This window comes from Hydra vulgaris, chromosome 01 (genome assembly GCF_038396675.1).
Source record: "Hydra vulgaris chromosome 01, alternate assembly HydraT2T_AEP".
NCBI classification, from domain to species: Eukaryota; Metazoa; Cnidaria; class Hydrozoa; order Anthoathecata; family Hydridae; genus Hydra; species Hydra vulgaris.
The window spans coordinates 46,377,501-46,500,000 of NC_088920.1; the positions used below are offsets into that span (position 1 = coordinate 46,377,501).

General features: G+C 27.2%; 6 protein-coding genes and 2 long non-coding RNA genes across 9 annotated transcripts in view; 2 read left to right on the top strand and 6 right to left on the bottom strand.

Moving 5' to 3' along the window:
• The window catches only part of LOC136074459 (uncharacterized), a 16,650-nt gene extending 9,555 nt beyond the window's left edge, over positions 1–7,095 (bottom strand). Inside the window, exons 1-4 of the mRNA XM_065786778.1 lie at positions 6,577–7,095; positions 5,193–5,262; positions 1,628–1,790; positions 1,397–1,512 (exon numbers count right to left, since the gene is read on the bottom strand). The gene's annotated coding sequence lies outside the window, so the exon portion shown is untranslated. The remainder of the gene's footprint in view (positions 1–1,396; positions 1,513–1,627; positions 1,791–5,192; positions 5,263–6,576) is intronic.
• Positions 7,096–16,956: 9,861 nt separating this feature from the next.
• LOC136074460 (uncharacterized) lies at positions 16,957–17,835 on the top strand. Its single transcript, XM_065786780.1, has 2 exons — positions 16,957–17,104; positions 17,171–17,835. Exons 1-2 carry the CDS (start codon positions 16,957–16,959, stop codon positions 17,833–17,835), a joined length of 813 nt encoding a protein of 270 aa, XP_065642852.1.
• A 24,859-nt stretch (positions 17,836–42,694) lies between these two features.
• LOC136074886 (uncharacterized) lies at positions 42,695–48,559 on the top strand. The gene is made up of 2 exons (XR_010635529.1): positions 42,695–42,834; positions 48,303–48,559. It is a non-coding gene; the product is annotated as an uncharacterized LOC136074886 (long non-coding RNA).
• Positions 48,560–53,362: 4,803 nt separating this feature from the next.
• LOC100201611 (NHL repeat-containing protein 2) lies at positions 53,363–76,280 on the bottom strand. Its single transcript, XM_065788363.1, has 15 exons — positions 76,135–76,280; positions 74,819–74,985; positions 74,612–74,669; positions 74,004–74,084; positions 73,080–73,126; positions 72,937–72,973; positions 71,464–71,603; positions 65,278–65,323; positions 59,253–59,380; positions 58,386–58,422; positions 56,301–56,437; positions 54,543–54,576; positions 54,269–54,396; positions 54,110–54,188; positions 53,363–53,660 (listed from the first exon to the last, which is right to left on the bottom strand). The coding sequence occupies exons 1-15, from the start codon at positions 76,193–76,195 to the stop codon at positions 53,503–53,505; spliced, it is 1,338 nt and encodes a 445-aa protein (XP_065644435.1). The 5' UTR covers positions 76,196–76,280; the 3' UTR covers positions 53,363–53,502.
• An 862-nt stretch (positions 76,281–77,142) lies between these two features.
• On the bottom strand, positions 77,143–86,263 carry LOC105849404 (uncharacterized). Its single transcript, XR_010635530.1, has 3 exons — positions 86,121–86,263; positions 85,825–85,908; positions 77,143–77,214 (listed from the first exon to the last, which is right to left on the bottom strand). It is a non-coding gene; the product is annotated as an uncharacterized LOC105849404 (long non-coding RNA).
• A 1,605-nt stretch (positions 86,264–87,868) lies between these two features.
• Positions 87,869–93,100, bottom strand: LOC105849403 (innexin inx3). The gene is made up of 2 exons (XM_065788364.1): positions 92,457–93,100; positions 87,869–88,898 (listed from the first exon to the last, which is right to left on the bottom strand). Exons 1-2 carry the CDS (start codon positions 92,919–92,921, stop codon positions 88,170–88,172), a joined length of 1,194 nt encoding a protein of 397 aa, XP_065644436.1. The 5' UTR covers positions 92,922–93,100; the 3' UTR covers positions 87,869–88,169.
• A 2,812-nt stretch (positions 93,101–95,912) lies between these two features.
• Positions 95,913–100,447, bottom strand: LOC105849405 (uncharacterized). The gene is made up of 2 exons (XM_065788365.1): positions 99,965–100,447; positions 95,913–96,914 (listed from the first exon to the last, which is right to left on the bottom strand). Exons 1-2 carry the CDS (start codon positions 100,427–100,429, stop codon positions 96,090–96,092), a joined length of 1,290 nt encoding a protein of 429 aa, XP_065644437.1. The 5' UTR covers positions 100,430–100,447; the 3' UTR covers positions 95,913–96,089.
• An 8,855-nt stretch (positions 100,448–109,302) lies between these two features.
• Positions 109,303–122,500, bottom strand: part of LOC100211373 (THO complex subunit 6 homolog) — a 16,691-nt gene continuing 3,493 nt past the window's right edge. For both annotated transcript variants that reach the window (XM_065788366.1, XM_065788367.1), the window contains exons 2-5: positions 121,795–122,084; positions 113,341–113,570; positions 113,106–113,256; positions 109,303–109,923 (exon numbers count right to left, since the gene is read on the bottom strand). In XM_065788366.1, the coding sequence (XP_065644438.1) occupies positions 109,600–109,923; positions 113,106–113,256; positions 113,341–113,570; positions 121,795–122,084 (995 nt within the window). In that variant the 3' untranslated portion in view covers positions 109,303–109,599. The remainder of the gene's footprint in view (positions 109,924–113,105; positions 113,257–113,340; positions 113,571–121,794; positions 122,085–122,500) is intronic.

Here is a 122,500-nt window from a genome sequence, read left to right on the forward strand (position 1 = left end):
CTCACTTAAAAAAAAGTTGTAAAGTAGTTGATGATTCTCATATGTTTTTTGTAAAATTTAATAAACATTCTTACAAAATTTAAAACCAAATAAGTTTATTTGTTTGTTGTCTTAGCCCAAGTGTAGGCTTTTTCAAACTTTCAGTGGATATCAAGCATTTCAGTGGATACCAAGCAATTCAGTGGATATCAAGCAATTCAGTGGATATCAACCAATTCTCATATTAAAAAATACTACATATTTTTTTAATGAGTTTGGTAGAGTAAAGATCTTTAAATATATTAGAGGTTCCAAGACTGTGCTTATTTAGGGACTTAAATGGAGCTAATGATACTAGAGTTTGATTATCAGAATATATCAAGTTAACTTTAATCTTATCGGAAGTAACAAGCAGTAAGCAGTGTGTAGTTTAAGTTACAAGCATTATAACCATAGCAACCATTATAACCATAGCAACCATTATAAACATAGCAAAAGATCTTAACAACATAGATGAGATTAGATTTACAATTTTGAAGAGTTTGTTTCTTTATTAAGTTTCTGCAAAAAAACTTAATAGAGAAACAAAGTTTAAAAATTAAAGTTATGAAACTTTTTTATTCTATTCTGTTAAAAACAAGTTTTTTGTCTGAAATGGCAAAATTTACACATTCATCTTGGTTGCTATTATCAAGAAGAGGTATTAGATGAAATTATCCAGATTATACTTGGGTAATGCCAGGGTAAATTTAAAATTAACCATTACCCAGGTAATTTTATTCTGACGAATAATGGGAATACAACAGCATACTAAAAAAAATTTTAAATTGAAGTTTGCAGTTTAAATTAGTAGTACTGGATTTTAAACCAAAAAAAAAAATTATTGAAAAAGAAAATAAAAAAAATTCCAATCTGTCAAATTTTGTTTTGACAAAACAAAATTTGACAAATTGGTACTGAATTTTTTCAGTTCTTATTTGTCAAATTTTTTCAGTTCTAAACAAAAACATCACTTTTCAAAGGTTCGTGTTGAAAGTAGATTTTTGCACTCTTATTTTTAGAAATAGCACAATTAGGGTTTTGCTCAGGTATTATGATCACTCCATGAATCTCAATCTTTATTAATCTTCATTTTTTTTATTTCGTTCTTCAAATTTCATTTATTCTTCAAACTTCACTCATTTTCTCAAATTAGAAAATAAAAGCATTCTCAGTGTTGATCAATTAAGACTGTTGTACTTGTCTCCCAAACAAAACATTCCATACAACAAAAGAGCAATTTTTCAAAAAGAAAAATGATAAACTCAAAGCAACAAGACAATCACCCGGGTTTTTTTTTTTGAAATGTTGAAAAAAACTCCTCAATAGTTAATTGTAACTTGACAATAAAAAGTTGACATAAAAAAAAAGTAATTACTTTTAAAAATTCCTTGCTTTCTGAATAAATTATCATCACCAAGAAATTGAAGATTTTCAGGTTCTATTTTTCTTTTTCTGAAGCTCCTTTTTAATTCCTATTTTTAACATCTAAATCTACAATAACAACAAACAAACAGAAAAGGAAAATATGCCAAAAACAAAAGATTTAAAAAGAATGAATAATTAATTTTAGGAACATCTAAAATTTTAATAAATGTATTTATCCTACCTTCATTCTTTTTTACAGCTAAATTTTGTTCAACTGGTTGGAAAAATTGTCTGCATTCCATTTTCATCTCTGTTTTGATGTTTTTTTTCGTATGACTCCATGGTGATAGAGATGCATCTCGTAAGTAATTTTGATTAATTTGAACTCCAAGCACAGAAATAACCTAAAATATTCAATTTAACTTTTCTTTTTTTTTTTGATAACTTTGTTTTCTTAATATATAACACTTTAACACATTAGAACAATTATTGTTACAAATTATAGAAATCAGAGACATTATAAATAATAATACAAAATATTCACAGTTTGTAGATTTTTGACCTAACCCCCAACCGAAAACACCCGGAAAAATCCTTTTGAGGGATGATAGTACATACCAATAGGAGTTCATAGCAATAAATCTTAAAATCAGGGATCACCGTCAGTGGGACCTTTTTTTGCGTTTAAAGTTCTAAATTAGAGTGAAAGTTAGTTTTCTTTATTTTTCAAATTCAATAATTAGTTCTACAAAAAACTTTATAAAACAAAAATTGTTCTACATAAAATTCTAAACAACTCATATCTTATTCATATTTTCACAAAAACACGTTTTTAACCTTCAAAATTCGAGACAAAAAATCGGCATTTTGTCTACCATAATGTCACGCTGAAAAAATATCTTTTACAACCATCGTGTCACACTGAAAAACGATTTTTTGACGATCTCATCTAGTCGCACGGAAAAACAACGCTTTGTTTTGGGAAATGGCACTTGAAAAGCTTGACTAAGCTTTAACTTTTGACTCATTATGACCAAAATGCCTAATGCATCAAAAACACATGATGAATGCAGAAAATCTGTATGTGTTGTGTGCATGAAAAAAAGTGATAGAGAACTGACAGTTGTAATAAAGGAAAAGATTCTTCAATTCATTGAACCTGATTTAGACTTCAATGATGACAGGGTTCCATTAGGAATTTGTGTCAACTGCAGATTTTAACTTGGAAAATTGGATGGCTCCATAAAAAAAGTTCCAACACTTTTCAACTTTCAGAACATCTCAAAAAAGCCTTCAACTAGCTCATCACTTATTTGTGATTGTTTGATCTGCGAAATAGGTAAACTGAGAGGAAAGGAGCAACATCCTCCGAACAAACTTGAGGACTCCTCTGAAAAATCAATCAAGCCTGAAAACCAGAGCGTTGAAAAGAGATGCACCAAATGTCTTTCATTAATTGGTTGTGGACTCCCTCCACAACTGCACACCGGGGACTCGCCAAGAAAATTTGAAAAAAATTGCTGATGCTGATGGAAAGGGCGCAAAGCTAGTAGCTTCAGCAGTTAATGCTTCAAAAGATTCATCTCCTAATGGAACAATTCGTCTAACTCAACAAGCTGGAGGCAAAGCCATTCCACTGCGAAGAGGGGCATCAGTAGCACAACAGCTGTTCAAAACCCCGCTTTCTACTCAGGATATGGTTCACATTCACTAAAACACTGGACTCTCCAATAATGGTGTCCCAACTTTCAACTGAAATTTGCTCAGGCAGGACAAAAAGTAGCAGACCAGGACAAAAATTAGCAGCATGAACCTGTCAGAAGACAACCAGACCAGGGAGGTTGTGCACTGCCATAGTCTCATTGAACTCAGTGTCAACGTACAAGTTTCAAGAAACTTGGGAGATTCAGTCATCTTGAAGCTGGGAATAGATGGGGGTGGATCATTTTTGAAGGTCAGTTTCACTCACATTGAACCGGAAAAGAATGAGTTGGAGCCACAAGTCCTGTTCAAAAAAACATGAAACTAACTTCTCCACTTTCAGCCAAAGCTAGTGTCAAGCAGCAAATGCTTGTTGCTCTCTCTCAAGACACACCTGAAACTTACCAGAATGTCAAGCAGATTTTTGGTCTCATCAAAATCCATGAGAAGTCTTTGCTAGACTCTTTGGTTATTTCCTGTGATTTGAAGCTTGCTAACATTCTCTGTGGAATTCAATCACATAGTAGCAAACACCCTTGCTGCTGGTGTGAGGCAGAGAACACAAACCTCATCAGATGTGGCCATCCAAGAACCTTCGGTCAAATTCGGAAGCAATTCGCAGAGTTCATGAAATCAGGTGGTGACATTCGCAAGTCGAGAGATTTCAAAAATGTTGTTCATCTGCCCTTGCTTAATTTTCATGATGACATGCTTGTGCTGGAAGCCATCCCACCTATGGAGCTTCATCTACTTCTTGGTGTGGTCAACCATCTCTTTAAAAACCTCTGCGATCTTTGGCCAGATGCAAAGCAATGGCCAACCACACTGCACCTTTCTATTCAACCATTCCATGGGGGCCATTCTAATGGAAATGATTGCCTTAAGCTGCTGAGAGGATTAGATTGCCTGAAGCAAATTGCAGAGCAAAAGCACTTCAAACAAGCCGATGGATTTATTCAAACTTTGTCTCTGTTTAAAGATGTTGTTACATCTTGTTTTGGAACCACTTTGGATCCTGATTTTGAAGCAAAAATTGAAAGCTTTAAACAGAGCTACATTGATCTTCCAGTCTCTATTACTCCCAAAGTACATGCTGTCTTTCATCATGTTCCTCAGTTCATCAAGAGAAAAAATATGGGACTAGGACTTTTCAGCGAACAAGCAACTGAGGCTCTTCACTCAAATTTCAAGCCCTTCTGGGACAGATACAAAAGAAATCCAGAGAATCCTGATTATTCCAAGCATCTCCTTTCTTGTGTCATTGAATACAATAGCAAAAAAATCTAGTCTCAGCAAGTCAATGGTAAGTTATAGCTACAGATTGCTAAGTTGCACCTTAAAAAAAAACATAAATTTGGGGGAAAACCCAGATCAAAAATGATTTCAAAGAATAATCCAAAGCTTTTTTTTCAGTTTCCTTTAGAACTAAAGGAAAGGTAACAAGAAAGAATAAAAATGTCAAAGAATCAAGTGAGAACAAGCCAAACCCAATGAAGTTGAAGAAGAATATTCGAACTTATAGAAAAATGTTTTTTCAAGGAAAACTAATCAAATTTTGGAAAATATGAATAAGATAAGAGTTGTTTAGAATTTTATGTAGAACATTTTTTGTTTTATAAAGTTTTTTGTAAAACTAATTATTGAATTCGGAAAATAAAGAAAACTTTCACTCTAATTTAGAACTTTAAACGCAAAAAAAGTCCCACAGACGGTAATCCCTGATTTTAAGATTTATTGCTATGAACTCCTATTGGTATGTACTATCATCCCTCAAAAGGATTTTTTTGGGTGTTTTCGTTGGGGTTAGGTCAAAATTCTACTAACTGTGTATTATAAAAAAAGAGAATGAAGTACATCATATACAATTGGAAGTTTTAGAATTATCAAAAAAGGTTCTGCTTCATACACAATCAGAAGTTTTAGATGTAACCAAATAATGATAAAGAGAAAAATGATAAAAAAAGCTAGAAAAAAGACAAACCAAAAATATATATATGGTTATGAAATATAAAAAAATATATATAATATAGGATTGTAAAAAGCAAATTACATACAACTGCATCCTACTGCATACTACTACAAGTAAATAAGAATATACAATTTACCTTTCTTTTTTTAGGCTTAACATCTTCATTCTGGTGCAATTTAAGTGCTGAATTATTAGGAGACAAACGTCTGTTAAATTAAAAAATATATATTGTCAAAATAGAAATTGTCCAACCGTATTAAAGGTATTACTTCTAATTTATTCTATGTATTTTATTTGTTGCAGTAGAAAAGCAAACAATAATAAAATTATAGTATAATGTAATAATAAGAAATAAAACAATTAAGGAATCTTTTTTGATATATTAATTATTAGAAATTGCTTATATTTTTTCTATTTATTTAGAGATTTTTGACTTGCATTGAAAACATATTTGTTGCGCAATATGAAAACATGGTGGCACAATATAAAAAACCAATATTCCTATAGTTACTATCATTCTTTAGATAATAATTATGAAAATATTCAAAGCTTATATTATATTTAAAATGTATACATGTTTATAATGATTTCAATTTATTAATTATACTTACGAATTGACCAATCAACACTTTTTAACTGATCAACACTATTCAATTAAGTAATTTGTTTAACAACATGAAAAAAATATATTTTAATATGTTTTATAATTTTTATTATCAGAAAGACTAATTTTAAATTAATTGATTTTAATGAAATTTAAAAAAAGAAAAACAACAGCAGTTTTTAAACGCCTAAAATAAATTTGCTGCCTGACTATAATATACTTGATAAAATTAGGTGAGTCTACTAAAAAATTTTAACAAAATATTTTTTAAAGAAACCTTTTAAATTTTAGAAGAAATATGGGATCTTCAGTTTTCTGATTCACATGCACTAACTTATCTAATAAAATCTAAGACACTTTTATTACCCAGTTAACAAACAATGACTTGAATTTCAAGTTGACAACAACTGATTTTTAAATGAGACTAAATGTTTCAAATGTTCCTGATAGACTAAAATAAAATAAAAAGAAACTTACTTAAATCAAAAAAAATTTATTATTTTTTATTTTTTGCAGTAGATTTGCAGTAGTAGAATAGCTATGTGTGAGCACACTCAGCTCATAATTAAGAGATCTAAGGTTCAAATTTTTGTACCTTTATTATGTAGTACCAAATGTATCTTTTGAATTACACTGTTTAACCTATTTATTCATGCAGTGTCCTTGTTTAACAAGGTTCAGGTTTTGCAGTTTAGAGTTAAATGAGAATTAAAAATATAAAAAAATTAAAAATGAGAATCCTCCTTGGCTGTAGTGGCCTTACTTCACTACATTTGTAGTAGCCACTTTTCACTACATTCGTGGTAGATTTACTTCACTATATTTGTAGTGAACTTTCCAGGAACTTTCAGAAAAGGCCATTACAATCAAGGTGGTGAATTCAATAAAAATTTATATATATAAAATATATCCATACCTTCTATAAACTGATCTTGTATTAAGTCTTTTAACAACCTTATCTTCATATTGTTTTAACAAAGACTTGCTTAAATATAAAATTTTGGAAGCTGACTTTTTTTGAGATTGGTACGACCTTAGAATATTTTCTAAATCCTCTCTAAATTTCTTCTTTTTACTTCCAAACTCTATACAGTAGCCATTTAAACAAGATTGAGCTCCAGTGTTTAAATTATGTGTAATAAGAAAGTCTTGAATAATGCTGTATCCTGTTCCAAAGTTAGCTTTCGATACAATATAATAAATATTTTTAACTTTATTTTTACAAATTATGTCTGTGTATTCTGTTATTTCTGAAATAGAGCCGTCTTCTAGCACACAATCTTCTGGTAGAAGATAGCTTATACTTTTAGTGACTTCAAGCTGTTCATCAATTGGACATGAATGGTTTAGGAATGTTTTCGAAGTTTGAAACCACTTAGGTTGAGAACTAACATCATCTCCAGGGGCTTAAAATCAAATGGAAATAACTTTTACAAAACAGATATTTAAACATTAAGAAGCATCAAGTTAAAATAATACTTTCAAATGGAAATATTTTTTACAAAACAGATATTTAAACATTAAGAAGCATCAAGTTAAAATAATACTTTCAAATGGAAATATTTTTTACAAAACAGATATTTAAACATTAAGAAGCATCAAGTTAAAATAATACTTTCAAATTTTAACTGTAATCAACCATTATATAATTTTTTTTTTTTTTGTTCACTCTATTTTGTAAGTATATTTGTACAAATAATAACTATGCTGTAAAACAATGACAACAACAACATCAACAACAACAACAACAACAACAACAACAACAACAACAACAACAACAACAACAACAACAACAACAACAACAATAAAAACAACAACAACTACAACAACAACAACAACAACAACAACAACAATAAAAACAACAACAACAACAACTACAACAACTACAACAACAACAACAACAACAACAACAAGCTTTTTATTTTCCTTTGATAATTACTTGGAATTTTTTAATAGTAATAACAAAAATAATCATAAAAATAATCACATCAATAAGATAACAGCATTAAAAATATCAATATTAATAATAACAATTATAATGGTAATAATAAACCATATTTTCAAAAACAAAAATAATAAGTTAATGATTGAAATAGCATTTAATAAGACTTTTGTCTCATACAAAGTCTAATCAGAGAAGAGGTTATAGTGTTGTTAGTTAAAAATTTTTCACATACAAAAGTTTTAAACTAACAACACACTATAACATTTCTTAATTCGAAAGAAACAGGTTTAGCCTAAAACAAGAATATAAAAATTGTCAAAGATTTAGTCCAGAAACAATAAAAAAATCATCCTTTTAACAGGAACAACAAAATTGGTTCCAGGTCTTATATGGTAACTCCTAATAATATTTTTGAATTTTAACTGTCATTTTGTTGCAAACAATAATTCTTCTTTACAAGAACATTAAAAAAAAAAAATTATTTTGCAATTTGTTATTTATTTTAGTTTTTTATTTTGATAAAAACTTTTTTTTTAATGAATGTTAAATTAACAAAATGGCATCAAAGGAAACCTATCAAAAACACACAATTTTAAAACTACGGATTAAATATAATAAAATTATAGCTTCAAATGTTTATTATTGCTTCCTTGTAAAATAATTTTTTTAAATATTTATTTTTTGAACATTAAATAAATTCCAGGTACAAAAGTATAAAAAGTAATAACAATTCTAAATCAGCAAAAATGGGTTTAAAAAACTTTTTTTTTTCAATTTTTTTTTAATCAAGCCTATGATTGTAGAATGAATGCATATGGATTGTAGTTTACAAAATAAACTCACTGATAGACACATTTAACAATGTACCTAAAAACGTAGAAATTTTAAAAATAATAAATTACTTCATCTTCAAAATAACACATAATTCAACCCTGGTAGGCCTAATGATATCAAATGATATAATTTGTTGTCAAAATGTAGCTCTAGTAGTAACTGTTTCACCATATAAATGTGGTTCCGCAACCCTTAAGATACCTTTACATTAACAATGTTTTATGGTGCCTTTCCTAAATTTATTTTCATTTCTTGTAAAAGTTACTAAACTAGCACTAAGTTGTTAAATAAATAAATTGGCATTAAAGGATTCTCAAATAAAAACTATTTATCAAAAAACATTAAATGAAATGATACTTTTTAATGAGCTTTTTTCTTTTTAATCCAATTTATGGTCATTTAAGGCAATCTTATACTTTAATTGTGACATAAATTGTGTTAAAAATAATTTAAAAAAAAATAAACTGTATAAATCATTTGTAAACAATTTATTTTACCAAGCAACTCGTTTATAAGCAACTGGATTTAAACAACCACCTCAGTTCTGTGTAAATACAAACATAATCAACACGAAAATTTTATTAGAGATAATAATATAAAAAAACTCTTGACAATTCATTTTATCTCTTAATAGACAATGTTTGTTTTTAAGAATTTTTTTGGGTTTGAATGACACATTCGTCCTATATGACTTCTTTTGTCATATTCTTCTTTGTCATTTTTTTTCTTATACAAAAAGAAAATTAGTTTTTATATAATATAAAATAACTTAAGATTAGTTTTAAAAAATTGAAAAACTAAGCAACTTTAAACTTGAAAAAAAAAAGGTTTCGTTCTTTCTATGAAGTAAAATTGATGTTATTTCTATGACTAGTGATGTAAATATATTAGGATTTGAAAAATTTGCATCACTATGATTAGTGATGTAAATTTGGCGGTAACAAAAAAAAAGTAAAAAGTTTTTTTCTGAAAAAGAATCTCTTTACAGGCTCAGAATAAGAATAATCTGTTTGCTGATTTTGAAAAATGCATGAGTGCATTGGTTGAAATTTTTTTCTTTTCAGACTTTTAAATAATATATTAGAGTAATAATGATTCCATATATTAAAGTAATGATGATCTCAGCAAACATTCTATGGTGGAGTTTCGGACCTTTGTAGACATTTTGAGCGGTCCATTGTAGTTTTGCTAATCGGTTACTTAGTGGACCATTATTGACAACCGGTAAAAGTGGTTAGCCGATTAATAGTCTCTAAGCAACCTCAAAAAGTTATCGACTGTCCATTAAAGAGGCTCCCACTAATGGTCCACTAAGTAACCGATAAGCAAAACTCCAATGAAACCCCTATATAGGTCTACTGCAAATCCATTAAAACAATGTTTGCTGGGTTGCGTCATTTGATAATAAAACTTTACTAGAAACACAATTATATGTTTTTTCACAATTACTTTAGCAAATACATTATTTTTTTCTATTTTTTTAAATTAGCAACAGATAAACTTTATTGAACTTTATTTGAAGTTTTGAGATTTTTGCGAGTGAAAACTCTTTTGTCCAAGTATATTTTGGTACCTTTTAAATACTATAAAGAGTACTAAAATTAAATAAACTTTCTGTATCGATATACAATTCAAAACAACCGTGATTTTCAGAGTACATATTATCTTAAAAATAGAGATTTAAAAATGTAGCTTGCTTGTATATAACCATTATATTGAGTATGCTTACTTAATAAAAATGTGTCACCTTTGCGGTGCACCGGCTGCACATGTCTAGCAACAGTCCTGCTTTTTTTTCAATAAATTTCTAACAGAAACTTTTTCATCTCTCTATAAATAGCAGGAAACTTTTTTTATATTGAAAAATTTTAACAGATTTCAGTGTTTAAAATGTTTATCTAGTGTCGATAACACTTTTTTAATTCCATAAATTACAAAGACTTTATGTTTTATAATAAAATAGTCAGTAGATTAAACAAAAAAATATTTTATGAAGTACATTTTAATTTTTATTGATTGTTAAGATGCTCCTAGAAGTGCTTACGGTCTTATCTCAAAGCACTGCTGAAGGACATTTAACTAGGAAGTTCACGCCTCCTTCCTTACCAATGTTGCTAATTGGGTTAGGACAATTGAACCATCACAAATTTTTTCAGACAACCTCCTACTCACGAAGCCCGAAAGAAAAGTTTGTTCATAGGACTTAGATAGACAACATATACTGCATAAAACATAAGCAGACGCTATCAAAAAGTTTGATAGAAGAATAAAATTAAGAATATTTTTCATAATAATGACCTCGAAAACACCAATCTAAATTTAAATTCAGTTCGCCCACGACAATCCAGGTCTTACAACTTTTTTTTTTGAAACTGTTTATATTGATAAATTAACATTACAAAACAGCAAACTCGCGGAATTTGTTAATATGCATATGACACAAACAGAAGCATTGAAAACGTTGAAAACAAAGCTCAAGACTGTTACTTGATGAATAAATCACAAATCCAAATTACCACACAACCAAATTCTATGCATAATAAATGTTAATAATTTAACATTGTTAATTCAAGCATCAATATGTAGCTATCATCTAGCTACAGATTTATTGTTATGTTGTTGCTAGCTATAATGCTACGATATGTAGCTAACACTATATCGAAGTAACATCTATAGCAGCAAAGCTCCGATATCTAGTAATCTCGATCAAGTTACTATATAGTTAGCTATTTGCTAGCTCATTTCTCAATGAGATGGAATATATGTATATGTATATATATATATATATATATATATATATATATATATATATATATATATATATATATAATTTATATATATATATATATACATATACTTATTTATTTTAATTTATATATATATATACATATATATAGTTCTATATATATATATATATATATATATATATATATATATATATATATATATATATATATATATATATATATATATATATATATATATATATATATATATATATATATATATATATATATATATATATATATATATATATATATATATATATATATAGAATTTAGCAAAAACACTCATCTAATTTTTAGTTGTCTTCAACAGCATGTTTCACCATTAGTAGGTTCATCAGGCTACTTCCTGATGAACCTACTGATGGTGAAGCATGTAAACATTACTAAGTTAATATTGCTCTGTTCTTTTAAGAACATTGAGCACTCTATTTGTAGAATAAACTAACATAATTTATATATATATATATATATATATATATATATATATATATATATATATATATATATATATATATATATATATATATATATATATATATATATATATATATATATATATATATATATATACACACACACACACCATTTACAGAAAGTTTAAACGCACTTGTCTTTTTAATTCGAGTAATTCTTTTGAGAAATGATAATCCAAAAAAATTTATATGATGAAGTCTGCATTTTTATATTTATTTGTACAATGGGTATAATTTAACAATTTAAATAAAAAAATAATAATGTATATCATAAAATATCATAAAGGATATCATGTGGATATCATAAAGGAGATGGAAGGTGATGAGAAAATTAATAGGTCAGGCGTTAGAAGTCATAAAATCTACAAAAGAAGATTAAACAGCATGGGTATCGTAATATATTGGAAAATGCGCTTCTCATAAATACGCAATTCATTCGATCAAAACTGGTTATTACAAAAGGCAATGCTCCATGTCATACAACACATTCAATTACTGATTATTTCCTTGAAAGTAATATTCAAATTTTTTGATTACTTTTATTTATTATTTTATTTCAGAAAACATTTTGTAAAACGCAACTTTGAAAGAAATAGATTTTTTTAAGTGCGTTTATTAAAAGAGCAAATCAAAGGCAAAGCATTGCATCCAAGCAGGATGAAAAGAAAAACAGTTATGAACTCGTTAAACAATAAACAGCATGGTTTTTTCTTATTACAAAAACGTATTTTTTTAACAAAAGTTTATGGATGATAAGAAATGATTAGCATGGTGATGTATTTGTATTATAGCAGTTTTGTGTAAAATACTTCACGATAAGTCTTTTAATAAAATATTTTACTTTAATTTTTCATTATTAACCATGTCATGTTTTATTAAAAATTTCTCAATGTGACAAAAGTGCATTTGCTTTTGAATTAAATGCTTGGATGCAATGCTTTGCCTTTGATTTTTGAGTTAAGCGTATTATTTAATATCATTTATAACGAGAGGTTGTATTGGCACAAGTGCAAACTAGCATGAGTGCGCCAAAAAGGTTTGCTAACGTTGGTATAAGTACGGAGCTATTACAAAAACTGGTAAAAGTGCGCCGAATAAAATTGCAAATGTTAATATTAGTGCGAATTGGCATTTCACACTTATGCCAATTTTTCAAGTTCTTTCAGTAAAATTTCGAAAATATCTATTTTCAAGGTCACAAAAACTGATAAAGCTTAAAATGTCCACTTTTCACTCCTTCTAAATTTCTACCACTATATTGTATTGGGTATAAAACATAAAATTTTTTAGCTGCCCGAATTTGCTCCATTTTGGTTTTATGTCAATTGTTTCAGAAAAGACATTAGAAAAGGCCGGGCGAGGGGGTGAGAACAAGAAATACAAGACTTTATTTCAACATTTTTATAACTTCAGATCTTTCAAAGTTTATATATATATATATATATATATATATATATATACATATATATATATATATATATATATATATATATATATATATATATATATATATATATATATATATATATATATATATATGTATATATATATATATATATATATATATATATATATATATATATATATATATATATATGTATGTATGTATATATATGTATGTATGTATGTATGTATGTATGTATGTATGTATGTATGTATGTATGTATGTATGTATGTATGTATGTATGTATGTATGTATGTATGTATGTATAAACCAATATTTGCGACATTTAGTAATATAGTAAAAATTATTATTTCAAAAATATTTATTGTTCATCAAGCAAAAGGTTTAAAACTTCAGAATCTAAGTTATCAGCACCAATAGATTTAGTTATTTTGAAGATGAATGATGATACTATTGGATCACTACTAGCAGATAATGATATTGGTTTTCCATTGCATTTTTTCTTGAAATTTTACATGTATGGTTTAGTCTTGCATTTTGAATGTATTTATTTTGTGCTTCCTGTGCCTCTTCTGAATATATACCTATTGGGAGTTCAAAACAATCAGAAATATGATAACTATGCTCTAATAGCTTGTGTACTGTAGGTGACATTATGTACCAGTTATATTTTGTTATTATTATTACAGAAGTAGCTGAACAATATTTTTTGAAGGCCCCCAAATCAAGGTGGTATGCACTGCACACAGATTTCATTATATTTCTCAATCTAACAATTATTTTAACAACAACTCCTGTAGTGTCTGCAAAAGTATCTGCATTGTCAAATGCTCTTCTGGCTGTGTTACCTGTGATTGAGGAACCATAGCCATGCTTTGGCATATTGACAACAAGGCTGAGCTCGCTTCTAACCGATTCTGAATTTCATTTTTTTGTTCAATAACAGAAAGCTTATGTTTTTTTGATCTTGCCTGATATTTTCTAATTTTCATTTTGTATCCCAAGTGTAGCCCATACTCAAAAAGTCTAATCCAACAATGTAAAGTAGATAGTCCCATAGTAAGAGATTTTTTATTTGGAGTAAACATTCTGATTTTTACTAGATTGTTCATCCCACTCGGTTTTGCAAAACAAACATTGCAGGATTATGATGAATTCGAAATTATGATGATGATTATGCATTTACCGACTTGCCATCCAACATAGTCAAGTCAACAACAATTTTAATTTTTATGGAACAGTGCTTTTTATTACTGAGAAGATCTAGATCTAAAATATAGTCTTGCAGATTTTCGATTTGTTTTCTAAGATCTATTTCTTCTGCTGCAATGAGTTCATTTGTTTCCTTTAGTTATTGTAGTTCAAGAGATCTACAAAAATGAGGGCTGAATAGTTTAGACGTTTGAACCCCCAATTTTTAATTTCAAAGAAACTATTGCAGCTTGAAATACTGGTTGTTCATTCTGCACTCCAGTAGTAAGATCAGTATCTCAAACCTTTGATTACAAATACTTTGTGAAGATGCACCATCCATGCCACATTTCAATTTAAATACTCCGTGTGTAACTGTTTCATCTAAATTTTAGGCTGCTCAGAATTTAGTTTCAAAATTTGAAGCAAGGTATGGTTAACCATGTTCTGCAAACTACACTTTGCAGACATTTCTGTAATATGCAAACCCTTTGGATAACAATCTGCTTTTGATTTTAGGATTGCTTTTAATGGGGGATAAATATATGTCAGCATTTTGCATCAGAGATGAGTTTCGAATAATATGGTATTGTAAATCATTCAAACTACATTGAATTTTATGTGATAAAGCTTGATCTGCAGACATCATAGTTGGCTGATAATTATCAGATTGGTAAGTTTGGCCTGGTAGATCTTTAGAAAATATTTTAATATTCTCTGCCAAATCGGATTTTCCAGGACTTGATTTTGCACGTATAACAGCAGCTTCTGCTAATTCTTCAGTTGTATGAGTTTTAGCCTAACTATAAAATAAAAATAAATAACATCATTATTTGATAAACTATTTCCATTATGATAATGTAAAAAAATGATACTATGGAAAACTGTCTAAACCACACAAGTGTGGAACTGTGGACGTAAATTTTCAACAACAAAAAACTGTGTTTGATGACCTCTTTACATTATTATAATGGAAAATAGACTTCTAGAACAGGATTGAGTATTTTTTATTGTGGCACCATCACTAGGAAGATTACTACCCAAGGTTTAAGAGCTCCTCTTACCTTTTATTTTATATTAGAGTTTTCCTGCTCCACCACAACTAAGGTGTCTCGCCTGCCCTGTTATATGTATATATATATATATATATATATATATATATATATATATATATATATATATATATATATATATATATATATATATATATATATATATACATATATATATATACTTTTATTAAAACTTATGTTTTTAATCAGCGGCTTTTAAAAACAAAAATAATAATTCTAAACTACCTTGACACTTTCCTCCTTTTTGTTCTTAATGAATACTCTATCCACTCTTTTTCTGGTCGTCCAGTTTTTAAAGTTGAATCAAGTTTAGTATATTGATTCTGAAACAACTCACCCTCTAACCAGGGCATTTCTTGTTTATTTAATCTTTTAAAATTACGATTATGCTTTGCATATTTAACTCTAAATTTATAAATAACGTCTAATTTTTTCTGAGAGTTCTACATCAGACAGTTCTTCATTGGTTAGCAATTTCTTTTTTGCTTCAGTTTCTAAAAGGGCTTGCAAATTCGCATGATAAATACCAACTTCTTGAATTATGTTTATAAGTTTTAATCTTTTCATATTTAATCAACAACAAAGAAAAAACACCTGTACAATCTTCTAGATGCACTCTTTGCAATAAATATTTTATGAAAACAAAGCTATAAACTTTCTTTACAGAAAACGACTCTATGTTGAGTTTAAATAACTGTATGTTGAAAATAACTCTATGTTGAGTCAACATCTGTTTAAAGTAAAAAGATTGCACAAAGTTCACTTTCTGTTAAATAAAAAAATCAGAAAAAAGTTAAGGCCACTTTTTCGTAATTTGGACTCCATTGGTACGTCCCCGTCTTATATATTTAATTCATTTATAATAATATTTTAAAATAGTAAGTTTGAACCACAAGTAAAAGAATACAATAAACAATATGAATATTAAATTACATTGATCTAGCTAGCATTAGCAGGAGTAGCAAATAGTTCTCTACCTCGGGTGAGTAGAGTCTATTCAGGGTGTTGCGTCCCTGCTCCTTTCAAGCGAGCCCTAGGTCTAATGCAACAAATAAAGATATTAATGTGTTACGAAATCAGCAGACGTGGTGGCATTTGTTAATCTTTAGCGTATGTTTTAATTGGCCGGGTATACACGTTTTTCCGCTTTCCAATGGTGTGATGATGTAATGACACCATCACGTCATTGAAATGATGTATCTTCATTTTAAAAATGAAGACATTCAATTTTTATCCAATATTGGCAGAAAAACTTTAAAAAAAGAAGCATTTCCATCTATTTTTGAATTTAAAAAACAAGTTGATGTACAAAAACGATGTTCGCCTAAAAAAAAGAAAACTTATCGAATACTTTGATATTGAAAACGTTTCTAGAAATGAAGACAATTTTAAAACTAACGATAGAGAACTACTTATTGATTTTGAGGTTGTGAAAGTTTGCTTATGTTGTGTTGAACTACAAAACAAAATTGATCTACTGGAAAAAGAAAAACACGAGTTGAAATCTCAAATAAGCATTTTAGAATCTAAAAATAAAAAAGCAACTGAATCAATATAAAGGTAAATATTTACTTAGTTATGAAAATATGTCAACAGACAAAGAACTGTTTCAAAAATATACTGGCATTGAACATGAACAGTATATTAATTTGTACAACTTTTTAAATCCAGGAAAAAATGGTGAAAATGTTAAATACCACAACTCAGGATTATCTGAAAATTTGCACAGGTTAGGTAATCAGGCAAAAACTGGTCCAAAAACAAAATTAAACACATAAAATCAGTTATTTATGTTTTTAGTGTGGCTAAAAAACGGATTTACAATTTTGCACACATCTTGGTTATTTAAAATTTCAAAATCAACAACATCTCGTTATTTAATAACATGGACAAACTTTCTATATTTTTCTTTGGGAAGTGTACCTATTTGGCCTTCACGCGAACAAGTTAATAAGTTTATGCCAGAAAGCTTTAAGATGACATTTCCATCAACAAGATGCATTATTGATTGTACTGAACTGTTTTGTCAGAAACCTTCATCACTGAGACACCAGAGTTCTTTATTCTCTAGTTATAAACATCATGTAACTTACAAAGGGTTGTTAGGTATTTCTCCTTCAGGAGCAATAACATTTATAAGTCAACTTTATGATGGAGCTATTTCTGACAAAGAAATTGTTGTAAGATCAGGTTTCTTTAATAAAGAACTCTGGAACAAAAATGATTCAGTTATGGCTGATCGTGGGTTTACCATTTCAGACCATTTAAACACAACCAATGTTAAATTAAATATACCATCTTTTTTAAATGGACAACTACAGCCAAGTAAAGAAGATGCTACAGAAAGTCAAACCGTTGCATTATTGAGAATTCATGTAGAACGTGCTATTCGTAGAATTAAAGTATTTCGCCAAATAAGTAATGAAATGCCTTTGGTGTTTCATGGTTCAATTAACCAACTATAGACAGTAACTTGTCTTTTATGTAACTTTTTGCCACCACTTATCAAAAATCAAAAGTAAAAACATTTATTTACATATAGAGGGTAATAAACTTTCTTTGGTATTTACATTATTGTCCAGTACTTGTGGTAAAAAATAGTAGAAATCATTTAACTTTGTAATTAATTCAAAAAAGAACTGATGGTCGAAAGGTGTTCTTATAATAGCAGTTCCTTTAAATGTGTACACGACAAAGTCACAAAACTGGGAAATACTTAACCCCATAGCCATTTATATTTGTGTATAATAACCAGTATAATGATCTTTTTTTAAATATGGGTGTCCATTGTCTAGTCCAATATAAAAATCATTGTCATTCAAACATTTGGAAATAGACAAGTGCTTTTTCATTCTAGGACATTTAATTTCAATTAAACCATAATAATATTTAGCCTCTTCATCATACACAAGACCATCCGGACTTGCAGATAACCAAAACAAATTAGGTTGTATTACAATTCCAAGTGGCCTAACTGAATTATTGTGATTTAATCTATTTTTCAAAACGTCAATATATTTCTCTCGTGCATGCGGCTCATAAGCAAGCCCGTGGTCTAAAGACTCTTGAATAAATTTAGGCAAATCAACTTTTTGTGAGTTATTAACTAACTGTTGAGCAAGAGTTTCAAATTGTCTTTTGCGTATATAAATTTTATGAGAAATACTTGAAGTTAAGCGATGTTTTCTTAGATTAAACCACAGCTGATTTTTATTTTGTGTAACTGTATCAGCTTCATACTTTCTGCTTTGTTCAGAAGATACTTTTATTGATAACAAAAAGTCTTTTTGTTTCTCATTAAGCTCCCAATTGCAAGGTATATAGCAATGATTTTTATTATAAAAGCCAAGAGGTAAAGGAGGTAGGGTATTAGACACATTAAAAGAAATGGCTTTAAGTTTTTCAATATTAGTGATAAGTTCAAAGCTCTCCTTTATCTGGAGTTGATAAGATAAAGGAGAATCAATTAGAAAATTTCCAAATGATGTTTTAGTAAAACTAAAAATGTCAGGTACGCAATGAATAATATCAATATCTTTATTTAAAAAAAGCAACATTTGATTTTAGGTTGTAAATATTTCCTTTTAAAGTTTCTTCTTTACATTTTATTCGCCTTGGATCATATAAAGTAGGCTTAATGCCATGCTTAAATTCAAATTTTTGAACATTTGTAAACATAACAGGATTTTTAATTGTTTTAGTTTTATGACCTGGAATGCCCCATTGCCTTGATTTGCGTGTACAAGCAATCTCTTCAGGTGTATACTCAAGTAAGTTTAAAGAATATTCTGCAAGTTCAAATAATAAAGCCATCACGTGATTACAATAACCACTATTTCCAGCAGGGCACGAGCAATATGCTTTTCTAACAGAGCTAGTCAATCTGCTAATATAAACTTTCAAATCACGAACTTCATTTTTCATGCTTGCTTTGCATTTTGCTTTTACTAGGATACACGTTAGGTTATATGAAGTGTAAATACTATCGGATGATATATATCGTTCAGATTTAAATCTTTTACCTCTTTCAAATGTTTTTTTTATTGCAATACTTTTGTTTTTAGCTTTTTTTTTCTGTAGTTTTCTATTTCTTTAATAGTGAATAGTGGCAAGTATTTTAAACTTTTATACCATGCTAAAGTTTCATCTGCAGATTTAAAGTTAGGTAAAATATTTAAATTTCTATTTATTTCTAAAACAATTGGTATTTCAGTTGAATAATTTTGTAAATCTACCAGAACATGTTCTACTTGAGAGTTCATTTTATTAACAATTATTTCTATATTAACGTTTTATCATTGCCTGATGTCATTACATCATTACGTCATTGGAATGCGGGATACGTCTATTACGGACGAGAGCGCAGTGTAAAACTAAATAAAGTTTTTATCGCGTTCTCCTGCGAAAAGACCGGGAAGATGACGGCCCTAAATTAGTTTCATGCCTAAGTGTTGCGAAACGAATTGACCCTCCTAAAAAATGGTAGTGGGACGTCAGAGCGTTTTAAAGCGAAAACCGGGAAATCGAGCACCGTTTTAATTTAACAACAACATTGTTATTATTGAGATAATTTTTTGTTATTTTATTATTATTTCAATGTTATATTATGGATTATTTGGCGTTTAATTTTTTTTTTAATTGTTTATATTTTTTTATAGTTAGTAGAATTATTTATATATTTGGTATTCTAGCCGAAAGTTATAGTTACAGTTATAGTTTATTAGATTAAATAAATAAAAAAACTTATTGCATATAGTTTAGAATTATTTATTTATTTGGTATTCTAGCTAAGAGTAATAGTTGCAGTGCGACAAAAAGGTATAAAATCTTTCATAAAAGTTTTTTTTTGCGCTACAAGTTATTTGATAAAAAATAGACTTGCATAATTTCTAATTGATATTATTTCATTTTAATTTTTTTTTTTTTTTTTTGATATTTATTCTTTACATTTCAAGCAAAAGTTTCTTTGTTCAAATAAAAATTATTTATGGAATTAAAAAGATGCAAATTAATAATGTGCTTTTATTTTGATTAGGTATGGTGAGTCAGGCTGTTTACCTTTGATACTTTAAGAAATAATAAGATAGTTAAACCTCAAAAGTTGATGTTTAAATTTTGAGTCATAAACTAAATATGTAAATTAAGGCAAACTTTGATCAGTATATGTGTATCAAGTTGATCACTTATGCTTATGCTTATGATCTCTTATAAGAAATAATGTTCTTTTTATAAAATTCTTTTTAAACTAATGTATGCACTGACTATTTTAGTCCTAAAGCTAATATTTTCTCTTGCTATTTGATATATTTGTGGATTGTTTGGGTTACATATTGTTCTTTGCTGATTTTTTACAAAAATATTGTTGATATATGTTTTTGAAGTTCTATGTTTTTTTTAAGAGTAGTTTTCGGACAAATGTTGATAGATTTTAGTGTTCTTAAGTAAACCTGATTTACTATGCGTTTAATTTTGATGTTCCTTATATTCAGTATTAACACGCTTTGAATATGCAATATGGTTCTTTGAGTCTTTTAATTAGGTGAATGAGCTAAAATGGTCTGTGTTTATTTCTACATCTGCTTTCTTAGGTAAAGAATAAGAAGTTAAGAAACTATTTGATATTTTTAATTTATATGAGGTTTAAAAAATTATTCTTGTTGAGAACGGAAGTGTCACAACTTATTATACTGTATTAAAGCTTCAAAACTTATCAACCTTTTTTTATATTAGCTTTAGCCAAAAAATAAATGGAACATAGAAAAAAATAAAAATGTTTACAATAAAATAAAAATAAATATTTGTGCTAAGTAATGCAAATAAAAAGTTTAATATAATTATCTCACAAATAATTCGTAACATAATAATTAAAAATAACAAACCATTTAGTTAAAACATAAAAAGTAAATAAGTTTCTCACAAATCAATCATCACCATAGAAACTAGTTAAACTAATTAGCCAAGCACACTTTATAAGCTTTTTCATTTAAGCAGAATCTTTTCCACAATTAATGACTGAATTTTCAATTTTAGATGTCAACAATCTAAAAAAGTTACGCAGAGTATTTTTTGAATTATTGGCTACAATAAAAACATAATGCAGAACTGCCTTCAAAAGATCTTTTGGGCATCAATCAAGAAGAATCCACACAGTTATTAGTTAAATCATATCCTTGAACTGTTCTAAACAATAAAAAATAAAAAAACACAATACAAAATAAGAAGAACAAGTCAATAATAAAATAATCTAACACTACTTCTTGTAAAATGAATTCCATAAAATTTTGAAACAAAATTATTGCTAAAATTTTTAGGTTTAAAAAACAAACCAAATCAAAACAACATCATAAAACAAAAGTTGCCAAATAAAATACTTAAAAGGTGCAGCAACATGTTACAAGTGTAACAACATTGATAAAGATAAAAAAAAAAGTCAAAAAAAAAGGCTTTATCAATACAACATATAAAGAACATTAGTATTAGTCAATTTCAACACAGGCTCTGAGCTATTATTCATTTCTCTAAAATGTCTGATAAAAACATTAATTTTAACACAAATATTAAAAACTCACTTCATTTTGGAGATAACTCACCAATAAATATATCTGGCCAATATGATGGCACATAAAATAGAACCACTGTTACTTAACTAAATTTTTTGTGTGAAGAAAACTAGTTTCACCTATAATCATTGGTATAAACAATCAACTTTTACACTTTATTTTGCAGCAAAATTCTAAACCATTTAATTTCGCCTTAATCTATCTTCTATAAAATATAAACTTCATGAAATTATTTCTGAAATTAACTTTCTTAACTCACTTCAATCGTAACACCTTTAAGATGAGACAATCCAAATGCAGTCTTTATTAATAATTATTCCTCTCTTAAATGATGCTATTACTTAAATTTATCAAAATCCCTGGAGAGTTTGATGCTTTTAATCGATTTCTGTAAATTAGAGAAAAAGATTTAGAGTCTGACTCTATAAAAATACCTACTCTTCTGACTCTTAAGACTATTGCCTGTCGCTACTACAGAAATGAATGAGTATTTAATAATTTATTTTGTAATGTATAATTTTAATTAATGTTGATTAAAATTATTTTGTAGAAATAATTAGAAATGTAGAAATGTAAATGTAGAAATAATTAAAATTATTTTGTAGAAATAATTTTACTTATATATGTGTATAATTCTATCTTACGTATATGTTACATATCTTATATATGTGTATAATATATGTATATGTTATATATCTTATATATGTGTATAATTATATCTTATATATATATCTTGTATACTAATTAAGTAAATATAAAATATTTATTAAGTACTATACTAAAAAATGTTTAAGCCAGAGTCTTTTCGCTTCTTCAATAATTTCTTTATTTGATGAGAGTAAGATTGGGTGTAAAATCTCGAGGATTGAAAACTGTTCCTTTGGAGAGACTATGTATTTAAACCAGTACAAAATACAAGAGTGTCTATGCTCCTCCACTATCAGAATATATAATTAAAAAGGTCTGTGGAGAACATGCACCAATAAATTATCCATTAACAATAATAACAATAATTAGGTTAAAAATGCCACATTTAACAACACCCACATACAATAATTAAATTATAAATATCACTTTCAATATGCTTCTTTACAATTATTAAATTATTACTGTCACTTTTAACACGCCCTGTTGATTTGTCAACAATATTTGTCTTTTAATTGTCTTAGATTTTGTCCATCAAGAGCTGCCTGTCAGGTTGGACATTAATTTATTGACCTGAGCTTCGCATCATTCCGACCAAACTTGGTTTCAATTGCGCAGACATTTCTTTTCGAACTGTCATCTTTATTTTTGTTATCTTGATCAACATCGATCTTGAAAGGAATTAATTTTTGGATAGGTCGGAAACATATCTTGGGTGTTCCTTCATTCTTTATTCATGAGTTTAATAACTAATCACCTTTAATTTCGCTCCATGAATTGCTTTGTCTTTTCCTTCAATAACTTCCACAACTCTTGCCATTTTCCACTGGCTTTGGGTACCAAATCTTTTTCATTGATTAACATAACATCATTTAATTTTAGTTTTCTTGTTTATTATCCTTAAACTTATAATATAAATGTTGCTGTTTTAATTCATTCAGATAAACCTTACTGAAACCTTACTGAAACCTTACTGAAACGCTTTCGATAATCATAAATTAAGTTTCTTAAGTAGATGTCACGTTTCTTGATATCACCCAAGTCAAAACATAAATTTGTTTCCATATTATTTCCTAATATATTTCGTCCATTTATCAAGTGAAAAGGAATAAGCGCTTCTTCATTATCATCTTCACTCATGTAGACAAGTGGTCTAGTATTAGTTACAGATTTGATATCGCATAAAATTGTTTGCGGTTTTTCATAAGTAACGAGGGATTTTCCCATAACTTTTAATAGTGGTATCTTAACCGATCGTACCAATCATTCATAAAATCCCCACCAAGGGGAAGCAGGTAGGATGAATTTTTGATTAACCTTATTATTTAAACAAAACTTCTTTACTTCAATCGATTTATATGTTTTAAAATTGTCACAAGTAATGCTATCAGGTATGCCCCTGGGTGCAATAAAGTGTTTGAGTGATCGGATGAAGGCAGGAATCTTCATGTCAGGAGTTAATTCCAGATGAGCAGCACAACTAAACGCACAGGTCAAGATCAATACATAAACTTTAGATCCAGAATCAGTTTTTAAGTATTTTTTTACATATTAAAGATTGACCATCACGTAAAATAATCGGATATTTTTTATTATAGCTCAGTATCGAATTTCCAAATCGTTCTTTTAATTGCAGTACGTTTTGTTCGTCAGTGAACGACTTCAGGGATGAACTTAGCTTCTTTTCGTAAATAAAACTGTTCTATAAATAACAATAAATTAAATGCCTTATCATATTCATCAAGTGTTAACATGTTTTCTTTAACTAATTCATTGTTCTTCCTAATTGTTTTTATTAAAATACTTGCAAATCTATTTACATTCCCAGTTACCATTATAAGTCTGTTCAATAAACTATACTTTTTAATGTCTATCAGAAACTAAAATTACCTCTACTTGCTTATTTAGACTACTCTCATTTATCCGATCAACACCTTTCGACTCAATCATGACTTCATTCACATTCAAACTATTCTCACTATCAAACAATCCTACTTCAACCTCCTCCTTACATAAAAATTTAGGTCCAGATAACCAACCGTAGTTCAATTGCTTAAAACAAAACATACGAGTTGGAATATCTGCTAGATTCTCCAATCCTGCTACATGCCTCCATTTCTTTCTCTCAACCTCTTTCCTAATCATGACTACACGATTTTCCGCCCAAGGTTTCCAAGTTTTCTCCTTTCCTTTAATCCAATGTAAAGCCACTTCAGAATTTGTCCAACAACTAACATTACTAATAATGACTCGATTTTCTATTCTCCAACTAATTTGCTCAACAGCAAACAACCCAATAGTTCTAACCTAGGAGCAGACAACTATATCAATGGCGCTACCTTTTTTGGCTGCCAAAAAAAATACTCTCACAGCAACACTCGTCTTAACTCTAAGATAAACAACTGCACAATATATCTTGCTTAAGCAACAAAATCCATTTAACTCTGCCAAAATTATTCTCTCCCCTACTCTAACAAACGCAAATCTCTTTACTGTTAAAATACTCAGCTCTTCAACATTTCTCAACAATTCTTTCCACTTAAACTCAATCTCTCTACTCACACTCGCATCCCACTCTATTTTATCTCTACACAAAATTTGTAACAATGCCTAATGGATGGTAGATTGATGCCTAAATTTTTAAGATATTTCTTTTTGTTGTTTAAAGTTCACGTGACATTTTTATAAACTCATCAAATTGGAAAATAAGTTTTTTCATCATTTTTCAATCTCATTCGATTCCTAAAACTCTTTTATACTCATCCTCACTTTTACCTAATTCTGTTTTTAAATAAGTCATCAAGAAATAAGAAATAAGTATTTTTAAATAAGTCATCAAGATTGCTTATTGGATTTTTTATTTCCGTATTTCTTATTATTTTCTAATTGAAATCAAAATAGTTTTGTTACTCTTGACTGTTTGTTTTTAATTTCCTTAAATTAAAACCACCTACAGACATAATTGTTTTTGACTTTTTATAAAACTCTTTACCCTTAGTTACACTTTCAGTTCCAGATATGACATCATCAACATATAAATCTTCAATGAATCTTTTTACAAACTTATCATTACATTTTTTCATATTTTTTAAGATGATGTCTTATTGCTCCATTTAATAAAAAGAGGCTACTAGTCAGACCAAATACTACTCTCAAAAACGTATAAACCATCAATTCTGAGTCCTGTTCTGCTTCAACATTTTTATACCAGAGAAATCTTAAATAATCTTTATGCTCACTAGAATTTTTTTTATTTAAGAATTATATTTCCATATTAGCAAATATTAAACAAGCTTGTTTAATATCTGCTAATATGGTAATATAATTTAATCAGAATCGCAGTAGCACATCAAACAATTTGGATAATAGATTTGGCTCTGAATAAAGACAATCATTCAAAGACAATCCATTGTTAAGACAGGAAGTATCAAATACTGCTCTTATCTTAGTGGTTTCCTTATCTTTTCTTACAACTAGCCTGTGTGCTAGGAAGGTAGCTAGCTAGGTGGTGTGTTTTTCCTAATTCCTTAGCGATTTCATTGTCAGGAGCTCTTTCAATAATTTTATTTATTTCGTATTTTTTAAGAATGGCGTCATAATCACTTAACAAATTCTTATCACCCAATTGGCTCTTTAGCCTATTCAGTCTAGTCTTAAAAATTTTATAGTTATTTGGTAAACAATCATGATCTGGCTTAAAAGGAAGCTTAGTTACATATCTCTCACCGCTATGCATAAATTCATTTTCGAATTTATGTCTTACACACTCTTCAGTAGGTTCCATTTTCTCCACACTCCAAAATTTTAGTAAATCTCTTTTTAGTTCATCTATCTTATTGCGCGCATCTTCCACGCTCCCTATTAAATTAGCATCAACGCATAAATTCTGGATTATTTTCTCATTATCATTTATTACAGAAGGCATTGGGTCACTTAATACTCATCTTAGAACAGAGGAAGAAGCTACAGGACAGCCTTCAATCCCTCTAATAACTTTAACTGTCATAAATTTATGGTACAAATCATCCCCTACCAATAAGTCAATAGGAAAATCTTTAGAACCATCAGCCATCAGCAAGAATTAATTTTGAAATGTGTGGGTAATGTTTACACGCACGAGATATCTCTTGCCTCTTTGCAGAGGCTACAAATAACTGGCACACACAGCGCCACGAAATACACATACAAATTAGCATTTCTATGTTTTACCTAAAGTCGAACAACACAAGTTTTTTAACCCTGTGATTGTTAAATTGACCGAATATTTTTATTATTATAGCTTCTTGCCTTATTGTCTTTAATTTCAATCATTCACGTACATCCTTAGTAGCACAAGACCACTGACTACCACTACCAAATAATATTCTGAATACTCCACACTAACTCTTTGAAAAAAACTTAGCCTTTGCTGTCTGTAGTAAAATGCTATCGGAGACACCTACAAGAGTTGAACTAGTTTGGCTTCTTATTGCAAATAGAAAAGTGTGCATTGAAAACATGAACAGTTAGAATGACAAAATTTTGAGATAATTTTAAACAGATGAAACATCTCTTTTGCTGTTTTAAAATTTTAGTTTTTGAATCTAAATTCTTTACCTTTAAACAGTGAGAAGACTTATGGTTTTCTAAACAATATACACATTGCAAAATATTTTTGTTCTGGTGCTCTTTTATTTTGTGTATGAAAACCTGATATTGTAAAGTTATTTTTGTTTCTATAATTATGAGAATAATTTTGCTGTGCATATTTGTTTAAAGAATCATATTTTAAATTTTTATATTCATTTTTTTCATAACTTTATTTTAAAAGATATTTGGCACAACACTCCTTGGCTTGTAATTCTTCATTGTAATATTTTAAAAGTCTTTATCTTAAGTCCATAACTCTCCGGCAAATTTTCTAGAAATTAAACGTTTATCTGGCAGTGAGAAGTTCTACTTCCAAAAAAAAATTACCTTTATCTGTAGTACACACAATCTCATCGCTATATCTCTCTGGTACTGCTAACGTATCCTATCAGGGAATTACATCAAATCAATTCAGTCTGTCACAAGAGGTGCGTCAAGGGTCTATTCTATCGCCACATTTATATAGCATTTATTCTGAAAATATCTTAAACGAAATTGTCTCAGAATGTAAAGTCGGTTCAACAATAAATGGTATCTATACCGGTGTCATTGCATACGCAGATGATGTAATTTTACTAAGTCCAACAATCTCTGGTCTGCCAGAACTGATTGACAGGTTTCAAACATATGGAATATCAAACTTTATTAAGCTAAACACTGAAAAACGGAATTTCTGGTAAAAGTTCGATTCCGAACAACGTTGTTCAGATTAACGGAAGCTATATTTGTCTCCAAAATAAAATAAAACATCTGGGTTTCTAATGGGATACTGGTAAAAACAACAAGAAAATTGCAACACTTCAAAAAAACAAATCTAAATGAACGTATAACTCAGTTTCAATCGGTTGCAATAGCTCTAATTGACAGTGGAATTCGTTATTGCCAGCCGTCAACAATAGTTCATTTATACAACACTTTAGCAGTGCCAAAGCTTATATATGGCCTTGAACTATGCAACTTTGATATCAGTTTCCTTTGAAACGTAGACGCTGTTGGAAGAGCAGTTTTAAAATCATTTATCAGGCTGATGAAAAATCAACTTGTTATTCACTAATAATTAATCAATTACAGTCAACACAAAATAAAAAATCATTTACAATTGAAGTGATTTCTATATGTAAAACTCTTGGTTTAAACTTCTTTCAATACTTGATAGAAGGGAAAAAAATTAAACTTACACTACCTCAAGAAGAACTGCAAGCTGAGATTCTAGCAATATTAAAAGAATCGTTCCAGTTATGGAATTTAAAAGAACAAAGAGAAATATTTAAAACTTTGATGGAGGTGAATATTCCTAAAATAGAACTAACCGTCTAGTTATTAGCGTTAAAGGCAAATGATTGGGAGAGCCGCGCTCTCTTGACGTAATTTAACTATAAACTGTAATAATATAAGTTACTTTACCTGTAATCTTATCATCGGGTGTTTAAAAGAAAATTTAAAAATAAGTTACTCCTTATGGATAGGAATTAACAAACAGCCGTAAGATGTTGTTTCTATTTTTAGGGATCTAAGATTACGTGCTCGGCTCTCTATATCATTATAAAGTTTTCTTAGTTCTTCTAGATCATGGAAATCTTTAATTTTTTTTATTTTTAACAAAGAATTCATAAGTGCTGAAACTAAAACTTGTGTATTCCCGTTATCTGTTTATCAAGATTTCAATAGCCTCTTTATAATTTTGTGAACTAAGCGAAAGTCCTGAGATAGTAGCCAATGCTTGGCCAGACAAATATTTTTTAAATTTAAGTTAAATCGATCTATATTACTTAAACCTTCGTGCCTATGAAATAATAAATTATATTGGTCCCAAAAACCCTGCCATCTACGGGATTCCCATTAAAAACTGGCAATTCTAACTTAAGTAAAATACACTTAGTTTGATTTAAACTTTTAACATAATCTTTATCCGATTCATTTATTTTTATGCTTTTTAATTTTAGTGTCTCTCCAGCCATCAACACATGATAAAACTCAACTGCTCTTGCACTCTCACAAACGTCATTTTCAATTTCCTCTTGATCTAAATTATTTAATATTTTCTCATCAATATTGTTTAATCTCTCGTAATGCTCGAATAAATTATTTTTTAAACCTAATTTTAAACTAATTTTAAACCTAATTTTAAACCTAATTTTAAACTAATTTATATTTAATTTTAAACCTAATTTTAAACTAATTTTAAACCTAATTTTAAACCTAATTTTAAACCTAATTTTAAACCTAATTTTAAACCTAATTTTAAACTAATTGGCATGGTTAAATTCCTCACTCTCTAATTCCTTCCCTATATTCGCTTAATAAATTTCCAAAACTTATTGTAAAGCTCTCATTTTCGTTATTTTCCTTCCTAACGCGACTGCATTTTTAAATAATTATGAAAAAATTTTTTTTTTTATTTCATTATTACAAAATAATAAATATTTACACAATTTTTTTACTATTTCCGCATAATAAATAAGCATATACTATTTACAATAAGTTTTACACTTTTTTTCATTTTTTGTATATCTTTATATATAGTCTTGCAACATGCGTTTATAATATTAACAACACTTTTTTACATAAGTTTAATGTTCATTTATCGTAACTTATTTAACTATATATTTGAAATAATTTCTTGACTCTATATGTAATTATATTTTTTTGTTTTTTGTATTTTTTATATTTTTGTGTTTTTTAATTTTTTTGTGTTTTTTGTTTTTTATTTTTGAGCTGTTGTGCCGAAAGAAATCGAAAATATGGGAAAAGGTTGAATATGAAGTTGGTAATTATTAATTTAGTATATTTAGTAAAGAAAGATTTTATTAAGTAAAACTAAAAAAATACAGGACTTTTACACAAACACCACGTTACGAAAGGAACAAAAAACATGCAAATAGTAAACTATATATTTTAAAATCAGCGCTGGCAGTGATTGTCTAATCATAAATAACTATATTTTTGTTGTAAAAAAAAAAATTTTATTGGCAAAGAACAGAAAAACTTAACTAAACATTTAGTTCTTGCTACGAGCCAGTGTATTTGCTTAGCTCATATGTTTAGTTTCAGGTTCCCATTCTCTATTTGACAAAAAACGTTTTTAATACAAAAAGTTAACAGAAAATGTCCGTGGTATTTCTACGGCCATGATAATAATATTTTAAAGTAATAATATTCCTGATGTTTCTGGTAATTATCCTGATCACTGCCATTGGGTCAATTTTCGAATTCTTAAACATATGGTGGCATCTGCTGTTCCATATTTCACTCATAATGGTTTGAGTGACTGTCAACAGCAGCTGCGAGGTAAGGTTTTTTTCCGATAAATTTACTGTTTCAATCGAGAAAATCGAATTTATGGGAGAAAAATTGTTTTGGGATGTCAAGATGTTATACACTTGTTTAAAATACTCCCATATTTTAACAGAAGGAGGACAGTAGGCAATGATATGAAGATTGTCCTCAATTTTATTACAAGTTTTGCATTTGTTATTTTTAACGATCTGTTGCCTTGTGCTTTTTGCTAGCATGGCCGCAGAAGGTAGACAGTTGTTTAAAAAACGAAAGAGGATATTTTGTGTTGGTCCGCCTGTGAGGAAAGTAATTTTTTTTTCCCAAATTTGGGTCCACGGCATTGTTGTTTTGGTTAAACCGTTCCAGAAAAGTTCTTCTGGCACGATTGTCTTTTTGTTTTTTGCCACTTCTAAGTAAAAATTTTTTGTTGATTCTAGGGGGATGTTAAATAGCGACCCGCTTTTGTCCAATATTTCAATTGTTGTTTTGTAGTACTGAGACGTTTTTTTGTCCCAGTGTTTTGGAAAGGTGTTATGAATTAAAAAATCCCAGCCTTGGTTTTGATTCGTAAGTTTTATAAGTGAACTTGCCAACCAATACTTTGAAAATTAGTAATAGTCGTGAGATTTATCCTCTCCGCATTCTTTCAGTTTAAAAAGTGTTTTGAGGCGAAGTGCAAGACTTTGCTCCTTCAGTGATAAAATTCCGAGACCCCCGCTTTTGACGGGTAAAAAAAGTGTCTTTTTCTTGACCAGATTGAAATTGGTCTTTTGCCACAGGTTTTCAAAAATGGCTCTGTGCAGAAGTTCTATTACCCATTCGGGAATGGGCAGCACGTTTGCAAGAATCCAAACTTTTGATATTGCTAACGTATTTATTAAATTAGTCTTTCCCCTAAAGTGACAAACTACGTATTCCCAGAAACTTGAGTTTTTTGTCAACATTGTTTAGAGTTACTAGCCAGTTGAAATCGGTAGTATTACTCAGTCTAGTGTAAAAAGTAACACCAAATATTTTGAAACCGGTATTATTGTTCCACTCTATTTTGTCCAATTTATTTTTATTATTTAACTTTTATTTCGCTGATTAAACAATATTACAATTTTACATATAAAATAAATAACTTCGTAAACATAAAAAACCTTTATAAAAAACGTTTTTAATCTTTTTAATTTATAATATATATATATATATATATATATATATATATATATATATATATATATATATATATATATATATATATATATATATATATATATGTGTATATATATATATATATATATATATATATATATATATATATATATATATATATATATATATATATATATATACTGTTATAATCAGTCAGGGACTCAAAGAAGGTAAGGATGATGCGTTTATCATCACAACCTTTTCCTAGAGCCCCTTTAGTCACTCATTAAAATAAAAATAAAAAAACACTTTAATTTTTAAAGTAAAATAAAAATTTAATAAAGCAAAACTTTTTTTTTTTTTTTTTTTTTTTTTTTGTGTAAAAAATTTAAAAAAAAAATAAAAAAAAATAAAATACATAAGAATAAAAAATAAATAAAAAGAAAAAATACAAAAAAATCTGAAAGCAAATACTGTAAACTATAATATATATATATCAGGAATTAAGGAGATGCATTTTAGTTTGTTGTTTAAACGATGAAATGCTTTTTAGGTCTTTAATATTTTTATTTTCGAAACGATTCCATATTGATGGACCACGGATTGTAATTAGAAAACTTGACTGCTGTGATTTAATTTTTCCTTGTTGATAGTCGTTCCTGGTATTTGAACGCAGAGTATATTTTTCACAAAATAATATCAGGAAGTTATCTGAAAAAACGCTTGGTAGAAGATTGTTTTTATACTTATACATAAAAATTAATGTTTGTAATGTGTTAAGTTTTTCAATATCTAGAACCATCATGCTTTTCATTACTGGGGCCGGGTTTACTAACCTATTTAAATAATTAATTGCTTTGCATGCATGGTTTTGCAGACTTTGCAATTTTAGCAGTTTGGTTTTATGTGTGCAGGCCCATTTAATATTTGCGTACAAAAGCTGACTATGTACAAGACTAAAGTAAAGCACATTACGTGATTTACTATCGAGAAAAGGTCTTGACTTATACAAAACACCTATTACAGAGGACACCTTTGTTTCAAGAAGACCAATATGGTTTCTCCATGACAAATTTTCATCAAAAAGTACTCCCAAAAATTTTGTGTATTTTTCACGTTTAATTTGATCTTTATTAATAAACAGTTTAGGCAGCTTTAACGGAAGATTAATTGATTTTTTTTTTTATAAAAAAGAGTAAAGTTAGTTTTTTTACAATTTAGGGAAAATTTATTTGCTATAAACCAGAGGTTGAAATTTTTGAGTTTAATATTGATAGTTTCAAACAAAGTCTTTGCATCAGGATGATTAAAAAATAAATTTGTATCGTCAGCATACATAATTGCAGATGATTTTTGGGAAGCTTTATGCATATCGTTAATATATATTAAAAACAATAATGGACCTAGGATTGAACCCTGAGGAACTCCACGCGTAATATCAAGGGCTCTTGACTTTTCTTATAGTACAAATTGCTTTCTGTTAGACAAGTAGCTTTGAATCCATTTAAATGTTGAGGTTATTATGCCGTAATATTTTAGCTTGGAAAGTAAAATACTGTGATCTGGGTACAATTCTGGGTACATTTTAGAATCAAAACCCCTAAGAGCTAGACCATTGGTTTTTGAAGCATTAATCACTGAACCACTTGCTTTTTCAAACAATTTTACTTTTTTGAAAAAGCAAGTTTCAGTGATTAACGCTTCAAAAACCAATGATCTAGCTCTTAGGGGTTTTGATCCTAAAATGTACCCAGAATTGTACCCAGATCACAGTATTTTACTTTCCAAGCTAAAATATTACGGCATAATAACCTCAACATTTAAAAACGGACAGATATTACGTCCCTGGCAATAAAGTTCGAATCGTCTGCGTACTGCTCCAAGTTTAGGGGTTTCGGTGTTCCTGGTAATGGAAAACCCTCTCTTCTGCTATCCACTCTGACCACCAAAGCAAGAACTTCGGCATCAAAAACGTACAGTAGAAGAGAGAGAGGGTCACTTTGTCTGACTCCTCTTTCTGTAGGAAGAAGACCGACAAAAAACCGCAATTCAGAACAGATTCCGAAACTTCTGAATACAGAGTGTTAACAAGAGATAAAAAATTTTCTCCGAGGTTGAATTTTTGGAAAATTTGCAGTAGAAACGTACGATCGACTTTGTGAAACGCCTTTTCTTGGTCTATAGATAAAATGAAACTAGGTAGATTTTTTAAATTCTGCGTAATCTATGAGATCACGGACTAAATGTATATTTGAGAATATTGTTCTACCTGGGATTCCGCAAGTTTGATTTGGTTCTATGATTTTTCCATTACTTTTGCAAGTCTTTGCCAGGCTAGCGCATTTGTGGTTATTTTGTAATCAGCGCCGATTAAGGATATGGGCCTCCAATTTTTGCGTTAAGTAAGATCTCCTTGTTTAGTAATTAGTGAAATTACTGATTTTTTAATTGAGTGGCTGGTTTGATTCTACAAAAAGTATTTCAAAAGCAAGTTCTTCAAAATCTTTTTCTAAAATATGCCAAAAAGTTTTGTAAAACTCAGCCGGAAGTCCGTTATTGCCCTTAGATTTTCTGTTTTCAAATTTGAAAAGGGCGTCTTTTAGTTCTGCACCGGTTTGGCGGGTGTTTAAAATTTGGTTTTCATTATCACTTAAAAGTTTAATGATGTATGACAAGACATTGTTTTGACTGTCTTTGCATAAATCAGTTTTGGTGTAAATGTTTTTATAATATGAAACAAGGGAGTTGAGTATTTCACCAGGTTCACTCGTCAATGTGCCGTCATTCTTGTGAAATTCGGTAATTGACTTGTTCCGCTGTTTTAAGTTTTTTCCAAATTATACAAAAATTTTGAAGATTTTTCTCCTTCTTCGATTATTTTTTGTTTCTTACGAATAAACGCTCCGGGAAATTGGAGCAAGAAAAGAGCATTGCGTTTTTCTTTGATGCTATCTGAGTTCGGGTTGGCGTTTTGTCGCTCCCGTTTTTTCGTTTTTAATCATTTTGATGCGTTTTTTGTTTTTCGCACTTTCCTGTATCGATATGTGTTATAGGACTGTTTTATAGTTTGCCAGTCTTGAATTAAGAGTTCAATTTTTTGCCTATGTACCTCTATTTCCCATTGGGAACAATTTAATTTCCAGTATCTTGGTCCTCTCATAGTTTTACTAAAATTGACGGTTGTTGTTAGGAGTTCATGGTCGGAAAAGAGGTTAAGTGAGAATTTTGGTGAATGTTTATTTTTTGGCGATTTTATCAGGGCAGTAAATTTTATAGAGTCTACACTTTTACCTTCTGATTTCGCCATATGAATTCTCATTTATTTGGATATTTAAAACAAAAAACATCTACTAAATTATACTTACTTTGGAAGACCTCAAGTTCGTCAATGCCGTAGATGTGATAATTAGAGTTGTTTGTGCCTTCTGTGTTCAGGACGGGTAGTCCTTTGTCCTGCGAGATGTCTTTAAGGTCGCCGAAAAATTGGCGCTTTTATTTTTTGCTATGCTGAATAATGCTATGAAGAATATTAAACACAAAATGCAAATGCTGAATATTTATGCTAAATGCGCCGAAAAATTGGCGCATTTAGCATAAGGAAGCATTGGATTTAGAGAGAACCGTCACCCCACAACAGTTAAGATTTGGACCAGAGTTCCAAATAGACTCGCCAGTCCATTCGTCACTCCACTGTTTAAAAGTGGAAGTTCCGGATTTTGTCTCCTAGAGGAGGATAAGATCGAACTTGGACTTTATAAAAAACCCAAAAAAATTGTTGCGTTCAGACCGTTTATGTTGCACGTTAAAATAATAATAGCCATGATGGAGAGGATCAGCTTTCCTAATTTGAAAACTAGTGTAGCTTTTAAACATGCGTATAATATTTTTACAACAAGACATAAAAAACACAAACATCTAAACTTTAGAGCACGAATTTTCAATTGAAATGACGTAATACGAACATAACATTCCACAAAAAAGTGCGAACAACAGCAATGTGAATTACGACAGCTTAAGCCCTTAAACAAAAATATGATATGCATTATTAATGAGAAGCATCAAATGAAATAAAAAATATCGAAAAATAGAAATTTTTAGCGAGAAGAAAAAAATTGGAGTTTAGAAAATAAAAGTTCGAAAAAAAAGTTAGAGTTGAGAACAAAACGAAACAAATTTGGAAAGAAAAAAAATCGGAGAGAAGGGGAGAAAATTTTTTTAAGATTTCATTTCCGCACATGGTTGGTTTTCATAGTCCTCGTCAATGAAATCTTTGCGTACAAGTTCTTCTAACATATCCATCGCTTCTGTTGTTTCCGAAGCCGTGGTGTCCGTTGCCAAAACTGTGGTATTCGTTACTTTTTGGGGGTATCACCCTCCGACTGTCTAAGTCTTTTTCTTGTTGACTGGGTAACAGTTTTTGGTAGAGTGTTCGTTTTCAAGGTAACTTTATTGTTTTGAGAATCTTTAGGAACATTGATGTCAATGCTGCAAAGATTTTCATCGATATTTACACGATCTATGTCGTCACTTTTCTTTTTAACCTCAGTAGGTTCGTCATGATTGGGTTCAGATGGTGAAATGATTGGGCCAGCTCTTTGAGTATTATTTTCTGGTTGACCAACATGTTTATATCTGAGAGTTAACCCATCAACGTTTTGGTAGCGAGGATAATTTTTTATAATGATAATGACATTTCCTGTATAAATGTCTTCACCCTGCACTTAAACTTTTTGCAGATATAAGGAGTCGAATTCACCTCTGCCGGTCGCAAGGTATTTTCCAAGTAAGCTGAATGCACTTTGACAACCATTTCGTAAATTACCAATTGGGATATTTTGCACCAGGACGTGTACTTTGCGGAAAAACTTTTGTTGAAAATGTAGTATGAAGCCTTTAATTTCAATTTTGGTGTTTAAAAACAGGTCGACTGTCAAATTATTTATTACTGCAAACTCGAAGAGTTAATTTAACTAATGCCTCGTTTCTCCCCAGACATTTGCTAAAAGATTTTTTCCAGATAAGGCAAATAAAAAATCGTTCACACTGAAATTTAGTTCGCCATATCTACATACCAACACATTTGCGTTGTCACCAGATAAATTAGATATAAAAATTTCAAGTTGAGTCTTGGCTTGAGTTTTGGAAGAGACAGAAGACGATAATGCACCAGCATAACCATTAAAACAAGTATATACAAAATACTTCAAAATTTTCAATTATACTTCCAAATAACAATAAAAAACCACGTAGAAGACTATAAATTAACACAAATACAGCAAAATATTTAGATGTGTTTCCTTTCCGTATGTACGACGATTCATTATGTACAACAACTCAAAAATATGATATTGTTGTTTACTTCTCTCCTCCGGTGTCTGCCTTGTAGAGATACTAATAATAAATACAGTGGTATTAATTACAAGATGGCCCACTGTTCCATTACTAAGTCACATATAAAACTCACAAGAGTTAGATATTTAACATAAAAAGAAATGAAGACCTAACAGACACAAAAAAGAAAAAACGAAAATGAAATAAAATCAAAAAACAAAACAAAACAAAACAAAAAAAAACAAGCAAACAATAAAAACAAGAAAATCAAGATTTGAAAAAAATCAAAAATGTTGCAAAAATAATCTGGGCACTTAGTTTAAAAAAAGGTTGATGTTTATATCTATTTTAATTTTGTTATCTTCGCTCAAGATTTTTTCACATTGTAAAAGAAGAAACTCTTTACTGTTTGATATTTTTGAAATTTCGAATTCCTCATACAAAATCTTTTCGATTTTGTTTTGGAATTCTCCTAACAAACTCACTCTAGCAAACATCAACTTTTCATGGAACGACCTCATTCTATTACAATATAATTTATATTAAAGTTCGTTAAGAAGTAAATTTCCAATGTAAAAACTATTTACAGGTGTTAAAGGAAAAAGTAAAGTTTTGAATGTATTTTTAAGAGGTGGATGATGTGGATAGATTTTTTGAATAAGAGCGAGTGTGTATTTTATGAGTGGTTGTGCTTTTTCACATCTAAACATCATACGGGGAAGGTTTTCCGTTTTTTTCATACATTGAGGGCAGAGATCGTCTGCTATAAAGCCTTTTTTTTAAAAAATCGAGTTGGTTGGAATTGCAAAGTGTATTAGTTTGTATTTAATTTCGTCTGCTTTATTGTTGATGTTACTTTTGTGGATGTAGTTAAATAATTGGGACCAGTCTTTTGTTTTTATGTTTCTCATGCTATATTTATAGTAGTCTGCCCATCTGTAAAATTTTCCTGTTAGGTTTATTTCTGCATCATTTTTGGAGATAGTGTATATATTTTTTGGTTTGAGGTTTATAAATTTGAAAGTGGGTGAGTTTTTTAGATAAATAGATGTTAGTGCTTTGTTATGGTCGTAACTTTAACTTTTAGTATTTATGAGGTGTTTCCATTTCGGCGGTAGTGAATTTATTATTTTTGTTAGAAGGTGTTGCTTTATACCGATGAGTAGACTCTCTAGAAAGCCGCTAGCAAATACTTTTGAAATGTCTCCTATCTTGATTATGCTGTTGTTTGTGGATTCTAGAGATAGTTTGAGGATTTTACATTCGTGTCTTATATATGGATTGTAGAATATTGGTTGGTTTAGTACTTCCTCGATGGTAAGATTTTTGTGGTTGTTGAATTTGCTATAGAGATGACTCCACGTTTTTATTGTTTGACGGTAGTAGGAGGGTAGAGTTTTTAATGATTTGGAAGAATGCGTGGTAAAAAATATAAGATTTCCTTGATTTGCATGTTGGTAATTATTAAAAACATGAAGGGCTGAATCTTTCCATGCTCCCTGCTTGTTCTCATCAAAATATTTGGAAATCCAACTTAGTTGAATTGATTGTAATTTTTTTTTCACGTCGATAATGTTTAAACCGCCTTTATTGATAGGGAGTTTGGAAACTTGTTTAGGTGTTTTTATGGAGCTTATATTCCAAAGGAAGTTGTCGATTTTTCGTTCTATTAGTTTAATGTTTTTGTCACATGGTATAGGTAGGGTGAAAGCAAGATGCCATAGGCTGCTTAGTAGTGTTTGGTTGATTATTAGAGCTTTTCCTTTAATCGATAATTTAAAATTTTCCCACTTTTCTATCTTTTTGTCCAATTTTTCTATGCTTTCGTTCCATTGTCGGTTGATATATTGATTTGAATTAGAGAAATTAATACCTAGACTCTTAAGAGTAGTGTCATGCCATACGAAATTTAGAAAACTGTTTTTTATTATTGATCTGTTTCGTCCAAGCCACAGACCTTGGCATTTGGAAATGTTCAACTTTGTTCCTGTACCTCGTTTGTATATGTGTAGAGCGTTGCCTAAAGCTATTATTGAGTTATCAGTCGATAAGAAAAAGACAGTGTCATTCGCATACTGTTGCAGTTTAGTTTCTTTATTGTCGTTTGTGATTCCTTTAATTTCTGGATTTCTCCTTATAAATCCTGCAAAAACCTCTGCTTGAATTATATATAGTATCATGAAAAGGGGACATCCTTGCCTAACTCCTCTGTAAATGTTTATTTTGTTTGATAAATAACCGTTTACTTTAAGATATGCACTGATGTCATAACATGATGTTTAAATTTAAATAAGCAATCATATAAAAAATTCAACTCAAAACAACTCAAAAATATAGAATTTTTTTTTTTTTTATATTGAAATTTTTTACATCATCCGGCTAATAGCCATACTGACGTCCTCATAAATAATTTAGAAGGTTTAAAATAACGAAAAAATGATAACAAAGATGTCCATTGAACCCGTATAAATAAAAAATATAAATCGCAACACCAAAAAATAAAAATATAAAAACTCCAAAGAAGAAAAAACGAAAAAATAAAAACTAATGGAAATAGTCACGAATATCTGAAATCAAATTCAATCTTCCATTTATAAAAATATTTCTTATTTCAATTATGTGTTTTTCCTGTTTATTTTGTTGATTCAGCATTAGTAATTCATTTATGAACAATTTTTTCACTTTTTTTTCTTTTCTAGCAAATATTTCTTAATATAAACTTTATTTTTAAACTGACTGTTTCTTCTATTAAAATAAATTTCACAAATTAAACATTCCAATAGTAAACCCCCAAAACATATCTGGGCTGCGTTTTTTTCGTAATCAAAAAAAAATAAACTTAAAATTGTTAACATGAGGATATTCGCTAGGGTAGAGCTGATCTAAAATATCTAGGACATAAAAAATTAAAGGCTGTACTTTATCACATTTATACATCATGTGTGCAGTATTTTCATTTTTTAGTTTGCACTGTGGGCAAAGTTTGTCTTTTCTAACCTTAAGATCAAACATTCTTTCGTTGGTTGGCAAAATAAAATGTGCAGTTTTAAATAGAATTTCGCTCGCTTTATTGTTAGTATTTCTTTTATGAAGTTTTATAAAGAAACACTTCCAATCTTCTTATTTTATATTTTTCATGCTTTCAAAAGTATCTTTCCATTCATAGTATATATAATTCAATGTTTTTGTTGGTTTATTTAATAATTTGTATAAATTTAAAACAGTTAGGTTTTTATATTCGTATTTTGTTTTTCTTTTGGCAATATAAAATGAAGACTTTTTAAAATCATAACTTTGACATTCCGATAAAAAAAATTTTATGCCATTTTCTTGGCAGCGCTTTTGTAATAATTTCTAATTCTTTTTCGCTTAAGCCGATGCTTTTGTAATTTAAAAAACCCGGTTGAAATGTTTTTGTAATGTCGGCTACAAGTATTATATCATTTTTAATGTGGGTTTCGCTTGGAGTTAAATGTTTATTAGTAAAAGTTTTTACCATTGAATTAAAAAAGAGAGGTTGATTTAAAATTTGTTCAATATTGGTTAGAGGTAAAACATGTTTTTGTTTTAATTTATGCCATTTAACTAATAGTTGAGAATAAAAGGGGGGTAATAGTTTGATTTTAGTAGGGATAGTTTCAAAAATATGCTTGCCTTGGTTTGCATTTCTATGACTATTTAAAATATAAACCATTGCATCTTTCCAATCATATTGTTGTTTATTTCTATTTCATCTTTCCAAGGACCATATAGAACTTATTTTGGTACTGTGGTTTATCCTCCTCCGACTAATTGCCATATAGAGGCCACATTACCAAGGACCGTAAAGACAAGTTCGGCTCTAAAAGGAGCGTCATAACCCGCTCTACGGACCAAGAGTAAAGTGATTTTAGGAAGAACGAATATATGTTATAGTGAAAGATAGAAGTAGTCGATTTAGAAAGATAGCATAAAGATAGCGGACAGGATTGCACGCGGTGTTAGAAGGTGCAATTAAAATTTGTTCGCGAATTAATTTTAAATTAATTTTTTTTTTTTTTCTTTTTTTTTATTACAAAATAATAAATATTTACAATTTTTATAATAACATTAACTAAGTTTTTATATTTTTACAATATATGGTTTCACAAGTGTTCTTAAATATATACATTTTCTGTTTGTTTTTTTTATATATTACTATATAACTTTTGTATTTTTTATTTTTTATTTTTTTGTATTTTTTTTGTTTTATATTTTTTTGTGTTTTTTGGTTTTATATTTTTTTGTTTTTTATATTTTTTGCCGTTGTGCGGAAAAAAATCGAGAGTTTTAGATTAGATTAAAAGAAAGGAGAAATTTTAAAATAGGTTAAGAAAAGGTTCATAAGGTAAAAGAATGATTTTTATCCAAAAAAAAATTAAAAATAATTACAGGACTTTTACATAAACATTACGTTACGAACACCATAGATAAAAATTAATGTGTTTAAATAATATTTCATAAAATAAGGGCTGGCAGTGATTTGCTAATCATATATAATAATAATTTTGTTGTATAACATAAAAAAATTGCAAGAGGAAAGGAAGTCTTTACTAAACGTACAGCGAGCCGTTGTTTTATTTCAGCTCATATGTTTAGTTTCAGACTTCCATTCTCCACTTGACAGAAAACATTTTTAATACAAAAATACTCACAAAAAATGTCCGCGGTGTTTCTACGGACATGATAATTATATTTTAAGGTAATAATATTCCTGATGTTCCTGGTTATTAACCTGATCACTGCCATTAGTTCAATTTTTTTGTTACTATACATGTGGTGGCATCTACTGTTCCATATTGCACTCATGATGGTTTGTGTGAGTGTCAACAGCAGCTGCGAAGTGGGGTTTTTCTCCGATTAATTCGCTGTTTCAATCGAGAAAATCGAATTTATCGGAGAAAAGTTGTTTCGGGATGTCAAGGAGTTATATACGTGTTTAAAATACTCCCAAATTTCTACAGAAGGAGGACAGTTCAACTGCTTTGCACTTTTTCTAGTTTACACTTATGTTAATTCGCATTTATATAAATGCTTGCAAACTCTTTTAGCGCACGTATGCCAGCTTGTACTTGTGCCAGTTTTTTGCAACTGATTCGCACTTATGACAGTTCGCACCAGTCAATGTTCGCAAACTCTTTTATGCCAAGTCGCAGTTATGCCAGTATTTACAACTGGTAAGATTTTATGCCTGTTTGTACTTTTTCAAGTTTGCACTTACACCGGTTTACACTAGTTCGCTCTTAAGGAATTCGTACTCAGTCGTCCCGTCCCCGTTACAAATATTTAACTCGTTTATAACAATTTTTTTAAATTAATAAGTAAAAACCACAAGTAAAAGATTACAATAAACAATTGCTATGTTTGTAAATTATTTCGTAATTATGGTAGTCTTTCAAAAGAAGTAGGAAGTAGTTCTCTACGCCAAAGTGGTACGGAGTCTATTCAGGGAGTTGCGACCCTGCTCCTCATGCGAGCTAAACTTTTGTAGTTACTGAATGTTAATATTGCCACATAATAGCTAATTAATGATGTGATCATTTATATTGTTATAAATTTGATTTGGCAAAGACTGCTATTGTCCCGGTTATTGCGGACGAAAGCGCAGCGTTTAACTAAAACTTTTATCTCCTGCGAAAAGAGCGGGACAAGGTCAGCCCTAAATTAGTTTCATGCCTGTATGTTGCGAAACAAATAGACTCTCCGAAAAAATATTTCCCGGTGATTCCATTTCGAAACAAATTAACCCTGGAATATGGCGAAATGGGGGCTTAAACATTTCAAATAAATTAACCCCTTTAAATTGGCGTTTGATATAGTTATGCTTACAATAAATTTCAATTTATTGCTTGCCGCGACTACAGAAATGTGAGTATTTTATAATTTATTTTTGTAATACTTTAATTAGCGTTGATTAAAATATATTGATTATATATCTTATATATGTGTATAATATATGTATATGTTATATATCTTATATATATGTGTATAATTATATCTTATGTATATGTATACTTATTAAGTAAATATAAAATTTTTATCAAATACTATACTAAATTGAATGTCATTATAAGTATATAATTATATAATTATACTTAAAATATTCAAACAACAATAAAATGTTACATTTTTTAAAACGCAACTATAAAAATTCATTTTAAATATAGTTTAGAAGTCCAATCATCTCTACTAATGTATTGAGCTCTAATGTAAGTTTACCTTCTTTCTGCTGTGTGGACATGCCCCATAGCTTCTGTAACCATCTGTATACTCCTCTCAACAGATTGTGCATAAGAACTCCATTGGGGAACAACCAAGAGGCTGTTGATGAAATCTTTAATAGCAGCAGATGTAAGATTGTATATCAATGCAATCTTATATTTGCTATCATATTCTATAAGTAATTACCTACACTGAGCTAAGAAATTATAATTTTACTGAATTTTTTTATCAATCTTCTTTTATTTTGCATTTCTTTGCTCTCTCCTCTAATTCGCAACGATGCTTGTCTTTTCTTTTTATAACTTCTTTTATTTTTATTGACACTTTTATGTCAACACCACCAGTATGGTAATGTCCGAAACTACCAACTTTATCTCTCTGTGACTTGATTAAGCTAATTTCTAATACAGGAATTTTTTTTTTCTTGCTTTTTAAAGTCATGGTTACAACCATACTTTGAACAAAACATTTTTTTACATTTTTTTTCACAATAAAGGAGAAGTTAATTTCACAATTTTTGAAATTAACTTCTCCTTCATTGACTTTTTAACATTTCCAAGGCTGATTTTAACTGTAGTTTCCCAAAGATATTTAGATTTAGCATTAATGCTGAATTCTTGAATTATTGCTGGATGTACAAACTCGCAATTAGCTTTTATAGTTACTGATATGACTACATCCATATCTTCTCACTGAGAAGATATGGATGGAGTCATATCAGTAACTACTTTATCAACAGTATAGTTTCTTTTATTTTGATTACTTGTCTCTCTCAAAAAATCCCATATTGTAAAATATCCCTTACAGTAATGAGCTCAAATGGTAAAAGTTGTTTTCCTCTACCAATAAATTTACTTATGTTAGTAGCGGATGTGTCTCTTGTTTTTTTGTTTTTTTATGATGCCATTAAAGTTAATTTTAATTAAATACTGACTAAATTCAAATATAATTTATAAGTTATTACACTCTGATGAAAGTATTTTTACTATTTTTAATCATAAACAAATCTTTAAAACTAAATTCTAGAATAGGTCCAAAATGAATTTTATCCACTTAAGTTTCTTTTAAAATGGTAATGCAAATAATATTTTTAAATATTTACAAATTAAAACACTTTAAAACAATAAAAAAATGAAGCTAATGCTTGATTTAAATATTTATTTTTTAAATATCACTCCATTACATATACAAAGTAATATCACTATTTCACAATATAGTTTCTTTTATTTTAAAAATATTTGATTTTAGTCCTTCCATAGACATACCCTATTTGACGAGCCTGTATTGGGTTGTGAAAAAAAAAAGATATGAAAATATTAATATAATTTATCTGCATGAACTTCAGTGAATCTTTCTCTTTTTCTAGTTATAACAAAATAATATCTAATTTTTTTAATGTAATATTATTTAGATATAAGTTTTTGATTAGAAAAATAAAGTTTTCTTCAAAAATTTGTATTGTACAAGTTTGGAGGAGATATACTTTGTATAATTTAAAAAAAAAAAAAAGGTAATATAAAACTGTAACATTTGGTGTAAACAGCTGAGAAATATTTTTAATTGTTTTGTAAATGTAGATGCTTCTCAGTTTTATCAATGTCTTATTATAATTTTCTTATTAAATAAACCATGCCTGAACCTGACTGTTATATATATAAATATATATATATATATATATATATATATATATATATATATATATATATATATATATATATTAATAAACAAGACAAACTTTTTAATTAATAAAATATTATTAATTCTAAACAATACATGTTTCGACTATCAATAGTCATCTTCAGTTGAAGTTTAATTTTTAAAATTTGTTTAAATACCTATATAGGTGATTTTTTCAATACCAATACAAAATGTAATTATCTGTGTACAAACTATTAATTTAATTACAAAAATACAACAAAAACTATTATAAGAATAACAAGTCATACTAAAAAACAAATAGGAAGTGACGAAAGAATAGGTTAATAAAAAAATACATAGAAAGTAATAACTAAACAGAAAGTGTCAATTGGACATGGTTGACCTGTTTGTTCAGACCAGGTTTTAACCATTCTATAAACATGCTTTCTTTAAGTTTTAATTCGAACTTATTAGATGCTGAATCTAAAACGGAAAAACACTTTTCATTTAATTGCATAAAACAATTTTCATTTCCATGGAGATGTTTATAGATATGTGATTGTTTGTCTCTCTTATAATGTTCAGTTATCCGTGTCTTGAGATTGCGAGTAGTTTCGCCTATATAACAGGAGTTACATCCTGCACATACGAATTTGTAGACCACGAACGATTTGAACTCTAGAGGAATAGGATCTTTAGAAGAGAAAAATTTTGAAACTTTTAGTGAGACAAAAACTAGTTTAAAATTTTCAGAACAGCAATATCTTTTAACAATTGAATTCAATCTTTTTTTAGTTAAATCAGATATTTTTCCTAAAAACGGTAGTTTAAAGTAAGACAAAGGTTCTTTGATTTTTGGTTGTGATGGATTGTTTGTGTTAATTTTGTTTAAATAAGATTTATATATTTTCGATATTAGCCAAGATGGATACATGTTTCTTTGAAATACTTTGAAAAAGTTGTTTATGTTGGAGTTAAACCCTAGATTTAACTCCGACATAACCCTGCTTAATCAATAGAACATTTAAAATCAATAGTACTAATCTATTTTTTCTTCCTTTATTTTAATTCCTTCATTCGTTAAGACCATTTTGTTATGCCTTCTTGAAATTGTTTTCTTCAATTCTCCATCGCCTGCATTTATGATTGCAATTATAGCTACCTAACCTTTTGAAGAAATATTGTATCTTTTTGCAACAATTGATGTTGATTTAATTATATCTTTAGGCAAAGAGACTTACAAAATTGTCAGTTTTTTTCCTTTTTGAATTGTATTCCTTAAAGTCTAACTCATCTGAGTCTCAAACTCAAAGTCAGAATGTTTTTGAAGACTTGATTGGAAAATGTTGTCTGACGATTGTTGACCTATCATTTTCGCTTGAAATGGATATGTTTTTGCAATCTTTCTTTTTATAAACTTTTCGCAATTTTTGTCCTTACGATCCATTGACAATTTTCACAGGCTTTTTTTGGAAGTTGGAAGTGATTTAGTTTTATCTTTCATAATTATGTCGTTAACAGATATGTCTTTTGTCTGACAACCACCAGACTCATTACATTTAGGTGTAACAAAAAAGAAATAGAAAGGGGGCAGGCAACAACATCACAAAGTCTTGCAGATTTAAAATTCATGTCATAAAGTATTTTCTATAATGAAGATATCCAAGCACTTCTCGTTTTGTTGGCAACTTATTATCAGGTAGCTTTTTGATGGTTTTTTCTACCAAAAAATCTTTTTTGATCTTGTTTGAGACATCCCATATATTTTTCAAAATTCTAAACAATAGTAAGTGCAATGTTTAATAAAAAATTCAATATATGTTTACAATGTCCTTAGAGGTATAAATTAAAATTGTGCGTAAACAAAACCTTGAATTATACATATGATAAAACAAGTAATAAACCTGTTTTATTGTAAGATTTTTAACATTTGATATTTCCCAATTGAGTATTTTATGTTACATTTTAAGTTTAATTTATTAAGTCGTCTTGAATAAGTTATGTAAAGTACTAGCGTAAACAATACTTTTCGCTAAAACAAAGAGGTTTAAAGAAAATGGTAAAAATTTCAAAAGACTGGAGGAGATAGTAAATTCAACTTTAAAAATAATGTTTATTATTTTCTCTATGTACTCATCAAAATGCACCATAAATCAAATTATGACCTTCGAAAATTATAAATTTTACCAAAAAGGCGGCGGGCCAATATATATATATATATAAATATATATATATATATATATATATATATATATATATATATATATATATATATATATATATATATATATATATGTATGTATGTATGTATGTATATATGTATACATATATATACATATTTTATTGATATATGTATGTATATGTATGTGTAAATAATAAATCTAATCTGTTATTATAAAACAGGACTAAGTATTGTATAAGACTATCACTAGGAAGATTACCAACCAAGGTTTACAAGCATTACATATGCAATTGATGTTAAAAAATTTAAAATATCGATCTTGCTTTATAATTCCCTTTATGATGTAGATATAAATTTAAACCCTTACGACTTACATACCATATACCTAATTATAGTTCATATACAAAATAATAAAGATAAGACTTTACAGTTTCAAAGACATAACCCTCTTGGTATTTTTCTGATTTTTTGTTGAGAACATACTGAGTCGTATTGTTCAAATTTTTTTAAAGGTTTGTTGTAAAAAAAACTAAATAATTCGAACATTTGCTCTTTTTTTTTCAAATTTTTACTCTTAAGTTTGCATACTTTAACATTTTGTTTCATCATAACAATTAACTTTTGCTTTATTATTAGGTTCCTATTGTTACATCCAAGGTTATTAAGAATTTTCACTTTGATAATGTTGTTTTACCTCTTGGGCTTAAGACTAATTTCCTTTAATTATATTATTAAACGCTTTGTATCCTAATTATTTGAATAAAGGGCTGGATGTGTTTATTTGAAGTTTCTTTTTATCAATGATGGTGCTTAAGATGGCTGCTAATTTGAAATTAATGGTATAAGTCTGCATTTTTTTATTTTTCCTTAAACCATTTTTTAAATTAAAAGACATTTAATGTATATGAAAAAGATATGGTAAAGTTTAATACATTTGCAAAGCGTTTACTTAAGAGTAGGTGCTTATTCGTGACAGTAATTATTTTTGATTGCTTCCTTGTTTTCCGAGTTAAAATATTATACTTTAATTTCATTGGTTACTGATATACAATCGATTAATAATACAGCAATTAATTAAAGAACAATAAATTAGAAAGATAGTTGGTAGGTAATTTTCAAATGCATTAGCATTAACAAAAATATACTTAATTTCGATTTAAGAATATTAATTTTGATGCATTTCAAGCTTTCTATGCACGATTATATCTACTTCTTTTATAAAATATATATTTTTAATTTATGTTTCTGCTTGATTAAGAATAACGTTGATATTTTAATTATCTCTTTTTTTTAGAATGCATTCTTTTGTCAAGACGTAAAATTCAAAGATTAAGACAAATGAATTTGATTTAAAGCCAAAGATAAAGACTCAAAAGTTCCAAGACCGAGATCACTACAGGGATTCGAATTTTTAAGCTAAGAAATAACCAAGTAGGATGGAGGCGAGACGTATCATGATTACTGAATTATAAAAAATGCAAAGACAACGTGAATGAAAAATGTAAATGTTATAAATATATTACATTTAAAAATAAATCACATTTAAAATAATATATCAAACTTATTTGACAATTGCTGTAATCTGGGGTTTTCTAACGGTTTGTTTTGCGATTTTCCTGGAAAAACAATTTGACCTTGAATACCTTGGCAGGATGGCAAATACTTGCGTTTTGTGACGTAACATTTTTTTAATTAAAAAAAATTTTTTCGAGTGCTAAGCTTAAAACACTTGACTGCCGCTATTCTAATTTAACATAATTTGAAATTGACTTTTTACATCGACTTAATTTTTAGTCGATTAATGTTTACGTCTACGGCTTTATGAGTCAATGATACAACCGATGTAAAATGAATAAATAATATCAAAAATAATAATAATATAATTATTAAATTTAAATAATAATATGTTTATTAAACAACAGTAATAGTTAATACACATCAACATAAAATATTATAATGTTAATATAATCTACACCGCGACTAGGGTGGTCCTAAAAACAACTTTTTTTGAAAATGACTGCTTGCACCCCTTGAATATGTTGTATATAATAAAAAAAATGCTGAATTTAAAAACTTTTTGAATAAAGTATATTTTAAGGGGTTGTTACCGATCCTCAAACATTAAATAGGTCCCTAATATAATTTAAAAAAATGTTTTTCAAAAGTATGTCATGTTGGGTCTCAAACGAAGCAAAATTATAATCAAAAAATCTTGTTAAATTCCTTTTTTTTTTGTTTTTAGTTAAAAAAACGTAATTTTCTGTTCACTAAAACAAAATTTTAATTATAAAATGATTAATATTTTTAAAATTGTTTTTTAACATCGCTTTGTTTGAGACCCAACGTAATTTACTTTTGAAAAACTTTTTTTTTAATATTGGGGACCTATTTAATGTTCGAGAGTCGATAACAACCCATTAAAATATTTTGCATTAAAAAATTTTTTAAATCCAGCATTTTTTTTTATTATATACAACACATTTTTTTTTATTATATACAACATATTTAAACGGTGCCAGTAGTTATTTTCAACAAAAGTTTTTTTTAGAACCACCCTCACCGCGGCACTATCTTATTGCTAAAGAAGTTATTTAAGTAATATCTTCATCAAAGATTAAATTTTTCACCGGAGATCATTTGTCCGTTTAGTCACTGTTCATTTATACAAATTTATATTTAACTATAGGAGTGCAAAAAGGAATATATTACTCTCCACTTCCTCAATACTTATAAAAGTCAGTTGATATATGTAACTACACTGCGACTACGGTCATATAATCATTTACATACGCATTAATTATTATTGTTGTGTGAAACTTTAAAAAATATAAGTAAATATATTTATAATTAAACGACAATAATAGTTAAAGCATATAAAAGAACTTTCAAATACATCAAAATACAAAAACATGTTATCTTAAAATACAAAAAGTATCAAAATCCTAAAATTTGCAACCTTAAAATTATTGGTACCCTCAATCCATGTTAGCCGCGCCTCAAAGTACATGGAGTTGATCATCTACGGCTTCACACCAAAATATTTAAACGTTTTTTCATTTTAGTATTTTTGTGGGCTTTCTATTTGTACGCGCGTACAATCAATGACTTTCAAAGTAATATTAAATAATAATAGTTAAAATTTATATGTATTAAAACTCATTCATTAGATAAATATAAGCAGCTAAGAAAATTAAAAATATTATCGTATTTATATCGTCAAAGTGGTAGAGTCAAAGTGTCAAGCAGAACAGTTCAACGTCGCCTGCACGATCTTGGTTGGATTTCACGACATGTTGCTAAGAAGCCTAAACTGACATCAAAAATGATGCAAAAAAGGCTGGAGTGGGCAAAAAAGTACAGGAATGCAACGGATGGTTGGAAATCGGTAAAACTAATTTAAATGATTTAGCCTTGATTGGCAAGGAAGCTCTCCTGATCTAAATCCTATTGAAAAGATTACAAATATTATTAATAAAGAAAATATTACAAATATTATAAATAAAGAGTATTTTTTAGAAAAAAGTATTTACCACTGGAAACATAATGAAAGATTGCAGCAAATTGCTGAAAAATGCATCAAAAGCCGAGAAGGTTTCTTGCCATTATTGAAGCAAAAGGAGAAATCAAAAATATTGATCTTAAATATGTAGTAATTTTTAATTAATTAAATTTATTACCAATTGGTTAAATGCATTATATTTGTTTGAAAAATACCCATTTCTTTAATAAAAATTACGTTTAAGTACATAAATCAAAAATATATGTAAATAATAGACTTGTCATAAATTGTCACACGACTGTACAAGATTACAACAGAAATTAAACAAAAGTTCAAATATATCACATATGGTTTTTGGTACATTAAATTCTGTTACATTATTATTGGTCGTATAGAATTTTACCAATTATAATTTTTAAATTTAAACTTCATAAAAAGCAGATAAATAGATTTCTACTGTCCATAAATCCACACTATACATCATATGATCATTATCTATCACTATACAACATCTATCACTATACATCATCACTATACATCATATGATAATCCACACAATACATCCACACTATACATCATATACATACGCACTATAAATATTTTATGTTGAATAAACATTTTGCCGCTGGCTATTGGCAAAATAATATAAAAATTGACAAAAGTTTAATAATTGAAAAATTGATAGAAGTGTTATACTAAAAAAGTTTTAATATTTTTATCTTATCCAGTATTTATAAATAACTTTTGTTATTACAAAAAATTTAAACCAAATTTACAAACATTATCGCATCCTATTTTTTGTCGTTGCGAATTTAACTTGCATTATTTAAGCTCTAATTGTTATTCGTTTTACTTAAAAAGTTTGCTTTTAGATTTTTACCATTTAATTTTTCGATAGATTTGTTTTAAGATGAAATTGAAATATATTTAAATATATATATATATATATTAATATCATTTTTAATATATATAAATTTAAATATATAAAATATATGCAATATTGATAATATTATATATACAACATATATAATATTTAATATTCATATTATATATAATATTTAATTTAATATTAGAAAACCAATAGTATATGTTTATATTGTAATATAAAATATTTGTAACGAATTTATCATTAAAAAAATACTGTTTTGTTTTTGTTATATATTACATCATTTTTTATTGTTATTAGAGTCAAGTCCTTTATCATAAAAATAAAAAAAAATAAAAAAGTGGCATAAGGGTATATCTATATACAGTGGCCACAATATAAATAGCACACTTTCATTAACAGTTGGTTTAACTTTTTGATTTCAAGTTTTATGTAATTATAGCAATTGCTGTTATTTTTTATAGCATCAACAATGTTTACTTTTTTGAACTCATTAGAAGTTTACTCATTAGAAGTTTATGACTATCAAAATTGTATATATATATATATATATATATATATATATATATATATATATATATATATATATATATATATATATATATATATATATATATATATATATAAATATAAATATATATATATATATATATATATATATATATATATATATATATATACATATATATATATATAATATATATATAATATATATAATATATATATAATATATATATAATATTTTATATATATATATATATATATATATATATATATATATATATATATAAATATAAATATATATATATATATATATATATATATATATATATATATATATACATATATAATATATAATATATATATAATATATAATATTATATAATATATATATAATATTTTTTATATATATATATATATATATATATATATATATATATAAATACATATATATATATATATATATATATATATATATATAAAAATAGGACAGCAACAAAAAACTGTATTAAAAAATGCCAGTCCGAATAGCTAAAGTTATTTCGTTGAAAAGAGGAATTATGAATTCCTAATACTTCTTTATTTCTTATAATCGGAAAGAGTAATTATATGTTAAAATATTTTGAAATATTATATGTTATATATTTTAGTATGTTAATTGATTTTGAAATATTATTTCATTATTAAGGAAACATGTTTTATAAATAAAATATAACTAATATTGCGTTTGTACCTCTTTTATACTTTTTATAAACTCTTGAAGTTTAAAATACACAAAAATTGTAGGCGATCATAATATTGTGGCCAGGACTGTATATACTCTCGAGTTCGACAAGGAGAGGGAGGGGGCGTTTATTAATCACTGGAAAATTTTTCCACCCACCCTAAGCTTATTAAGACCCAATTAAGCAAAAACTTATTGAATGTTTCATTTTTTTTTTAGAATATCTAATAAAAAGGAAGTAGAGTCATATAAGATATTGGAACTGTAATTAATGAAATTTCTAGGTGTGAATCTACAAAATACTTCATTCGTATTTCATAGGATTATATTAAATATATGATTTAGATCGGAATTGTACATGACTTTTATGAACCTATAGATTTTTTTTACATACGGTGTCTTATAGGACTATAAAAATACAAAATTATATTCCTATAAGATTTTGGAATGTGACTTTTTAGGATTCCTGTAGGTTCAAACCTGTAGGATTTTTTTCATATTTGGTGTCTTGCAGAATAAGACTCCTCAAGATTTTGCATTATTTCTAAATCATTGGGAATTCTTATAAGATGTATTTAATAAGGTTATTCCGTACCAAATCCAGGAATGTCCTATATAACTTTTATAGAATATATATAGACTTTTTGACTAGGGAAGCGTAGATATAGAAATCGTACTTAAAGATCTTAAAAATCGTACTTAAAACGTTACTTTACGAATACTGCGAATACAACACCATGAACATAATTTCAGTATTTTATTAGAGAAATGTGTTTTTAAATAAAAAATAAATAGCATTTTAATTTTTGTAATCCATTACTGAAGAATCTTGACTAAAATGTCCATAGATAAACGAATATCTGGCATACCAGTAGACAGATGCACTACTTTTTTGATGGCCTAAATAGTTTGATCAATTTTGATAAACAAGGGCGAGCAATAAAAATACCAACGAGCAACGAAGCTGAACATAGCAAAATGTTTAACGTCAAAGATGAATGATCGGCTACAGTTTTTACTTTTTTCAGAATATCGGTCGAGTCTTTCGTGCAAAATAATAGAAATATTATAGAGACAAATAAATCAAAAATAAAATAAATAGAAAAAAATAAATAAATAGAAAAAAACTAACAAACAAATAGACAAATAAATAAACAATTCATTGTAAACTTATATAACTATTAAAAATTAACAATAATAAATATTGTTATTACTAACTTTATGATTAATAATATTTATAAAATTATAATACTGAATAATAAAAGAAATATAATAAAACAAATATTATTCAACAAATTTATATATAGGTTGAAAATGTCAAAATGAAAATCCCCTCATTAAATTCAAAACTTTCGAACCAACCACTAGAAAATCAAATAAAACCCCAAATGTTACAGATAATTCGGTTACATACAAATACTTTGAACTAATCAAGAAGTAAAAAACATGACATGAAAGCAAAATAAAGAATATTAAAAATTAAATTTTTACCCAATACAGCTTCTTGTTTTATATTGTTATACTGAACATTTGAACCAACTGCTGTGACACTTCGAACAAGATGATTATACTGAATAAAAAATAAGAGCTTGATTTTGCTCATCATCATTTGAATTGAAAACGGTTTTTAAAAAATAACTTAACAGGTACCTGATCAGACACATATAGCATTCTATTCTTTCTATCAAAAGCTAAACCAGATGGATAAAAAAACCTTGCAGTTCTTCCTACACCATCTTTTTTACCTTTAAACTCTCCAGCTAATGTCTTTACCAAACCTATGAAGAAATAAACTTTCACTCCGTAATATAAAAAACAGTGATGAAAAAAAGCAAATAAAATTTTTTAACAGAACATTAACGCTCAATTAAAAATTACTTTAAAAATGAATAGTTAAATTATCAAATTATTCAACATCAAACACCTTGCATTGATACTACTCTGATGTCATGATTCTCCTAAATAAAATAAAGGTATTATTAATATTATAATATAAACACAATATAAGATTAACTTAACAGTAAAAACTTTAAAATCTTATAAATTTTAATTTACACCCCCTGAAATAAGATAAAGCAATTCAACCGAAGAAATGATTCTTTTTAACATAAAAAAGCAAACAAACAAGCAAACAAACAAGTCCATTTCAAATTTAGCGGCCAAATTTGGTATTTTATTTTAATGTATTTAGTTACCAAGCTGCGGGAGGTTACTACAGTCTATGAGGCTACTCATTTATTATTTTTTTAAATTTTTGTTACAACCCTCTTTTAACCCTTTAAAAAAATAATAATTTAAATTGTTTGTTCCAATACACTTTATTCAATATACTTACGGAGTTATGCATTATGTCAAGAAGCTTCCCCTCATAGATTCCCCTTTGACTGTGCGGTAAAGGAAAATGACAACTTAATCAATATAAGAATGTAAATGACTTGCAATACTTAAATGCATTTACGAAAAAAAAATTGAAAACAAATATCAAATGAATGGAGGAGGTAGCTGATAAGTCAGCAGAAGTTCATTTTAAAATGTCAAAGTTAAGTCTTTGCTAAACAATGATGTCTTTAAGAAAAAATTATCTTCTTGGTACTTCAAATCTAAAATGAACCCTCACCATATTTGGTTTAGTTTCATGCAGCATGCAACTAGTTTTACAGCTATTTAACTATTAATCTGAATCCAACAAATGAACCAAATGAATTTATATAATCTACTCCCTACTGTTTAACAGATAAAGCAAGCAAAAACAGAGTTCACACTTATGTGTTTATAATTTTTGATCATCCTTTATAGTTGAAGGCAATCAATGAATCAATGTATAGTTTGCAGACTCGGTGAAGGGAAAAAAATCAAAAGGTTTCCAATTATGGATTCAGTACATGAAATATGTTAGTTTAAAGATTTTAATGCGGAAAAAAAAAGTCAGAACTTCTAACTGGCTAATGCATATTTACTCCATTCAAAAAAACTTTTTTTTTGCAGCAACTAGATATTCAAATGATATCAACAACCAAAAGAGCAGCATATTTTCAAGTACTATTGATAAAACAAAAAATATAAACGGTTTGTGAACATAAAAAAATTATTATCTTTTCACTAGTACTAATATATTTAAGACTGGTACTAATATATTCAGGAATGCAACTAACAAATTTAGAACTGGTACTAACATACTGAGGACTGTAATATGTTTACTAATATGTTTAGGCTAAAACAATTGTTGTAGCACTGTAATACTTTTAAATAATTTTTCACCATATAAAATAATGACTTTGTTTTCATTGTACTTTTTAGTTTTAAGTTTAAAAATCAATAACTTAATAGTAGTTGTATTTTAAATATTGGAAACTATTTTATTATTTTTGTGTTTATTTTAAATATAGAAGATTGTTCATTATTTCTGTGTTTATTTTAAAAGTAAGTTATATTATTTTATTATTTTTGCATTTAAGGAAGTTTATTTTTAATTTGTGTAACAGTTCGAAAAATTAATTTTGAAAACAATTTTTTTGATATTCTGAGTTCTACATTTTGTAAGTTTTAAAGTTTCTATTTTTATTCTTTATTTTCTCTTATAATCATCTTTTTTTTGGAACTTCACAAACCACAAAACACAGTAACTTAATAATAATATCAAACAAATTTATAAAAATGTATTATAAATAAATATAATACTTACAAATTCGCAAACATACAATAAATTATAATCTGGATCGTACACTAAGCCTTCTGGGTATTGAATAATTAAATTAACCGGTTGATTATTTAACCCAATCTCAGCACCAAACCCTTGGCTAGAGAGTGTTGTTACATATCCTAAATAAATTTTTTTTACTATTATGAAAAGAATGATTTAACTTAATAAGGTTATATAAATTAATAATATATATATACAACACTCGGAATTAGGGTCGGCATTCGGCAATGCCGACTTCGTTTCTATGTTTTAAGGTTAGACCTTTGTATCAAATAGTTTTTGCGAAACTGATGCCAACCTCAAAAAGGTTGACGTCGGCAAATTATTGCCGACCTCATTTTTCCTAATTCTGAGGGTTGTATATGTGTGTATGTATATATATATATATATATATATATATATATATATATATATATATATATATATATATATATATATATATATATATATATATATATATATATATATATATATATATATATATATATATATATTTAATTAAACACATTTGAATTGTAAACATATTTTTCCAGCATAGCGTGCAAAGTAAACTCAGCTTTACACTTGATGTTGTAAATATCAAGTGTAAAGTATACCAGTAATCGAAGCAAAACAAAATTATGTATTAAATAAACGCTACAAAAATATAATTTTTCAAAAAAAAAATTAATTCTACTTATTTAACTTTAAAAATAGAAAGAGAATTTTTAAATCTAAGTTTCTTTTACTTGCTTTATATCACCTCTTTAAAAGAACCCCCATTTTAAGGCCCCCATTTTAAGGCCCCCATTTTAAGGCCCCCAGAAAAGAACTTCATTAAATTAACTATATAGCTCTCTTCAGTATGAAAAATTAAATAAAACATTTTTACTCTGAAAAATAAATCACTCATCAAACAGCATAAAAACATACTTAACCTAAAAAAAAGTTAATATCACAATTGATTACATCATTAAACTAACATATCAATAACAACCAAAATCAAAAAAAAACTTTTCTTACATGCAACCAAAAAATCAATCAGAACATAGATAGTAGACTAGTGAACAATGACTAGAATCTAGACAAATATTCTACCACGAGATAGTAAGTAAAGTATTCTACAACTAGTAGACTTGTGGTAGAATACTCTTCTAATACCACACTTAGCCTGTTTCTCAAAACAGCAGCAGCCTTTAAAATGATTCATGTTTTGGAGTTTTTTTTTTGTTGGTAGTTTACTTCCCCAAGGCCCAGAAGGCCACTGTAAACGAGGAGGCTACTTAATTGTGGTTATAACCCTTTCTCATCTCTATAACTCCGAAACACGAACCTTGACGAACAAGGTCGCTGCGCGGAGAAACAAGTTGAGTGCTGTACTACCAGGGACGTGGTGGGGATCGAACTTGGAACCTCTCGCTTATGAAGCGAGCGCTCTACCACTACACCACTACCGCATATAGAGTTAGTGTTGAAACAAATTTAAAAAACTGAGTAACCTCCCCAACTGCAACAGCCCCTCATGCCATGGAAGGTGAATTTAATTTAAAAAAACTATTTCATAAAACAATCATTAGAACATTACTGACATTTACTTCAAAAACTGAATCTTCACATGCAAACCAACAAATAAACATCTATATAGCCTATCAAATATGCTTCAAATGAAACTAGCTTACTTAAGTTATCCCTAATTGACTGAAAAAGCCTTTTCACTTTATGCAAAACAGTTTCAGAATAAATAAAGTGTAGCATTGCTCATCATTGACAACTACTTTAATGATTCATTTAATAGACGTCATTAGTAGAAGCATTAGTAAAAAAACTCTTTTGATATTTGTCTCTAAATTCAATTGTATACAGAGCTTTGATTAACAAATATTTAAAATATAAATAATATAAACTTAAACATAGTAAGTTGAACACAACTTTATATGTTGTAAATGCAACACAATATTATACAAATTAAGTGCAACGAAACCATAGGTTTCAGTGCTGGGTAAAAGACCACTTACGAATACTAAAAAAGTTTAAATGTTATTTCAAGAGATGTGTTACAATTAAAAGTCAAATATGACAATTATTTACCTGTTTTTAATTCTATTCTTCTAATTGCATGATTAAACTAGAATATAAAAAAATAATACATATTGAGTAAAGTTAAAAAAAAAAGAATAAAAATTATAATTTAGTATAAAAAAACTAAAGAAATTCACTTCAATATTGAATATAAAAATACAAGTTAATTAAAATATACTTCAATACTAAATATGAATATTATGCAAAGATCTTATTATATAGAAAAACTTTTCAACCAAAAACACTTTAGCAATTACTCATCTTATTTATTACAATAATCTTAGTCACAGCTTGTCCTAATTACAATAATCTTAGTCACATCTTGTCCTAATTACAATAATCTTAGTCACAGCTCGTCCTAATTACAATAATCTTAGTCACAGCTTGTCCTAATTACATTCAAGCCTGATTTTTTCTGGCAGCAGTCAAGCTATTATTTGTATTAAACAAAGAAAATTGAAACTCTAGGTTAGATACTAATAAAATGTATATCTAAAAAATAGCAATAGCATTTAATTTAGAAGATATTCATATACAATAAAATAATCATTGATTTATTGCAACCGTAAACTGAAAATAAAAAGATAAAAACTTTTGTTTTTGTTGTTTATTAAACACTAAACATATTTATAAACATATTTATAAACATATTTTCCTAATTAAGTTTTTTTTTTTTAGAAATTTTTTTATAACTCATTTAAATTATAATTTGTTATTCATTTTTTAATTAAATCTCATCAAATAGATTTAAAAATGTGCTTTTAACAAAATTGGTCTTTTATTAAAAACTTTTATTAATAAATGTGTAGCATTACAAAAAATTTTCAAGTAATTTAAAGTATGTTTCATAAACTAAACATACATGGTCATACATACATGGTCAGCAACATACATATATTCAGCAGTACCATCAACAACAATATCGGTAGGGTGATAAAACTTAGCATCTAATTTGTAACCATCTTTAAAGCCTCGTGTACCGCCAGCCAGTGTTTTAACTTCACCTAATTAATTATACATAACTATATATATATATATATATATATATATATATATATATATATATATATATATATATATATATATATATATATATATATATATATATATATATACACACAGATATATATATATATATATATATATATATATATATATATATATATATATATATATATATATATATATATATATATATATATATATATATATATATATATATACATACAATGAAAAATGTATGTCAAACAAAATCTCAACTTCAAAAAAATTTTTTTTTTTAAATATATTTCTTTAAAGGTTTGTAAGAAATTAGTACAAAATATATTTAACACTAGAGGCCTTTCAATGTTTCATTAGTAGTGTTAGTTTAAGTGCTGTTATGTACAAATTTATTTATTTTTTGTTACAAAAGTATTTTTTAATCAATTAATGTATTGTTGCTATTAGTTACCATTGTCTAATATTTTTTAAAACTGAAAAAATAAACTGAGTAGAAGTTTGGTTTTAGTTAATATAGGTTGGCAATTTAGGTTGCTGTAAAATGTAGTGACTAAAGGAATGATTTCATTAGGTTTCTTTTGTTGAGCTGGTCCTTGTAGTTTTGCATTATGAAATGCTTTTTCAATAACAATGTCTGGATAATTACATTCTTTCAGCCATAATTTAAGCTCTGCTAATAATTGTATTGGCATCTGATTATATCACCGAAAACCTGCGTTTATTATGGCTTAAATTATGGCTGAAAGAATGTAATTATCCAGACATTGTTATTGAAAAAGCATTTCATAATGCAAAACTACAAGGACCAGCTCAACAAAAGAAACCTAATGAAGTCATTCCTTTAGTCACTACATTTTACAGCAACCTAAATTGCCAACCTATATTAACTAAAACCAAACTTCTAATCAGTTTATCCACCAGTGAAAGAATACAAAAAATATTTTCTAACATAAATCCTGTAATAGCTTACAAACAACCACCAAATTTACTGAGACAACTTACTTCCGCTAAATTTAATTCCACAACATCTAATAACAAAAAGATAGGAATTTTTAAATGTAATGATAGTCGTTGCAAAATTTGTTTATTTTACCTACAAGAGGTAAATAATTTCGTAACATCTAACGGTACTATTTGGAACATTAAAAGTCATATTACTTGTAGCAGCAAGAATGTCATTTATTATCTAAAATGTTTGTCTTGTAATGGTCAATCAACGTATACTGGAAAAACAAACAATTTGAGAAATCGCACTAATGGTCATATTTCAAGTTGCAGAACTGGCCATTTAACAGACAGGTTTGACAATCATGTATATGATTGCCAACGTATAAATAAAAAAATAATGGAACAATTTTTCCAGCTTTTTGTATTTCTGGAACTTAAAAGTGATAAAAATTAATTATCTTATGAAAGTCATTTGCATAAACAAAAGCATGATACTTTTAACTAACACTTCCTGTTTTAAAAAATATTAGACAATGGTAACTAATAGCAACAATACATTAATTGATTAAAAAATACTTTTGTAACAAAAAATAAATAAATTTGTACATAACAGCACTTAAACTAACACTACTGATGAAACATTGAAAGGCCTCTAGTGTTAAATATATTTTGTACTAATTTCTTACAAACCTTTAAAGAAATATTAAAAAAAAAAAAAAAAATTTTTTTGAAGTTGAGATTTTGTTTGACATACATTTTTCATTGTATTGGTTAAAATTATATTAATAGTTATATATACATATATATATATATATATATATATATATATATATATATATATATATATATATATATATATATATATATATATATATATATATATATATATACATATATATGTATATATGTATATATATGTATATGTATATATACATGTATATGTATGTGTATATATATATATATATATATATATATACATATATATATATATATATATATATATATATATATATATATATATATATATATATATATATATATATATATATATATATATATATATGGGCTTGAACTAAGTGATCGCAAATTGCGATATCTGGAAAAGATTCCAGCCTTTAAATCTTTACCTTTTTAAAAACTGTAAACTCTGTTTTGATCACTAAACTCAATATCTGTTATTCAATAAAAAATATTTATCTTCAATTATGATATAAAATCTTATTGTAAAACCATATTATTACTATTATAAAAATTTTTGGGACCTTTAGTAATAATTATTTTTTTCTTTTAACTTTTTTTTAAATTTATAATCCTTAAATTACTTGGTGTTTAAAAAAACAACAATTAAAAATATGTAAGTTTAGACTGTTATTATTTTTGCAGTAGTAAATTCGTTGTTTTATTTTTTCATTAATTTTTGCAATATGATAAATTGACCATTTCATTAAAACACAAAAAGGGTAATCATTAATTGATCATAAAAGTGTTGCTTTATAAGAACATAGCTTTAGACAATAATTATTTAAAGAATGCAGTAATTAAATTTATGTAACATGGCTGTTACAGGGCGAGCTTTACAGCTTTTTTTTTTTTTTTTTAAATAATCACTTAAGAGGGTGTTACTAAAACTTTTTTAACTTTTGAAATATTAGAGATAATTTTGTTCTGTAAAAAAAAATAGAAACACTAATAAAATAAAAAATTTAAACACCAATAAAATGTTTTACTTTAAATCCAATAAAATGTATGACATTAAATGAATTAATAAAAACTTTTTCCGATTTCAGTTTAAACGCGACAAATGAAGAACTTGGCTAAATTTTAGTAACTATTTGTCACATTTTATCAACAAAAAAATATATTTCAGATACTTAATATTAAATTATACACATTGTACAACCACTACAAATCAAAACCACTACAAATCAAAACCACTACAAATCAAAACCACTACAAATCAAAACCACTACAAATCAAAGCCACTACAAATCAAATCCACTACAAATCAAAACCACTACAAATCAAAACCACTACAAATCAAAACCACTACAAATCAAAACCACTACAAATCAAAACCACTACAAATCAAAACCACTACAAATCAAAACCACTACAAATCAAAACCACTACAAATCAAAACCACTGCAAACCAAATCCACTACAAATAAAAACCACTACAAATCAAAAGAATTTTACTTAAACCTAGTTTTTAACTGAAACAGGCATTATTTAAGTCAGTAAATCAGCAAATTGCATTATTTTATTAGTAAAGTATTTGTGGTCACATGATTGTTTTAGAATGAAAACAAAAATTAACGCATAAAACTAGATAATTTTTTGCTAAATCAGCCAAGTTTGAAAACATATTTGATAACATAATTAGAGGTACAGAAAATAACTTTTTGATTTTCATATTTGTAAAAGGTTAAAGTATTACTAATTTGACAGACTTTTCAAAAATATTATGTTTTTTTATTTAAAACAAATAAAAACAAAAATATAATGCATTAAAAACTAACTTTTTGTAAAAAAACTGTCAAAGTCTGCGGAAATCTAGATAGAACAGACATTTATTAACAAATGTTCCAAATTTCAACCATCAACCATGTAGCTATGTTATCAAATCTTAGCTTGCCTAAGAAAGGTTTTTCATAAAAGTTGCAAAAAATAGAAAAGTGTTCACAAGTTACCAGCAATAATTTTACAATCTTTATTTTTATTCCATTTAATGTAAATATTTATTTAACAAGATAGATCTTTTGTGCTTTTTTTATTTGAGATGAAAGCGTTTATAAAAAAGAAAAAGAATACTATAATTTTAATGTTGGTGAATTTTTATACTTTTTATGCGGAAATACTTTTATTTTGATAATCTCGTGATGTCAGGCTCGCTTTATATCGATTGAAACAGCCGTGGTAAGTATACAGCAAATTTATGATTTAGTGATTCGAAGTTGCTTTTCAACAACAACAAAATTGTATATTTATTACATTTTCATTGGTTTTTTAGATTGATCAAATAAAGAACCTTGTTTAGAAATACAAATTTAGTTTAGGTGCAGTAGGCAAAGATTTTGTTAATTTAAATTATACAATATATTGTTGTATATTGTGTATAATAACAAAAGTTGTACAATGTGTATAATAACAAAAGATTTTGTTGTTTGGTAAAAGGTTAAAAAAAAATAAGTAGACACTTTACAACTGCTTACAGTTTATATTCGGTTGTTCTAACCTCCACGGGGAATAAGAATTTACTTCTCCCACAGTTGTTATTTTCCCTTTTTTAATAAAAAAAACACTCTTTAAAATTGTAGCATATTATGAACTTGTAACTTTATGTAAATAAATGTTACAGAGCTGCGGCATGTGTATGAGAACATAAAGTTTTACACCAAATTAAAGTTACTTAATCTGAAAGCAGCAGGATTTAAACCCCCATTATTCAGTAACAGTTCTGATAGGCATTATGAATTGTTTTGAGTTTGCTTTGTGTAAAACTTTCATGTTTCTTTTTATGAATTGATTTAATTAAAAATTAAAATTTAATTAAAAGGCAAATTAAAAAAAAAAGATTATTGTTTTTTAATTAATATTAACTCTCTTCATGTATAACCAAGACTAAACTTAATAGACTTGGTAAAAAACTGTTAACATGTAATGAACAGATTTAAACAATAAAATAAATTACTATTAGATTTTAAAACTTAATAAAATAATAATTGGGCTACAATTTTGAGTAAAAAACCGTGAGAACAACAATGATTTGAAAAGTAATTTTTATTAAGTTTAAATGAATAACCTTGCTATGCTTAAATAAATTTAAGAAAAAAACAAAAAAATGAATTGTAAAAAAATGAATGATTTTTTTTTAAATAAAACTTGCTAAAATTGAAAAAGCAAGTAATTAAAATAAATTATGAACTTATAATGAAAAATATTACATATTTTTTACTTTTGCATGCCAACACTTTAATAGATTCAGGTTAGAAGTTATTATGCCGTCGTATATATATAGTTATTGTATTCTAATAATAGTGTTCAATTTCTTAAAGAACAGAGCAATAATAATTTAGTAAAAACACTTATCTAATTTTCTTCAACAATTTGTTTCACAATTAGTAGGCTCATCAGGAAGAATGTCTAAACATCAAAAAAAAAAATCCAGTTATAGAAAAAAAAAAAGAAAAATATTTCTTCCTGTGAAACAAATTGTTGAAGAAAATAAGATAAGTGTTTTTACTAATTTATATATATATATATATATATATATATATATATATATATATATATATATATATATATATATATATATATATATATATATATATATATTTATATATTTATATATATATATATATATATATATATATATATATATATATATACATATATATATATATATATATATATATATATATATATATATATATATATATATATATATATATATATATATATATGTATATATATATATATATATATATATATATACAGCTCAGAATTAGAAAAAATAATGTCTGCAATAAAATTCCAACCTTAAACTGTTAAAAGGTTGCCAAAAAAAATTTGAATCTAAGGGGTTACCATAAAACAAATATGAGGTTGGCGATTTTTTACCGACCTCAAACACTTTAAGTTCAGCATTGCTGAACGGCGACCCCAATTCCAAGGGCTGCATGTGTATGTGTATATATATACATATACAAACCTTCCCGGGAATATAGTCCATCTATATGAAGGCTATAGTCCATCTATATGAAGGCTATAGTATTGGTGTTAAGCCCTGCACAAGAATTGTCTACTTGGTGTTTTTTATCTATTAATCTTTTTTTTTCTATTATATCTTATACCTACCAAGGTATAAGAAATAATAAATAAAAAAATAAAAAATATAATAAAAAAATATTATAAGACAGAAAAAAAATTAAAAATTAAAAAAATACCATACCAGAGAAATCAGTTTCAAGATGAATTACTCTAATGGCATGATTATCCTAATATAATAATAAAAATTAATATTAATAATATAAAGATATAAAGATAGATATAAAAATAAAACACAATACTAGATGTTGTCTGAAAAAATCACATGCTCAAAAAAAAGCAAACTTTGTTGTATAAAATAAAGTTTTATTAAAACATTAGTCAATTTTTATACTATCATCAGCACTAGATAACTTTTATACCACCATTAACATTACATAATTTTTATACTATCATTAACATTAGATAACTTTAATACAATCATTAATATTAGTTAACTTTTTTTTTTTAACAGGAATTGGAGTTGGTATTTCCTAATTGGCAAAATAATTGTACATTTTGTTGATACAAATACAACTATTTAAATTTTTCTTGTCTATATCTATAATCCTGCATTAATATCCCTAGTGACACCCGCATTAATACCCCTATTAATACCCACATTACCACTCTGCATTGACATTAATGTCATTATTTTGTTGATACAAATACAACTATTTAACTTTTTCATATCTATAATTATACCCCGCATTAACATCCCTGTTAACATCTGCATTAATACCCCTATTAACACCTGCGTTAACATTATTTATTGACACTCGCATTGACATCCCCAGCGAGTTTTATTACCCCAGGACACACATTGATATTAATAACACTATTTATTGACACCTACATTGACATTTAAAGTAGGTCACTGTTACCCCAGAACACGCTTTGACATTAATGACACTATTTATTGACACCAATATTGATAGCAGGTTACTAGTACCTGGGACTTCTTTGAGAACATGTATTGCATCATGACCCACTTGAACTATTGTAAAATCTTTTTTATGAGGCCCATATATTCACGATTTTGACTCACAATCAAAACTCTTATAGCATCATCTTTAACCAATTAAATACAAGTGTTATCATCCGTTTCATCTCTTATCCATTTCAAACTTTTGGGATTTAAACTATACAACATTTACTATCATCAACATTATATAACTTTTATACTATATAAGTTTTAGTTATTGACAGTACTAAACAAGCTCCTTATAAAAGATTTATTAATTATAAACATTCTTTAAAAATACTTTTTTTGTAAATGGAAGTTTGTAACCACTTCCTAAAAGTATTATATAATGTCTATAAGACAAAAAATATACAAAGAAGTGCATAATTATGCAGGGCTTGTGATGAAGAAAATCGCCAAGCGTTTTATATCATGCTCGTAAAATTATAATATGTTGTCATCGAGCACAATTATGCACGCTCGGGGTCAGGGTCGCAAGAGTGATCTTGAAATTTGAAAATTGCGGAAGACTGTGTTTATAAAAAGCTTTCTATTTGTTATATGACTTTCATTCGTCAATGTTTAAAGTAGTATCTACAACAGCGTATTTATACTACTTCAACAATGTAGTTTTTTATACTTCCCAACTTCTTGTTTTTTATTTTTTTAAATGCTTAAAGGTAAAAAAAACGCAACCAAACAAAAACGCAAGTGCTTAATAAGTTCTTATAATAGTATTGAAGAATAAACTTGTGGCTAAAATTTTTTGCTTTCGTTGTTTTGATATGTATTTAAAAAGCAGTTAACTTAATATTTACGATTAACGGTTTTTATATTTCTCAATATTTTTTGAATAATTAATTTTTTTTTGTAAATTAATTAATACTTATTAAATATATTTTTTATAATTTCTTATTTAAATAACGCTTTTTTTTATCTTCAAAAAATTAGTAGATTATAACAAAAGAATAATTTGAAATTATTCTTCAAAACTATTAGTTGTAAGTTAAATAACAGATTTTCCCCTCAACTGTTGTCAGCGGTATATATTATATAAGTTTTAACTACGTCATTAAAAAAAGAATGCTGTAACATTGCTCAAAAAATGTTTATTTTACTTAATCAAGTTTTTTTATGTTAAGTTTTTAATTTTTTTCTCATTCATTTACATTTTTTTTCAAGTTAACATTTTTTTTAACTTTATCTTAGTTTAGTTTTTTTAACGCATTTTTGAAATAATTCAACATTTAATATTAACATAAACCTTATTATCAATCAAATGTATAAATGATGTGTGGAATATTATTAACAATAAATCAAATAAATCTTACTTGACGTTTTTTCAAAATTAAAAATATTCAGAAGCTTTAACTTTTTTATAGTTATTTCCTAATCTTCTATTCCTATTTCATTTGCACATTTTTATATTCACATTGTGTTTCCACGCGCACTTGGTTAAAATAGTTAACATTCCATTATTGAAATTAGCTGTAACGACTTCAAACTGTTCATTTATTATGTTAGTGCAAAACGGAAAAATGCTGACAAAACAGCGAAACAGAAACGTGCAGAAAGCGAGTGACGTAATGCTTATATTTTATAAAAGTACTTCGTATAAGGATATAAGTATAAGGAAGATGGAGTTTTACTCTTAAATAAACAAGTTTTATCATTACCTAAAAAATTTAATTACAAATATTTTAGAAAAAAACCATATAAAAGCTTGTTATTTTTTTTGGTAAGACTTTTGAACGAGCTTTTGTTATAAGCTGAGTGAACGAGTTTTGTTATAAGCTGAGTTGAACGAGCTTTTGTTATAAGCTGAGTGAGCGTCGTTTATCGCTCCAAGAAGGTTTAAAAATACAGTTTATAGGCGTGTTTCACGAGTGCAGCACGATCGCACCAGCTTCATCACAAGCCCTGATTATGTAAAGTGTTTTTTTTAATCTTAAGACTAAATTATATTGTTCATTAAAGAAAACCTTTCTTTTTAATTAGTTTGTTAGTATAATACGGTATGGTATTGTATATTAATAATAAAAGCTTTGTAACAAAATGAAGCAGGGGTTATTAGCTTTGTAACATAATTCTAGCAGGGGTTATTAGCCGTGGCTAGGATAATATATTATATATTGAGCTCACTTATTTTTATAGTTTTTTACAAGAAACTTATTTTCGTGCCTACATTTAGAAATTGGGTGGCCACGGAATAATCTGTTCAACTTTAAATATTTAGAACCACAAATGCTTTTTTATTTCTATACTTCTTTAAATTAAACTTTCTTATCTTTAACTGTGTTGATAAACTTTTGTTACAAATCAATGATTTGCAAAATGTTTCAGAAACAATTTGAGGTGAGTAAGAAAGTTGTGTAAGAAAGTTGTGAATTTTTTTCAAAAATCCATTGCTTCATATCGCTTGACGTACAAATTTAATAAATCAACTTCATATCGCTTGACATACAAATGTCCCAAAATCTAAAATCATAGATATTATAAATAAGTTCAAGACTACTCAAAGCTTCCAAAAAAAACCTGGAAGTTGAAGAAAGAAAACTTTCCATAAATCCAAAAAGGTAAAGCATTACCTTTTGGATTTATGCATTCTTATATCAAAAAAGTACTTAAAAATGCTGAAATTAAAGCATTTCATAAGAAAAATACACCTAAGAGAAACTTAAATAGTGAAATTAAAGGAATTTGATGAACAAAGAAGTTGGTTAAAATAATGGTGGATAAAAGTATCTGCATTACAGATCACGAAACATATTGCAAGGCGAATTTTTCATATTTTCCTGGTCAACAACTTTACTATGAGAACAAAGATAAACCTATCAATAATCAATTTAAATATATTTGATGAGAAAAACTTACATCCAAGTTCCTTGTGTAGCAAGCAATTTGTAGCTGTGGTATGCAGTCCTCTTGTTTTGTCACTAAGAAAACCTTAACTGCCGAGCTTTACATCAAAGAATGCTTAAAAAAAAGACTTTTACCATTTATGAAAAAACACAAATATCGATGTCTCTTTTGGCCAGATCTTGTTGCTTCTCACTATTCTAAAAAAGTTCTAAAGTGGTGAAAGATAATAATGTGAAAATTGCTTCTAAAGATGTGAATCCTCCAAATTGTCCTGAAGAGCACGAGAATGAATAATTTTAGGCAATATTTTAAGGAGTACTTCGTAAGACAGGTGGAGCAACAAAAAATAAAAATGACTTCCAAACTAAGTGGATTAATGCCACCAAAAAGGTAAAAAAAAAAATTATGCAAAATGATGGCATCAACTTGCTATAAAATTTGATCTCTTGCTAAACAGCCTATCAAGCCCCTTAAAATTAAGTTGAAACCCTAATTGATGTAAACACAATTAATAAAAAGAAAACTGAAATAAAAAGCATTTATTGTTTTAGAGAAATCTTAATTTAAATTTTACCCGATTTTTCTGTGTCCACCCGATATTTAAATATATATATATTTTATATTATATATATATATATATATATATATATATATATATATATATATATATATATATATATATATATATATACACATATATATATATATATATATTCATATATATTTATAAATTTATATGTATATACACAAATATATATATATATATATATGCATATATATACACATATAAGTATATACATATATGTGTATATATTTGTAAATTTATATGTATATATATATATGCATATATATACACTTATATGTATATACATATATATATGCATATATATATATATAAATATATATACACACATATACACATATATATACACACATATATATATATATTTTCATTTATATATATACACGTATATATCAGGGGGTATTCTAGGCTGTTTTTGACAGCATCAATGATATTTGGGTGCTGATTTAAATGCTGCTTAAATTCAGAAATTGAGGACATTATTTTTATTTATTTTTTTTTTTTATACAGCAAATATTGTTTTTTTCCCCCGAAATATTGAATACCACTGCCCATATTGTTTTCCGAGATTACCCCCTGTATGTATGTGTATATATATATATATATATATATATATATATATATATATATATATATATATATATATATATATATATATATATATATATATAACCCGTAGATGTTGTCCGAAAGTTTTTTCCATATTTTGTTGACAAAAAGTAAAAATTAAAATGCAAGACCGGAATTAGTTTTTTTTATTAATGGAGAGACTGCCTGCCCCAACCAAACCCTCAGTCAATGTAGCAACACTCCTATGCCTGTCAGGCTAAAAGATAGTAGATGTAACAGCACTCCCTTGCGGGTCAGGCTATTTGTCAGTCGATGTAGCAGCACTTCCTTGCGAGTCAGGCTATTTGTCAGTCGATGTAGCAGCACTCCCTTGCGAGTCAGGCTATAAGATAGTCGATGTAGCTACACTCCGCGCATGATTTACAGTAAAAAAAAAAAAAAAAAAAAAACATTTTATTAAAAAAATTAAAAATAAAAACATTTTATTAAAAAAAATAAAAACATTGTTTATATTGTTAAAAACATTCAGAATGTTTTTAAAACATTCTGGTCAATTAAATTTGCGTTTTTGTGGTTTTTTTTAAAAACGATTTATTTGTAATTAAATTAATGGTTTTTACTTTTGTCCAACACGCAAATGTTGGACGAAAGTCAAAAGTAATTAAAAGTGACGTATGGGTTGGCGTAAGAATCACTTTTTTCCTTCCGCTCTTCCCAAAGACAACAAACTACAGATCTATATATATATATTTATATATATATATATATATATATATATATATATATATATATATATATATATATATATATATATATATATATGTATGGATATATGTATGTATATATATATATATATATATATATATATATATATATATATATATATATATATATATATATATATATATATATGTATATAATATAGAATATATATATTCATCTCTATGTACTTATAAATATAACATGAATTTCAAAACAAGATGAAATATTTATTTCATATAGGGTTTGTCAAGATTTAGGCAGCCCTAAAACTGAGAAATAATGCTGAGAAATAAAAGCATTTTCTAATAACATAAAAATCATAAATCTTAAATTTTTTAAATGTTTTTTAATCTGTTTTTAACTTTATAAATTTCACAATTAAAAATGAAAAAGTTGTCAAAGAAACAAAAATCTTTACTTTATTAAAATCTAAACACTGTTTTTATTTTACTTGCCACTTTATTTTGGCAAAAGATAAAAAAAAAAAAAAAAAATTATTTATGAAAAAAAAAAAAAGAAGAAATTTTTATTAAAAGCACATACTTTTGAATTTATAAGAAATAAATATTTAATAAACAAATTATTCAAACCGTATCAGCAACATAAAGCCTTCGTTTAAAATCATCAGTACGAATAATAGCAACACTTTGGGGATTATTAAATTGTGAAGACACTGTTGATTGATCAACAAACCCAGGCGATGGCAAGCCTGCAACTGTATCAACTCGATCTACATCAAAAAAAAGTTTTTATTAGTATAAAGTTGTTTAAAAAACAAAACTCTATTTATTCAATATTATTTTATTAAATTACTTTGGTCTTTTTTATAACAAAAAAAAAACCACTAACTAATGACCTTCTTTAAAACATGTGAATGATTAAGCATTGTGTATTGTCTTTAAGTATTCGGGTTAATACAATTCAATTAGTTAAAAATTTTCTGTTGCATTATTTGTTGCATCATTTTTTTATAGATTATTGTTATAGATTTTTTATAGTTTATCTGACAGAATAGACTACTTATTAGTATAACTTAATCGCAAATAAAATACTCATGACTATTGAAAAGTAATATTTTTTCAAATATTTTTAGACTTAGCGACTACTTATTGCTACGGTTCTTTAAAATAAATATAATAATAGACACACTTGTGATGAGAAGTTTATTAATCAATCACTTTAAAAAATACATTTATACAAAGGAACTTCTTACATCCATGTTGCTTTAATATATTTTTTTTTACATTTTGGTATGGGCAATATAACTTGTTTAATATTTTTTTATCACCGTCCTGGTCACAACCTTAAACAAAACTCCAAATAGTCAAAATAAAAGAAGCTCGTCAACAGAAAAATCATTGTATAACACAGTTGAGACAACCAAATGAGATGTAATGGCAATAATAAAGGATCAGGATACCAATATAGCTTTAGTATATGCATTTCAAACAGGTAGAAAAAGAGAAGAAAAGATTTTACACTGTTTTTGGCAATTCTTTAGAAAATGTTAGAGAAAATGTAAAGCTACAAACAACTTTGAGGGAGTACATGATGGAAAGTACACCATGTACTCCCTAGAGTACATGGTGTATTTTCTAGAAGAAATACACAATCATGAACAATAAAAAATAAAATGTCAAAATTTAAATTATGCAAAATTATTCAAAAAAGCAAAACAAAGCTATGAATTACAGAAGTATTTATAATAATATATAATTAGTAGTTTTACATAAACTTAGGAAAAATAAATAAAAAAAGTAAATTATTATTTAACCATCTGATCAAAACTTGAAAATTTCTTTTTTTAAATTTTACTAGTTATTTATGCTTCAATAAGTTCTAATGGTTCACAGAGCACAGCAGAATAGTATTTAAACAGGAAGTTCATGCCTCCTTCTTTACCAATGATGCATATATGACCAGAGCTGGCTTTGAACCACAGACCCCTTTCTGAAGCCAGAATTCAAACTACTACACTGCCACTGCCTATAAAATACTATACATTTTTTTTCTGTTTTAAATCAAAAATATTGGTTAAGCCTTGAGGTACCATAAAAACTTACTGTTTGATAAATAAAGAATCCTGATGCGATGATTTCCCTAAACCAAATCAATTTTTTTTTTATTGATAAATATTTAAATATTTATTATATTAATATACACAATCACGACCTATATATAAAACAAACGAAAAGAATTTACTGACACTATCTGCTATATAAAGTATTTCAAGTATTGGATCCAAGGTAATACCTAAAAAAAAAGATATATATATATACATATATATATAAATATATGTATATATGTATATATATATGTACATATATATATCTTATATATATATTTATATATATATATATATCTGCATATGTATATATATATATATATATATAATCTGGCCCTAGGTACATAAACTCCCCCCCCCCCTTTATCCCCTTTAAGTATATAAAAGATATCTAGATACTTAAAATCTAAATTCATTTCTTGTTTTCAGAATCAACTGTGTTTTTATAAACAAAGTTCATATTTATTTATACAACATTCAAATTACATTTATTTATATAACATTAATAACTATATACTTTTTTTTTTAACTTTTTGTTATGACAAAACTTTGTGTTATGACAAAAATTTTATTTAAAAAATTTACCAATTGTAGTTTTTTAAAGAAATCCAGTAGATGGGCCAAAAAACAAGTTAAGCACTAAGTTAAAAGCACTAAGTTAAGTTAAACTTAAAAGTATAATAAAAAATAAAAAAGCACTAAGCTAAGCTAAACTTGTTAAAAAACAAGTAAAACATACTATAAATAGGTAAGGTAGGTTCAACTCAAAACCTATCCTGTCGGAGACTTTCACTGCTACTTTATCTCTGCTACACTTTGCAGTTTTATGGACTTATTTTCCACTACAAGTTATCATCTGACAATTATTTTAGTCATACGAATTCTGTTTTTTCAATTCCCCTCCCTTTATCTCCCCCCTCCCTTTATCTCCCCCCCCCCCACCTCCTCTCTAGAATAAAACATAAATTAATATGTATTCATAGGTAAGGCTAACATATCCCAACAGTAAATAAAGTACTAAAAAATATCATTTCATACTATTATTTAAAAAAATATTTTTTATACCAGCAACATGCATAAAATGTGCATCTTTTCCAAATCCATCACTGAAACCTTGTGTAGAACCAGCTATTGTAGTAACAGTTCCTATAAATTTTAGAGAATAATAATTTCCAACTTTTTTAGTTTGCAAAAGATTTGTGGATTATTTTTTAAATGTTGAAACTCTATGACAAGTGCGTAAATGATTTTTATATTAAAATATATCATTCTATTTATATTTATAGCATTATATTATATAGTAATTGAAAATATAGATAGCAGCACCTATGCCAATAGTAATTATCACCCAGGCTAACTATGGTTATTACAAATAAAGATATCAGAGGTATAATAATCAATTTTTTGCATTAAAAAGTCTAAAATGAATTAAATTCAATAGCTAAGTTAAAGTTTACAAAATGATTTTTAATTTTGACATTTTTGCAGAAAATTGAACATCATTTTCAAATGTATTAGTGGACATGAAAAGGTAATAAAATATGTTTTAATTTTAAATGGACACAATGTTTTAATGACATGGTATTATCATCGCATTTACTATCCCAAAAATGTTGCTTCTCATTATATTCAGAAAAAAATAAAACTGTTTTTTTTTTCAGAACTAAACTAACCTGTTTTAATATCAATTTTTCTTATTTTATCAGTCCGATGAACAGAATCTAAACATCCCTTCAAATAATTGTTAAACATAGGATAAATATTATCAAGAGACAACAAAACTATAAACTTAGATACTTTTCATAACTGTATACTAAACATTTAATTTATAGCTTAATTTTGAAATGTTCAAATAAAGAAGAGATTGTAATAAAATATACACAGTCAGCCACATAAACAGCATGTTTGTTGTGATCATATGCTACCCCCCAAGGGTAATTAAAGCGAGCTTCAGTTCCAATGCCATCTTTAGAATCTTCTTTATCATTACAATCTGACTTCTTTCCTTTGTGTGGTTCACCTCCCCCTGCCAAAGTTTTTACAATACCTAAAATAATTAAATACATTAAAATAAATATATAAGATACTATATTATACTATAAGTTTTATACAATATATGAGTATATATAGTATAAAATTTTAAAAACAATTTTATAAAAAAATACTTAAAAACATTTTTTCATAAAAAACGTCATTTTTTATGCAGTAAAACCTATAGATAATGTTAGCATTTTTTATTATGCAAAAAACTAAAATACTAGCTTAAAGTTTAAAAACATTTTAAATAAGAAAATTAAAGAATTTAATTTGTAGAAGCATAAATGAAGTGAATAAAAAATCACTTGTTTTCAAAATAGAGTAAAATTTTTAAATTAGAAGAAGACTATTTTTTATCAAAATAGTCTTCTTCTAAGATAAAAAGTTTAGGGCCTATGTGGGGTACACGCTTAGCCTCTGGGGCCAGACCGCCACTGATAAAATCAAATCTAGATGTTTTTTTTCCAATAAACATCTTTATATAAACTTTTATGATCTTTTTATCTTTGCTATTTGCTAACCTATTTTAATTTATTTAACGATTTTAATTTGAATTATTTTAATTTATTTAACGATTTTAATTTGAATTATTTTAATTTATTTAACGATTTTAATTTGAGTTATTTTAATTTATTTAACGATTTTAATTTGAATTATTTTAATTTATTTAACGATTTTAATTTGAATTATTTTAATTTATTTAATGATTTTAATTTGAATTATTTTAATTTATTTAACGATTTTAATTTGAATTATTTTAATTTATTTAACGATTTTAATTTGAATTATTTTAATTTATTTATTTAACGATTTTAATTTGAATTATTTTAATTTATTTATTTAACGATTTTAATTTGAATTATTTTAATTTATTTATTTAACGATTTTAATTTGAACTATTTTGCTTGATGATGCATTTGACAAGCCTCTGTAAATACTTTTTAACAATATTTAGGCATAAATACTTTATTATAAAGTTACATAAATATTCCTCATATTTCCACTACTACCCAATTAACAAACAACATCTATTTTTACTCATTATAATTATAAACTAAATAGTATCATCTTACTACTTTGTTGAAATAAGCAGAAAATAACAGCATAATAAAAACTACTCCATGTTTATAACATTTTAATAAGCATAAATAAAGCTAACCTGGTAAACTTGATACATAAGTAAAGTGCAATGCCAATAAAAAACATAAAGTTTTTCTCATATTTTCAAACTTTAATCCATTTAAAATTCTTTATAACTAAACATTTATAACAGTACATAGCATTTAAGTAATTAAATCCAAACAGCAATAATATTTATAAAATAATAAATTGAAACTTCATGATTAAAATAATAGATTTAAAGAGTAAGTCAATTGTACTAAATCAATTAAAAATACATTTAAATTTGATGTATCTTATCTAGATAACATGATTTCTAAACAAAGACAAATGTTAATAATAAACATTTTTTTTGGCTATAACAAGAAGTCTTTTAAAAAGTTACAAACATTTGGTTGCTATTTTTTGGACAGTGACTTGTAATAAATATAAATAAAAATATATAAAACAAGTTATGTAAATAAAAATAAAATAATATTTTTTACTGATAATTTATATATTTTGTTATAAATTATTATATACAACAATTTATGACATTAAAAATGTTATTTAAACTTAAAAAAAAGCAAAATTGTTAAAAAAACTATTTTTTAATGATACATAGCTAATTTAAAATAATCTTAAATGTTAGCCACTAAACAGTAACCACTTAAAAGTAATAGCAACTAATTAAAAACTTAATAGTGGTTTAAGTTTTAAGATGTTCGCAAGGAAGGAGAGTTTTCTTTTAAAAGCTAATAATTAAATGTACTTTGTTTTATCATAAAATTATGAACTATTGTTTTATTTAAAAACAGTTTTGTGTTATATAAATATATTAAATATTTATAAAAAATTGTTAAGTGAGCGAAAATAGCCCAAAAAAAATTCTATTAAAAAAAATAAAAAATGAATTTTGAAAATGAGTTCTAAACCAAAAGTCATTTTCAAATGAAAAATAGCTTTGATTTAACAGTAAGTAAAAATAATGACTAAATATATTAATACAAGAGTGGTCTTAAAATAATGTAATATAGAAAATGCTTTTAAAACACAAAAAATAGTCAAATTTCAGAATTTACTATATTGCTATTTGATAATTTACAATCAAATCCAAGTCTCATAATACCAATCAGGGTGCCTAAAAAAATCAATTATCATTTAGTTTATATATAATATAAACAAATATATATGTGTATGTATATATATACATATATATATATATATATATATATATATATATATATATATATATTATATATATATATATATATATATATATATATATATATATATATATATATATAGTATATAGTGTGGTGTAGTAGTAGAGCGATTACTTCATAAACGAGAAGTTCGAGTTCAATCCCCATCATGTCCCTGGTTGTACTGCACTCAAATTGCTTCTACACATAGCAGCCTTGTTTTTCAAGGTTTGTGTTTTGCAGTTATAAAGTTAAGAGAGGGTTGAAACCACAATCAAGTAGCCTCCTTGACTGTAGTGGCCTTTTTGGCCTTAGGGAGGCAAATAAACATAACAAAAATATATATATATATATATATATATCATGCTTTGCTTTAAAGTATAAAGCGGCACACCATTTACGTAAGCGGTAAGCCATTTCAGTCGAGACACTTTTTATCAATTTTTAATATTTAAACAATTTTAAAGATAATGATTAAGCGGTAAGATAAAAGATGTAACTTTATAAAAACCACTGATGAAGTTTGAATGATAATTATGTAAAAAAGTTTGAATGACAATTACATTTGATATTACCTCGCAAATTGGTTCTTTTAAACTTGGTCACACGGTTTGCAAGTTTTTTTTATAATTAAGCATTGTGGAAAAAACTAAATTTCTAAAACAAAGAAAGCAAAACTAACAAAATGGGAAATTAAAATAAATTTAAATGGAAAAGAATTTTAAAAAATTATTAATTTAAATAATTTGTGTACTGTTTTTGTTTTTGTTTCTTTAGAGTGATTGTTATTTTCAGCAACAAAATTGGATAAGGCAAAGCAAAAAAAAAGTTTCAAGTCGACTTTAAAAAGAATGATTTTCCTATATTTTATTTATGTTTTTATAAAGGAAAGCGAAAATATAAATTGTAATCTGTTTGTAAAATACATATGTATAATTTTAATGTGACAAGTATATATTGTCCCTATATGAAAACGTCTATGTAATGTATGCGTATACTTTTATGTATAACTTTTTTTATTATATAATTACATTTATTTGTTCATAAGTATACCAGTGTTTCACAGGAAGATGTGGGACCGCACGTCATTATATGACCAGGCAAATCACATTTTGTTTTGACAATTTGACCGCAGCTATTTTAAAAAACATTTTAAAAACGCGCTAAATGAAAAATATTCTAAACTATACCTTAAGTGAAATAAACCAAAACTTCTTTACAAACATTTTTATATTAGCGAAACGCTTTTAAATAAAGTAACAATTTACTGATAATGATTTTTTTTTAAGTATAATTGATAGTTGTATATAATTTTTTTAATTTATATTATAAAAATTATTTAAGTATGCACTTTTTATAATAAACGTTATTAAAAAAGAAAAAATCATGTTGTTTTTATAAACGATGACTTTCTACAACAACAAAAGCTTTTTAATGAACTTTAATATAAGATTAATTGAAGTTAATACATTTTTAAAGGTAAAAAAAAAATTGTTAAAAAAAAATTTTTTATTTTGAAAGCCTGTTAACAATTAAATAAGTTTGATCTTTAATGCTTTTATATTATCGAAATACATTTTAATGAAGTAAAAAAACACTTCAAATTAATTTTTATATTAAGTATTAATAACAAACTGTTGTTTTTTATTTATTTATATAATTATGTATTTTTTATGATTAATGTTAATCTTTTGAAACAAATTAAAAAAAAAAAAGTACAAATGTTAAAAAAAAAATGAAACAAAATGTTTTTTAATGCAAATTATTTACTTGTTTACATTTACATAGAAACTGATACTTTTAAATTAGTAAAAAAAAAATACTATCATTTAAATCAAGTGTATGTATTTTTTTAAAAATCATTAAAAGTAAATTGTTCTTTGTTTATTAATGTTTATTAATGTTTTAAACGTTAATAAAGATAAAAAATTATTCCGAATGTAATTAAAAACATGATTTAAATAAACTAAGCATTTTAGTTTGTTAAGTTTTGTTTTAGTTGGGTTATATATATATAATATATATATATATATATATATATATATATATATATATATATATATATATATATATATATATATATATATATATATATATATATATATATATATATATATAATTAATATATATATATATATATATATATATATATAAATATATAATTATATATATATATATATATATATATATATATATTTATATATATATATATATATATATATATATATATATATATATATATATATATATATATATATATATATATATATACATATATATATATTGTGTTTTTGCTTAAGTTAAGTGTTTCTTTTATTGTCTCTTTCATTAAGATTTTTTTTCTTTTTTAAAGTTTTTTTTAGATAAGTTTAAGTAAGTTTTTTTAGCTCATTTTTAAATATTGAAAATATGTCAAAAGCCATGGTCAAATCGCCAAAACAAAGTTTTTTTTGTGTACTCATATAATTGTGTGCGAACTCATATAATTGTGTGCAAATGTCTTCCTGTGAAACACTGTATACGTACATTTAGCTTCAAATCTGTGATTCAAATCCCACCGCTTGATATTAAAAAAACTTGCAAATGACTGTGACCAAGTTGTCTAAAAAAACTCATGCTACATTAGGGTGTTCCAAAGATATGTAAAAAAAACTTTTTATTATAAACTTCTCTTATAGACCCAAAATTCTTTATCTATACTAAGGTAGAAGATAAATACTAAAAAATTACTCTCAGATCATTTTAAGTGTTTACTGTAAAATTCCTAAATATTCCTTTTTTTAGCTAGAAAATAAAATAAAATAACTGACTGAATAATTCTTTTAATAATAAACATATCTCAATATTATCATATAGAATGCTTTAAATTTTTATAAGTCCTTTTCGAGTCACTTTCTTTGTTACTTTCTTTTCTCTCCTCTCTCGCTACCAATAGTATATTTTGAAGCTATTCTTCTTTTTGAGAACATTAAAAAAAGTCGTTTATTAAGCCAATGTTTCTTTCAGCACTGTTGTTAGTTACGCTAAGTTCTTTAACAAAATTTTCAAAAACACTTTATGATTCAGTTTTTGAGAAGCTGGAATGAGAATGAACCCAATCTTTTACTTGATTTATAACTCCTAGATGTATAAATAAAAGCCAGCTATCAACAAACTCTGAAAGCTTGCTGTTTGGTAAGATTAAAACAAGATTAATTTTTTCCATATATATTTATTCTAGCTCTGGAACTGAAAAGGAAATTATTAACTTCAAAATCTGATACTTAACAAACATTGCCAAGTGAGAGTCAACTAGTATAAACAACTAACCCTGGAGAAAAACACCATGAATGTTTATGAAAACTTTTAGTCAAAGCATTGCCAACATTGGCATTAAATTTGCTTTAAAAGCATTAAAATCATAAAGTAAAGCGTGCTTAGTGTTTCTAGACTTGAAGTACCACGGAGCATAACAAACAGCAACAATAAAGGCATACATTTCTATTTCGTTTTTATATTTTCATCAGGTAAAAAGTTTACAACAGCGGACATCATTTATAGTGTAAGAATATACAACGCATCAGCTATAAATCTTGCTTTAAATTCTTTAAGCTTATCAGATTTGATGACAAGATAAAAAGCCAAATATTTTACAAGCTGATTATAATCATTTCTTGGAAAATTTTTATTCTCCAACAAATACTTTGCATAATCTTTAGCTGCTAGTATCAAGATGTAAAGCTTGCTACCTACTTTAAAGTTGTTCCAATCAAACTTTTTCAGTTCTGAAGTTCTCAAGTTTACAGATTCATGAGAAATTTCCGAGTGTATTCGGAAAGCTATGTACATAGATTTGCTTGGACCCTTAGATTTAACTTTAGAGATAGCTTGTATTGCATGAGTTCATATATTTGGTGTTGATACATGGAGTTCATATATGTGGTGACGACACATAAACCAAAACAAACGCTAATTAAGAATTCTATTAATTATTATTACAGCTCCATTTACTCTACCAGTATTACTTAATCGGTATCAGTACAGACTCCAATTAATCTTTTATTTCAAAATACTCTAAAATGTTTTGAACAAAATAGCTTGGTCTTTTCTTTTAGTGCTTTCTACAGCTTTAATTCCAAGTAGGTGATCATCTTTTGTATTAAATTTAGATCTGGTAACAGATATAGCAATCCTTTCCTTTATAAATGTAATTTTTAACTATTCCTCGATTTCTTTTACCAACTTACTGTCAAAGTGCAAGATCAATTTCTTTCCCAATATTTCTTTATAGTAGCTTGATCTGATGGTGGCTCCTAAATTAAAAAAGATTTTTTTTCTCTATATAAACATTATTTTTTGTTTTAATACAAATAATCTTCGATATACTTAAATCTACTTCTAGCTATTGAAGTTCTAGATATATTTAAATCATGAACATTTCCCCTAAAGCTTTAATAACAGCTCCTAGAAACATTGTGAGCGAATGCTAACTCAAAATCTAACACTAACAGGTGTTTTAGCTAATAGAAGCTTCTCTCTGTCAAACTTTATTGCTATTTTTGAACAGCCGGACTTAGAGGGGTTTTAACGCTTTACCTTTGTGTGTGTTGGAAGCTGATTTTAATCGCTTTCTGGAAAATCGAAATCACTATCATTAGCAACTGAAGACTGGTGAGCAGCAGAACCTAAGTAACAAAAAACATTAATAATTTATAATGTGAATAAAAGTTGAACCATTATTAAAAATAATTATTTCAAAATTTTTGAATTGAAGATTAAGATATAATTTACCTGATTCCTCAGATTCATCTGAGTCATGAGAGATCACTTTATCCATTTCTAAACCAATTTTACAATCTAATCTAAAACTTTCATTAACTCTGCATTTTTCTTCATAAGATCAAATTCTTTCATACCTTCTAATTCTCCTTTCAATTCTTTGTTTCATATTAATGTCATGCTTTTCACTTATCACACTTCTCCTCAATGTTTTCTGATCTTGAAGAAAAGCCAAACCTTCTGTTATTACAGCATTCAATCTTGGCATATCTTATTTGATTTTATTTTTGCTTCTATGTTGTTTTGAGAAATACCAAATAAATTTTCAAGGAATTCTTTAAACTGATACTTGTGTGCTTTTTTTTGGTAACTGTGTTCCAGGTTAGATAACTTGTATTTCAAATAATTGTATGTGCAATTTATTTAGTTAAATAAATTTTAAATAAAAAAGCCAGCATATTTCCAAATATTATCAATTTTTCTAAGACAGCACATCTCTATATTTTCATAACAGAAATCTTTGTCATCCTACTCCAACTCTTTGTCTCGCATGAAAAATTTTCGTGAGTATACTTGAGCCTTTTACTTTTTTCTGTAATAACATACTGATAATATCGTAGATTTTTTCTATTTGTTGGAAGATTCGTTGATATTGAGGAAAATCAGATATTGGACTTCTGAGAAGGTAAAGCAGTCGTGGTGAGTTTAAATTAAAATTATACTTTGATTTGTTTTATTTTAGTGATCTTTTTTTTCTCCATTTGTGATAAGAAATTGTTATCAGTATTTATTTTTTTATAATTTAAAAACTAAACTACACAAAAAATTCTTTTGTCAAGAGTAACAATTCGATTAGTTGTTTTTTAATTAGAAAAAAATGATTGGTTTACGTTTGTTTATGTTTCCTAAAATTAAAAAAACGTAATCAAGATTGCTGCTTTCAAAGTTGATATATTCAAAAGTTTTTCTTATTTAAAAAGTATTTTAAATAAGAAAAAGTATATTAAAAAATCAATAATTTGAAAATAGCTGTTAGTCCAAAAAAAAAAAAAAAAGTACCCAATTTATCAATGTTAGTACTTAAATTTTTGACACTAGCACCCAATTATCGATATTTTAAAAAAACATCAATATATATTGTTTTTAAAATTTCCTAATATTTGGAATAGTGATCAAGAGAAGTTTGTTAATATACTACTAGTTGATCAGTTACCACCATATCCTAATACAAAGCTAACAGTTTTTTTTTAAAAAAATTACAGATGTCTTTTAAACAGGTGTCTTTTAAACTGAAAAACAACAGCTATTAGAATTGTTAGAAGTTTTCATTTTGATGCAGCGGAAATAATTAAGTTAAGAAAAGTTCAGAACACTTAATAAAATCCATTTTTTTAATTTCTACAGTAAGCACTTAAACCTTTTTTCAATACACTAAATAAATTTCAATAATGGTCTTCTATAAGAGTATAGACAAAGAATTTAATGTGTACAATTTATTTTTATATATAATTTTGTGACACCCTAATGGACATACAAAACAAAAAAACGGCACGAGTTTCCTGGGAAGGTTTGCTTGAAGCAATATAACTCTTGAAATGTCTTCATTTATGTCTATATTTATAAGATCTATATTAATGTCTATATTTATAAGAAAAATATAAACTTCGTTTATATTTTTCTTATAAATATAAACGAAGACATTGCAAGAAAAAAATAGTTTAGAAAAATAATATTTTATAATAGTTACATCAGCTTTACATAATTAACAGATTGTGCAATATCAAAAAAATGAAAACAGAAATTTCTTTAAAATTTTGATTAAAAAAGTTATTTAAATTCCTTGTAAACATGTTAAAACACTGAATCAAAAAATGTTTATAAAGAGTACGTTTAAGTTATTTGTAAAAGCGTAATTGTATATATTTTTTAATAAATGGTACTTAGAAACTTAAATCTTGGTTTGTCAGTAAAAAAAGTGCTGGAAAAGTAATTAACTTTTTTTTTTTAATATATTGTTTGTTTTTTAATATAATATTTAATATTTTTGTTTAATTTTTTAAAAGTATAAAATTATTTTTATTTGCAAAGCCACAATTTGAAATAATGAAAAAAAAATTAACAAATTTTAATTCATTTATACAAATATAGAAAAAAGAAAGAAATTAATTTATGTTAAATGACAATAAAAAAATCTAATAATTTATTTAATAATAAAAATTAATAATAATTTATTTAATAATAAAAATTAATAATAATTTATTTAATATTAAAAAACAAAAAAAATTGAAACAAAATAAACATTTCACAATACGTACATTTACAAAAAAACACTTCTAGATTTGTTTTTATTAATTAGTAAATTAAACTTGTTTTGTGGTAGTTCATTTTATTGCAGTAGTTTAAAAAAGTTAATTTCTATAAATAAAACAGAAAATAAAGATAATTTTATGATGTCAAAAAAGTTCAGGAACTCTTCCTGATGATCCAGCAATGGTGAAACTTCAAGTCGAAGATAAAAGTTAGATAAGTGTTTTTTACTAATTATATATATATATATATATATATATATATATATATATATATATATATATATATATATATATATATATACATATATACATACATACATATACACATATATATGTGTGTGTGTGTGCGCGTGGAAATCGCAAGATCTGGAGCTAAATAGGCTAAAAAATTGAAGACACATTTCCTTTTTAGTAGCATCAAACAAATGAGTTTTTGTTGTGTTTCTTTTTAGAAGCATATATAAACTAAGATTCTTTTTTGAAAAAAAAGAAAAGTTTGCCATGACTTTTATGTTACTTTTATGTGTGGTTACAATGTTATTTATTGATTTTATTGCTCACGAAAATTTTGTTGATGTTTTCATGGTAAGATGTTGTCAAATAAAAGATTGATCATTCTTTAAAACTATTTGTTCAATTTTTTACACTAATTTTCTACCAAATGTTGCACTTTTAGTACCTAATTTCTGTTTTCATGAATTTGCGAACTTTAGATATTAAGGTGGGGTGGGGGGAGAGAGGGGGAAGTTAAACATTGCTTTGGTACCTGCCCTTCCCTTAAACTTAATTTATATACCATTAGTATACGTTGTTAAGAGATATTTTTTTTTTTATTCACTTTTTGCATTTATTTAGTGAAAAGATGGTGGTTGAATACACCCTCCCCCCATCTTAGTATGTCCTATATCTGGAGACCAAATAAACTTTGTAGCCTATTCTTACACCAATAATTTCATACTAAGTTATTGGCATTTAGATAAGAATAGACAAAGTTATAATATTTTGTAAAAAAAAAATATTTTTGACCAAACTTTTATCAACAAATCCATATATGAAAAACTTGCTACTAAAAACATATCTTTTTGTTAAATTGTTCAATTCTCATAATTTTTTCACATTTAAAATACTGACGGGCTTTCAAATAATATATAACATTCTAGTATTTGATTCATTTAAAAAAATCAGCCTACATACCTAATATATATATATATATATATATATATATATATATATATATATATATATATATATATATATTATATATATATATATATAAAATATATATATATATACATATATATATATATATATATATATATATATATATTATATATATATAATAATATTAATAATAATAATAATAATAATAATAATAATAATAATAATAATAATAAAAGCAACATATATGTATATTTATAATTACATACTTTATTATTAGTGTTCTTATTATTCAATATTGATATTTTTATAAAAATACACCTGTTGCTTATAGTGGTTGCCAGTTAACTCAATATCTCGAACAGTCAATATTTTTGCGAAATCATCTTGTCTTACTCGAAGTGGCTATAAAATAAAGTTTAAAAAAAATGCAAGTAAACAAATTGAACTAAATTTAAAATGCAGTATAAAAAATATGAAACTATAAAATTGAGTATAAAGTGTAAAAGCTTGTAATTTATAATTAACGCCCAATTGAAATGATAATTGAATAAATATCTAATTGATATATTAAAACAAATATTTTCTTAAAAATAAAACAGTCGCTTTTAACATACCCGTCCACCATTCTGGAATTTATTTATTGCACCAACAATTGTTCCACCTAGCCATAAAGAGCCACCGATAATTAAAAACGGAGGAATCGATTCCCACCACATTACTTTTATCTATCAAGGTCTTCTATCAAGAGAGAATTTCATTAGGTAATTCAATTTAAACGATGTAAGGTAATATTTTATGAAATTATATTTATTTATATTTAGAAAACAAAATATACTAATTGTCAATAAAAATGTGTATTATGTGATGGTACTATGTATGTGCGATATTTAGAGGGGCAGTACGAAAAATAACGGACGCGATTGAGACATTAACTCGGAAAAACTTTTACAGTTGTAGGTAGGTTGTAGGTAGTGTTTATCCATAAGAAACCAAACAAATAGGTAAGCACTAGAATGTTTCTTATTTTAGGAGTCCTTTTTTTCCCTAACTAGTACTGAAAGTTTCTTATGTTTGTTAATATGATATACGTATTCCATTCGCAATCGAATAGAATTTCGCAAGTGCAAATCAAATATTCATTTAAACAGTCGTTCACCGTTGTAAATAATGCTTTTTAACGTCGTGTTATATTGATGCGATATGTAGGTGATAAATTTAAAAATATTCCTCGAACTCCTAATAAAATATGTTTCTCGATGAAATGTAACTTAATACTAAAAGTTTCTTAAGATTTTGGGCCTTATAGTACTAGTTTTTTAAAAACATGTTTTTTATTTAAAAAAAGAACCAAAAAAACGTGTAATATATAGTAATGCAATATAAAATAATATATATTGCAATAATATATAAATGCAAGATATAAAAATTATAACAATAGACAATTAAAGTAAGGTGACGTTCTTTGATTTTGTCTTGCAAATTTGACCAATTGATTTAGCACAATAAATCCGCTTAAATTCTAAACGTACAAAAAATAAAGTTTGTGTTATATCTTCATTAAAAAAATTTATTTTTAAGTAGTGATAAATCGTAAAATAACATATGTTTTTGTTTTTGTATATTATATGTGTGGGCTAATTTGTGGGCTCTTGATCAACATTGAAATTTAATTTTTATAAAATTTTCGAAATTTAATTTTTATCATTTAGTTTTCATCAACATTTGATTTTCATCAACATTGGGACAAGACTATCCACACTCCAGCTTAGCTTTGGGAACATTCCGGTTCCAATGTTGATGAGTTAAAATAGCTTTATTTTTTCAGATATCTATTTCTAGATCTATTTCTTTAAATATTTTATTTCATTCAGTTAATTGATTATTTAGTTTTTTAAAAGGTTAAAAGATTTTCCTAGGATGGTCAAAAACACGAAGTTTGGAAAATTTTATGAAGAAACTTTTTTATTTGATTTTTAATACTTTTCAAAATGGCTGTTGACATGACAACGTTGAAAGTTTGAGAGTTTTTTTAATACTTTTCAAAATGGCAGTTGACATGACAACGCATGCTGAAAGTTTGAGAGTTTTTCTTGAGTATACTTGGATTTACATTTTTTTTTTTACAAAATAGATATTTTATTTTATTGATCTTTGCAGTTCTCCAGATTTATAGCGGGGGAAAAAATTATATTAAAAAAGGTTTATGCACAACGAAAATTGTTCACACAAATTATGTTTTGAGTGAAAACAATTTGTGTGAGTGTTTAAAAGTTCCTTTAAATAAATGAAGCATATTTATTCAAACCTGTTTATGCTATCATTAACAAAACTATGTAGATGAATTAAAAAAAAAAAAGACATATAATAATATTACTACAGTTTATTTATTTTTACATTGATGTTAAATTGTCAACTATCATTTCAAATTAAATCAAAAATCTAACTAAACAAACATTTTATTAAAAGAAACAAACAATAGCAATGAATTATTTAGTTAACTATTAAAGACTGAAGAAAATTTTATAATTAATCGTTAAGCAGTTATTTACATAAAATCTTTTTAAAACAATGTCATATTTTATATAGAATAAGGAACAGGTAGTTCAACATTACATCATCTTCTTTATCTGTACTTCTACTCTGCGATTTAAAGCGATTAAATTTCATCCTCTATTTATTCTATGAAGTTGGTTGCTTAATTCAAGTACTTGTTGTTTTAAGATTTCTATAGAAACATCGCTGTTGTCTTTAAATCTCTCTTGACGCAATTTGTTAATAATTAAACCATAAAGCGGTGTATTCTGCGAGTGTATATATTCTAAGTACTCTTGCTCTCTTAAGGTAAGTGCTTTTAAAACTGATCCAGTTTTTTTGCTATGTTTTGCAAACGGCAAAATTATTAATAAATATGTTGTAGCATGATAAAAAAGCCCTAATGCTGACGAGATTATGCCAAAAACAACAAAAAACCATAACAAAATTAAAACATAATGATATAGTACGTGTGCTGAAAACTCGCATATGAACTTGTGTTTATTATTTTTTAAATTTGTGTTATCCATCCATTGCTCTTGGATATCACACAACCCAAAGCTAGGAAGTAGTATTTCTCCTGCTCGGAATGTGCTTCTATATTTTGAATAATCGAGCATTGAGGATCCAGTTTTTTCAGTCCATCGAAACCAGTTACGTGCGTAGCTTAAGTACCCTCCGTTTAAGATGTAGTCAATCAAGAGAATTGTTCCGACGTTTGAAAAAATATACGCAATTTTAATTGCAAAGTTGATAAATATTTTGCAACGTACGCGTAACGTTGCGTTCAGACTTTTGTTGAAATAAGTGCAAAACACGTCATCGCTTGATTGAGTTTTGATTGCATTTTTTAGAGATATCTATAAAATATAAAAAAAACTTAAATCTTCAAAACTTGAAACTGTTAAACAAGAATGGTTATCTAAGAAAAAGAGCGGAAGCTTGTTCTCCCAAAATTTAAACAAGTTGTGTGACGAAGTACGATAAAGTTTAAGGTTAATAATAGTAACGGCTATTGTTAATGATTTATATGAGTACATGATTTAGATGAGTTATTTGAATATCGCGAATTTATAATTATCTTGTTCTATCTTCACATTTTAGAGTTTTAAGATAAAACGATCTAAAAATAAAAACTTTAGGAGATGACATATAAAAAGATTTTTATTATGCTTTCTCCGTAACTTTTTTTATTACAACATTGGTTTCAATATAGTAGAAAAACAATTTTTTGAGGTACATAACACAATCAATAACACAAATTTTCAAAAAAGTTGAGATAGAACAAAACAATTCTAACCTCGCGGTATATCCTTGTAAAACAAAAAAACGCTGAAATTAATTACAATGAAATAAATCTTTTTAAATAGTTAAATTAGTTGCAAGCTACTCACAAAATATTAAATGCGTTAATACTGCTTAAATTACACTATGTAACAAATTTTTACTTTGGTTTTGTTCCTGGGTCGAAAGTGTATTTTCTTAACCCGTTAGGTCTGGAACAATAGGAAATTGCTGTTATTTCACAAAACTTTGTTTCTGTGTTCAGGACAAGGAAATTTGGAAAATCCCGTGTTTTCGAGAAAGTTCTTGATTTGCTTTCAATGCCGAGCTTCCTCCTATAATACTCCTGAATTGTTAGAGTTGTTCAGATGTTTCTACAACTCTTCTAACACTCTAGAAACTTACAGAACTTTCGAGAAACTCGTAGAACTTTCTAGAATGTTCTTCAACGGTCCAAAAGTAGTTGTACATGAATAAAAGCACAGGTGTCTTGGACCAAGATTCCAAGGATAACGATTTGTAGTTGAAGAGAATTTATTTATTTGATATGGCGTTTAGAGGTTTTTGCACCCAGCTGATTCATTTTGCTACGTGTGCGAACAATTCATAAAAACAAGAGCTAAAAATTATTCCGGGGAAGCAAATTATATAATGTGCGAGGCCTACAAGGCATGCTTCGGCGTGCCGTTCGCGGACCAAGACAAATCTTGGGTACCACATTTCACATGCGAATACTGCAAAAAAACATTTGAAGGTAAACTGAACAATTGCTTTTTGCTTAGATGTGTTTTAATTTATTTTCATAAAATGTCAATGGTTTAGATTTCAATGAATTGTATTTTTCAAAGTTTTGTCATAAGTCATGTACTGTGAGCAAATTAAAAATTTAAAATATTAAAATTGTTCCATCTTAAAATTATTCCATATTTAGAAATTTCCTGTTATCAAATTATTATAGTTTTTATGTATTATTATGTGCTATGTTACAGGTTGGTACAGAGGAGAGAATTAAGCCATGAAGTTTGCTACCAAGCAAATTTGGCGAAAACTGACGGCCTTTTCAAGCAACTGTTAATAATGCATGGTAAACCCAAAAATTGTCGCATCGGCAACATTTGCCTCAGTACTACACAGCCCCAATCTGTCTGTTCCAACTCCTTTTATGCGGCGTTGGCTGTCTTCTGGAGACAGCAGCTACTCAGATAGCAAGGCAGATACTGGAGATATACTAGATTCCGCAGATGAATTTGGGGATAGAAAGCCGTACTTCCTTAACCAGAAAGACGTAAACAATTTATTTAGGCATCTCGGGTGTCTGATATCCAGACTCAAACAATGGAACTTGGTTGATGAGAGCGTACAAGTCACGGATCAGAGGAAGCGGCATCAAAGATTTTCCAACTTCTTCAGTCAACGTGGGAACCGCTGATAGAACCTCATAAAGTGCTTACGCCAACGCTGTACATCAAGTTAGGTCTTATTAAACAATTTGTCACTGCTCTTTACAAGGAGTCAGCAGCATTTCAATACCTCCAAGATCTTTTTCCGAAGCTGTCCGAGACTATGGTCGGGGCTGATATATTCGTTAGACCACAGATCAAGAAGATCATAGAATGTGAGGGTTTTGCAAAACTGTTGAAAAGGATGGAGAGAGCTTAGAGCATTTTCGTTGCAGTTGTTCAAGGCTTCCTAGGTAATTACAAAGTTTAAAATTATGTGAAGCTGGTGCAGACTCTCAAAAAGAAACACGTCAAAATGGGATGCAGAATGTCTCTGAAAGTCCGTATCCTTGATTAGGATCTCGACAAATTCAAGGAAAACATGGGCCCTTACTCCGAGGAGCAAGGGGGGCTACATTTGGAGGCTACTACAAGAGAGTGATTCACAGGACAATTGTAAATCTATAAAATCTAAGCATTTCCGACTTGTCTATGGTTTCAGACTTGTCTATTTCTTGTGTAATTTTTGTTTTAACCTGATCATAATGATAAAAATGAAAATATAATTGTTTTATTTTCACAAAAAAACGAGTTTTCTTCGTGCTGTTGTTGTGTAAGCAAAATTTTTGCTTAATGAAGTCGTTTTTTCACATACTTTAAACATAAGCAATTGAAATATAACACCTAAAAGCTAGGAGCAAAAATTGTGTTACATAGTGGTATTCTTCAATCAAGCTAAATTAAGCTCAAATTATTGCAATTATCGTTAAAAATAAATTATTTATTATTATTACTAAACTAAAATTTAAAAATTTGCAAAAAAAGCTTACATAAAAAACAAGTAAATTTTATCCTTTCTAAAGCCTTTTTAACATTATAAAAATAGAGTCGTGCAATCAAGTTTTAAACATTGGAATATCTTCGTTCAAATATTTTCCATTTTTTACTTACTTTATTTTCTTTAAAAAAAAAAAACAATGAAAAATAATGTAAGAAAATTGAAGTAACAAAAAAAATAAAAAAAATAAATGAATAATAACACTTGCATTGCTATTGGCAAATTTTCCCCTTTTTTTTAATGCAACAATAAAACCTTTATTATTATTTTTTTTATTTAGAATTTAATACCTATGATGCCTTAAAAAAAAGTATTTTAAAATTTAATTCATTTAGAAATAAGAAATTAATGCATTTAAAAGATACGTTCTATTTTAGCCAAAGCAGTCACTAAATATATACTTCTATGCCTTCTATATCTCATGCTCAAATGACATTATTAATCTAATTCGCAACCAATTATTTACAGTGACGTCACCCGACAAATCTTATATGTGTCATCAAAGGCAGTTCTACAAATACAAGAGGGGAGCCTGTCGGTACTTGAAAAGTACCGGCTGGCTCCTAAAAAAATTAAGTCCAAAACTAAAATTCACCCGACTGAAATGGCTCAAATACTAAACAAGCCGACGATGTTCCTCATAAAATCGACTCTAACTTGAAAATCATCTTCTTTTTTTAAGGGGGGGGGGGGGCATCTCTACCCCTATTTTCCCCCCTCCCCACACACACATACTCACACACCGTGAAATTGTCGTTGTGTAACATGTTAAACGGGTTTTTTTATATGGCTATACATTATATGGTTTTTTATTATCATTTGTACTTTTTTTTTCCTCTCAATATTCAAAAACTTACCAAATCTGTGTTCACAATCTTGAAAGCAGTATGAGGAATAAAATATAAAATCATCAATGAAGCAATGAAAAATGGAAACCATTGGTACTGAATATAATACAACTTTTCCATACGGATGCAAACTGAATCCCTAGTAACGGTGCACAAACTGCCATCTTTTTTAAGACCATCTTTTGTTATATCTTCTGGTATGCCGTAATATGTTGTCATACGATTTGTCATATTTTTATATATATAGAAGCCGTTTATCCAACAGGCTTCGTTTATAAATTCGCTTGAGAACTCAATGTTTTCGGATTTTGTGCATGTCAATTTATCGACATACCAATTCACTCCAACGGCAATTGAAGATAGCAACAGTATTTTAGGCATAAATATTCTACTGTATTGATCAAATATTCCGTCGTGACGCGGTTTAATTTGTATTGACAAAATGTGCTTTACATCGTTTAAAAGGAAATCCATTTTTAAATATCTTCAATTTAGAAACTTAAGTTTGAAAAAAAATGTATCAAAGGTATTCAGTCTTTACAATGATTTCAAATAAAATATCCTTGTTTAAAAAAGTTATAGCTTAATCAATCTGAACATTGATGAAAATTATTTTTATCGCCAATATGTTAACGCAGACAAAAATTTAGTTTGACAAAAAAATAGGTTTCTTGTTTTAAAACCTGAACATCTTGTGAACGTATAAACAAAAGATGACGAATTGCTGCCATAGAAACGAATTTTTCATTTACTGGTTTAGTTTTTTTTAATGAATTTGTAATTCATTAATAAAAAGTGTTTTGCAGAAAAATCAACTATCGCAAATAAACAGAGATCAAAATCTCACTATATATCACCATAAGTTTAAATTTGAAAGTATTTAGATGAAAAGATTCCGATGTTCTAAAAAAATATAACTGACTTTTAAAAACATTAAAAAAAATTACTTTGAATATAATTTACTACATTTTCTTGTTTTAGTACATATTTTATATTATAAAACTTTATAATATACTGTGAAGTACAAAGTGAAATACAAAAAAAAGAATGATATGTAATGCTTGAATCAGAAATTAAAGAATACAGAAAAATAAAAATGTTTGAAAATGTTTATAAATAGAGAAAAAAAAAAAAATGCTTTTTATGTTCCTTTTTTGTTTGTTTATTGATAAATTTTTCGATAAACATGAAAAAAAATTTTCTTGATAATATTTTTTACTTTTTTAGTTTTTTAGATCAAATTAAAACTTATTTTTGCTTTATTTAAAATCCAATGTTAAATAAATTTTGTTTCTTTTAAAAACACCATTTTGTAATCTTTTGTAAATAGATATAGGTTATGCAAATTTTAAAGAGAGTTAATATTCTAGATAATTTTATTTAAATTGTTATAAAATCCAAACTAACCTTAAATATTAGTTAAATTTAATAGAATGTCACGTCTATAAATTTCAGGTTATGCTTACGGCAATACCCAAAGAAATTTTTTTGGTAGGTTTTTGGAGGTACAAATGTATACATATGGCAGCGTAACTAGACAAATCCTTCAACTATGTCCTAGAAAAATGCCTTTAATTAGCAGGTTTCAAATAACATTACGTTTCTCTGAATATAAAGATTTATTTTTTTTGCTCGCGTTTTTTTTTACACAAAAAAGACTGTTTTTGAGTTTGGTTTTTGTGTAGATATTTTTGGCTTTTACAAATTTATAGGGTTTTTTTTTACTCAATTTAAACTTTTTGAAATTTCTTTCAACTTTTCTAAAATAATTTTACTTAGTTCTGCTTAATCTTTTTAGATTTTATACTAGATAATATTAATCTAGTTTTATTAAAGTGTTTAACAAAGAATTACGCAAGTCAGATAATAAAATACAGATCTTTTGTTTTGGCAAAAGGGTTTACTAGTTGTCGGGTTATTTCAAAATTTTTCTATTCGAATTTTGTTTAACTTTAAATTCAAAATTTAATAACAAACAAGAATTTCATTTTATTATTTTTTTTATCTTCAGTGTGACCACTGATTACCTTAAGTTTTAATTCAATAATTAAATGATTACTTTGATTGGAAATCTGTTTAATTAATGCTTACAACACGTTAAAATTGTTATATTCTAAAATAATTTCATAAGTTATTGTTAAGAATAAAATACAATTGTAATAATTGTATTAAGAAAATTTACTGTTGATATAATTTATGATAATTATGATTATTTTATAAAAGACTCTTACTATCATTAACATTCTTTTGTTTCAAAACAGTTTTCATATAAACTACGGTTATAAAAGGTAACGATTTCACTTAACAAATGGTGATGAAAAGCTCCACCAAGCAAGGTTTAGGAGTAGCTCTGTTTAATGTGTGGGAATAAAAAGCTAGGTAATTTCAAATTGTATTCATAAAAAAAAAAATCAACGGGTTTGAGTTCTAATCAAAGTTTTGGGAATTATTATTGACTATTTATTTAGACTAATAATTAAATGTTGCTACCAATGTCAAACTCATCAAAACCAATGTCAAAGCTCATCTATTTGTGTTTCATATGGATTCTTGTGGTAAGATTAAAAGATTTACAACTTTTACTTGGAAACAACATTTTAATAAAGAAATGAACAAGAATATGAAATCTTTTTTAAATTAATTATAACTTTTATTGAGGGATAGAGTAATTGGTTTCATTAGGTTAAAAAAGTTTTTATAAGCAAAAAAATATTAGTAATAGTAGTAGTAGTAGTAGTAGTAGTAGTAGTAGTAGTAGTAGTAGTAGTAGTAGTAGTAGTAGTAGTAGTAGTAGTAGTAGTAGTAGTAGTAGTAGTAGTAGTAGTAGTAGTAGTAGTAGTAGTAGTAGTATTAGTAGTAGTAGTAGTAGTAGTAGTAGTAGTAGTAGTAGTAGTAGTAGTAGTAGTAGTAGTAGTAGTAGTAGTAGTAGTAGTAGTAGTAGTAGTAGTAGTAGTAGTAGTAGTAGTAGTAGTAGTAGTAGTAGTAGTAGTAGTCTATATCCACTTAGTTGGCAAAATTTAGCGTTAGGCTCAATCAGCACTTTGTTCTGTACATGAAACAAAAAAAATATTTTTTTATAAACTTTTGCTCTAGATCTTTTTACATCTTCTTACATTAGTTCTACTCATAACTTAAACAAAGAACTTAAATCAGTTAACTTAAAATTTTTGACCTTTTTAAACATTTAGTATTGCAGCACCTCTCTGTTGGAAGTAATTTAGTGCTGAAGCATTCAGCTACTCAATAATTGTTTTAATAGACCACTTGTAAACCTGTATCGAGATCTTTATTGGTTATCATTTGTGGTGAGTGCTTTAAGTATTCGACTAGTAGCTAGTCAACATTTTTTCAACATTAAAAATGCATATGACGATCTAGCTCTGTTCTTTGTCTAAAAAGTTTATATTTTTGTATATTGGTAAGCTACTTGTGTAACAACCCACTATATATTAAATAAATGCAAAAGTAAAATAAACTGTAGTAAATAAGTAAAATACAGAGTTTTTGTCAAGTAAACTTTAACATATTTTAATGTAAACATGATATAAGTATTTCTTTTAACTTTGATAATTTAGAGTCTGTTAGACTGGTAATATTTAAGATTTTCTGTTAACTAAACAAATAGTTCAATAGGAAAGAACTTTAATGAAGTTCTTCAATTTGAAAGTTATTTCGAAATTTTGTTTTTTTTTTAATACCGAGTGTTGGTTCATTAATATCAAATGTTTGTTTATGAAGAATACTTTCAACCTTGATCCGAATTTCAATTACTTTTTTGTTTAATATTTCTATGACTAACGAGTTATTTCCTTCTTCTTCAGTTATCTTCAACCTTTCTAGACGCAATTTGTCTACCAACGATTCATACAAAACAACGTTTTGCGAGTGAATATAACTTAAATATTCTTTTTCTCTAAGGAATATCACATTAAATATTTCTTTATTTTTCCATTTTCTTGGGAATATATAAATCATTAAAAAATAGTTCCCAGTCTGATTTATAAGTCCAATGATTGAAAATGTAATCCCAAACACAATTAAAAACCATAACAGTATCAAAACGTAATGGTAAAGAACATGCGTAGAGTACTCGCAAATAATACTGTATTTGTTTGTACCGGATTCTATCATATCCGAAAATAAAATTTGAACATCACAAAGTCCATAGTTTGGAAGTAATACTTCACCTGCTCGAAATGACTGTCTGTGAATTGAATAGTCAAACATCGCTGAATTGTTTTTGTAGGTCCAAGAAAGCCAATTGCTCGCGTAGTTTAGATATTTTTTGTTAAGAGAATGATCAATTGCATAAAATGTACCAACATTTGAAAAAATATACGCAATCTTAACTCCTATGCTACCAAAAACTTTGATAAACATTTGCGTGGGTGTATTTTGCTTCAAGTTAAAGTAACTATCAAAGATCTCGTCACAAGAATGAATTCTGACCGCGTTCTTTAGAGTAATCTGAAAATAAAAGTTAAAGTTAGTTTTGGAAAAAAAAAAGTTGAAGACAAGATTGATTAGTAGAAATACAAATGTAAATAACAATACAACTTTGCCAGGCAATAAAATACCTGCAAGCTTAAATGTGGAATCGCAGCCTGGATAGAATTTAAAAAACAAAAATAAACTAGAATAGCATTTGCAATACTATAAAACGAGTACAAAAAATATTTTATCAACTGAATAAAAAAATATTTTATCAACTTATTTCTCTAAAGTTTAGGGCAGTTGTAGCCAAAATTCTAGAATTTTTTTGTTTCCAGACTCTAATCATCACAATTTTTAGCGAAAGCATCCTTATTTGACTTAAGTATAAACATATAAATGTTTGGAGTTTGCTTCATATCCGCAAGTTTGCTATGTCAAACACCAAAAAATGGATCCATTCCCTATATAAATATATATATATATATATATATATATATATATATATATATATATATATATATATATATATATTATATATATATATATATATATATATATATATATATATATATATATATATATATATATATATATATATATATATATATATGTATATATATATATATATATTTATATATATATATATATATATATATATATATATATATATATATATATATATATATATATGTATATATATATATAAATATATATATATATATATATATATATATATATATATATATATATATATATATATATATATATATATGTATATATATATATATATATATGTATATATATATATATATATATATATATATATATATATATATATATATATATATATATATATATATATACAGTATTGGACAAAACATTTGCAACCAACATCGAACAATGCTAAAAAGTGTTCCTAATTTTACATGTCTTAAAAACGAAACGAACTATACTACCACAGCAAACAGTTCAGGAGTCTGGAGTCTTAGCATGCCATGACATGAGCAATCAGCTGATAGGTGACAGCACACAGGCAGAATTTCGTTGACAAGTGCCATTTTGCAGCGGACAAAACAAGTGCAACTTTTTTGGTTTGTTTCATTTTCTTAAGTCTGGTCCGTGTCAACGTCACGGAAGTTTTTTAATAATTAAAGGAAGTATCCAGAAGTTTCCAGAAGAAGCATCTGGAAACATCCAGAAATATCCAGAAACATTCAGAAGCATCCAGACGCATCCAGAGGCTTCCAGAAGCATCGAAAAGAAGCATCTAGAATCTTCCAGAACAGGTTCACATAGGTTCATTTTACTATATAAGAGACATGTAAATCGACATGTAATTCAGTCAGTATATGGAAGTCAATCAGTCAGTATTATCAAGACAGTTTATCGAAGTGAGTTTTATCAAAGTGTTTTATCAAAGAACATCAATACAAGAAGTGAAATACAACAAGTGTTTCATTACATCAATACAGTCCACATCCAACCAAGACGTTGTGTTCCACAGAGCATTATTGTATCATCACAAGGTAAATGTAACAAGGTAAGCCTTGAGAAGTGTGATTATTTATTTTTATTATTTTTATGACTTCAAGTGCAAAAATGGCTTCCGCCAGTCTTGGATTGGAACTAAGAAAGAAAATTATTGGCGATTACGTAAATGGAATGTCACAAAGAAGTATTTGTGATAAATACCGCGTGAAAAAATGGACCGTATCAAGACTATGTTCCAACTATGTGCTGTTGAAGCCGGATTGTTTTCTCGACGCCCTGCAAAGAAACTGCTGATTTCACTAAAAAACCAGAAGAAAAGACTCCTGTTTGCTACATCTCATATTGACTGGAATGTGCAGAAATGGCGAACTGTCCTGTTCAGTGATGAATCGAAGTTCAACACTATTGGGAGCGATGGCATTTGCCGAGTACGTCGACCGGCCGAAAAACACCTCGATTTACGTTACTGCCATGAGACCGTGAAGCATGGTGGAGGCAATGTAATGGTCTGGGGGTGTTTTTCTCCTAACGGTCTTGGTCCAATACATCGAAACGATGGAATAATGGACCGTTTCATGTATAAAAATATCCTGAAAGATGTTATGTTACCTCATGCTGAATGGAATATGCCAATAAAATGGGTTTTTCAGCAAGACAACAATCCGAAACACACTGCAAAAGTAGTCAAGCATTGGTTTCAAGACAACCACCTATCGGTAATGGATTAGCCGCCTCAATCTCCGAATCTCAACCCTATCGAGAACCTGTGGGAGATCGTCAACCGCAGAATTAATCGTGAAGGTGTTTGTAATAAGGATCAACTGTTTGAACAAATCCAAAAGGCCTGGGCAGCGATTCCACAAAGTTTCATTGATCACCTGATCGAATCTATGCCTCGAAGATGCAAGGCTGTGATCGACAACGAAGGATTCGCCACGAAATATTGATAGCGAAATACAGCTTGGTCAACTTTTTGTCGAGTTGCCCAAAAGGAAATCAACTTTTTTTAATACTTTTGATTAATTTATTAATTTTCGTGTACAAATAATGAACTTTGTGATGAATAAAACTTGAAGAACTTTGTCTCTAAACAGTTACATAGTTATTTCTCTAAATTGAAAAAATGCAGCACTTTTACATGAAGAAGCTAAATTAGCATTACTTGGTTGCACTCGTTTTGTCCGATACTATATATATATATATATATATATATATATATATATATATATATATATATATATATATATATATATATATATATATATATTTAGTTATTAAGGTACTCCAAGAAGACCTATCAGTTTAATCACAGAGCATCAGTCTTATCACGGGAGCATTTAACCAGGAAGCTCACGCCTCCTTCCTTACCAATGTCGCTTATAGGGTTAGACCTGGCATCGAATTGTTAGGTTGGTCGAATTACGAATCTTTAGGTTCTTACTCAGAACTCTAACCACTGTACCACGGCTGCTTATATATATTTAAATATCTAACGCAAGTGCTAACTTGCGCTAATATTTTAGTAAAAGTTTAATTGCACTAAAATATTAACGTTTATTTAAAACACTCGAAGATACTTTATGCTTACTTACTAGATCTGCATTTATAAACTTAAATCCAAGATGAGGTATAATGTAGAGAATTACAAAAGAAGCCAAGAAAAAGGGGAACCACTGATACTGGAGGTAGTAAAACTTTACCATTGGAATGCAACCTTCATCATAACTTGTTTCGCATAAAATTCCGGTTATAGATATACCATCTTCATTAATATTTTTAGGAATCCCGTAATATGACGTCATTGAAGTCGTCAAATTCTCGTAAATATAAAAACCATTTATCCAGCACACATCAGTTATAAACTGTTGCGATCCTGAAAGTGTTTTCGGGATAATGCAGGTAAGCTTATCAAAATACCAGTTCACGCCAATCATTAATGAAAAAAAGCACATTATTTTGGGCATGAATACACGACTATAATGATCACAAACTCCGTCATGTCGAGCTTTTGTTTTTATCAATAAAACGCGTCGCATATCATCAATTATGAAACTCATTTTTATGAATTTAACCTAAAAATGGAACAAAATATAGAAAAAATATAAAGTATTAAAATGATGAAAATAGTAAATAAAACTTAAAAAAAATTATGTAGTTAAATTACGCCAAAATGTAAAAGTAGTTTGACAAAAAAAGAATTATTAAAAATGAAGTGTTAGTTAAATAACTCTTTATATGGTGTTATCTGCTTTCATCAACACCTTGCAAGTTTATTGATTAGGAAACAAAGAAATTTTTATATTATTTAAATAACAAGCTCCTTTAGAGTTGATTACATAGAAGGTTTATATGGAGGGGTTTACAAAATTATTTTTTAAATTTATTTGTACTTAAGTTATTTTTTAAAATGGGTAATATAACATCAATTATCAATAATATAAAAAGTAATGGCCAAAGTTGTTTTTTTTAGTACAAAAACTGTAAATATTCTAAAAAATAAACCAATTTTTTTTTACTTTTTAAAATCATTTAATAAATTTCTTTTTTTGTACTTCTATGACGTTTGTTACATTTCTAATTGCTTTTTTATTGCATTATTTTATTATATAGTCCTAATTGTTTTTTATATCTAATCTTAACTATTTTGTAACAGTTTTGTTCACATATTTTGATATATTTGATATAACTGAGGATAGTCATGTTTTTAAAATTATTAACGATTTTAACTAATTTTTAAAAGTTGTTTTGTTGATTAACAAACACACACACACACACACACACACACACACACACACACACACACACACACACACACACACATATACTATTTTTATTTCAAATTTTTTGTTTGTATTAACTCATACATTACATCATTGTGTTATTTGTGGATATCAAAGTAGTTGGCGTCAATTTAAATTTAAAGCTAGAAGAACCGATCAAAACTGGATAATGAAAAACTTGTTTCTAGCAAATTGAGCATACAACCAAAATGCAGCAAGAACAAGGCTTACAAGTCGCTGCAAACTTTGGTATTTCCAAAATCAACACTTAAACGCTATCATTAAAAGTCTTCTGATCAGTTTCCAATAAGCAATTAAAGGCTCGTATTTTTACTTGCCAGAGAAAAATCACTTGCAGATTATTTGATTAGGATGAGCAAAAGATTTTCGCAACATAAAAAGTGCAGCTCAAAAGCTTTGCATTTGAATTTTCAGAAGTTGTTGTTCAACATAATTTTGAAACAATTTTAAAATTCGCTGATTTTTTGAAACGTCATTTTTAATTTTTTGGCGTTTTAAATAGTTTTTCCATAGTTTAGGTCTCCAGCATTATATTTCATATTCAGAAGTCTTGCTATTTCGTTGGTTTATTGTAATAAAACTTTTTTTTTATCAATTTATCATTATCGTAATAAAGATTTAAGTAAATATTTATTCATATAATTTTATCATTAATGCAGCCACAATTAATATTCATAAAATCAATGGATAATAATCACATTTATTATTGTAATGTATAATTTCTTATTATTTATATTACCTCATACATTAATATTGTATCGTATATTATTATTTGTCATTGATTGTCATCATTGATTGCAATAATGCAACAAATACGTTATCAACAAAACGTTATTATTCATGCAAAGTCATTTCAAAAGAGTTCAATAACTTCTCAAAAACCGTAAAACTTGTTATAGCTCTCCAAAACTTATAGAGTTTAGAGTATTAACTGTACATGACAGATTCCAATTTTTTGAAGTTTTACGGCACATTTTGTACAAGATAGCATTAAAAAAATGGCAAGGAAGAGCACAAACAATTATAGCCTAAGTATGAGTTTTAATGGTAATTAAGTTCATTTAAAATGACTATTTTCTAAATGAATTTTAATTAAGGTAGAGGCAATTCTACGAATAAAAAGAAGAGGCAGGGCTGGGAATGAATCCTTAAAAAGTACCAAGTGGTTCTTGAAATAATAAAAAAAGGTCCTTAAAACTAACATATTTTTGTTTTAGAAAGTATGCATAATAAAGTATATTCAGAGTATTAGATCTACGTGTTGGGTGCATACCTCCCAGAAAATCCATGTTAAATTTTATTGCAAATTGTTTAACAGCAGTTACTCTTTAACGAGAAGAAATTGGGAGAACAAGAATAATTTTTTTAAATAGAAACTTAAACTTGCCAAATGCAATAAAATTGAAATGAGTGTCAAAAGAAATAAAATAAAATTGTCAACGTTTTAACAATGTCATTTCTAAAAGTTTTTCTATTCATCATTCACTTTCAAATTCTGAAATTCCAACAACTAATAGTTATGGTAGTAGTTCAAAATCCCTGTATAATGATGTAATCCTGGGTATACAATGGTTTTTTGGTTTAGTCATATTTCTAGTCTCTATTTTGGTTGTGGTTTGATTATTTTGATTATATATATTCTATTTAACAATGTTCGGTTTTACGGTTTTTCTAACTAACTGTTTAATTTTTTGTTAAACTGGTTTTGTAACTAAATAGCAAATAATCTAAATTGTAAATAAATTTTTATGGCATTCATCTGGTAGCATTGGACTGCATAGTATAATTGGTATTCACAGAGCTCACACGTTAAAGAAGAAGGGACTCAAACAATGCTGCTGGACAAGATTGGTTTTGCTTGGCAGTAGCAATCATTCCAGCAATGGAGAAAAGGCGCTCAACGGCAGAAAACGATGGCAGGGCAACATTGTATTTGATGAAAAGATTGGAGACATTTGTGACATCACTTTAAACGAATGCAAAGTTTTGTCACTTTTTTTCTAAATACTGCAGTCTCAATTTCTCCTCAAGATTGAAATAACGCTGAATTTAGACTTTGTTCAAACTCATACTTTTCCATGAAATAGAAAAAAATCAAGGCTGCTCGAGATTATTTGTCTATGCTTGTGATCCATTGTCAAAATTGCTTTGTAGCTGTGCAATACTCCAGTAGTATTGTCGAAAATAAATTTTTTAGTTTGTCTACAATAGCAGCACCTTCTCTTATAATTCATTGTAGTTTGAATGCCAGATAAAATATTGTCGCAAGTGCTGCATTGACTGTTGTCTGAAAATGTGAAAAAGATCTATAAAGCAAACATTGATGTCGGATAAAATGTTGGTTAACAGTGCAGAGCAAAATTTCAATGACTGGTCAGCCGAAAGTTTAAAATACTGGTGATGTAACTGAAACAGAGTTGGATACAAAAATCCCATATGGCTTACAGGATTTGTGTGTCCTTAAAGTCGGTCCAGACTTTCAGTTATAGGTGTAAGGACATGGTTTTCTTTCTTCAAGAATGCTAACTCTTGTTCCTTGAAACACTGCACATCAACAGTATTATAGAGTTGGGACTGTGCAGTAAAATACTGCGACAAGAATTATAATAATTGTTCCATCTTGTAGTAACTGGAGTCATTAGTTTTCACCCTAAAATATCTGATAGAATTAAATAGTAAGCAATATCTTGTATTCACTAGAAACCTACTGTTGGTGCGTTACTACTAACCAGAGCAGCACACCTCTGATAAGCTAGCAAGTCAACTGGTTCATCTTCAATATCATTGTCTGATTTGCTTTCATTCTTGTCAGTGACTTGGTATGTCAGCAACTGTTTTTTTTATCTAATACATTGTTAGTCGAACATGCAATTGAAGACGTTGATTTGCTGTCAAGGTTTGTTTGAGGAACATAACCAACATTCAGTAATTTATGGGGATTAATCGGAACTACTTCTGTAGAATCATTATCATCATCCTGATCATTCTCGAAGTCATCAAGATGTAATTGGAGCTAACGAAAAGCTTTCACGAAATTTTTATCGTTGTCGGTTAAACAGCGTATCACATTATCCACAGAAATAGTAAATTCTTTTATAATATTGGAAACAATTTAACAATGCGCTCATAGGTATGTGATCCAGAAATCAATCGTCATCAGTAAGCACACAACCTGTACCCATGAAGTTTCTCCTGTTTTAAATACCAGTTCATGCATCAGCAATCAATTACATAGAGCTCTTGGAATGAAAGATATCTCAAATATTCGAATTTATCATCATGGTTTCTTTATGAATACGTCTACTCAGTGGAGTAGACGTATTCATAAAGAATTATTCAACGGAAACATTCGTTTATGTGTAGCGCCAGACCATGTACCATTGCTGCGAAATTTAGCTATTCAACGTGTGATATTGGACTCAAGGAACCAACGATATACCTCAAGATTAACCTATCAGTCTCTTTCTGAGACACTGGCTTGTCAACAGGTTCATGTCGTCTCTGGCTTCGCAATTCTAATATAAGGCGTAAAGTCAGGGCTCGCATTTTTCTGTTTTTCTGATTCTATGCGAAAGTGATCCTTGAGCTCCTGATAAGATGGCAGTAGATGTGGATGCGATTTCTAAAAGTACAAGCACAATAGTATTATTTAATTAATTTAATATTTAATTTATTTATAATAATTGAAATTCACAAATAAAATTCAATAAAGTAAAGTATTATGACTAACATGTGATTCCAAAAAATCTGAACAAATTAAATTCTAAAATATTTTTAGAAAGATGACTTATTTTTTAAGTTTTGAACGATGTTTCAAAAAGAGCAATGTTCATAGAGTAATATTACAAAAAATTACAAATTTTCCATTCCTTGTCTGCGAACTGTATCAACTCTTGTAAAACTCTCCTTACCAAGTCGATGTACGCGCTCAATGTCGACATGTTTGAAGCAGTATTTGATACGATTCCTCAGTTGGATCAAATTTTTAGCTTTCCAACAATTAGCATATACTGCTCTCTTGATTTTATTCCAAAAATTTTCAATAGGTCGCAATTCTGGTACGTTTGCAATATTTTGACTTCTGGGCACATATTCGATATTTTTGGACCTCAAAAATTCTTGAACTTTTTTTGAGTAGTGAGATGATGCAAGGTCAGGCCAAAAAACTATTTCATCATCTTTATGAACAGTCTCTATAAATGGGAGCAAACATGATCTCAAACACTTGTCTATGTACACATTTTCATTGACAGCTTGACCGGAAAGTGCAACATAATGCTTTGACAATCCCTTTGGAGAAATTGCAACCCAAACCTATAATTTTTGTTGAAATTTTGATTTTCTTTTTAATTTAACATCATTTGGTGTCGTAGTAACATCTGATGAATAAAACCCACTGTTTCCTGAAATATTACAATTAGTTAATCCAAAATATGATTCATCGTCAATGATCACCTGTTTTTTTCGAAAAATTTCAACCAATTTAGAGCACTTTGGACGAACAAGAGATTGTTGTTCAGGAGTTCTTTTTGGAGCCTTAATTTTTTTATGATAATGAATGATTGTCTTATGCTTTATCGCTTTGCATATGTATGATTGATTGACATTGGATTTTTTAGCAAGAGAACGTTGACTGATTCCATGTTGATGGTCGATTTTTTTTTCAAATTGTTTGATCTTCTTTTTTGTCATCTTGACTGCTTTCCTACCGCTTCCAACTTGTCGTTCGGGTAATATGTTGTTGTCTTTTCGTTTTAGAATATTGTAGAGCGTAGATCTTGGAATACTTTCCATCATAAAATGTTTTACAATTGCGTTTTTGGAAAGTTCTGGGTTAATTTCAATAAACTCGTACACTCGCTTTCTTACGTCATCTTGTTTCGAAGTAACTTTATTCATCATTTCAAATTTGTTGCTCAGTATAAAATTAATGAGTTTTGTAGAAAATTTAATTCTCTACAAAATGGCGTGCGAGCCAATCAAAATTGATAAATTTACGCGGAGAAAAAATGCCGGGAAGTTTGTCCAGATTTTTCGGAATCACATGTTATTATCTGGAAAACACATTTTAAGTTTGTGTACTAAATACAACAATTAATCACAAATTTAAAGTGATAATTCATTACAATAATACAATTATGTATTATCATAAATTCATACAATTGTTTATTATTATATAATCATAATACATAATTGTATTATTGTAATGAATTATCACTTTAAAATTGTATTCCACAAACCGTGTTTTTCAGATAACCATTATAGTAATAATTCTTTATTTGTTTTTTAATATAAAATATCTTATTTGTAAATTTCAATTATTATAATTTAAATATTAAATTACTTAACTGATATATTTTTTGAAAAGCAATTCTGTTAAAAAAAAAATATCAATTAAGTAATTTTTGGATTTTATATTGCTATTATAGCAAACACAACGGAGTCTGAAAAATGGTAGTAATAGTAGTTGTACATTTTATAATTTAACTTTATGTAATCCAATAGCTCCAGATAAGGAGTTTATATAAGGTTCAAATAAGGTTTCTTGTCATCGGACAGGTTGTGCTAGTTGCTTTTATATTTCCATCGTTGCCTAAAGATATGACCCTGAAAAATTTTCTGTCAAGAAGCACATCTGGAATATCTGTGCGTGGCCATTTTGAATTACTAGATTTAAGCATGCTGTATTCACCATCTTTTGTTGCAGCTGATGATGATGTATCTGTATTATTTGTTGTTACTGACATTTTATTTTTAAACTTTTATGATAAAATATATCAGAAATCAGAATATTAGTAAAAATTAAAAATTGCTAATTTATATTTTTTCTGCGCAGTAAACCTGCGCGGTTTACTGCGAATGCCTCACTTACATTTAGTGACGTTTATTTAAAAATTGATATGTAAACTACAACTAATCAATAAAATATCTTTAAAAAAATCTTACAGTCAAGATACTTTAAAAAAGTATCTTGAAGATATTATAAGTTACTTTTCAAAAAGCTAAATTCTTAAGGTACAAGATAAGATAATATCTTTTATTTTTAAGGTAACGATACTATCTTCAAAATAGTGTCTTGCATAACACTGATAAAGATACAAATATAAATATATAAATATTTAGTATAAATACACAAGCCAATTTGCAAGCAGAAGAGATGCTTGTGAAAAATATTTCGATAAAGAAATTTTTTTTTCTTTACTTTTTTAAACGTGTTAATTCAACATTAAAATTTCGTTTTTGATTTCTGCATTCAGCAATAAGAAAAGTAAGATCTTGAACTCTCTTTCGCTTAAGGTAATTATGTATTTAAATTTAAAAATTTAAATTGGTAAATTTTAAAAATTTATAAAAAAAAAATAATAATAATACAGGCTTTAAATGATCTAAAAAAAAAAATTTTTAATTTGAAGTCTAAAATATTCTTTTAAAGTTTGAATATTAATTCCAACATCTATTTGAAAAAGTACAGCATATTAAAAGTGCCACAGCACGGATGAAAAATATTAAATGCTGAAAGTGCCACATGCTAGTTGGTTTTAGAAAGTGCCACAAGCTAAAACTTGTTAGAAAATAGGTCGGGTAAATAAAAATGGAGCAATTGCTTTTACTCCGAGTTTTTGGAGTAATTGCTCAAATTACGTGAACAATAATTTTGAGCAATTGTTTTTTTTTGCACTAAAGCTTTTACTTTCAGCAGTTGCTCGTATAAGAGAAAAAGGCGTGAATAAAAAAGCTTTAACTCATAAAACGGCGAGCAATTGCATCAAATTTTACGAGCACTTGAAATAGTTGCTTTTTGTTTTATTTTTTGATAATTAGACATTGATTTTATTAATTTTCCTGCTTTATTTTACTATTTTTTGACTCATATATATATATATATATATATATATATATATATATATATATATATATATATATATATATATATATATATATATATATATATATATATATATATATTCCCCTATATATATCTATATATATATATAGGGGAACACGGGGTAAGATGGCGAATGGGGCAAGATGATTTTCCATAAAACAACTCAACAAAAAAACTTAAAAATTGGTGAAAACGAAACTATATTTCTATCTTGTATTTTAAAACGCCGATTGGTTTTTTAAAATATTATTAACGCAATTTTATGCGCATAAGTTTACTTTTTGCGCTAAAAAAAATACCTCGCTTCCGGTTGTTCAAAATGGATGGTGTCCTTCAGGTGAAACTTTTTTAGAAATATTTTTTTGTGGAGCGTGTTTATTTTGTGTTACTTTAGTTAGAGTAGTAAGTATTTTTCAAATTTTTATAAAATTGGAGGCAGAATTTGCAAAATAAGTCATCTTGCCCCGGTCACGTGACCAGATAACAAATTTATGAACTTATTATTTTAAATTTTATTTCAAATTTTTCAACTTGCTAATTAAAAATCAATGCAGGCAATGAACTATTATGGTATCATGAACACACTGACAAAGCATTACTGTTTCATGACTGATAGTTTTACAATAACTCAGGCTTTTCAAAACGTTTGCCATCTTGCCCCATGTTCCTATATATACATATATATATATATATATATATATATATATATATATATATATATATATATATATATATATATATATATATATATATATATATATATGAAATTTAAAGTTTCATCCCTATCGGCAATCGTCAGCCATGAAGTACAAAATTAAAATAACTATTTATTAAAATACATTTTGATTTTGTACTTCGTGGTTGATAATTGCCACAAAATAATAAAAAGTTGTTTTTTTCTAAATTTTAAGTTTAAAACGCTGTTTTTGAAAAAATATATTTCTTAAGAATTGAGCATTCTGCTAAATCAAATAACAAAATATAAATATATACACACACACACAACACACTAGCATACAGGTTATATGCATTTTGAGTTTACCTAAAAAACTAAAAAAAAAAAAAGGAGGAACAATAACATAAAATGTCGTTTAGTTTATCTTATTACGTATGCGTAAAAAAGGAAAAAGTTGCGTAACAATCGCTTAATTTAGCTTGCAAAAGAGGGCACTGTTTCCGCTTGCACCCACATTATCTCCAAACTACGGATTTCATCTCCTTATTCTTTGCAAAACACAAGTAATATGTAAAAAAGTATTTCTCAGATTAGAATTTACAAACTTCACATTTCATGAAAAATATTATTTTCTTCGTTAAACTCCGTTAAACCCACCATTATATGGTTTTTATTATTAAGTTAAAATTCTCAAATCTCCAGGTTTTTTCTTTGAACTACGCGCACATTCTCTATTAGCGATGGGTTATGTTAAAACATAAGCATTTGCTAAACACTGTGAATCAATTTACTAATAAACAACCTATGTACTAATCAAGTAAAATACTTATGATTAGATTACAAATCGTGATTCTGAATTGCACATCAATCTTTAAATGTAAGCGAAAACGATTTATATTCAAAATTAGTGCTAATGTCAATGTTGTATGAACTTCCGGCTATAGAAAGTATTCGGTTAAGCTTACGATTTATTTCAAGAGAGTATACTGAATCAGGTGTGCAAGGAAAGGTTGAACGTAACGAACCATTCATAGACCATTTGGAAACAATAGGTTCACTCCCTGCAATAAGAATATAGTCGTCTTCAAACTTTGCAACTTGTGTACAAGAATTAGGCGTTGGTAGAACAGCAGTAGCTGTTTTTGATCGAAGATGCCATACTGAAGAATGAGCAGCTCCTCCGCAAACCTAAAGAAGATTGCCAATAATACTTTAAAGTAAAACATGGATTTTTTAGTTAATAACAACTGAAAAATTTTAAACGCATATACCTACACCTGTATATTGAACTTAAATAAGATTATTATAAAGACTGTTGTTTCTATAGTAGGGAAGAACAAAATGGCAAATCATTTACTTAAACTATGAGCTCTAATTTTTTTTATTTAGTTTTACGATTCGCAACTCGATGAGCCAAGTTTAATTTATCATTAGAATTTATCATTTATCATTATGTAATTATCAATTATCAATTTATCATTATATATTTATCAATTATCAATTTATCATTAGAATTTATCATTAAATTATCATTTGCTTATCGAGTTATAAAGAATTTTAAGGATTTTAAAGAACTATAACATGATTTGCAACTCGATTAACCGAATCAAGACCAATATTTTATTATTTAAAAGAAAATTTAATATAAATAATAAATTTAATACAATAGAACAAAAACATGTTTTTAGTTCTATTGTTCTACTTTTTATAAACTTTTTCTTTATATAATGCAACAAATACTAGAATAAACTTAGAGGCGGTTTAAAAAATCAATCTAAAAAAAATGTAATGAAGTAAAGTGTTTTTTCAGTGAATTATTAAGTTGTATACAAAAAAAAAATCTTTACACACAGTCACACTGAGTATAAACTTTATACAGTTTATACTTAGTGTAACTTTAGCAGTGTAACTGTTAAAATTACATTAATGGATTTTACCTCAAAAATAGTTTTATTGCTTTCAAGTCAAATAGAATTAATTAATTAATAATAACTAATAAATAAATTAATAAGAAATTAATAAAGCTAGTTTTAAAGATGCAAAATAAAAAACCTCAACTCTTAACAATAACCTTATTACAGATGAACGGAGGAATATTTTGAAAAAACAAGCATCTTAACAAATAGTTAAAAATTAAATTTTACATCATCACCACTTCACAAATATCATTTTTTGATGAAATTTGAATTCTAACAATATGTTTAGATTTAATTTGCAAAAAATATAAAAACTAATCTTTAACAAGCATATTGTTTAAAAACAGAACTATTAACATATTTAAATCAAAATATACATATTTAAATCAAAATATTTTCTTTGCTTTTGCCATACTTTCATCACCCACTGATGATGAAATATTTTTGTTTGTTTTTGTCATACTTTGCAGAACCTTTCATAACCCACTGATGATGAAATATTTTTGTTTGTTTTTGTCATACTTTGCAGAACCTTTCATAACCCACTGATGATGAAATATTTTTGTTTGTTTTTGTCATACTTTGCAGAACCTTTCATCACCCACTGATGATGAAATATTTTTGTTTGTTTTGGTCATACTTTGCAGAACCTTTCATCACCCACTGATGATGAAATATTTTTGTTTGTTTTGGTCATACTTTGCAGAACCTTTCATCACCCACTATGCAGCATAATAAAAAAATGTTAATAAATAAGCTATTATTAGTAAAAGTCATTTATAACTTTAATGAGTTCTATTCCTGCTTTAAGTGTATAAAGATGCTCAAAAGTTCTCAGATTTAAAATAAGGTTTGGCAGTAGTATTATTGGGCAAATATGACAGATAATTGAGGGGCAGATGGCAAAATATGAAAGTATAAAAAAAAAATATTAAATTTTCTCGACTTTACTGTTATCAACAACAAAACAATATTACATAGTTTTAGATTATATTGTAAAGTTGTAAAAATAAACATCTCATTCATATCATGATCCTAAAATTATAAAAGATATCTTAAAAGGATTTGTTTTTAGGGCACTAAATTTATACTTTGAAAATAACATAAACGAAGAATTATTATTTCTAACTAATACTTCAATAGATTATGATAAGAAAAGACTTGAGATTTGAATGCATAAAAGTTACATAAAGAAAATCAAAAAATAAAGAGACTCAACACTCAACTAACTTTACTATGGATTCAAGTGATTATAACTATCTTAATCCAAAGATCATAACTATCAATAATCTGGGTACCAGAAATTACTTTAGTTAACAAAAGTTTTTAACAGTAGCCTGCTTTTGTGCACATCAGACTTAAAATCACTTAATATTTTGCCATATTCATAGTAAAAAATAAATCTTATCTTCTTAACTCTCATCCAGGAGTGTACCTCCTCCTACTCCCACAGCAAATGTTATGTTGGTAAAACAAAACTAAAGATCTTTTTTTACATTAATCAACATCAACAAAAAATGACAATAATTAAATTAGAAAGTGAAAAGAAAATTATTATTAGTCAGCTTATCAAGCGGAACATTACAAATACTGCTGCTAAATTTATTATTGGAGTCATAAACTATTAGTGTTGTTAATTAAAAATAATGTGATGCTTTCAACATTCTCACTTTTATTTTGTACCTAGTCTCCCATATCAAGTCTCAGACTGAGAAAACTTGACCAAAGGGCAACATAACATATCATTTATATAAGGTCTCTTACAATCTAAAGCCAAAACTTTGTTAAACCAATTACATATATTTTTAAGTTATTCATCCCTATCTTAACTTTGCAAATATTGGTTGGTTACTGTAGAAAGTCGGGAACCTAAAATTGTACAAATTTTATAGATTCCCCCTTGATGGTAGCACCACTAAGACAAATCTTTTAACATTATTACTTAATTCATACTTAATCCATGAATTAGGCACTCTAATAAAGTAGAAACATTGGAGATGCAGCATCACATGTAAAAGATGGGGGTCTAAATAAAGTTGATAGTAGTTAAATAACAGTACTGTTTTAAAAACCAATTTTTTTACATAACAATTTTTTTATTTAATTTTTATATACTATAACTAAATAACGAGGATTAAAGACAATTTATAACTAAATTAGCAGATTAATAATAATTTAGCAGATTAATATAACTATATATACAGTCAGGGGCTATCCTATGAATAAATTTGGGCATCAGTACCCCCCCTCCCAAGAAATTTAGCCGAAAAATTGGCTTTTTTTTTGCAAAAAAAACATTATCCGCCGTAACAAATGTAAAAAAAAAAAGTTCCCAAATTTTAATTTGGGCGGCACCCAAATTAAAATTTGATGTTGTCGAAAATGGTCTAGAATAGCCCTTGACAGTATTACGTAACATCTGCAATGAATGTTAAATATTTTAACAAAACTTACCATCCACTCTTCAGTTTGGTCTACATCAAAACAAGAAACCCAATGTCCTATTGATTCTCTACTTGCTGTCTCAAGCTTACTTGGCTCAATTTGTTCCAGAAACTCATAAGATCTTTCATCCCAAAACTTTATAAAGCCATCTTCACCACCACTATAGCAGAAATGACAAAAAGCGATAACAAACTCTTTGAAATGAAAAAAAAAATTGTTTTATTTTTGACAAAAAAATTAAAACCTTATAATTTGATGGCTTCTTCCAAGATAACCAACAGCGTGAATAAAGTCTGAATGCCCTTGGATTGTTTTCAAAAGGTTTCTTGTTTCTATGTCATACACATAAACGTTATTATCACCACAACCTAAAATAAGTGTGTTATTAGATTGATTAACTGTCAGAGCATTGGTTTCTGGAACTCCGAATGGGTTACTGCTGGGAGGATGAATGGACCAGGCTGGTTTAGGTAACTAAAAAAACAACAATTTAAAAACACTTTAATGCTTCGAGGGTTTTTAAATGCTTCAAGGGTTTTCAAACTCTTGTTATTATTAACAACATAAAATAAAGTTTAGTAAAAAAAATTTTTTGGTTACTAAATATTTTCTCTTTGTATACATTATGTAACTTAAACTTCTCTTTATCACAAGTAGTAATTTCATCCATTATTAGCAAAAGTATTTTTGCCCTTTCTTACTACTTTGATCATTACTCTCATATAAGATCATTTCACTATTACCCTCATATCATGGTCTATTTTAGGAAAATAATTTGGATTGTGGTATTTTTCTGCTACACTTTTTTCATCTTCCTAAAAAATTAGAAACAGAGGGGAAAGGGGGCAGGAATTTTGTGTGTACAAAAACTATTAAGTATTTAGTTTGTACTGAGTTTGAGTATTTAAGTATTCAGTTTACATTTTTTAAATATTTGCATTTAAAAAATTGTTTCAATATTTAAAAAAAAAATTCAGTAATAAATTTTTCGGTTGTTACTTAATTTCCTTTCTTAATTGAATGAAAACCTATGTTAAATAAATTAAAAACTTAAACAAATATATTTGATGCGATATTTGATGTCATAAAATTCTCTTTATTTTTTAAAGACATTAACTTTTTTAAATTACTGCAAAAATATTAATTACCGCAAAACAATTGAAATATTATTTAACGGCTTTTTTATTATTACTTATTAAGGAATGTTTATTTTTTTTAATTTTATTTTTTATATTAAATGATTAAATATAATATTGCTTTTTTAAAAATGTTTGATATTACAAATTTCTTTTTCTTTTCTTAACATTTGCATAAATGAATTAAAATTTTTAAAATGATTATTTCTTAAATTTCTAATTGCGGTTTTGCAACTACAAATGATTTTTTATTTTAAAAAAATTAGAGAGTAACAAATAAAAAAATTACATTAATTTATTTACTTTATTTATTAAAAGTATATTACTTCATTTTTTACTATTAAAATTATATTGCTGTATACATCATTAATTAATAAACCATCGCTGCAATTTAACTTGCATTATAAAAAAAAAGTTTAACTTACTTTTGGTGCAAATTTTTGATACAGCCATTTACATAAAATTTAATTCTGAGCAAAAAAAAAAATGTTTAGGAAGCACTGTGGACCAAAAGACCTTTATGATCTATATTACGCTTATATCTTTGCCATGTAGGCTTAAACTTTGCATGAATCGCCTCACCACACTGTTTTGCATACTTTGACAAGCTGCATCCTGCATGCCTTACAAAAGGAAAAACATGGCAGCATATAATATGGATTTTCCATGACACTGTTAGTGTCTTTCCTAGAGAAAAAGCTGTCTCTTGTAGGCATAGAAAAGTATCTTTAAACAATGATATTTTGTGTTCTAAGTCAGAATCGAGATTTTTTCCAAAACAAGCTTCTTTTACAGATTTAAAAGTTCTTAAGCTTAGGATTACAGGAAGTAGATATGGTACTTAAAGTTGCACTTCAAGTTATAGTTCATCAATCAATTTTGAAATTTTATTTGCATTATTACCAACTTTTTGATATCCCCTTTTAATTATATAGTGTTTTTTCTTCCACAAATAAAAACCATCCCATTCAGTTAAAAGAAATCATGCTATTTTATCTACTGCTCTAATGAGAAGATGTAGCTCAGGTGGAGCAACTAAATTTTCTAGTATTTTTATTGGTGTTAAGATATATTAGGCTTTTGTTCACAATGATATCAAATTCCTTCATGGACGATCTGATAGATACTGCTTCTGTTACTCTTTAAATTAAGAGCTTCAACTCTAATAGAGATAGGCGTTCCTCATGTTTTTAGTTTAAAAATATCCCTTTTTCCATACCTTCACTCTCCTTTTTTTTTTTTTAATAATAACGCTGGCTATTTGTTCTGCATATTTTCCTAATTTTAAACAGTGACCAATTAAGTTGTATACAGCTGCAGCTTGTGTACACTGATGAGAGATCCCTCGTCCAGTAACAAGAAAACAAGTATTGCATACATTTTCAGCTACTTTCGGTTCACTAAATGTTGGAACAGTGACACCCAAACATGGATCAGAAGATCTTCTTTTGTTGGCCCAATCAATCTAAAGCATTTCAGACTATAAATTAACAAAATTCTACTACAACTTTACAATAAATTATGCAAAAAGATTTGTTTTTAATAATTTGTTTTAGTTATCTTATATATCTAAATATATATTATAAATAATCGATTGTTGTATTTATTGCTAACAAACATGACAAGAAATAAAGACTACCCATATAGTGCATCCACACAAAAAAAAAGTATACATCTAATTACTATTAGTATACAAAATACCTTAGCAACTTGAAGTCCCCATGTTCCCTAGAAGAATGGCCACTCTTGAGAAGGTATAAATTTGGTTTACAACTACTACATATGACATTAGGAAAACTCATAATATTTTTATCATAACCATCATATATGTAGAGCTTGATAATATCTTGTATTCAGGTGGTGACTTCAGATAGTGACTTAGATCTGGCACTTTTTTTAACCCAACACACTGCACAAACCGAATCACGTAAGAAACTGTTTCCAGACATAATATACTTGGTATTTTTATTAACAGACAGGTTTTATTAACGGAGAAGCGCTGTTTGATGTTTAAGCTTATTGAAAAAGTCCAATTTGTAGTCGAGTATACTAAATACACAACATTAACATTTTTAACTAAACTTAAATTTTAGTTTAAATGATTGCCTGGCAAATAAAAGAGATCTACTACATAAAATTCAGAACTCAATTTAACTCTACTTATTCATTTTCACATTTTATTTGAAAATTGATTTGACAATTGTCTTAGCAAGTGAAACTAATTTAACTATGATTAAATCTTTTTACTATAATGATAACAATAACTTATCAATGAAAAAAACCCAGGTGACACTCCATCAAACCTAAAATGATCTCTGGTCCACAGTGGAAGGAAAACAGAGAAAATAATTGCAATAAAAATGAGCTAATTTTCTTTTAAGAACAAATAAAATTTCAATATTGAATAATATTTAATAATATTAAGTTTATAAGTTAAGCCCAAGCATTAACTTTAATTTTAATAAAATTAAATATTAAAATTAAATCATATATTTTTAAAATCTAAATTAAATTATATATTTTTTTATCAGAACAAAATTATATATTTTCATTAACTTTTATCAAATCTCAAATCCGACCTTGTATGGAATACTGTTGCCATATCTGGGGCGGATCTTCTAATGATGCCCTTTCTCTTTTAGACAAGGTGCAAAAACGCATTGTAAACATAGTTGGACCTGCTCTAGCAACCAACCTCCAACCATTATCACATTGTCGTGATGTTGCTTCTCTTTCTCTTTTCTACAAATACTATAATGGGCACTGCTCTAAAGAGCTAGCGTCTCTTGTGCCATCTACTAAAATTTAATGTCGCGTTACTCATCATGCAATTAAGTCTCATCCTTTTTCTGTGACTGTTCCTAAATGCTCCAGAAACGCTTATTTGTCTAGTTTTTTTCCTCGAACATCAGCTCTTTGGAATTTGCTTCCTTCATCTTGTTTTCCTGATTCATGTAACTTGTAATCCTTTAAGTCATTCGTCAATCGTTATCTTGCTCTACAATCTTCATCTTTTCTCTTTCAGTAACTTCCAACTCTAATTAGTGGCTTTTTTTTCTCTTCATCTTCTCTTCCAACAAGGCTGCAAGCCTTGTTGGAAGCGAAGATGTTTAAGAAAAAAAAAAAAAATTAGTTTTAAATTAAATAATACATTTTTTATCAGATTATTAATTATGTTTTTATTACGCTTTATCTTTGCTTCAAGCTTAAAAAATCAATTAAATAAAAACAAAATTAAAAAATACTTTTAATTTTATTTGAGTTTTTTTTCATTAGTAAATAGCGCTTATATCAAACATAATTGTCATTCAAACTTTTGTAACAAATATTTTTACACATTCATGTTTTGAATGACATGTCATTTTACATGTCATTTAAAAGTTAATGTGAAGTAATTAATTTTTTCAAAATTAATTACTTCCTTTATCTTACCGCTTATAGAATAATTTAAAAGTTAAAAAATGATAAAAAGATGCTTAACTGCTTAGGTAAATATATATCGCTTACTGCTTAGGTAAAATCGCTCTACGCTTAACGCTTTAAAACAAGGCTTTAAAACTATATATATATATATATATATATATATATATATATATATATATATATATATATATATATATATATATATATATATATATATATATATATATATTAGGGTGACACAAAACATGGTTGAAATTTGCATATCCTGTTTTACCACATTTAATTAGGTTAAATACAAAATTTCAATTATTTTTGTCAATTGGAAGTGCTACATGTAATTTTTCAAATATTGAGAATTGGCTGAATTTTGTGTTATTTTTATGGGTTAAAATATTTTAATAATTAAACTCTTGTTAATCTAGTAAAATAAAACTACAGTTAATAGTATCTTAAAGTTAAGCCTTATCTTACATTAATTATCCAATTAGGCTAACTATCTAGGTTCAGCTTTACTAGTTTAGATAGCAACATATCTTTTGTTATTAGCTTTCTATGTTCTCTGACTACTAAAAGAATGTTCTATCTTTGATTCTCATTGTGGGAACTGTGAACAAAGTTTTCTATCAAACTAATATTTTTCTCTGTGCAGTCATTGGTCACACTAAGCTTGCTAACTTGCTGAATGAAATACTTGTATGAATTTAAAGCTGAAAATCACTTGAAGTATAAAAAAAGTGAGTATAAAAAAAGCCAACTTTACTTTGTAATAAAGGCCTCTATTCTACTATTGGTGGACACAATAACAGCAGAAAGAGCTTGTTTAGAAATTTCTGATAACTCATGAATCTGAAACTTTAAGAGCTTTTCAATAATTAAAAACTTAGATTCAGCTTTCAGATCAGATTCATCTAACAATAGTACAACAACCTTAGTGCCATGATCACATTCTATTTGAATTGTTTCAGCAAATTTAAAAGGATTTGAATCATTAAGAATGGCATGCTTCGTCTTACTAAATTTAAGAAAGACAGGCTCATAGTGAATAGCTACAATAAATGCCACACTAGAGACCATATCTTTTTTTTCAGGAGTCAAATATTCAACAACTGTGGATGTCAGATTAAGCATTATAAAGTATATGGCATAAGCCATATACTTTCTAAGCCAAAATCCTTGCAACCTTGCGCCTGTCATTGTGATAGCCGCAAGGCTGATAGATACGAAAGTCCTTTAATTTATCAGATTTAACATTCATATAGTACGTAAAATATTCTACAAGCTTATAACCATTCCTAAAATATATTTTTTAATTTAATTTCTTTTAAAAAAAGTATATTTATAGAAAAATAATCATTTTTATATTATTGCTACATACCTGGAAAAATTAGATGTTCTTGTGCATTAGTTACAAACTTTTTAGCTCTGAAATAGTTTGCAGAGCTGACTGTCTGCAATAAGATCTCCATTGACTGAAACATCATCCAATAAGCACTAATATTATACAATTACAAAACTTTTGGATAAAATTCTGTTATCCATTTCTGTTGAAAATCTGTTAGCAACTTATTAGCAGGGGCTTTAGATTTTTCCTTTGAAATTGCTTTAAAAGCTTAAGTAATAATTATCTCTGCAATGTGGTGCCTACACAAATACCCAAAAAAATGATTTTCCAAGTAATCTTGCTAGAATAGTTATTGCACTAGATTTCCATCTAGTATTACTTACTGTGGTGTCAGAACAGAATCCAACAAAATAGTCAGCAATTTTAAAATATTATAGGAGGTTTATAATACTTATAGCCATACCACTTACCTTTCCACTTTCAGTTGGTATGACACCAAGAAGATCATCTTTTGTTTCAAACTCTGGGCTAGTTACAGATACTGATAGTCTGTCTGCAGTAATTGTCTGTCTACTGTCCTCCTCAATATGCTTTATAATTTTTCCATCAAAATGTACAACTAACATCTTATTAGTCATTAAATCAATATATTCATTCTGTCTCTGGCCTTCTTACTCTGTTAAAAACCTGTAATGTCTTCTTCTGGCAGATTTTCTGCTTAACTTAAGCTGTTTAACATCTCCAAAATAATTTACGACACTAGCAATAAAAAGGGTTTGATCTCAAACGCAGAGACCAATCCTTATACTGGTGGAAGTTGTTGCTGCAATGAGACCCTACCTAGTTATCTAACTATCTACTTTGAAACATACTGGTCTAAACTGATGTTTACTTTTTGTGATTCATGAAAAGTAACATTTTTAATTGGGAGGAAAACTTGACTCAATGATTAATCAAGTAAAAATGAAATAAATATTTTTATTTGTAAAACAAATTAAAACTTGTTATAACTATAACCTAACTGTGATTTAGCTCCTAATTTTTTAGGTGCAATAAGTTCCTTATCAGAGAAATCAGGATATATTTCATTGTTAAAGAATAAATTATGGTGCAATGGCTTTTTTTTATCAATTTCCTTTTCATTACCAAAAATTACTGAATTGCTGCTCTTCTGTACTCGATCTTTGTATTCTTCTTTTCTCTTGCATTTATCAATCTTTCTCTAAAACCTTGCTTAAATTTCTGTGTCAATTTTTGCAGATATGATCATATTTCTGTTAGTTCTAGATAAAAAGTTGTTAAAAACATTTAGAGTAACAAAATTGAAAAAAATAAAAAACTCTTAGCGAAATAATTATTTTGTAGAAAGTAGATATGGTATTTCAATTGGTTGAATTTTAATTAAAAAAAAACTAAGTAACTAATACCTTTGATGGTCTAAAAAGGCCAAATCCTCTTGTATAGCAGAAATATTGAAAGACATTGATTTGTTGTGCTTCAACTTGTTCTCAAAATCCTTTGCACTAATTTCAAACAATTGCTCTATGATATTGTAAAAGACATTTTTGTGGCTGTCAGAAGTTTCCTTTTTGATCTGAAAGCTCTAACTGTTGCACAAACATTAAGAGATTTAAACTTTTCCACTATACTCCTCTCAGAAATCAAATAGTTACTGAAACCTGAAAAATTCCAAATATTTACAAAATGTAAGCAGTTTTTTCCTTTATTTAAATTACATACCTCCTCCTTCCCTTTGCAGATAACATCCTCTTGTGCTTGAAAACATGAAAAGTTTGATTTAATAGGTTTGAACCTTTTATCTCCAGATGAGTTCAGGTAAAAATAATACCAAAGAACACTGCAATTAGATGGTAGTTGGTTTGTAGCTAGATAGCTTAAAGGAGAGTTGAGCAGGTATACAGACCTACAAGGGTTATAGCTAATTTCTTACTTTTTCCTCTCCTTGATTTTTGACATTTTGTACAGATAAAAAAAAATTTTTGAAAACTTGCTTTACAGAAAAAAATAAAAACTTCAAGGAAAGTAAACTTTTTAAATTTACATGTAGCACTTCCCAAGAACTTAGGATTAGGATAACCTGAATTTTTTTTTGTAGACTATCTAAGTTTGGTAAAACCAGAAAAGGCAGTTTTTAAGCAAACATCTTTAAAGAGCAAATATACCAATTGACCAATAGTTTCTTTACAAAAAGTAATTTACTATAATCCATATAAAAATATTGTCCAAAACTTTATACCGATTAAAAACTATTCAGATATATATAGAAATTAATAAAAAAACTAAATTGCTATCACAACCACGAACAAAAAATTATATAATACTGAAATCTAAAATAAATAATTTTGTAATAATACAAAAATTATTTTTTGAAAAAACTATTTTATGCGGTAGTGGTGTAGTGGTAGAATGCTCGCTTCATAAGCAAGAGGTTCCGAGTTCGATTCCCGCCATGTCCCTGGTAGTACCGCGCTCAACTTGTTTCTTCGCACAGCGGCCTTGTTTGTCAAGATTTGTGTTTCAGAGTTACAGAGTTGAGAGAAGGTTATAACCACAAGTAGCCTCCTCATCTGTAGTGGCCTTCTAGGCCTTGGGGAGGTGAAATACAACAAAAACATAAAATAAAATATAATAAAATTTTAGTAAATATTTAAGAATTAAAGAAAAAGTTGTGTAAATTATTTAACTTATAAGTCAGCTGAAATAAGTATAAAATTTTTGAATATGTAAATAAATAATTTTACATTTTTTATCTTAATTTTTGAAAAATTAAATAAACCTTTTCACGAATTAAATCCTTCCAGACCCATGCTTGCACCTCAGATGATCCTCCACTTATCAAATATTTGTCAATTGTAACAAAGCAATAAATATAGCTTTCATGAGCTTGAAAACAATGCATTGGTATTTTACATTTGAGTGATGCAGAAGCTGATAAAGCGTCTGTTATATTAAAAACCGCTATTTTGCCATAGTTATTACCAGTAACTAAGTATTTTCCACACGGTGAAAATTGTTGAGCAAACACTGTGGAATACAACTCCTTTCGAGTAAGAGACATAAGTAAATCTAAAAAAAAAAAAATGCGAGAGTAAAAAAAAGTGACATTTATTTTCTAACAATTTTTAATTTTTCATTATATATATATATATACATGTATATATATATGTATGCGTGTATATATATATGTATGTATGTGTGTGTATATATATATATATATATATATATATATATATATATATATATATATATTTATATATATATATATGTATATATATATGTATATATATATATATATATATATATATATATATATATATATATATATATATATATATATATATATATATATATTAGAATTAGACACCAGCAAGTTTCAATTTTTTTTAGAAAAGTCATATGCTTCAAGCGGGAGTACCTTTATTAGACCATGAAACTATAATGTGCAAAATTTGAAAGTTGCAAGTCTTCTCAATTTTTAATCT

Bases quoted from the DNA above. Each gene is read 5' to 3' on its own strand.
- LOC136074460 (XM_065786780.1), top strand. From the start codon at position 16,957: ATGTCAACAGACAAAGAACTGTTTCAAAAATATACTGGCATTGAACAT. The intron at 17,105-17,170 runs GTAATCAGGCAA...TTATGTTTTTAG, and splicing joins TGAAAATTTGCACAGGTTAG to TGTGGCTAAAAAACGGATTT.
- LOC100201611 (XM_065788363.1), bottom strand. From the start codon at position 76,195: ATGAGAAAAACTTTATGTTTTTTATTGGCATTGCACTTTACTTATGTA. The intron at 74,986-76,134 runs GTTAGCTTTATT...TAATTATTTTAG, and splicing joins TTATGTATCAAGTTTACCAG to GTATTGTAAAAACTTTGGCA. The intron at 72,974-73,079 runs GTCAGTAAATTC...GATTTGGTTTAG, and splicing joins TACTTTATATAGCAGATAGT to GGAAATCATCGCATCAGGAT.
- LOC105849403 (XM_065788364.1), bottom strand. From the start codon at position 92,921: ATGGATTTCCTTTTAAACGATGTAAAGCACATTTTGTCAATACAAATT. The intron at 88,899-92,456 runs GTAAGTTTTTGA...TATATTTTATAG, and splicing joins AGATTGTGAACACAGATTTG to ATATCTCTAAAAAATGCAAT.
- LOC105849405 (XM_065788365.1), bottom strand. From the start codon at position 100,429: ATGAGTTTCATAATTGATGATATGCGACGCGTTTTATTGATAAAAACA. The intron at 96,915-99,964 runs GTAAGTAAGCAT...TTTTATTTTCAG, and splicing joins AGTTTATAAATGCAGATCTA to ATTACTCTAAAGAACGCGGT.